This window comes from Poecilia mexicana, unplaced genomic scaffold, assembly GCF_051168715.1.
Source record: "Poecilia mexicana isolate PSO_F unplaced genomic scaffold, ASM5116871v1 scaffold_22, whole genome shotgun sequence".
NCBI classification, from domain to species: domain Eukaryota; kingdom Metazoa; phylum Chordata; class Actinopteri; order Cyprinodontiformes; family Poeciliidae; genus Poecilia; species Poecilia mexicana.
Window position 1 is genome coordinate 5,775,094 of NW_028263391.1, and position 144,179 is coordinate 5,919,272.

Sequence of the window (144,179 nt, forward strand, 5' to 3'; positions counted from 1 at the left end):
AACAGAGCGATGCGCGCTCCCGCGAGAGGGGATGCAATTTTGGGCAGGCATGCGTTTCTGGGCATAACACCGGCCTTTAAATCTGTGCTGCAGATTCATCTAAAAAGTCAAGTTGAATGTTATTTGTGTCGAGAAAAAAATAAATCAAACCAAAAGCAGACCACACCAGCGTAAGCACATTATGTAGAAGTGGAGGAATGTTGGAATTTTGTGAGAATGAGTCATGTGATGTTAAGTCATTTATTATCATTGTTGTCACAATAATCAGTTAACTAGTGTTGAAGTTTTGAGCAGTCATCTAAGAAACTGAATCATGTGATATTAGCTGATTGGTTATTGTCATATGTCTTGACAGTCAAATGATTATTAGGTCAATCGGTGACTTCAGATTTGTACATGAGTTTTAGTTTGGCTTGCTTTCCCTTTTTTCAGGTTTAGTTGAAGTGAAGAGCGGCATCTTGGTTTACATAGTTCACAAGGTTTCTATATCACCCATCAGGTGCTTCGTGCATGGCATCTGGATGTATGGTAGGCTAAAAAAAGGTCCTTATATCCCATCATCCGGATTAAACGCGTACTCTTGGGAATACCAGGAAAATGGGTCATTACTAAGGTCTTTGAACAAGATGATCCAAAAAAAGTAGTAATAAAATCAACACAGAAAATAAAATAATCTGCCTTGACATGTGGGTATCTTATAGCCCTCAAATATATAAAACAAAAAGAAGAATTAAGCATATTTTCATAAGAAAAATCTAATTTCTATTATGCATTTCAGGCAGATTTAATGAAATTGCTGTTATTTTTACTGCATACTGATACTTTTTGTGGGTTTATATGCTTTATATTTGTTTGGATTCACCTAAAAGGTAAAATAATAATAATAAAAAAAACAGATAAATAAAAACTACCAGTTCTGGTTTGTCACATTTTAATTTTAAAATCTCTGAAGTACAATAAAGTATCTTGAGACTCAAATAGCTTTCATGGCTTAGGGATCATCCTTTACATCTCAATCAAACATCAAAGTAAGACACTTGATCCAACAGATAAAGCTCAGAGGAATCTCAGTGTTACATTTGTCCTATATTCTTAAAAAAAACAACAGGCAGAAGAAGCAGTAAACCATTATTGACAAACTTCACAGTGATAGTGCAACATCATCATAAAGCGTAAAAATTCTAGGTAAAATCAAACAGCAGGGTAAAAACGTGCTATAGTGTGTTCATGAAACAATAACGTCAACTCCACATCAGATTGATTCCTCAGCAGTGCAAAATGAAGTTTCTCAGCTCCGTCCAGAAGCTGCTCAGTTTGAGGCCACAAGTGGTTTTAGTGGTTTTTACTTGCTGAAGGGACACACAGCGTCCATGGCCATGAGGATGCTGGGAAACAAGAAAACGACACAAAATTACCAACGACTGCGCCAAACGAGGATGTCGATCCATTTCACTAATGTTGAATAAATACTTGGCAACAACACATGAAACAAAAAGCATTCCTCTAATGGAGAAAACCGCTTCTTTTACAAAAGCTGAGTCATTTTCACATTAAAAATGACACTTCAGGTTTAACAGTTACGACATTACAAATGCAGAATAAAAACGTGGTTTAAAAACAGGGAAGTGGACGTTACCTCTCAGCAGGGTATCCCCTTTCACACAGGTTCACCAGAGCATACAGATGCCTCAGCGCATACTCAAACTAAAAAAAAACAGGCATTACATGTCAGAAACGTCTCCGTATCAGTTCAACACGTAAATAATCAGCCAGATTCTGGGTTGCTACGGGCGACCAAAAGGTCAGGAAGTTCCAGGAGAAGAAGAAGAAGATTTTCTGATTCCAGCCTTACAGCTGAACGAGAAACGACGTGGGGAATCCACTGACTTAAAAAGAATATGTCAACCACCAACATTTTTGTCACATGTGGACTAAAAATTCCCAAAATACTGTAATTTTATTTTATTTTTTGCCTACTAAACAATAAACTAAGTCACAAAGTAAGAAATCTTGTTTTTTTTGGAAGGGGAAGTGTAATTATTATAGATTCAAAATGTAAAAAGGGTTTTTGCTTCATTAAAAGAAAGTGATTCACTCTGAATATTTTAATGTCTCGAATGAAAATAGAAATTCTTTTTGTCAATTCTGAGCATTTAAAACCAGATTTTAGTAATTTTTTTATTGAAAAGTACACAAAGCCTGAGTATTGAATACTTTGTACTGTAGACAAAATCTTCTATTGTGAGATTTTAATTTGTCTGTAATCATTTTCGACCTGATTAAAAATAAAGAAAATCTCAATGTGCTTCCACCACCACCTCATTCTTGAATTCTTGTGGGCCGCACAACATCTGTCAACGGGCCGTAAATGGCCCCCAGGCCACACTTTGGACACCCCTGATGTGAATGTAAAACGTACTGTAATGTAGTTCATTTCTTTAAATCGTGCTTTTCTGCTAATATTTGAATTTTCACAGTTTGTCACTTTACAACCACAAAATGAAACATAAATTACTGAAATTTTATGTGATGGTTTGACATAAACTGGTGTATAATTGCGTTATAATTGATTGTTTTACTACCTCTTTATTCAGACCCCCTTTAATAAGTCAGAGCAACCAGCTGCTTTGAACTTCACCTGTTCAATTCATCATCTGAAATAGCAAAGAACAGAATACTTTCTATTCTTTTATTGTATTCCCTGCATTTATTAATTTTCAGGTTACTTGGTTATAGATTTCCTGACATATCTAATCATTTTTATATCTCAGGTGTATGCTGCATATTTCACATTCCAAACATACTTGGGTACAAATGTCCAACATTTTGTCGCATTCACTAAAAATGAAGAGTTGTGTGGAGCTGCTGGAAGTCGATAAACAGGAGATATTGCAGAGCAGACTCAGAAATGCTCAGAAAATCTATTAAAAAGCAGAACGTTTATATCACATGTTTTCTTTTGACAACCTTTAGTTGTATTACTTTAAAGGTCCATCAGCTTACAAACCGTCCTGCTATCCTTCTATCAGAGCGTGCCAGCCACAGTTTTGGATTAATGCCAGCTGTGTGTGTCATTTCTGATGAACAGTCTGTCAGAAAAGATGCACTTCCTGTTTTGAAGCAGAACCAAACTCGTGTCACGTGAAAGAATTTCAGTCATGCAGTCCAAAATGCTCATCTCATCAACCACAATGATCTGGATCAGTCTGATCGCTGGTCCGAGTTCAGACAAGAAATCGATAGCAATATATATGGCAATAGATAATAGGACTCCTAAAATATTCAATATAGAGAGTATTCACTGAACTCCGATCCAGAAGTGCACAGCATTCTGGGAGATGTAGGCAGAGGAAATGTTTTAGCCACTCAATATCTCACGGCCAACTAAAGCAAATATTGGTGGCATGAACTAACTCACTCACTCTTTGGTTACCTAGCAACTAGGGTGGGCGTTTATCGTATCGTTTATCGTTTATCATGATGCATTTCTTATCATGATGTTAATTTTGATTTATTTTTGCCACAATAAATTCTAATTAATGATATTAAAAAACAAAATAAATTGTTAGGATTGTTAGTTTTACTACTTTCTTCACTGTGTCTTCAATGAACGCATCAATAAATATCAATAAACTTGAAAATATGAGTAAATGAAGTCACTATGTGCTCTTTATTGACACAAATGCATTTTTTATCAAATGGGAATGTTTCCAAGAACAGTATTTGTGCTTGTGAGGCTATAAATGCTGAGCCACGCAGGCACAGGCAAACAGTTACTAAAATAAGAAGTGATTAACATATCTTTGCTTTTATTGTTGTCTAGTAACACTAATAACACAAAATGTCGTGATAAAACTTTAAGTCCATGTCGCCCCTACAATTTACTCAATATCACTAATGAGTAACTTGCACAGCAGCAGTTTCAGGTTTCACCAATGTGCCTCAAAACTGCATAAAAATAAAAACCGCTTTTTAAAATTTTATTTTATGGCAGCATTCCAGATGTTTAAAACCAAATTGTCTGATCTGAAACGTTTATAAGGCGATGCGTCTCTCAGCCACTCGCCGTCCAGCCCTATTCAGTGACCGGTAGCGTTGCCTCTTACCTCAGGCTTGTGCCAGTTGAAGCAGCTGCGTTTGTAGTGGTTGACGGCAGCCTTGTAGCAGCCGTGCTGGGAGAGATCGGATCTGTCGTTCAAAACCTCCTCCGTCTTCAGCATGCTGCCGGTCACCTTCTCCACGATGTGGCGCATGGTCTCAGCCAAAGTCTCCTTGACCTGAACGCACGCAAACGAATCATCAGTTTGAAACGTCCAAAGTTTTGGAGCGCCCCCTAGAGGGGAGATGGGGGGGGATTTCTCCTCTACCTTGAGGTGGGAGCTGATCTCCGCCAGCAGGGCCCGCGCCGCTCTGATGTCATTGGAGGACATGAGCTTCCTCTTCAGGATGGCCAGGGGGACGTCGGGGCTCGGGGTCAGGTCCTTCTCTGTGATTGGTGGGTTGGTCACCTGAGGAGCAGGTGGCCTGTATGTTTTTGGGTTCCCCTGAAACTGGATAACCTTTATGTGGGCCAAAGTCTGCAGAAAGACAAACAAAAGCAAAATAATAAAACACCAAGAATAAACTATAGACACAACTCTGGAGTTTCCCGTCTCTCACCTTGTTGCCGAACTGCTGGACGTGGCTGGTGTTGGTTTCGGTCCTCACAATTTTGAACTGCTTCAATAGAGTTTCCTTGGTCAGGTCCTCCTGGGAACCCAATGTCACACCGCAAAATAAACATGAATATTTACTCAAATAACCCAGGCTTTAAAAACAACATGTTTTCTCCTACAATCTTGTGTAAGAGAAAAATTACCGCATCCGTTCTGGTTTGCAGTAAATGTTCATGATGAAGTTTCTGTTTAAAGTTTTTTTTCCCCTCCAACAGCAGATCTCTTTTATGTCAGATCTAATTCTTCTTTTCAAAAGCAACTTGCTGCAGCTGCTTTTACAAACATTCACCACTTCCTTTTCCTGCTCATCCGACAACAGGTGTTTGGAGCAGAGAACGTATTTTTTCCTAACCCATACAGTTGAAACCATGTTTTTGCATAAACTGCATAAAAATACACTTTTTACAGAACATTTCTGTTCTCACTGTCTGACATCAAATCCCACCGTCCCTTTCCCGTTTTAGGTCAAGCTGGGATTACCGACAATTATTTCTAAAATGGAGAGCGAAATCTACGTTATTGTTGTGTAAATGAGTAGCATAAAGGTTCAGACGATGATCATCACATGGAAGCATAAAGAAACAAATGTAAAGAAATCAGCCAAGACTTCAAAAAGAGAGTGAAAAAGTGGCTTTTGTGTCTTGGAGGTAATTTATGAAGATGCCGACTGAAGGCAGTCAGAGTCATACAGTTTATATTCATAGTCAGATGGGAAGTTAAGGTTTGGTAATCAACGGGTCCTCCAAACGGAAAATGACTCAAAGGAAACAAGAGACAAAATGCCTCGATAAACAAAGTCTGAAGGTTTTACCAACTAAAAAATTATGAGTAGAGCTGAGAAAGTGAGTGTCAGCAACTTTGATATAAGTAGTAAAGTTAATCAAATATCATTTAGTCATACAGTTTTAGACAATTCAGACAAACTGCTGCTAAAACTGCTGAATTTAAAGAGAATTAAACATTTCACAATGACATTTTCATCTGACTGTGGAGAAAAAAAGGATGTCGTCTTTTTATACAGTGTGTATAAAAATCTGCTTCCAGATTTTTGTATATTTCTTTAAAATGTATATGAATTTTTATGAAAATACACAAGTTTCTTAACCGCTGTATCTTTTCAGAAGCTTCCTCAGAGTTGCAGAAATCTCAGAAAGAAAAACTTTTTTAGACATGTTAAAAATATCTCAGAGCAGCAGCTGGCTGCAGAAATGTCAGTTCACTCAGGTTCCCCACTTCCTAAAACGTTAATCGAGACGTTTCAACACGTTGAACTCAAAACCTACCAATATAAATACATTTACTTAATTCAAGTAACTGACAGATACGCATTTAAAGCCCGACTGCTTCCTTGAACTCTAACATCACGCACCACGTCAGAGTCCTCCATCCAGTTAACGCTGTACCAGTCGCCCAGGTAGGTGTCCCTGCTCTCGTCATAGTAACAGGCGTATGAAGACTCGTGATCGTTGGCTGCAGTGGTGGCGTACACTAACAAAAAAACAAAAAAAAAAACACAGGCGACCTCGGGTTACACCGCTACTTCAGCTGCGATTCGACAGACATCACTAACCAAAATACTTTAATAACTTGTATTTAGCCAACTTTAACGTTTCAAATAACTAAATGAAACTGTCAACTTAAATTGTTGGTTTTTTGCCACCAGCATGTTGCGTTGACAGGTTTTAGCAAACCAATGGCACTTACTGCTAATCTTTTGTCACCTAAATTGTAAAATAAATAAATGTGTAATGGGTTGTGCTCCTTTAGTTTCCATGAAATGTCAGTCTGAAATATTTTCAAACAGCCAAATCAATCTTTTCTATGAGTTTGAGGAAAAACCTCTTGTTTTAGCCAGCTGAGTGGCAGTGAGCAGCAACATGTGAGGAAGTGGCAACGTGGAATCTCTCGATGCTCCATAGAACCAGAAAAAAAACAATCATTGGTTCTAACTTCCTATTAAAAAGAATTTAAATAATGTGAACAGTAGTTTTAGTAGTTTAAAACTGTAACGCCTAAAACAATCTCAGAGTGTCTCGGCTGGTTCTGACCCGGTTCTAGTCCATATCCTCTGTCCAGGATCATTTTCACAGCCTCTGAAGGAGCAGTGAGTCCTTACACTTTCTTCATTAACTATTTACACTACTACCATCAGGCAAACAGGAGAACCAGCTCACAGATACTCAACTTTGCTTCTCGAGCTGTAGCAACTTGCTTATTTCATGTTTTCATTATCTTTGTTTTTATTAGTCGAATAAATTTCCACAATAATCTGTCAAATAACCCGGGGAAGTGCATTCTCATTTTGCTGCTACAAACACACAGAAATGCCAACAAATGAAGTTGATGTCATTCTGGTTACTAAATATGGAAGAAAGTTTCTATTTGAGAAGTGAAGTATACTTAAATCATGATCAGGTGATGATTTCTAGGAAAGAAAGTCTTTGATTCTTGACCTTTGAACTGTAAGCAGGGTCTGTTTATCGCATGATGCTCAGAAATGGCCACAAGCTTTAAAGCTGACATCACAGAGTTCAGACAAACATCTAAAAAGGACCAGAAGGCTAAAAGAGGATCAAAGTCCAGTCTAGACGGGACAAACGATAACAGCAAAGAAGAAACGAACCACATGACTCTGACTCAATCTGAGACGTTGTATCAGTGGCTTCAAGTCAAAGTTCTGCTCACCATCGATGTTATCAGGCAGTTTCTTCATCATCGACCCAGACTCACACGCTTCGATATAAAACACCATCTGTGGAGGAAGAACATGTCAGTATTCTGCATCCTTTGACCAGAACGTCTCTGATCTCGTGTCCAGAGGCTCACCTTTTTGTACATCTTGTTTTGATGCATGTACTGGATGGTGCTTTGGAGATCTTCAACGTGGAGCTGAAAAACAAGAGGAATTTTAACTGGAAGCGGGATGAATAGACGCAGTGTCTGCTGCAGACTGACAGACGTTACGTCACCAAGGCAGCGGGCGCTGACTAGGGAATCTGTCTGTTTGTCTCCACCGTTACAGAACATGAGAGACAAAGCAAACGGCGACAGGGTCGAGTTTTTTTGTTTGTTTGTTTGTTTTGGACAAACGTCAGACTCAGCAGTTTTGTTTGTGACTGTTTTGCATCACTCTGCTGTTCGACCTACAGACCAACTCTGAATCTCAAAGTTGCAAAGTCAAACTGGTTAACAAGAAGTAGCAGATGTCGGCATAATCAGATAATGTCCAAAACTTGTGCAGGTTCATTCTAGTGAAGCTCCAGTGTGCAGAAACTTTTCAAACTGATTTATAATCATATAAATGACAGATCTTAATTTAGATTTTAAAGCATAGGTGAAAGCTCAAAAATCTGATCTTTTTTCAATCAGAAAATGAACCATATTGAGCAATGCCCAGTCGTGGTGACAACACTCTTCGGTGTGGAAGTAGTTACTGACTGAGAACGACTGAAAAATTTATTTTATTTGTTTTTTGAGTATGAATTTAGAATAAGCTCAAAGACGTAACAAGTTATGTAAAAGGAAACAATTTTCAACGGCATATTTGTAGCTTCATCAGCCGGCAAGAAAGAGCAAAACTTTTAGGAGATAACAGGAAGGGTGAATAAAGCACAGCAAATGTTTTTTATGTTTTTTTTTTTTATATGTTTTTCAGACTTTAGGTCTGGATTCTCTGCAATACACACACAAAGATTGTTTTTCTGTCGTGCTAGCTGTGCTTCACACAAATATAAATTTGTCAAAAAATATCAGATGCACAATTCTTTTGTCTTTGTCGTAAAAATATTTGTTTATATGTGACGTCACCTTCCGATAATAATAGTATCGACTCACAGCAGGAAGGCCGTTCTGACATCTTCTTGCAATATGATAAACTGATATGAGCAAAAAGTTTTAATCTGCAGTTTAGGTCTTAAGAAAACAGAGACAGGAATGCTCACATCATCGTTGGGGAAAGCCAGAATTCCAGGTGCCCCGTGGTCAGTGAAGTACACAAACACATGATCGTTGGGGCCGCTGCCAAAGAGAAAACAAAAAGAAAGAAAATAATGTTACCAAAAAAACACTAAATAAACCAGATGAACCAGGTGTGCTGTGTCAGGTGTTGTCTTTCTAAAACAAAAATAAGCTTTTCTTCCTCTTGTTTCCCACTTACCTCTTCAACACCTTTCCAGAACCACCTTTGACTGCCGAGGCGTCTCCCTTCAGAACCGCCAAGAAGTTTTCTGGGGTCACATCCTGCCAACAACCCAAAACAAAAACAAAAACAAAAAAACACACACACACAAAGAACAAAGTTTACTTTCATTCATAGCTGTGCCATTTACAGTTTTTCCACTAAAGCTGGTTCTGAACGACTCACATCCCCGACGTAGTCTTTAAGCACTCCCTTGTACACATCTGTGCCGTTGGGCTTGTTGATCAATATTCCAGGGGTGGGGTTTCTGGAAACAACAAAATGGTTCGAGTTCAGAAAAAAGGAAGCGCAGAGAGCTGACAAAGGGTTTTGAAGAGCTGACGAGGAAACAGGCGAAGGATAATGATTCACGTGTCAGGTGACAGAGCCGGTGAGAACGCTGCAGCACTTTGCTGACTTTATATTCAACAATCACATGATGTCGAGCTGCAGATCATCGTCTCCGTCCCAGAAATCACGTCATTATTTGGATATAACAAATCCGCCTGGTCTGTACGTACTGTATAAGAGAACCTGTGTTGGCCGTGTTCGTTATTCATTAACCACTGACCCAGATCTCCATAATAACGTCACATTACAGCACACTCCACATGTAAAAAGTGACTTCACCCACTTTCTGGAGTCAGAGATAAGGAGGATTCCTGTTTACTGCATTTAAAAGTCAATCATAGGCTGCGTTTAATCCACCATGCAGCTCAAATAAATAAGTCAACAGAGCCTATTGCTGAAGAAATGACTTTTTGTTGATATTAAAATAAAAAAAGTGAGTTATCATGTGGTAAAACAATATTTGATGCTTTGATTGCAACAAAACCACTGATAAAAGAGAAATTATTTACAGAATAACTGTAACAATTAGAAATCTGATTGGACAGAAACATAAAATTTTCTTTATTTTTTTCAACCAAATGAGCAAACTGAGTTGAAAATCATAGTCCTTCTTATGTTATATGTTTTTTTTTGTTTTTTTGTTTTTTAATGAAATCTCTATCCTAAAACTACTGTGTCTGCGCCTCTTTCACCCGACGTCGGGTCAAACCGACTGATAAGGAAGCACCATCAGCGTTTCCTCGTGACTTTAGCCGAGCCTCTTCATGATTAACGACACAAGGCTGGTGTGCCACAGAGACAGGGAAGCCGGATTTTTTTTGGTTTGTTCTACTGTGGTTTAAAGATGTGTGACAAGGATGCCCCTATGGTGGAAATATTCCCAATGTTTTCTAAAAAAAAGTCCCGACGACTTTCTCTGACTCTGACAAAACGACTCTATTGTGCTACGTTTCTCACCAAATCAACCTGAGCTCAGCCGCTTTATTTTGAAAACTAGCTCACTGGCAGATTTTCTGTGCCTAATATTTATATCTTTTGCATCTCTCAATGATCTTTTATACCAAGGTTGGATTTCAAAAGAACCCAGATTTACCAAAACAATGTGAAGCATCTTAATAATCTGCAAGAGGAAGTACCAGCGTGACAAGCCCGTCTTCTTACTCCTCCTTTATTTGCGGCACACAGCTAACCAAGCTGGCTGGTAGCCTACACTGTTATTTAGCATGTTTGGAAATAATTAATGGAAAGCTGATTTAAAACTACAATTAGAAACGTTCGACCAGCAATATCTCTTAAGCAGGCGATGAAATAAAATCATCTGGTTATTACTGTGTTAGTCTGTAAAGAGCATCTGAGGGGAAAAGTTGTTCATTTTAAAACCCTTATATAATTTAGAGAATGTCTATCTATTTACAATAACACTATTGTACAAGTAACAACTGTAAAGATCAATATTTTTTATTATTGTTGCAGATCATTTTATTCACTATAGTTTGAAATATTTGTATTAATAACGCGATATCGTAAGATTATAAGTTTGTTTTATATAATTAAATGGTGAAAACCCATCAGATTAAACACAGAATGTTGTACTTATATGTTATTACTTGTAAACGCACTAAGTGCAATACCATTTAAAAAGCTGGTTATGATTACTTTTTAGATTAAATATACAGTAATAAATTATCATATTGTATTTCTTTAAATGCTTCACACACACGGCTCTATGCAAAGATGTGGAGAAATGCATTGTGCACATATGTTTTATAACTGAGCACGTCAAGCAGAGATGGAACTGGAACATGGTGAACATATTCATATTCATATTCATATTCCAACTTCAAAATTAGGCCCCGTTTATGCGACAATTTCGGGTGAAAACGGAAGAGTTTTGTTGTGTTTGTACTGTACATTTACACGAAACCACCGAATGTTTTCTCTAACGGCACAGATTGAAAACGGGTTCCAGAGAGCGATGTTTCTGAAACGTACCGATGTCCGTTGTTGTGTAAACAGAAAATAGATCTTTTCTTCCAGAGAATCCCCAGCTCATGCATAGTATGACGCAAAACATAGCTGCTTCCTACAATCCACAGAAGAAGAAACTACTCACAATGCTGGTATTACTACAATTCGTCTTTCCCCATCAGATAGGGTTCCCCCAGCGTCTCTTCACCGCTCCGCACCGCCCAGGTGGCAAAATACACGGCTGCTTGTTCAGCGCTCTTATCTAGAGAACTACGGACCAGCCCCGGCTCCAGACGAGTTTAACAAGGGGGGCATCGACTTATTTTGTTGGATCATTGTCGTGTAAACGCCCCCTTAATCTGAACATGACATAAATAGCTGCTGGAATCTGTTTCTTTCACTGCATGATTGCTAATTTGTTGCATTGCACATAATAATAATATTTCTCCTGAGTGCAAATACAACCATCCCAAGTACCACCAATGGTACATGCACCACAGCTTGAGAACCACAAATGTAAACAGTTAACAATCCCTCCTGTAAGTTCATTTGTAGTCTTATAACTTATTAAGAAATGAATAATAGGCATGCAGTTTCTGAACTCTTTAGAGGAAAGGAGAAGTAAAGAAACAGTAAGAAAAGCAAACTCACGCCTCGTTTTGTGCCAAGTCATCGTACATCATGACCACAATCTGCTCGTCCGGGATGCCATTCCTGTGGACAATCTGGTAGGCATGGCAGACGTCGGCCTGCGCGAGGAACACACAGACCATGCGGGTTAACAAGCACGTTCACGCGGTGAAACAAACTTCCTGGGAAGCTGGGAAAGCGCAAAGCGACGTGGAAGGAAGCTTATCTGCAGTGCAATGTGTCTGTGTTATCTGGGGCGAGTGCGGGTTTCGGGGGGAATAAAAAAAACAACAAGCCATGAGTCATTCCCACAGCCCCACGTTTGTTCCCGTTTTACCTGGTGCCTGTAGTTGTACCAGCCGTTGGAGCCGGCCACGATAACCACCCAGTGCTTCCCAGAGTCCGGCTCCTCCGGAGCGGGATACCCGAGGACCAGCCCGACGCTGAGGCCGAGCAGCGAGAGCAGCACCGCCTGACGCATTATTCTGTCGCCTAATTCAGGAGCCCTGTGTGGGTGAGAAACAGAATAAAAACGTTCTTTTTAGGGAATCTTAACCACGCAGTAAAGTAAATACTACCACCGGGACAGAGAAGCACACATATGGAGGATTAAAGACACAATCAGACTGCTAACCAGCCACCTGATGCCTGTTGTCACATGACACATCCATTCTGGGAAGCTAGCGAAGCCGCGGGAGCAGCACAGTAGCCAACTACTTTTTATTTTTAAAATAAAAAACAGTCAGATATTTCTGACTCTCCAACGTCACAAAATAATGCAACATTTATGACAGAAATAAAACACGTAGCTGTTTAATTACCTTTAATGCCTTGGTTCAGACGGTTCTGAAGAGGTGGTTCGGCTAGATGTGCATCCCGAAAGGGCTGGCAAGGCAGGTTTATAAGCGACGTCGGGAAAAGCGCATCAGCCAATCAGAGCGCGCGGTGGGCGGGCCTTAACTGTAAAAGATCATGTGATTCAAACAAACTCAGGCACAGACCTGCCAGCAAGTTTTTTTAGTGAAACCAAAAAAAAACTAGAGCACAGAGTACCTTCATAATCAAATAGGATCATAGTCCTGGTGTTGTGGAATTATGATAGAAAACACAGCTTTAATGATATCAGGTGTTAGAAATAAGATACTGCAAATAAATGAAAAAGAAGACTTGACTACAGGATCAGATCAATGTAGTGTCACGTTGCTTTCTTTTAAGAACTCAGGTTGCTTTTTTTTTTTGAACTCGGGTAGTGTATATTCTCGAACAAATACAGCTTATGTGTCTCTATCCAACTGCGCACACGAAACACAGCTGGCACACCACTGTAACAAAGGTGAAGCCCAGAAAGACACATATGAATCATGATCACAAGACTGATGAGCCACACCTTCAACTGGCACTTAAAAGCACCAGGGCTTGATCCGTATATTAAAGTTAGAAGCAGATCAATCCATAGAACAAAATTTATTAAAAAGCAGTTTTCTGAAAATTTCAGACCAAATTCCTAAAGGAATGTTACAATCTCCACTGGTTGCCAGTTTTGTTCAATAAGTTGTGTTTGATATTTCAGGACAGTTTTTAAGGTACTTGTTTATTACAGGTGGCACTAAGGTGTTTAAAACATTGTAAAATGTTTTGAAAGTTTTCAAAATGTAACATCTCATATTGATCTAGATCTTTACAGCGGTTATGTGTAGATTGTTTTGACCATTTTTAATCACCATATCTGCTTCAACTTTTCAGATTATGCTTTGATAGTGATGGTCTTAATATGAGTCTTTAAGGACAGGACTTTAACTAGTTTCAGCTCTTCATCATCCAGAAGGTATGGTGTATGGTGTTCGAATGTTTTCCTCCTAAATTTAGCATAAGTTCAATTAATTTTCTGTGTGTGCAAAGGACAAGGAACAAGTTCTTGCTGCCTCTTCAGGATTATTTTGCTATAATAAAGATGACTATGTTATCGGCATACAATTACACATTAACATATATACATTACATATTAACTGTTCCCTATATGCGCCCTTAGGGGACTCCTATTTATGAGTTTCTTTAGGGTGATTTGACAACATTGACCACTGAGCACTTTTATGGTCTTTGCACTCACTTTACAATTTACTTTCCAAGTTCTGAGCTAAACATAGCAGGAATTGGATTTTCCCCTCTAAATATTGGGCATAACCCCAGTTATTACACTTGTGGCATGTTGATTGGAACAAATTATTGTTATTCTTTCATCCAATTTCCATTTCCATATGTATGTATATATATATATATATATATATATATATATATATATATATATATATATATATATATATATATATATATATATATATATATATATATATATATATATATATATATATGTATATATACATATATATATATGTATATATATATATATATATATATACATATATATATATATACATATATATATATATATATATATATATATATATATATATATATATATATATATATATATATATATATATATATATATATATATATATATATATATATTCCAGTTCCAGTATATATACTGGAACTGAAGACCACAGTGGTGCCTGTGGTCATTGGGGCCCTCAGGGCAGTCACCCCCAAACTGGAGCAGTGGCTACAACAAAGCCCAGGAACAACATCAGACATCTCAGTCCAAAAATGTGCAGTTCTAGGGACAGCCAAGATACTGCGCAGAACCCTCAAGATCCCAGGCCTCTGGTAGAGGACCCGAGCTCAGAGGATGAAAGAGACCATCTTTTTTATATGTATATTTGTATTTATTTACTTCGACATTAACAAAGACAGAGATTAACATTTCCCTGTTCATCTGGGAAATGGTGGACAGGGAGAGCCTGACTAAAACTACCCGGATGTCAGACAACATCTGGGTCTTATTATGTGTCTCCGCTTATGAGCAACTTCATGTTCAAAAACAAGCCCAAAAAACCGCAACTCATTAAGTTTGCTAGCAACTTTATTAAAAAAAAGAAAAAAAAAGAAAGAAAAAACAAGCCCAAAGTCACTTATAAGAATCGGACTTGACAGAAACTCAAAATGGTTCTTGATTTTCCAGCAACAAAATGCGCATCTCCCTCCTCCCTCCATTGTTCATGTTTCTGATCAGCTGATAAATGTCCCGTAGAAACGGCGGTCGCTCCACGAGACGCGCAGAGGAAATAAAGTGACATTACTAAAGAAAATAGTAACGCACAGTGATTTGGAAAAGTAACTTTTATCTGATTGGGGGATTTGGAATAGCAATGCGTTAGATTACTCGTTACTGAAAAAGAAGTGGTCAGATAAGACAAAGTGACGAGGTAGCTCAGATCGTCAGAACACTTGCAGGCCGATTACGTCATAGCTCTGCATGTATTCCTATGCTGATACGTCATAGTTTGTGATGTCACCAGCGCTTTGTTGTGTAACACGTATATAACTCCTGTTGGTAAAATTCTACCTCATTCCAAGTCAGTTTGAGGAGAAGAGGATCTGCGTCTAATCCAGCAAAATGGCTCCGCTGAATTCAATAAGAGAAGATCTCCAGGTTTTAGTGGACAACTTTGCAATTCCGGCGATTGAGGAATATTACAGACAAATCCCGGAGGAGCATTGGGAGGATTTGACATTGGGATATGAGGGCATCAGAGAGAACACCAAACATCTCTTGAAATATCTGACGGACGTCTTTTCAGATGTGGTTTCAGACCTGGTTGAGAACCGAGAGTTCACATATCAGGACTTGAAAGCCACATTTGAGAATATAGTTTCTCAGGCATTCGCCCAGGCCATGGGCATTGAGGAGACTATAAAAGACGAGTGCACAGAGGTATTTAACATGCTTTTTATAAAGCATGTTATATCGATGGTGACAGCTCCCTCAGATGACCAGGACCCCACAGAGTGGCTCAAGGTGGGGTTAGAATTCAGTTCTCTGGTGAATCCTGTCATCTGGTTCGTCCAGGAACTGAGAACAATGAGAAAATCACTTGAGGTAGAGCGAAAAGACGCGGTCCGACTTTTTGTACAGTTGTTGATGTCTCGAGGACTCAGGAAGTCTAAGGCACATTGGTATCTTAACTGCCTGAGAGAGACACATGATCGCATTGTTGATCAAATCTGGGCTGAAATTGAGGGACGGCGATACAAAATCCAGCAGAAATGGATTCCTGCCCTGAGCAAAAGGGTTTTTAGTGAGATCACTAAAACCTTCGGGTGTTCTGCTGGATGGACGCTGTCCTTCATGCAGAACAGGGAGGTCAACGATGCGATTGTGTCGCGTCTAGAAAGTCACCTAAAAAAGCTCCAGAAAAAGAGAGGCAGCCTTGTTTCAAGGCTTTTTTCTGGTGCTGTTAATGCTGTGAGACACCAATTCTCTAAGTTAGGGTCAATAGTGTCTTGCCTCTCTGTGCCTCCGTCAGTAATGGCCCCATGATGCCTCTCTGTGCTTCCGTTGACTCCGGACGCATTACGCCTCTCTGTGCTTCCGTCGATTCCGGACCCAAGAAGGTTCCCCATGCCACATCCGACTCCTGCGACAAGGTCCCTTAGCCCTCCGCAAGTCCCAGGGCTTCCAGCTTGCGCAGTTCTAGCGAGCCAGAGTCTCCACCTGGTGAGCCTTCAGATGTCGAGTCTCCAGCTGGAGAGCCTTCAGCTGTCGAGCCTTCATTTGTCGAGCCTTCAGATGTCGAGTCTCCAGCTGGAGAGCCTTCATTTGTCGAGCCTTCAGATGTCGAGCCTTCACCTGGAGAGCCTTCAGCTGTCGAGCCTTCATTTGTCGAGCCTTCAGATGTCGAGTCTCCAGCTGGTGAGCCTTCAGCTGTCGAGCCTTCAGATGTCAAGCCTTCAGATGTCAAGCCTTCAGATGTCCAGCCTTCAGATTTCGAGCCTTCATTTGTCGAGCCTTCAGATGTCCAGCCTTCAGATGTCCAGCCTTCAGATGTCGAGCCTTCAGCCGTCGAGCCTTCAGTCGTCGAGCCTTCAGATGTCAAGCCTTCAGATGTCCAGCCTTCAGATGTCAAGCCTTCAGATGTCCAGCCTTCAGCTGTCAAGCCTTCAGATGTCCAGCCTTCAGATGTCCAGCCTTCAGATTGTGAACCTTCTGCTGGGGAACCAGAGCCTCCAGTATTTATACACTTATTATTACTTATCATTATTTAAAAAGGTTTGCACAGTTGGTAGCAGGGGCGCTGCCAGGAATCTTGGGGCCAGTGACAAAAAGTTAGATTTGGCCCCCCTCGCGCAGCTGCTGTTACAATTTCTTGAGTCCATTTGACCCACAAAGAGCATCACAATTTTAAAGGCTTGCAACTGCCTTGCTTTATTTGGTCCAATACTAACACAATATTTACTGCGCATGAATTTTACATCCATCAGTTTACATACTGTATGCAAGTAGGTTGCTTACATTTTTTCTTTTACTGAAATGTCTCTCCCCACATGCAACAGTCATACACTCTAAAAAGTGTATTTGGGCTGCAGTTCATCTTATGGACTTATTTACGTTAATTTCACTTAATTCTTTTGCTTTTGCTAATGACAACTTACTTTTTTGTGTTCATTTAACTCAAAACTTACAAATCTTTAACCAAAGGGAACTTTTCACTTTGACTTTACTTAAAACAATTGAGTTCAATGCCAGTTTTGTATACTATGTCTGACCGACCTAATTTATTATGATCGTCCAACTCATTTCACTAAGTCGTTCCATCTCAATTTCCTAAGTTTTTATAACTTAATTCATAAGGGGGTTTAACATGACAAATTTAAGTCACTCTTACTCAAATCATTTATTTTGTTCTAATAAACATTTAAAATCTCTTTGACTTAATTCTACAGAAAGTCAACTCAAACTTTTAAGTAGTTCCAAACTAAATATTTTGGGCTGTAATACTGTTTTTACAGTGTCCTCTAAATACACTCTAATTTAAAAGTTTCAAATCTTTTCCTTAAATGACCTGTTTACTTTGACTTTACTTGAAATAATTAAGTTCAATACCATATTTGTATCCCTCATCTGACACCATGACTCAAGCTAACCAGGGACAGATTCCCTGGTAAGTGACCGTGGCTCTGTGGGTAGAGTAGTTGTCTTGTGACAACTACTCTACCCTCTATTTAATCAAAATTTTGATTAAATTCAGTTCAAATAAAAACAAACAGGAAGAAAACGGTTACAGACACTTTTTGATGTAAAATAACAGATAAAGCTTGCTAAAAACGTTAATCAGGGTATTTATGGCGTTATGGCTTGGATTTGACTGGACTGTTAGAGAAACTTGACTGTTTTCTAGCAGAAACCAGGAAAAAAGAAGACACATGGCAGCTTGCCATGTGTCAAGCTGCCATTGACACATGGCAGCTTCCTCCTGCCATGTGTCAATGTGCCCCTGGGCAAGGCACTTAACCAACCTGTGTATAAATGTGTGAGTGCGTACAGGTGAATGTGACTCTAGTGTAAAGTGCTTTGAGTGGTCAAAATGACTGGAAAAGCTCTATATAAGTTCAGTCTATTTACCTTTTTTTTTTAAGTAAACTAAAGGATTTGAGTAAGACTGACTTAAATCTGTTATCTTAAACATACTTAATAAATTTGTTAAAAAAAATTTAACAAATTGACTTGGATGATTATAATATATTGAATTGGTTAAACTTAATAAATTAAGTTGGATAAACTTTATTGAATTGCTTGTTACCCATAGAAGCAATTCAATTAAGTTTGTTCAACTATTTTCTTTTTAGAGTGTAGGCAACGTCCAAAATATACATAAAGCAATCCAGAGTTCTCAAAAAATGCTATGTAGTTGCATTTTATTCAAACTGCAGTACATAACTTTAATAAAAATATGTTTTCTCCATATTTATTAAGGCTGTCATGATGTCGTAGCAGTTTGTTACAGATAATCTGTCAAAACAATCAATCTCCTCCATCTAGGGTTGCCACTTTCAGAAGTTAAAATAAGGGCACGTCGCCCTACTCTCATGGGGTGGGACTTCCACTGCAGTCAGACATTATTTTATGGCTGTGTTTTTTGTTTTTAAAAAGTGATCCGTAGAGCAATCATTCATGTTAGAGTATCCCAAAATTGTACTCCAATCACAGTAGCATACCTTAAAAACACATTTTATTAAGCAAGTGTAAAAAGTATTTGGTAAACTACTCAAGTACTGATCAACTGATCATAACACCTGATTTAATATTCAAAATGTGTCCTCAGACAGCCAAAAGTATAAAAGTCATGTGAACATTCTGGTACTGTAAAAAGTATTACTAAAATATTTATAGAAATAAGGAGTTAGGTTTGGAGGCTGGACCAAATTTACCACAGGGGCCAGGATAGTCAGTGTTTTTCCATGGCGACACTTGAAAAAGAATGGGGGAAAAAAACAAAATAAAACAAAACAAAACAAAACAAAAACAAAAACAGAGCAATATTTCATCATTTGATATATTAAGTGAGCCAAAGAGCCACTTTTGCCTCCATTGTTCATGTTTCTGATCAGCTGATAAATGTCGCGTAGAAACGGCGGTCGCTCCACGAGACGCGGAGAGGAAATAAAATGACATTACTAAAGAAAATAGTAACGCACAGTGATTTGGAAAAGTAACTTTTGTCTGATTGCTGGATTTGGAATAGTAACGCGTTAGATTACTCGTTACTGAAAAAGAAGTGGTCAGACATCATTAACGTGTTACAAAGGAGTGCGTTACTGACATCACTGATTTTAAAACTGTGGAAGGGGTTTCTGCTGTCGGCTTCTTAAAATGGAGCTGAGAACGTTCAGTGGAACAAAACAAGTTCTGACCGTTTCGGTGCATATTGCAGGGCAGGAAAAACTCAAAGCTTTCTTTCCCTTTTCCATAAAGATGCAAGCTGTCATTAGAGTCTAAGACTTAATGGCTTTAAAAGCGCAGAGATAAACAGGAAGCTGGAGCTTCCTGTTTATGACTCGCATATTTAGCAGAAACCAAGCTTCACTTAATTTGAAGATTCGTCTACGTGGATTCTTAAGCGTTCGGAACAAAACAAACCATCATGAAAACAAAGATTACACTTTGACAAAAAAAATCGACATGTTTTACAGATCAATGCTTCTCTGAAGTTCAGATAAAAACATTCTCGAGATAAGAGACTGCTTGGAAGAGGACGCGATGTTTGACTGAAGCCGCCTGGAGAATCTACAAATACAACAAAAACAAAACAAAAAAAAAATGTCCTGGACACATGAAGTTTATGATTCCTATTGATAAATAGAGTTCAGTAAGAGAAACAATTTTCTCCTTTTCACATTAGTTTGTAGTTTGGATTATATCAATAAGTAGAATCGTCCTTTAGATTTAGCAGATCGACAGAACTTGATCCAGTCAGCAGGCGGACTAGTCAAAGTAAAGAGACTCACTTTCCTGTAGTCACATGGAAGGACGCAACATGTAGATATGTTGCTATGAAACGTCACCAAGCAGATCGCCGTGCAGCTCATTGGTCACGACAAAACTTTTAATATCTTCCATATGTTAACACTTTAGTTCATCTTCATTGAAAACAAAACAACAACAAAAACTGTAAATGTGATTTTCTGGACTGCTTTGAACATGTGCACAGATGTTCTCGAATATTTATTTAGGTCAGGGAATCCTGATAAAGGACGAGGATAAGAAAATCTGTTACCTAACCTTTTGTTTTGCATGACATTCCTGGATATGGATTTTTATCTTCTCCACTCTTTACCAAACTGAGTTTATTTGCTTAGATCTTGTGCAAAATATGCAAGGAAAAGTAAATCTTAAGACATATGGCTTCTTGCACGGAGAATCTTAACCAGTAAACTCTGATTAAATAATTGAGGAAAAAAAACTTTCACAACTAAAATGTCGCTGTAAATCCCCTGGTGTATAAAACCTAAATTGTACCTATAATCTATTCCTCCTATGAGGTTACATTCTGGTAACTAATTTTAGAGTTTCACTTTTTTATTTTATTTAAACCGTCTTGTAGAAACTTAGCTCTTGTATTAGTTTGAACATTTGTTTTTACTGGAACTATTTGCTGCAGTTTGTCAAATTAAACTCAATATTATGCGGTAAACAAAGTAATTTTACAACTTTTTCCAAATAAGAACCTAAAACAGCGATGTTCATAAGTGCTCATATCTGAGTTGAACATTAGTTTGTTTTACTAGTTGCAGTAGATTTTGTTTAGAGGGTGAAAATGAAACGGTGTAGAAAACCCCCCAAATATTTCGATATCGCACGCTGCTCTGTTTTGGATCAGATCAGATAAAATCCACATAAACGAGAACAAAGTCAGCGTAGTTTGAAATGTGGAAGTTAAAACACTTCTGAAATGTCAGCCACTGAATCAACAGAAAACACAAAATGAGGAGGTGCAATAAAGAACAATAAATCAAACTTTTTATTTCTCCATATAGAAAAGAATCAAGTTAAATAGTGAAACAGTCCATCAAAAAAAAAGAAAAAGAAAGAAAAAAAGCGGCATCTTGTTTTCAACTGATGGTCCTTAATACATTAAGCTTTGTCCCAAAAGGAAAAGAAAAAAAATACTATGTTCACAGTAATAAATATCGAAAACAAAATCTTTTAGATATAGACATTATATATATATATATATTTGTGTAAATATATATATGTATAGATAAATTCATATACAGTAAAAAGTTATTTTCAAGTTTATCAAACTGAAAAAGTCGAAACAAAAATGTCCGAAAACAGAATAATGATTGCATTTTTGTCATTCCCCAAGGCATCGGTAACCATGGTCATTCAGAGTCTGTAATAAATAAAACGTGATCTAAAGATTGTAGTGCATCACTGTAAAAAACAAAAAGAAAAAAAAAAAAGAAAAAGTAATGCAAGTTGTTTAATTCTTTGCGCAGCTTAATCTTGCAAAAAAAAAAAAAATCTAACTAATCCACAAAAAGGAATGACAACAATCAAGCAGAGTTGGTTGGGGACCCACTTGTCTCCGTTCTGCATGATAACTTCCTCTGCAGTCTTGGCAGCCAAAAAATAATAATAATAAAGTGAGAGAAAGCTTTCACTTGTATAAAACCATAGCAAATCAGAATTATTTGGCAAAAAAACAAACAAACAAAAAAAAAAAACCTCCTCTGGTCTTACGCTTTGTAATTATAATTAAAAAAAAAATCTAAGAAAACTGTAGATGTGATGCATAGAAATGAAATCACCAGCAGCAAAGAATAACTTAACGTAAGCGTTGTTTACCGTCATGCAGCATTTCTGAGATGCAACGCAAGGCAGATACTGTGGATGCGGCAAAGCGTGTACGACGAATGGAGACTCTGCCCGTGTTTGCACGTTTTCCTGGCTTCCTTTCCCCCTTGGCGCTGAGGAACGGGAGCGAAGGGGGAAGCTCCCATTCCCCCATTGTCTGCAGGATCTGGCCTCCTGCTGAAAAGCCAGGGGCCGGATGGGGGGGGGGGGGCGGTGGAGGGTGCAGGGTGGGAGGAGGCCTGGGCGTCTCCACACAAGCAACCTGGTCATTGTGTGCGGCTGTGTGTGCTTGGCTGGATAGTCTCAAACCTCGGCACCCAACTCGATGACCCCAGTGTCAATGATGGGCACTAGCTTATCTTCCACCTGTACCAGCAGGATGGTCTTGTTGATGTGGGAGCGACTGGCTGGGTCTCGGCTACAAGGCAACCACCGGTGAATCACCTGCAGGGGGCGACACAGGAGAGAAGCAGCCAATCAAATTTATGAGGCAAGTATGGAGAGGAAATGGGAGTTTGTTTTTTTTAACCCTGGGCGGCTACTAATGTAATTAGGCGACTTTAGTCAACTTAAAAGAAATGAACAACAAAAGAAAGAAAAAAATAAAATCTTGCCTCTTATGTACGACAGAGTATTAGAGCCTGGCTAAGAAAAAAAAAAAAATTACTACGAGAAAAAAAAGTCGCAATAAAGTCATAATACAAGAACAAAGAGTCATAATATTTTAGAATAAAGTTGTAATAACATGAGAAAAAAATGTTGTAGTGTTATGATAAGACACAATATTGCCTGAGTGAAGTTGTAATAATGTGAGTAAAAAGTCAGAATATTTTGTTTATAATGAACAAAAGTTGCTATTATACGATAATAACTTCATAATACTACAAGAAAAAGTCAAATGACAATAAAGTCAAAATAACACACTCCATGCAGTCACAGCCCTACAGTTACCTAAAAAAGAAGTAATAAATATTCTTATCGTCATTTTTATCGTTATCAAAAAATATCGTGATAAAACTTAAAGTCCATATCGCCCACCCCTAATTCTAACGGGGAAAATCCAGATTTTGTAGCTGACCAAATTAACGTTCACGGCCGACTTACATGACCTTCCATGCCCTCGACGGGGCTCCAGTCCCTCCAGCAGGTCCGTCCTGCCCTCAGTCTCATCGCCTCGTCGGGCCACAGCAGCTCCTTCCGCTTCGGCAGGTTCATGTTCTCCAACACCTGAGTCACGTCCACAATCTAAAACAAAAACACAGAGACTTAAATCAAAGCTGATAAATTCACAAACACACGAATCTGACAAGCATAACGCTACAATTTCTTATATTTAAAGGTGACCTATCATGCTTCCTTGAACAGTTTAAGTCTGTGGGCTATCCAAAACATGTTCATTACATATTTTGTAGAAAACCCTTTTTAGATAATGAGACTTTAGTCTGCTCAGTTTCGTCTGTTTTGAGCTTTCAGAATGTTTTAGGGCCTCTTGTCACTTCAAATCCAAATAATCTGCTGCTGGCCACGGCCCCCAACTCAACGTCTACACTCGCACATGAAAACGGCTGTAAACAGCAATTGTACAACCGTGCATCTTTGAAAAGCAGAAGTGGAGCCTCCTGCACAACCAACAAGAATGTAGCAAGTTGTTTCTTGTCTTTTCCAGCAGCCATTTAAAATGATAAAACCTGCTGACCAAACATGCTGAAGCTCTGCTGGGGTTGCTAGGTAACGGGCAGTGCCTGCTGATTTGTGACGTTACTTTCTGGAGGTTTTTGAACAGCTCCTTTTCCAGAGACCAAAAAACATTACCGTATTACCAAAAAAATGGCTCGGTGGGTTTTTAGAAGCACTGGAGACCCAAATGGACAAAAGAGTGTATTTTACATAACACGTCATCTTTAAATTTTTTTTTTTTTAAAAGTCTCAAACCTGCACTCTGTACGAGATGTCGTCCCTCCGTACTGTGGAGACGGTGGGGTTGTGCTGCTGCGGGTAGTGGTGATGGTTGTGGAGCTGGCTGAGCGGGTCCGTCACGGCGCTGCACACACCGTCGTTTCCCAGCAGGCCCACCAGGGTGTGACGCTTGCAGGGCGGGATGCTGTGGCTGGAGAGGGAGGAGGACGGGCCGGCGGGGTCGGACGTGGAGCCCAGCCGCAGCTGCAGCGAGGTGGGCAGCGTGCGCAGGGACAGCTGGCTGGTGGAGGAACGGCGGCAGGGCTCCAGGCCCGTGGTGGAGGTGCGCAGCGACGAATGACGGCTGCTGCTGTAGCGGTAGGACGAGGACTGGCTGGCCATGGAGGCGCGGGCCGGGGACTGACGAACCAGACCGGACTGGACCGACTGGGAGCTCTGGCTGGTGCCTGGGCACGGAGGTACAAAACAGGTCCAAAAGGTTTTGTTTTTCAGACGTGCGAAAAGCCGGGAATTCGTCGGCGGTGTTATTTAATCTCAGAAACAGAAATGCTGTTCTGGGAAGGACTTGGAGAACACTAAGGAAACCGCGTCGTGAAGACTAAGGAACGCAGAACGTGGTTAGGTCTGTCTGCTCAATCCATCATCTGAGATTAGAGAGAATATTACCCAGCAGCCCTACCAGAGCATAGCCTTACATATAAAATGTCAGACTGAGAGCATTAATTAGTGAAGCAGCCAAGAGGCCTGTGGTAACTCAGGTGAAGGTTCAGCTTCCAGCAGGAGAACCTGAAACATTCAGATGGAGCTACAATGGAGCAGTTTATAGACTCCCTGACACCAGACCTGTTTGGCCCGCAATAAATCAAAACTCTAGTTTGTTTGTCTTGAAAAGTCCGGTTTGTTTGGGGAGGTGTGAACGCGCAACAAACTCTGACACGGACCAAAAAAAGCTAACTGTAGCGCAGGGCATTCTGGGTAAGTAAAACCGAAACAATGCACCAGAGGAAGAAATGGAATGTTATTTGTTTTACCAAAGACAAAAGAGAAATCCTATGAATGCTAAAATCTGATGCCACTCTATTTTTGTTTACATTTCCTGAAGAAGGAAGTTGCGCTCAGTGTCTTCTTCTGCAGTTTTTGTCATTTCCTTCAGTAGTTCTTGGTGCAGCGCCACCGCAGGCGAGGAGGGGAACAGGTTTTTCAAACAGATTGGTTCTGAAAATGTAACAAAAGCTGCAATTTAAGCATTTGTCAGGGATGCTCAAACCTTTTGCCCAGAGGGCCAAAATTGTCAAACTGAAAGCACATTTCTTTTAATGTATTTTATTTTTTAAGATTTTTTAAAGTTTAGCAATAAATTTTTTGAGTTGAGTTAAGTAACAATGACGGGATGTTGTTCACTCTTTTACATTATCCACCATGTTGTGTTGGGCTATCAAAGTAACTGGAAGGATCTTTGCATTCACACAGCTATGACGCATAACCATGGCAACCAGGTGTTTTTTCTTTCTTTCTTTTTTACTAACAACCGTATCTCAAAAGCAGGTGTCATTAAGGAAATGCTGCTGTGGAACATTGCCCAGATACTGAGCTGTTAACATATAAGGCATTTATACAGTAACAGTCTTCAGTCAGAGGCCTCTTCAGATTCATTGCTAAACTGACTGCTACTGGAGATCCTTCCTGCCCACATAATCACAGCGACTCTTTGAAGACACTTGGATCATATGATTTACAACAACATTTCATTTCTCTTTAGAATTAATAAAGTGTTTTTTTTAATTGAGTCACATAAAAGTCCACTAAAAACAGTGGACTTTTATTTGGCAAACATCTTAAAATAGTCGCCTCACCTAGAGAATGGGGCTGGTAAGAGTGAGGGGGAGCGGGTCCGGTGGTTCCACCGTGTGACACCGAGCTCTGGTGAGAATCTCCTCCCATCCCGTTCCCGCTGCCGCACGACAACCCGCCTGCGTCCGAATCCTCGATATTCCCTCCGCTGTTACAGCCGGCGCCACAACCTTTTCTTAACCTGCAATAAAAAAGGTTTTTTGTCTCATTTTTACCCGACATATTTAACACACAAACACGACTAGCACATCTGTAACGTTGTGCTGATGTTGGAAGTGCGTTTCCATAAGCGTCCCGAACCTGTGCCAGGTGCTGACGACGAAGTTGCGGATGTTGGCGATGCTGATGGGCCCTCCCAGGATGTGTCCGAGCTGCGGGTGTGTGTTGCAGTAGGAGGTGGTCAGCGGAGACACGTAGATGGGATACCCGATGGGCTGGTCGCAGGACGAGTTGATCATGTTCCGCAGGGCCTGCTTGGCGTTCTGGATGCTCCCTCGCTCAGGATTTCTGTTTCTCAGGAACACCAGCTCCTGCTGCTGCCCGGCCCAGAGGCCTCGGACGCATTCCTTGTTCACCTGTCCCACAAAAGCAGGAGAGGTTCTTGTTAAATCAGCGTGTCACACAACAGCGGGTCGCCAAATCCGGTTTGAACTGGTGCCACCTTGATGACGCGGAAGCTGAGGAACCGGCGATTGAGCATGATGATCTTGTACTCGGTGCCTTCGTCCAGCACGTGGCGCAGGGCGAGGAGCGACGGGGCGTTGGACAGCACGGCGCTCCTCCAGGCCGGGTCGCCCTCGTGAGCAATGACCAGGTTCTGCTGGTGCGACGAGATGGCCTCGTAGAGGATAGCCGGCTCGTCGTACTCGTCGGGGGACGTGAAGTGGTCCTGAAGGAGAAACGCACCAGCAGATGATGAGACGGCGTCTCAGTGTGAGCCTTACAGCTGGACTGTGTAACTTTTACAAAAAAAGTTACACAGTAGGGCATGAAACAGTTAATCTGTGAAAAGATCAAGCTCCTCTGCCTTCTCCCAGTGCTCCCAGTGCTAACTACACAAATACACCGCTTGGTCAGAAGCAACCAGGAGGAGTCAGGAGGATGGTCTCAGCGCTCATGTGTTGCAAAAGTATTCATACCAATCACACTTTTTCACATTTTTCTGAATACAAACGTAGTATATTTTATTAGGGCTATATGTGATAGACCAAGACAAAATATCACATAACTCTCAAGTTAAAGGAAAATATTTTATCTGATAACCCGTACTAGCTAGCTACCAAGGGTGTCAGCTAGCCTTCGCTAGCTACTCAAATATACTCTTCTTAGCTATCTAGTATATACCCTCAAGTTTAAGGAAAAATTTTTATCAGTAACCTAATACCATTCCTACCTAGCTGTTTAGCTCGCAAGGATATCAGCAAGCCCTTGCTAGCTACCATACTAGCTATCTAGTATATACCCTCAAGTTGAAGGAAAATATTTGTCAATAACTGGATGTATTAGGGTACAAATTAGGGTTGCTAGCAAGTGCTGGCTGATACTTTTCTTGGATAGCTAGCTAGAAACTGTTTTAGGTTATGGATAAATATTTTCCTTCAACTTGAGGGTATACTCTAGTTAGCTAGCAAGCGTATATTAGCAGCTAGTTAGCAGCTAGTAGCCTGAACCACATGGAGTCACAGAACAGAATGAAAAAACAAAAAAACTACATAAAATATGCAAGATTAAATAGTCCCGCCATGACAACATTTAAGACCAACTTACTTTTTTTTAATGAACGCAAGACATTTTAAGGCCTTAATTTTAGACACATGAATTTAAGACTCTTTAAATATGAGCGTCAACCATGTTACAGCCTCGCTCACCTGGTGTAATTTAAGAGACATTCGGATTCCAGGCACCACAACTTTCCTGAGCAGTTCCATGTCTGCGAAGATCCACTCGTCTCGCACGGAAGAGATGCGGAAGTCTCCTTTAAATAATGCATGCAGCCCATAAAGGAAAGACTCCAGATTGCTGAGAGGGAAATCAGAAAGAAGAGATGGAAGTTTTAAATGCTACTATCCGTCTAGTGTTCACAGTGTGTAGCAAAAATAATCACACCAATCAAACTTTTTCACATTTTGCCATGTTCAGAATACAAAGTTGGTGTATTTTACTGGGATGGAAGGTAATAGACCACTGCTGTTTTCAATAACCAGATAAATTTAATGTGATTTTTTTAATGAAGTAAAGTATTCATACCAATCAAACTGTTCCACATTTTTCTGAATACAAATGAAAAAATATTAGAATTTTTCCGATTGTAAAATAGTTATCTCCCCGTAACTGCAGAACAGCTACAACTACAGTAAAATCAAATCACACACAACTCGATACTTTCAAAGTTTGTGACAAAATGTAAAAAAGTCACGAGGACAAGAAATCCCCCTTCCGCTGCTGTTTAGCTTTTAAAACACACAGCATGTTGCGCAGGAGTTGCAAATCATTCACTTGGCATAATAAAGATGACTAGATAACCTGGACATGTGATGTGCTGCTGTTCCCAGCGCTCTCCTTCCCAGGACGCACAGGCCGAAGCAGAGCAGCACGAGAGGCGAGTCTTTGTCGCTGTTGAGCGGCTGCAGGACGAAGCAGAAACAGGAAAGTCCTGTTAGGCTTCATAGCAGCTGGAGTCAGCTGTTGTTTTAACGTCTGATCAAATCTAAAATGTTTACAACTGGATCAGAGCAGGTGTGTTAACCAACAAAGCATTCCCCGCAAACAGCTTCAACACAAACCAAACTATGCAAAAAAAAAACAAAAAAACATAAATCATATGCAGAAAAGATTTTAATCTGATCAGATGTATTTCTTGAGGCATACCTTAGCCCTTTGAGAGTTACAGTACTGGATCCATCCCAGGTAGACGCCGCAGAAACTGTCTCTGGAGATGCCTGCCAGCCGGTGGTCGTAGTCCTCGTCGATGTTTGGATTAAAGGTGGGGTCCAGGTCCACGTAGTTCCTCTCGCCACATCCTCGCAGGCCCTCTTTCATGGTCTCGTTAGACAGCCACTCCTCCAGCTTGGGTGAGGCGATCACGTAGTAGACGATGCCCTGAGCCCAGAGAGCGACAACAAGTTCAGAACTGTTCCCAACATTCAGACAATCAACTGAATCATCACAGTGTCTTCAATCTGTGGCTCCGCCAACTTAAATCTCAGATGTTTTTCCAGAAAGAATGACATTTAAGACCTGGAGCACGACAGAAATGTACAAAAGAAAATCAAATACTTTATAGCGTCAAGCTTTTGTGATCAGAATGCACGTAGCATCGTTTAGCTTAGCAACAGAAGTGAGTGACTGGTGAACACGAATGTTGTCCAGCCAACTGGCAATAGATTTACACTGAGTCGCAAAAAAGTTAGCTAGCTAGCTTTTAGCTAGGATATATTAACAGCTAGTTAGCTGTAGCCTGAACCGCCGTGAGTCACAGAACTGCGTGACTCTAAGTTTTGCCTGACAGAAAAGCTCCACAAGAAAAAACTGTAAAAACCTACACATTCAAAATTAAATAGTGCTGCTAGGACAAAAGTTAAGACCTGATTTAACATATTTAAGGCCAAAAAAAAAGTAAGAAATTTTAAGGGATTTTTAAGAACATTACGAATTAAAATTAAGACCTGTGACAGAAACATGCAAAAGAAAACGGCATGTTTTATATAATAGTGCTACGCTGTTTTGATCAGAACGCACGCAGCGACGTACGGGTGTCCAAAATGTCCGAAAATGAAAAAAACAAACCAAAACACACACACACACCAAAAAAAACAACAAACAAACAAAAAAAACAACAACCTTGACGTAGTAAGTGGTGAGGATGCGCCGCAGGTCGAACACCTGCAGCATGGAGGCGGCGCTGTTGTCGGTGATGCTGTAGCCCTCCAGAACATATTTGGTGACCAGAACCTCCCAGGCCAGCCAGCGCTGACCGAAGGCAGCGTTGAAGGACAGGATGTGAGGGAGGTGGCCCGGCTCGCAGCAGCAGCAGCCTTCGTCTTCCTCCACTCCCTCAGTGATGGCCTCCACTTCCCTCTGCTGGCAGTAAGTACCTAAAAAAACAAATCAGAAATAATCAAAAAACCTCAAAATGAGAAGGAGAATCATGATTTTAACTTGTACTGTCCATAAATAAGGGGAGATTTTCAAGTGTTTAGGACGATAAAACCCACTTAAAGTCTGGTTTTACTAAGAGAAGAAGCTAATTCATTTTCTATTGTACAGACTACTAGCTAAGCAACTTTTTCCACACCATTTCACCATATCATGCTTTGAAATACAAAAAGTTGTCACAGATAAAGATGCTGACAAGCTGGTGATGCTCGTGTCTGCAAAAGGTTGACGGCGTCACATGCTGCTGGCACCGCTCCCGTTTCATCAGGTCCGCTATGTAGCACAAACCCTCCAGCTAAATGACTCAGAGTCACGCTGATAAACAGCAGTCAGGTGTGTTTTCCACTGAAATAAAGCGTTAAACCGAGGTAGTAAAATCCTTTATTTATTTTTACTTTTTAGCTCATTTGGATCTAAACTTGCTGAGTAATTGTTCACATGTAATTTATTTTTCAAAATCTTAGAAAGGAGAGAAAACAACAACAACAGAAGAGCTTGTAAACAAAACTACTCGGTGCATCTGCTAATTTTCCCCAGGAGTGAATGTCCCAGCAGATTCATCCCAAAGTCAAAGAAAGGACTCAACCGTTATTTTAGTAATTGATTATTCTGACGATTAATCGATTAATTTGATAAGAAGAAAAAAATCAGCACATTCAGCTGATTTTTTTTTAATTTAACCATCCTAGTCTTGCTTAATCTGTCAGATTGCCAGATTATTTAGAAAACCGACATCGTTTTAAAGGCCACAACGCCACAACCAAATCTCCGGCCTCACCTCTGAACTCCAGGCCCCGGAGCTGGAAGGTGACCAGGCCGTTGCCGATCTCGATGAGGTGCACCAAGGCGTTCAGGTAGTCCGACGCCAGGATGAAGCAATCCCCGGTGCTGAAGTTCCCCCAGCGGCCCAGCAGGAGGTCTCCGCACAGGCTGTGCTGCAGGGAGCGAGTCAGATGCTCGTAGAAGATCGAGTTCAAGTTGTTGTCGTCCGAGCCTGAGAAAAGGCGAAAGGAAGTCGAGATTCAAACGTCGCATCTTGGAGGCCGCGTCGTTTCTCGGCAAACATGGTAAGGATGTGCAAAAGAGGCATTAACCCTTTAACAACGTTTATATGAGTGTTTCACTGACAAGCAGCTCCTTTCATGAGCTCATGATGCTCTGCTCCACCAGATGTTTGCTAATTGCTGCTGGCTAGTCTGAAGGAGCCGAGTGGGGACTGACGGAGGAGGGATACTGTGTGAGGCAGCAGCTTGAAAGCTGCAGCTCCAAGGAGGAGCTGCGTCTCGAAGGCGGCTCTCGCTCCAGGCGTTTTGCACAGCTGAGTGGTTGTCACAGGAAATTAAAGGATTTCTCAGGTATGCAACACTCCAGCTATGATTTTAGTAACATTATAACTTGATGCAAAGCTCAAAACAGTCAGTTTTACATAATACTGCCCCTTCATAACATATCTAGCTTTTAGTAATGCAGCGTAATCTCACACATTGGGAAACGTCAGAACAGTTTTATTACTTTGAGCTAATTATGTAATTCATACTTTGGGGGAAAATTTTCATGCCGATATCTAAAACAAATTTTAATTGTTGCAAAAGTGCACAGACTGGTGAGGAAGGTAAAAACATATATATCCAAAGTTTGCTGTTTGAGAACTACTTTAAGCCTCACGGTTTGTCTCTGTCAAGATTTCTGGCAACAGATCAACGTGAAACGACGTCTCACCTGGATTTCTGTCGAGCTGAGAGGCTAGTCGAGTGTTCGAGTGATCCACTCTCTTGGTGCTGCACAAAATAAAAAAAAGTAAAAAATCAACCATCTTAGAAACGCGTAGACAGGAATAAACAAGTGCCGTCTCACGACAGCATTGCCTACTTGTAGTCCCGCTCCCAGAACTTCACAGGCCGAACATAGGAGGTGATGAAGATGGCGCTGCCCAGGAAAGGGTTGAGGGGTGTGGAGAAGACGGCAGACACCACAGCCTGGACAAACAGCATGGCGGAATCTGGACAAGCTCAAGTCAAGGCGGCGTGATGACGATGCGCTTATAGAAATGACTACTGAAACCGAACGTGTCAAACAGCTGAGTGCGGCGCCGAAGGATACGAGGCACGGCGAAGGGCTGAGCGAAGGCGTGGAAGGCTGAGCCCCAGGTGATTTGCCACGGAGCGATGTAGGTGTAAACAAAGTGCAGCTTGTAGAAAAGCTCCCACAACTGTATCGACAGAGAGGGGGAAAAAAAAAACACGTTCTGTCCACCGACACGGTCCCAAACGAAACACCTCCAAAGTCGAGGTGAGCTTCGATTTGGATTTGCTGCCGCTCACCTTGCTGAAAACGATGGACATGAGGAAGAGGTCCAGCAGCAGCGTCTCGGACAGGTGGCGGTAGTCGAAGGTGAAGAACAGGACGGTGAAGAGGATGGTGACGTACTGGTAGGTGGGGCTGCTGTAGCAGGAGCGGAGCAGCTTCAGGCCGGCCACCGTGATCATCAGAGCGCCGACCCTGGCAGCACAGCAAGCGCAAAAAAAACCCCAACAAAACTCACAGTTGTGTCAAATCTATAGACGTGGCGGAATATAAGGCGTGTGTGTCATGTGGCGCAGTTTGTTTGACGTGTAGGAGAAACAACTTTTCTGTGAGGTTTCAGGAAACAGGCTGTATTTGACAAGACAAACAGGAAGTCATGGATTGTTAATAGAAAACAAAAAAACAATCAAATAAAATTTTTTGACATAATCTGTGACCTTCTTGCTTTCATAATTTAATTCAATTAAAAGTTTTTTTTTTTTTTTTTGTGATTTAATACCACAGCAATAAAATATTTTTTCAAATTTCTTTTTGTCACGTTACTAGGGTTTCCAATAAATGTGTTTAAATTAAAGCTGGACGTCGGATATCCAGTAATAAATTTGGTCGCAGACACACAAAATGGAAGTAGAAGCTCATGAATAATACATAAAAATGCAGACGACTCACTCTGTGTCGAGTTTCTTTGGACTGGCGAGTTCCCTGGCGCTGCCGCTCAGCTCGTTGAGGATGACGAGCGGGTAGAGGACGTTCTTCTCGACAAACAGCAGCCACACGTGAAGCTTTTCAAACCACATGACGTGAGCCGCATCTGAGAGGAGACAAAAGGCTCAGAGTTCAAAGGTCAGCAGGAGGCGGCCAAAACCGGAACCGGCAGGTCAGGCTTTTCGGAAAAAAAAAAAAAAAAAAAAAAAAGAAATCGGTGATCGGACAGAAAACTGCAATCGGTGCACCCGTTTTCAAAATGGCACACAGCGATACAGTGGAAGTGTTTCATACTGTTGATTTCTTAGCCGTCCTGCTTTGGCTGCTGCCAGTTTATTTACAAGTTAAGTGACTTGACAGCAGCTGGTCGAGTAAGGATTTTAATTAGGGGTGCCAGAATAAACAGGGGTGAACACAAATGCGGGCCACTTATTCATTTCTTATCTGTAAATCATTTTGAAAAAAGGTGAAATTTTCACATTTTTATTTGCTTATTTCATTCATTTTACAGCTTGAAGTGAACATGTCACATGCCGACATAAAAGTTTTGAATGAAATGGAGAAGTTTGAAGAAAAGCGTCCTGGACAGTCCGCCTCTTCCTTCAAAAGTCGATTCACTATTGAATAAGCAACTAAACATCAATCTACAGCTCTGGAAAAAACATTAAGAGATCACTTAAAATGATCAGTTTGTCTGATTTTACTCTTTATGTTTGAGTAAAATGAACACTATTCTTTTATTCTACGAACCCCATGTCTCTGAAATCCAAAGCAAAAATGTAGTTTCTGTTTGCAGAAAATGAGAAATGGTCAAAATAACAAAAAACATGCAGTGCTTTTTTAATCATGCAAAGGAAACAAGTTCATGTTCATCTAGAAATAACAAAGCTGATGTGAATCATTTGGTGGGAAAACCAGGAGGTTTTCAACAGGGTTACATTTTCTAGAGCTGTATATTAATGGGTCTTTAAACATAAAACAGGCAAAGAGTATAGATAGAAATAACAAAAATAAGGAAAAAACGTGACATCTTAATAAGAAAAAATTGATCTACTCTCTTTGTTTTTTCTTATTTCTTCCATGAACAGAAACACATCGTTCCGTGAAATATGTGGTTGTAATTTGAAAAATGCAAAATAAATAAATAAATAAATAAATAAATAAATAAATAAATAAAAGGGGTCAAAGTTTTAGGGAGCGCCGTTTGCTTACCTCTGACCTCGAACTGGTAGTACTCCTTTGTTTTGAGCAGTGGGTGAGAGAAGCAGTACCAGGGCAGCTGCTTGCGAACTTGTGGGAGCAGGTAGTGGGTGAGGAGTCCCACCGTCCCCAGCAGAGCGTACAGGACGTAACTGAGGAAGGGCTGAGGAGAGAACCAGGCCGTCATTAAACCAACGGTTACGTCTTCTCAATCCGAACACACGAGCAGAAACGGGGAAGGGGGGTCAAAGGTTTCGTTCATGGATGCTCCTCGGACAAATGGAAGCCTAATAACCGCGCGAGACTTTGAAAAAGTCTGCGGCCATGTTGCGAGCTTAACTCCAAAAATAAATCATTGACTTTAGTTTTCAGAGCTAACGTTTTTACTGTACCTGGAGTGCTATGAACACTGTGCTGACATGTATGGCAAAGTAAAGGACAGCAATGACCACACAGACAATCAGGTCCGACTGCAGGCGCTCATTCTACACATTTGAAAAGAAACATCAGGCATGAGATGAGGAATCGGTATTTAACAAAATGTCATGTAGCTGGTCTACGCCTAGCCAGAGCTCAGAGGGCTCAGGACGCCAGACTCACCACCGAGGCCCTCAGCTTGTCGGGCAGAGGGTCCTGCACCTCAGACAGGGGGTCCTCTGGGTTCTTGTCTTTCAGATTGGGCAAAATCTTGGACTGTATCAGTGAGCTGCAAAGCAAGAGGAGAAAAAATGTTCTTCTTGTAACTTCCCGGGCACAATTCATTTCTATGTAAAAGTATAACACTTTTGAACAAGTTAAAATTGAATTAATTAATATTACTGCGTTCAAGTCTAAAGTCCCGGTCCTAATATATGATTAATCTGCTGAATTATACTTCAGTATTTTCATGATCATCCGTCTTTGTAATGCGCTGGAAATATTTAACTTGTGATAAGCAAAAGCTAAGCACATAGGTAGAAATTAATGTGTTTATGAATAGAAAAAGTAAGGACAGCATGGTGGTGTGCAGGAATAAAAGCCAGATGGGGGCGCTGCAGCTGCAGCAGCGGATACAGTCTCACTTCTACATCACTGTAAAAGTCACTTGCAGAGGTTAAGAAAACACTTAAATTATTAAATTCTGATTCCTTAACCTGATAAAATAATGCCAGTGACCTACAACCCAGCTCTGCAGAAGGAGAGCAGTGATTTGTAGTGTTTCAAAACCCAGCTGACGGTTAGACAAACCAGATGTTTTAAAGCAAGTATCTAAAAACTAAATGCTAATATTTTGCAGCCACGGGGGAAAAAAAAAAAAAAAAAAAAGCTGAGGCTTACATGAGCACGGAGGGGTCACTGCTTTGCCGGCTCAGGTGGTACGACACTGCCACCAGGAGGCCGCAGAACACAGAGAACAACACGGGGATGTGGTGCGGCTCCCAGGTCTCCTAGAACGATGACGAAAGCTTTGCTTTTATGTCACTTTACGGCTCCAAAGACCAAACAAACAGATGACAAGCTGGCCCACCGACAAGGGAATCGGCTGGCATGTTTCTGCAACAATCCACCTTTACGTCTTGGTCAGCTCTTACCTTGAGCGCGCCGTAGCAGAAGCCGTAGAGCAAGGCGACGGTGACGACGCTGCGCAGCGTGCTGTACAGCGCCGACAGGAGACTCGTGCAGGCTGCAGAGAGAGAGAGAGAAAATAAAACAGCAGCAACGAGACGACTGACAGGAACCAGGCCAGGAAGAACGCCGCTATAAGCCTCCCTGCGGTACAGTGAGTTTGGAGCAACAAAGTGTGTGAGTGTGTGTCGCGTCATCCCGCCGAGGTCACAGCCACTCACCGTTGCCCCCGAACACATGGACGTCCAGCTGCTCGAAGAGGTACATGACGAACGTGTTGACTTGTGGCAGCAGCCCCACGAAGAACACGATGGGGAAACACAGAGTGAAGACTGCAGGAACACACACACACACACACACACACACCCCCACACACACACACACACACACACACACACACACACACACACACACACACACACACACACACACACACACACACACAAAGTGACTTTCAGTGCTTTCTGCATCTGGACTCGCAAAGCAGCAGATTTTTTTGACATGATTTAAATTTTTTTTTAACTTATTTTAGAACAATAAAATATGCAAAACGTCTAGCAGGAAGTGCACCCACCAATGACGAGGTCTCTGGCCGACGCCAGCAGCAGCGAGCTGGTGAGCGCCACTCCGTATAGCGTGAAGCGGGACGAGCTGATCCTCAGACTGCCGTAGTGCAGCAGCCAAATGAGGCCGCAGCAAAGGCAGAAGTAGACCGGCCGGCTGTACGCTATGATGCGGTTGTGACCCTGCAGGCACAAGGGGAATGAACGATCACAGACTCAGGCGCCGTCCTGACGCAGCCGGGTGTTTACGAGAACGGATACCTTCGCCGCGTCGTTCAGAAAAATAATCACGGGATCGGATTCAGAAAAAAAGGTTTCTCATCCACGTAAATCCGCACCGAGCAGCTGCTATAAACGGCTAAACAAGTAGGGGGCAGTGTAATGCAAACATAAACGCTTTTAGTTGTAGCTTTGCGCAGTCAGCCAATCAGATTGCTTCAAAACACTCACAACTTCCTGTTAGGATTTTTTTTTGTCATATCTAAATGTAAACACTATGTGTTCATACTGGATACTTACAAAGTTACAGAGAGCTAGGCGACAAACATTTCTGGACAATAAATTGTTCCAGAACATATTGCGATAAACGATAATATTGTTGTTTTGAGACCATTTTCAAGTTACGCACATATTTTCAAAGATCAATAAACTTTAAAGTCTATTGAACATCTGGGAAACATTTTAAACATTCAGAGTAAACCAAACAGAAACAACAAATAAAACGAGTCAATTGGTCTCTTTAACCAAATGTTTTAGGTCAAAATAAGTAGTTTGATTAATATTGTGCGTTAATATTACCAACTCTATTACACACATATATAAAAAGTTCAATATGTATTTATAAAGGCATACTAGAAGTAATAGTAATTTCTCACTGCAGTTCAATTATTCATTCAATTATTCCAAAGGAAAATGTGATCAGGGTCACATTAGATCTGTTCCAAGGGACAAAGGTCATTCTCGTGCCAGTTTCCGCTGGAGGCAAGTGACCTGCCGTGCTTTTCACACACCACAGACTTTGGTTTTTGAAAAAATTTTTTGCTTTTTTTTACGTAATGAGAGGAGACGATCCAAAGTCCCGAACGTCAGCTCAGGGAGCGGAAACGGGGACAACACCGGCGGGTAGCGGCAGAGAGAAAGTGAGATGCAGACAAAGAGAGAGAGAGAGAGAGAGAGAGAGAGAGAGAGAGAGAGAGAGAGAGAGCCGTGGCCTAAACTCTCAGCAGCTATTTAAAGCTTTGCGCCTGCAGCTGAGTAAGAGCTGCATTAATAAAAGACGCCGTTTCAGAGCAGCCCTACTGACGCAAAGGGAGGGAGGCGGCGGGAACTCAGAGGAAAAGCAGCATCATTTTCCATAAGCCAAAAAAAAAAAAACTCCCACTAAATAAGTAGAGGTTGTAAAAATGATCAATCCAGACAGAATTTCTACCTTAAACACAGACGTCACTTTATGTGAACAGGTTCAAGATGAACTTTTGGAAGTTTTATGCAGCGTAAAGCAAATGAGAAATGACTACGTACGTGTCGAGGCGAGGAGGAGTCCGGCTGAACGCTCTGGAAATAAAGAAAAGCAAAATAAATAATGGAAGGACGTCGATACGCTGTGAGCAAACATGTGGTTTCCAGAGGGTGTTTATTTTATTTTTTTGTTTCTTTAAACATTTCTGACAGAGGAAAGAAAAGCCCAACACTTCAGAGCGTCACAGATTCCCCCCTCAGGGGGAAATGGCGCGCTTTCATGTTCTCCCCCCGCCGCGTCGAGACGAATGAGAGCAGCGTTTGAACTCCTTCCTTCCAAAAGCGGCTTCTACGTCGTTTCACCTCTTCTTTCTTTTTTTTTGTCTTTTACTTTCTTTTTTTTCTTTTAAGGTCAGGTCGACACAACGTTAAGCTGCTGAGTCGAGCGGCTCGGCTCACCTTCAGCAGGGAATACTGGCAACTTGCGATGACGAGGCAGAACTGAAAGACCCAGATGTCGGTGAAGAAGCCGTGAACGAGGAGCACGGAGCCCAGGAAGGCCACCAGGACGGCCAGCACCACGGCCAGGACGTTCTCCAGAACCTCGCGGTTCCTGGAGCGACGACAAATACAAAAACAAACAGAGACGGAGGGAAACACATTTTCTTTTAGATAAAACCAAACAAAAAGAAGCAGCAAGTCATGGGTCGGTGAACTGGAGAGGAGCGAGAAAGAATATGCTCTGAACTTTAGGCTGCCGTTCGTGAAAAGGTCATTCTGACCGACGGCGGGAGAACAACGCTTGTTGGTTGTTCAAACACGGAAACACAAGCCGTGTATCACAATTTATACCCAAAAGAAAAAAAAAGAGAGAGAAGCAATAAAGACAAGTATTTTTTAAAAAATGGCACAAAAAACAATATTAATAAGAAGAAATCCACAATAAATCAAACATAAATTCAGAATTCAAAAAGGCCCAATGACAGAACCCTGAGGTACGCCTGAAAAACACTGACATGTTAACAACATGAGCGTTCATTCTCTCACCTTCACCACATGGTCTCTAAACATGAAAAAGTTTAATTGACTTATGAAGAACTTTTTAATGTAAAGAGTTTCCTGTTTATTAATATGAGAAAAGTGTTTTTTTTTTCTTGATTTTCCTGTAATCAATCAATGAGAATAAATTTCATGAGTCTAAATAAGAATATGTATGTAATCCTCAAATTTTTCTGGACGATAAAATCGTCCCAGAAGTTATCGAGATAAACAATGACATTGTTGTTTTGAGACCATTTTGGAGTGAGATAATGGTAATAGTATATTAATAACAAGAACACATTCTCAGAGATCAACAAGGTTTAAATTCTGATGAATATTTAACACTGGAGCTGGAAGTTAGTGGAAATATCCAAAATAAATAAACAAAACAGAATCAACAAATGAAATAAACGATGAAGTCTCTGTAAACAAAAATGGTCTTTCAAAACAAAGGTCTAGTCGAGACCAAAGCACCAGACTGAAGACTTTTATCATCTAATTCTTGTAGAAAGAGAAAAACAACAAATCACGCAAAAGGAAATTACTGACTTCATTTCACTTTATCATGGGATTAATTGATTCACTGATTCATTGCTTATTGCAACAGGCCCACTCAGACCAAAACTCAGTGCATTCACAGATCGATTGAATCGGTTCGGTCGTCTGAAACTCCAAGTTACCCAACGCGACGTGAAGCGCGGAGAGAAGTAAAGACGAGCCCACCTGTCGAACAGCGCCAGCAGCGTGAGCCGGTCGAAATGCAGGCCGACCCACAGGTACGGGAGGAGCCAGAGGCGGTAGTACTGCTTGGCCTTGCCGGCAGGAGCGGAGGCCGCGGCGCTGTCCGGTCCCAGCGGCGCGTCCTGCAGCTCCGGGCTCAGGTCTCCGTCCTGCTGCTCCAGCAGCTCCGGGTCCATGGTCAGCAGGCGGTTCAGACGGATCTGATGGAGGGAGAACTGTCTCGTGGTCAGCTACAGTTCCCTCAATTTGCGACTAACATCACAAAACTCAAGGAAAACTTGTTTTTTTCTCCCCGTCGCCCCCCAAAAAGTGCTGAAATTAAAATGAGTAAAAGTGATTCTTTTTATTAAGGTGGTTTGACAGAATGTTGTTACTTTAAGCCTTACAAGAACATAGATTAAAAACAAAGAGCGTTTTTAAAGAAGCTGTGAAACCAGCATAAGCAAACAAATTTCCACGTGTCACTCAAGGTCATTTGTTTTGGTCTGCTTCCTTTAAGTCCTCCAAAACACACACACACACACACACACACACACACACACACACACACACACACACACACACACACACACACACACCCACACACACACACACACACACACACACACACACACCATCTTATTAGTTGGTTACTCACCAGGTCGTGAGGGTAGAAGCGAACTGAGGTAGAACTGGAGAGGTGGGAGTCGGTGTCCCTGCACAAACACCAAATGAAGAAAACCATCAGCAGGTTCTGGTTTTCCAATGACATCAAGACAAAAACAAAATGGCTGGACTGTTTTCACCAGTTTTATCCTGGATGTTTCTTAAAGTGTAATAATGAGTCAATTATGTATCCCCAGAGATATGTATAAAACACAGACGCTAAATAAAAGATGTTAAAATGTTCAACTTTTCAAATTCAGAAATGTGAAACTCTGACACATTTTTTTTTTTTTTTAACTCTTATTTAAACAATTTCTGAGAGTATTCTTAAAATCTCTGAAATTTTTCTTGCAAATTTTTTGACTTTTTGAACATAGAAATTTTCAAGAAATTTTCTGTAATTAATCTGAAAATTTCACAAATTTTCGACTTTTTGAACCCGGAAATGTCCAATTCTCTCCTGGAAAAATTTCTCCACATGAATTTCTAAATTTCTGAGTTTTTGACTGAAATCTTCTTTTTTTTTTTTTCCTCTCTCTCTTCACAATGGCCCTGATACGCCATTGTAGTCATGAGGAAAAACTGGAAAAAACAGAAATAAAAATGCTTGAAAAAGCCAGGAAGAGTTTAAGCCTCTCAAGCCCAACTTTCTGAAATTGAAATTTACCACAGGTTGTTGGAGGCTCGTCTGGTTGCGGGTTCAAAGTTGACCAGCGACATGTCGCATCCGCCGGCCTCGTACAGGGAGGGAGTGAGCTTTCCTGGGGTAAACGCGACAGAAAACAAAAAAATCAGTCAGCTTTATGTTTGCATTAAGTAAACCGGACGGCTAACGCTTTGCAGTAGTCACTCTCACTGTATTCCAGTTTCTTAGCGCGAGTCTGGTCTGAGGTGAAAGGGGAGAATGTGAATGTTTAACGGACGAACAGCGGCGTTTTAATCAGATTCTGAAAATGACTTAACGAGAAGCAGATGGAAAGAGAACGCTTAGCGACGTTCCTCTCTCAGAACCGCTTCAGTTTCTGTTTTTGACGCAGCTGCAACATTTACGTCAAGTACGGCGATCCTTACAATGCTGCCGTGGTAACAGCAACCGCCTTGTGTTAATATTTGCTTCAAATTCAAGTGGTGGGAGGCTGATGGGAATGTCACGACTCGGTTTGCAAAACCAAACAGTCGATAATCAGCTGCTGTAAAAAGTTGCCTGACTTTAGAGAAAGCTAAGGAGCGTTTTCTCCTGTTAGGAAGAGAAAGAAACAAAGTTGTACTCCGACTGAGGAATCTGTAAATCTGAAATGTGTTTATCAGAGATATTTGAGAAGCTTATGGCCCCGCTGTGCAGAAAACACAAACGTTCAGAGAACTCCACACACATTAACTGTTATAGAGGGAGGGAGGGAGGGAGGGAGGGAGGAAGGAAGGAAGGAAGGAAGGAAGGAAGGAAGGAAGGAAGGAAGGAAGGAAGGAAGGAAGGAAGGAAGGAAAGAAGGAAGGAAGGAAGGAAGGAAGGAAGGAAGGAAGGAAGGAAGGAAGGAAAGAAGGAAGGAAGGAAGGAAGGAAGGAAGGAAGGAAGGAAGGAAGGAAGGAAGGAAGGAAGGAAGGAAGGAAAGAAGGAAGGAAGGAAGGAAGGAAAGAAGGAAGGAAGGAAGGAAGGAAGGTGTCAGACACAAGGACACATGGGACACTCTCTTTGTTTTGACAGGTTCATGGACTTCCTGTGATCACCGGTTTTCTGATGGTGAAGAGCCACGGTCAGTGTCAGTGCGTCTGAACATGGATGCGCTCGGCTGGGATCAAAGGTCAGATCCCCTCTGGCTTCAGACGCAGCCAGGCGCCGTAAATGGAGCACGGATAACGCCAGCGGGCTTCAACTGATTAGGACAACCCGCCAGCCGTAAGTAACAGGCACTCTCCTGTGATTGACTGAGACCGTCATATCCACTCGCTCCGAGTCACCGTGGAAACCATCCGAAAGCAAGCACACAAAGTGTTCATGTGAAAAATGTTTCATTTCTGTTCAGCCTGCTTGACTTCCTTTTGAACAGTTTTTTTTTAACTACACGTTATTTATGTTGACATTTTCCACTTACTGTACAACATTTTAATCTTTATTGTCTTTTTAGATTTTTTTAAAAACATATTCTGTCGTCGTGAGTCTATTTGCTGTTGTTGCCCGTCACCTTGCACAGACTTTTCCCTGCTGTGGAACAACAAAAGATTTTATTGTGTTCTGGTTTTTGCTACAACCGCAGCTGGAAAATATTTCAGGAATTTCTCTATCAGCTATGAACAGAAACTGAGAATTATGTCCGATCTCAGACTGGATGAATGGCGTCTGCGAGCATCAGTTTTCAATCGGATTTATGTCTGGGCTTTGACTGGGACGTTTTAGCACATAAATAAGCTATATTAGCTAAGCTACATTGTAGCTCCAGGGTCACTGTCCTGCTGGAGACCCAACCACCACCCCTGTCAAGTTTTCCAGACTTGTTAGTCTAATAAGTAACTAAAAATAAACTCTGAATTATTTGATTGTGGAAAAACGAGAAAAATAAAAGATAAAAAGAGAGGCAAAAACAAAAGCCGCTCTCGATAAGCCGCCTACCGAAGTCGTCCTGTAAGCTGGTGGCGCCCACAGACGAGGCCTTGTCCTGAGAACCCTCCAGGTGCGCGCTTCCATTCCTGGCCAGCAGGGACACACTTGCGCTCAGCACTGTCACCTGGGAAGGGGTTCTGGATGGCTGAGTTTTCACCAGAGAGGAAGAAGGCTGGGAGGCCTGGCTGAGAGCCTCCTGAAGACTGTTGGAGGAGAGAGGGAGGAGACGAGGTGAGATTTGTTCCAGTTTACAGCAGCAACACAGAGGGAGGCTGGAGGAGAGAGAGCTGTTAGTGACAGGAGGATAGAAAAAACTAATGTTTACACACCTTTTGTGTTGTTTTTTTTTTACCACAGGTTTTTGGTTATCACTTGTGTTGTGCATTGGAACATTCTTAACTTACCTGCAACTAAACTGATAAATTATAAAAGTCAATTTCTAACTTACAGTAGTTAACAGTCAGCCGTTAAATACAACGGCGTCTGAGCTGAAATAAATCTCAGAAATTTTGAGATGAATCTCAGAAATTTCCTATAAATAAATAAATAAATAAATTTAAAAAAATCCTGAGGTCCAAAAGTTGAAAATGTTCAAGAATAAAATACTAATCTAAAACGTTTCTATAAAGATTTTTTTTTCCGACTTTGAAACAGAAATTTCTGAGTTTTTTCTAGAAAATTTCTGAAATTAACCTCAAAATCAGAGGTTTTTTTTTTTTTGGAAGACTTTTACTCCTTTTTTTTCTATCTACAATGGCCCTGATCAGCCGTCATAATTATCTGACAGCTTAGCGGTGCTGGCGTGAAAACATCATGGTTCTAATCCAGACATTTCAATGCAAACATTCTTGACTTTTCCACACTCAACTTTCCAAATTCTCAGCCCTTAACATTCACTAAAAAAAACTAAGATATTAAAGTTGACTACGAATGTATGCAGCAGGTAGAGTTCAAAGACAGAGTTTCAAAACCCAAACCCTGGAGAGAGATAAAAAAGAATGATAGAAAAACAAGATAGACACTGTGTGTGGAGAAAATCCACAATTAAAACTTATGAAATAAAAGATTCACTCATTTGTTGTTTGTATATGGCAAATTAAACCTGAAAAAAGGTTCAAATCCACCATTAAAAACCTCAAAAAGAACATATGCAACCTTCCACCAGCCCTGCACAAAGCTACGGTTACTGCTTATACATACAGATCACATAATCAGAGGAGAAAATGCCTGAGAAGGTGAAAGTGTAAAGTCAGTAAAGGACAGAGGAAGAAAAGATCTATTTTTAACTTTATGACCCCTGGCAGGCTGCTCACTTGTTTTTCTTGCTCAACACTTTTGAAGCACTCAGAGGTATGACCTTGAGAGATTGCAACAGGAGAAAACAGATCCTCGGTTTTAAAGGTGAGTCCCTGTCATATTTTATGGTACTATTTTAATAATGATGAAAGTGCTGATAAGAACTATTTATTACTTCTGTTTTTTTTAGGTACCTGTATGGCTGCGGCTGCATGGCGCAGCAATTATAGCTCCACAAACACAAATACCGCTCTTTAAAAACAATAAGCTTCTTTAGGACACCAGTCACATAAAGACGAGTGATTTGTTTCACAACACTGCACACAGCAGCTGAATCTAATTAGATTTTTGAAATGTCTTGATATTTATTGATGCTGTAATAGAATAAACAGTGAAAATATTAGTCAAACTAATGTGGCATGTTTTTTTTTTTTTTAAAAAACATCATTAGTTGGAATTTATTGTGACAATGATAAATTGATCTCATGATAAGAAATGTATCGCAATTACCGATACAATGTATCCAACCCCAACTTCGGTCAAAACTTGGTAAAAATTGTTTTCTAAAGAAGGAAGAGCCACTTAGCTAAAAAGGCAGGCTGATCAGAGAGGCCTATATCAAAGCATATTATTAGCAGGAAGTTGAGAGGAAGGAAAAAGTTGTGATTTTGGTTGATCCAAAGACAGGCTGTGGAGCATTGTCAAGAGAAAAATGTATCGCAATTACCGATACAATATATCCAACCAAAACTTCGGTCAAAACTTGGTAAAAATTGTTTTCTATACAGCGCCAATTTGAAACAAATGTCGTCTGCAGGCAATAAAAAGGGAAGCGTGATGAAGAACATGCAGTCGTATCGAAAGGAGAAAAAAAAACAACAACAAACAATTCACAGCCAAGTCGATAAATCAAAACTTCGGTCCTTGTACCTCTCAGTCTTACAGGATTTAATTCTTTAATGGTTAAAATGAAAACTTTAAAACACCAGATGGAAATATAAAAGAGCTGGCAAAATAAGGTCCAGCAGGGCAAAGAAAGTGGTAAAGAGATGATGTTTGGTTTGAGGTTCTGGACAACAGAGGAGGCAGAACGATGTTGATGTGAGGACAGGAAGGTGACATGTTCAGACCAGGCAACACAACCATAGAGATCCCCCCCCACACACACACAGACATACACACACACCGACCCCGCTCGCACACGCCGTACCTGAGAGGAGATCCAATGAGCGAGGTGGGAGGGGTGGGGTTGCTTCCTGCGTTGTGCCGCCGCCTCACGGCCTGCCGACGAAACGTGCTGCGCTCCCGACGGAATATGACCGTCTCCTCACTTCCTGGCGCTGTCGTGATGAGAGACGTCATCGGTCGGTTAGTCTGGATTTGTTTCCTTTCCCGGAAATTATGCTTTCATGTGTGGCTTAGAAGATTTTGTTTTACCAGCACTGATATATAAACAACAGCTGGAAAACTACCTAGGCATTGTTTTCTAAATGACAACAACCCCTCGAAAAGTAAAACCTACTGACCTGATCTTGTAGTAAGGGGCAAACACGAATAATCAATTCCCTCTGGATGAGGGTCAATGTTTGGGTTTTGAGAAGTTGTAACACTGGACCAATTAAATACACACAGAGTAATATATGTTTGTGTATTAGTGACTATTTGTGTATTAACTATGACCATTGTAGATAATAAACAATAAAATGTCATAAATCAGTTTCAAAATTTTACACTAGAGTCATATAAAAACGTATTTGTTTTACAGAAATGCTCTTTTATGACCAACAAATTCAAAAGGAGGATGAGCCACTTAGGGCCATTGCTAAAAAGGCAGGCTGATCAGAGAGGCCTATATCAAAGCATATTATTAGCAGGAAGTTGAGTGGAAGGAAAAAGTTGTGATTTTGGTTGATCCAAAGACACGCTGTGGAGTATTGTCAAGAGAAAAACGAGAGACGCCAGAACCAACATAAAATAAAATATAAATGAAATATACTTTTAAGTACACTTTTTAAAAATGTATTTGAGAAACTGAATTTTCTGTCATTAGCACTAAACCATTATCAAAATTAACAGAAATAACGCTTGAAACATCTACCCGAGTTTCACTTTTTTAGCTAAATTACCGATATAAAAACTCTTCTCACAATATTCTAATACTGAGATGGACCTGTAAGTCATACCGACTAGACATTCATTAAGGAAATGTAAACAAAGCAAAATTAGAATAAAAGCAGTTAAGATGATTATCAAAACTGAAATGTTTTTAATCTAACAGCTGTAACGACATTAGCAGAGATCTGTATCTCTGATACAAAAATATCTAAAATGATTTTTGACTGTGGATATTAGTGTTACAGCCTGGATGTTGCATCAGTTTCAATGCAGGGTTATCTCATTACTTAATTTAGATCTTACCTTCTTGGCTCCACACTGGCCAACACAACACTGCTGTCTCTGAAAATCTGCATGCAGGTTATCCCCCCCATCCCCCCAAAGCGCTCCTTAAAAGAAAACTATAACTAAGAGAACAACTGAGACTGTGGTGGATGAGAGGAGAGTCATTACACTGCTTCCATTGAAGGAAAGCCTAATAAAATTCTCCATGGATACATTAGACCCCAGATACTTTTTTTTATAGTCATAAATCCATTAGCAGTAAAAACATAGCTTTGCTAGCCTAGCAAAGCTGGGCTAGACCAGCCTGTCTCTGTGATTAACAGATTTATTCTTCGGATATCCCAGAACCGACATTTGAAATTTCCAATACATTTTTATAACTGTTATGGTAAGACTTACTCTATGGTTTTATATTCCAAAGCAGGAAGTTGAGCAGGAAAAACACCACTTAGCTCATATTAGCGCACATGAAGTTAGCTTGTCTCAGGGATTTTCCCGTTTTGTTGTTCTGATACCCGAGAGAACAGACGGATTTCTGACACTTAAATAAAATAAAAACATACTTTATAGTTTCAGAGTGATAATATTTTTTAATTCATAGTAAATTTAAGTAGCAACAGCGCCTGGACATATGAGTTTAGGTCAGTTTGGAAGAATGCTTTACCAAAAACTTGAGTGCATTAAATACGATAATGAAGCACCTAAAACTTTAATAATATGTTAGTTTGTGAATAATAATAAAAATTCAGCATATTCAGTCACAGCGTCCTTGAGCAAGCTGAAAAAATAGCCATTATCTAAATCAAATTCAAAAATAACTTCAAACAGTACAAGAGCAAACAAAAGTCTCATTACTGCATAATATTAACTGTGACATTAATATGAATCAAAACAGCAGGAATAAAATTAAATCTTTCTTAAAAAAACAAAAAACGCACTGAGAAATCATCTGATGATCAGAAATGGCCAATTTTTGGTTTGACCTTCCTAGGTGTAACTGGGTTTTTGTTTTTAAAGGTTTTATTGGCTCTAGTGGCCTTTATTTGACAGGAAAGTTGGTAATGAGAGAAGGGGGAAGACATGCAGCAAAGGTCGCCAGGCTGGGAATCAAACCTGCGACGGCCACGTACAAGGCCTCCATACATGGGTTGTGCTTAACCCCTGCGCCACCACAGCACACCCTAGGTGTAACTGGGCTGTCCAAACATATCACCCTTCGGTGTGGCAGTTGTTACTTAGAGAAGAAGTCTCTATTATCAGCATCAGTTTGGTTTTTAAAATAAAGTCAGAAGAGGCACAAAAAAAGTGAAAGAAGTAAAAAAAAAAAAAAACAAAACAAAAAGAACTGTATTGTCTGTGGAAGCATGACAGGTATGAATTCAGGCTGGTGCAACAGAAAGCTAGTCTTTGGCAGGTGCTGTTCACTTTGAACTCTTGGGATGCTGTCAACAATAAGATGCGCAGGGAACAGCAACTGCTCTCTCATACACCCCGTGTGGCATCCCCACTGCTGCAAATACGATGCTGCTCGTGGCTACTAGATCACTTGACAGCTCAGAAAGCTAAGGAGAGTCAGCATCATTTTCAAAAAATTCACAGTCTAATAAAGCAACATAATAAAGTGATAGACCCGAGTAAAACTGTGAAGACACAGGGAGGGAACAGCGCTAATGCTCAACACAACCATGCTAATAAGACAGCATCTGTTTGCTCAACCTCAACACAAAGCACACACTGTGCTGTCATACTAACAGTGATCTGCACAGGGAACACTTTGCTTGGGTCAGAATTGCAACTCCATGGAAACTCACCATGGTTACGCTGAATGTGGAAGACCGACAACATCCCGTCTGCAATCACCAGCGCGAGCCGCTGTGAAACCCTCCCAGTGTCTGGAGGGCCTCACTTGCTCCAAGATCAAGTTCATGAACTCTAGATTTATGCTTGTGTTAATAAACTAAAATAGCATAAGTTAACATAAGCTTTCAACAGGAAGTACGCTCGTAAAGCAGGGACAAACAACCTTAAACATCTCAGGAAATTAGAACTTAAGGAGTTTTAAAGAAAAAGAAAAGCAAACTAGGCTGAACAGAGTAGATAAGTAACAGCATTCTAGGGCGAGCTGTTAAAACAAAGTGGGGATAAAAATGAAGACATTTGGTACCAACCTCGAAGTGAAGCTGCAGTTGCATCCTGAGGCTCAGTGAAAGCCGTCTGGTTGGGCAGGCTGTTTCTGGAGCGGGTCACCGATTCCAGCTGGGAGGCCCGACCGAGCAGAGACGCAGCGTCTAGGACTTCCCCTTCTTTGGCTTCCAAATCCGACTTGGAGGTGGTGAGGGGCCGGGGCCCAGGTGGCGCTCCTAAGCGGTTGGGGTCGTTAAGGCAAGCGGCGGTGCCACTGTCCAAACTCAACACTCTGGCGTGCGTCCTGGCGCTACCAGTGCTGGGCGTGCGGCGGGAAGCCCGGCGCTTCCCTCTGGGTCGCACCTCCGCCTCAGACCCTCCTGGATCTTTGACCGCGGAAGAGGAGGAGGGGGAAGTGGCAGCAGCATGCTTGGCTTTCAGGGCCTTGAAGTGACCCTCCGGCGAGTGGCAGGAGCGGGAGGCGGTGCTGGACGAGCTGTCCGTGCTAAGATGGTTGGTGGAATGCAGACTGGAGGCACAGCTGAGTTCACTTTGATCACTGGAGTCGTCCTCTCCTCCTCCCGTAAAGACAGCACTACAGGGTTTAGCTATTCCACGTAAACCCATGTAGTCCCGGCGTCGGCTGGCATCGAAACTGCTCGCTCTTTTCTTCCCTCCGTGCCGCCTTCCACGGCGCCCAGTTGACAGAGACAAAGTCCTCTGGACGCCGGCTCCGGGTTTTGGCCGACCATCGGCTTTTGCCTTGTCCTGCTCAGTCGCGGCTACGCCCGTCGAGCCATCGGCACTGGTCCTGACGCCAGGTTCTTCTGTGCTCTCCCCAGGCTCTGCTTGCTCCTGGGTCACGGAAGAAGCAGAGGCGCCCACAGTCTGCTTAGCAGTCAGCTCATTAGCATGAGGGTTTTTATTGGCCTCCCGAGAGGGGACACTGCCGAGACCTCGAGAGACCACGCCGCCGAGGCTGGAACTCCGGCCGTCTGCGGGCGAGGGCACGGCCTCTCTGTCCCGTCCGCGCTCATCTCCCGAAAGTGAGAGAAGGCTTTCCACGTGCGTAGAACTGGTTTGTTCACTGTGAAAGCTGCTGACGGTGCTGTTGGTGTCGCGGTCTGTCCCGCTGCAGTAGCTCTCGGTGGAGCCGCTGCTGCGGGTACTCAAGCTCCTCAAGCTGTCCGCGCTTCGCTCTCCTGCGTGAGACTTTCCGCCCCCGGCTGAGCCCTTCCTACCAGCACCAACATCAACCTGGTAGAGCCCTGAGCTGCCCTCCCCCGCCTCTCTAGAGGCAGAGCGGGCCACTTTGTGCGAGTCTTTGTGCTTGCAGCACTCTTCCCCCGAGGTGGAGGGCACCGCTTGATCCTGCTGGTAAAGCTGCTCTCTGTCGCACAGTGCGGGCCTGTGCGGTCTTGCCGCCTCTAGTTCGCACACCGTGTCGAGGCCGCCTCTCCGGGGCGGCGGATACAGAGCAAAGTCTGGCAGGCAGGGGTCGGGAAAGGCAGAGCCCGACGAGCTGGAGGTCCGAGGCAGACCCCGAGAACGGAGCTCCTTCCTGAAGGCCTGAGACTGCATGGACGCGTGGGAGGCCACCTCCGTGTCACAAGACGAGTGCGACAGGCTGACATGATAAGCAGCAGAGGTGCACATGTCACCGGCCTCCCGAGACAGCTCTGAAGGACACAAGGAGGTGGAAGGCTGCAACGAGGCAAAGGAGTCATTGGGAACGAGGCAGTACATCTTGGTTTCCGACAGCAGGTCTATGAAGGGTCAACACAGAAGAAGCGAAAACGTTAGACGACGTTTCGAAGAGTGGCTTGAGAACGGCTTGCTTTCAAAGTGTCGTTACCGTGATCGTGACTGCAGCTCCCGATGAGAGTCAAGCTGATGTCGTCCGAAGCCTTTCCCACATCTCCTACGATATTGGGATTAAAAGCAATGAGGAGTTGACAGATTTAATTAATGTAACAATTGTTATATTAACCGACTGGTGAACGGGAACTACGCCCTTTTACTAATGGCACTTGGAGCAACACTCTTCAGTGAGGACACCGTCTCAAAAACGTCTCAAAGCTAACAGCAAGTTTTTCAAGATGAAGTCCAAGAGATGTAATTAACTTTTTTAAAAAAAGAAAACTTTTTAAAAACAATTTTGAGACATGTCTGAGGTTAATTCGGGCTATGAAAGAGTGTGAGCTTTTCATCAGATTGTCATGAGGTGTGGTTTGTGGTGGTGAGAGAGAACGATGATGACCCAGGTTGTGATGAAGATGATGAATTTAATAATGAATATGGCTCAAAACAGTCCAGATCAGGCGACACGGCAGAGACAATGGCACACAGCTAAATACCGGTAGCGACTGAAAAACTGAGGACTGAATAAGAGAGCTAACCAACACAGGACTTTACAGTACAACTGTGATGGCAGGCAGACAGACGACAAATGACATATGACAAGGATCCGACAAGAGACAAAGACAACAGGTGGGACTAAATACACAGGGAGGGTAATCAAGGAATGAGACACACCTGGGAAGCAATCAACGGGGAAGACGCAGAAACAACAGAGACTCAGGACAGAAACTGAACACAGAAAATCCTTAAAATAAATACACAGAAACACGGATCATGACACAGGTAACAAGAAGTCCGAATGTGGTACAGGAAAGTTGCTGTGTTTCATCTACACTGCTCAAAAAAATAAAGGGAACACTCAAATAACACATCCTAGATCTGAATGAATGAAATATTCTCATTGAATACTTTGTTCTGTACGAAGTTGAATGTGCTGACAACAAAATCACACAAAAATCATCAATGGAAATCAAATTTATTAACCAATGGAGGCCTGGATTTGGAGCCACACACAAAATTAAAGTGAAATGTTCCCTTTATTTTTTTGAGCAGTATATTTTTTTTATTTTTTATGTCCAGCCTCTGCCTGTCGTGGAACTTGTCAAATTTGGAAATGTTTACATTCTTTCCAAAATTTTAGAGTAAGAACACAAACACAGAAAGCACTGTTTTCATTAGCTGACCACACAAGTTGCTTCAAAGAATAGTAAAACCCTGCTTACATCAGTTGCTCTCTCTACCTCTCTCTCACACAGTGTGGCGTCACCTCTGCATCTCATATAAATAATTAGTAACGGTTCACAGAAGGAAGTTAAAAATAAACATTGTTTATCTTATGTTATTGTTACCAAACATGAAAGCAACGCTCCACAGTTTAAGGCTTTGAAGAAGACTGGAAATGAGCCAAAGCATTCTGAGGGGTGCATCTTCAACAATCAACATGCAGCAGACCTCTAAAGAGAATATTAATGTAGAAAACTGCTAGCCTAGCCTCATACCACGAATGCCCAACAAAACACTGTAGATTTGCTTTTGCAACAGTCAAAACAAGCAGCTCTCAATGTATTCCTGGAATACCAGCATGGCTGTTATAGGAAACTTCCCTCCAGAGAACCAAATGTTCAGACTCTGCATTGGGTTCCTCCCCCCACCCCTCAAACAAAGACGCCACAAACACTTTGGAGGTGACGAAATGAGAGAATAGGGAAGTAAAGGATGATACATCGAAGGCAAAAACTTGAAACCCTAATTCACAAACCACCAGCTAGTTAGGATGACTCACTGAAAAATTCGGTGAAACAACCACTTCACCCCGACAGCGTAATGCGCCCAAAGCAAGCAAAGTTTACTCTCTTCGTTGGATTCCAATAAAGCCTTACCAGAGAACGCCTCCCATGCTAAGTATTACAGTGAATCTTTTCAGAAACCGTAGCGGTCTACCTAAGGCCGGCTCGTCCTGGTTTGACTGCCGAGGTCAAAGCAGTGCTGAGTCAGGGTACATCTCCTGGACAGCAGGGAGATCACAGTCAAGGATGTGGGTGGGCAACCCATAATGAGACGATTGTAGAACCAGGCATTCAGCAGCTCTGCACTCTTGTAGCAAGTTCTATTTTTTTTTTTTTTTTTTTTACTTTCACGTATATGGAGTTACACAGGTACGGAACAAGTGATCGAGAGAAAACAAAGTCAAAAACAAAGAAAGAAAAGGACTACATGTGGGAGGAAGGACGTAACATTTAGACGATGGGATCTGGAACTGAAACTACTGTATGAAAATACTAAAACAAAACAAAAAGAAAATGACCTAATTTCTTTTATCCTACTTATCCAGACCCGGAGAATACTGAAATTAAGTTCCAGGCTGCATAACAACCCTGCAGGAAGTTTTAAATCAGATCCTCCTGGCCTGTACCAGTAAACTGAAGACAGATTGTCTGCAAAAAGATGACGATATGAAACCGACGTCCGAAATCCACACAAACACGATTCATGAGGCCTATAGTAAAATCGACCTTCGATGAAAACCGGATCTACTTCAAGGCACTTTTACAGCATCCTCAATAAGGCCAATGAGTGTAGTTCAATGTACAGTGTGTTGTTACGCAACAAGGTGGAGTGTTGTTCTGTTTACCTTTGACACCAATCGCTCTACCGTGCGCTGACACGATCTGAGAGACAAAGGGGGAAGGAAAAAGAAAACAAAGATTGTTACTGGAAACTGGACTGATCGGCAAAAGACAATTCATTTCGTAAAACTAAATGGCAGCCATATTGGATCTTGAGGCCAGAGTTGTAAACTTACAAATAAACCTTTGACGTGTTGAGCAGCAATTATGAAATGGAGTTGATTTTTTTTTTTTTTCGATTCCTATATTAATCGAGTTTAAACGGACGGGCAGCGTCACAGCCATCGCCTCCCCATCTCTGACTGACCTAAATGACTGACTAATCCTTCCCCCCTTTTATCAGCTTCAGATTATTTTGCATCTGGAAGAGGGAAGTCAGAACTCATTTGCTTTTATGCTTTGGCAATAACAGAGAGCAATTATCATTCGCTTAGGAGGGGAAAAGCAAATAACGCTCTATCAGTGCTAATGCATAATGTTTTATATCCCTATGAGGAAATGTGTTTTATTGGTGTGTTTAGTTGTTTTTTTTCTACTACAAAGTTGGAAACCTTCTTAGAAAACTTTTTAATATTAGTCAAAGGCATAGATATTTGTAAAAACATTTTTTTTGCCTATATGAAGCCTGTACGTAACAAATGTCTCATCTACCACCTGCCAGCTGGTTGCTTGGTTATGCTGGCTGAAAGCGTGACTCTCCGACCAAAGTGGAGCAATATGAAAGTGTTTTAAATTAAAAACTGCTGTGAAAAGAATCGTTTGTTTCTCCGGTGAGGGATGCGCTCAAATGGGATAATTTGAGCTCAGTTCGTCAGAACGATATTTACATCCCTGCGGTGGTGCAGCGAAACCCAAAAGGGGCAAACTAATTATGTTTTGCATGACATACGCTTTAATTGTGCTGTAAATCCAAAGTTACAAATTATGACGAGGTGAAGGCTGGCATGTGATGCTTATTGTTAATATTTTGATTCTGATACGTCCAACGAATTCATGGAGGTGCACTCATAAATCGGCCCCAATTTCCTTCCTTTTCCTATTTTTTCTATTTGCAAATCTGATGAATCTCTCATTTTCTGTTCAAGAAGCCATGCCTGTATCAAATAGCAGAGTGAGATTCCCATTTTTCTAATAATATTCGGTTGAATATACTAAACAATACTAAACCTCAGATATCTGTATCGGAATCGGAAGCAAAAAAAAAAAAAAAGTGAATCGGTGGATCCCCATTCTTGACTTTAAATCATTACAAGTTACTAATATGAAATTCTACTGTGTATCTTTTGACTATGTTCCCACAATAAAGATGTACACAACAAATTCTCTTTTAATCTATGAATTTTAAATAAGAAAAATATACCTTTAGTTTTCACATGCATTCTTGCAAGCAAAAAACCTGCTAAATGCTGCTTAGTATTATTTTAAAAATCAATAAAGTGTAATGTTTATGCCTCTAGAAATATAAACAAGTGTTTATGCTCAAAAGAGAAATAATAATAAGAGATTAAAACCTGTCGATGTTCAATTTGTGACTGGATCTCTCCTCAGTCTGAGCTCGAGAAATTAAAATGGGAAACAGTTGTAACTCACAAGATGGCTTCACTTCGCTCGATTAAAAGAGACGAAGATTCAAGTCTCAAACCAAGAGTCCAAGTCAAATCTCAAGCCTTTTAACTTTGTGTCTCAAAGTCAAACTGATCTTTTTAATAGTCACGTGTACAAGGGATCAGCTGGTTTGTTTACCTGATTAGATTCCATCCCAATGTAGGAATTTCTTGAGCTGCAGTCCACCGGCGGAGTCTCCTGTCGGATGAAATCTGCCATCTCTATGCCCCCTCCAGGGTCCCTTTGCGAAACACAAACCCATGCAGATGAATTGGAAACACTTTCCTGGAGGCCCCATAATTATTCTCAACATTTTATTTTTGTGTTCTTCACATTAATCAGAGCTCCATACTGGAAGTTTCCTTTGGATTCTGAAATTTGATGATAAAAAAAAAGAGGGGAGGGGAAGGAAATGCATTCATGCAGATTTTCTCCAGGTTTATATTTAGCCCAGACATGCTTACTTAACCAGCTGGTATGCTGAAACAGAAAATCCCTCAAAGGGTATAAATCATTTCCATATGCCAAAAAAAAAAAAAAAAAAAAAGGTTCCATAACAGGTCAAACCAGACAAAAAAAAAAAAAAAACTCAAACAAAGTGATAAAAATAGTGCAAAACAGGCAGGAGCTCTTGTTGGTAGCATCGGTGTAAACTGAAACAACCTGGAATGTTGCTGCAGATGTTGCGGGCAAAGCTGCGACTGCGACTGTCCAGGCAGTCGAGGACCGTCATGCATCCCGTTGCTTTTCCCCTGCGTCCTAACAGCGCTCCCCTTTGGGAATGTGAACATGAGTCATTCCTGCAACTCCTGGGCACCAAAAACCTTAACAGCCCCCTTTCATTTCCACCAGAGTGAGAAATGAGCACCTCAATAAAAAGAAAAAAAGTAAAAACTAACTATAAACCAAGTGTTCGGAAGGATAGGTTAACGCCGAGCCTCTCTATAAACACGTCATTAAAGACTTCATTAGCACCTTCACAAGTTTCGGGAAAGAATGAAATCCACACATTGTCCTGGAAAAGTATTTGTACACTCAGAACTATTTGCAGTTATGCAACTTACTAATAAAATTAGAATAAGCATTGTGTGGATTTATCAATATTTTGCAAAAAAACAAACAAAACATTTTGGTGCCATCACAGCTTCACATTTTGCAGTATAAAAAAACTAACTTTAATGTATTTTATGCAACAGACAAACACGAAACAGAACTAAATAAGACAGACTTACAGTATTCAATTGTGCCGCATAAACTGAGGCATAATCTGCGAGGGATCGCAAAAGAAAAAAAAAAATCATCCATGTCCCCTAAAGGGCCTCTGTAGAAATGTGTGAACTGTAAAAGAAATCTACCTGTGCGAATAATTTGTAGAATAATATTTTGCTGCAAGTCTTTTAATGTACGCCTCTACCAGCTTTGCTCATCTACCGACTGAAATTCTTCCCTATTCTTTAAGAAAAAAAAAGTTAGACGGGGCATCAATTTTCATGTCTTGTCACAAATTTTCATTTCTACTTTAGTCTGGGCTTTGAGTAGGCCATTTGAACACATGAACATGCTGTGAGCTGCACAGTGGCTCCTTAGTCATTGCCTAGATGCCTCAGGTCTAGGCTGTTATTTTATTTCCATGCTCTCCTGTACTTAGCTGCAACCCCACAGCATGATGCTGCCGCCACCACATGGTGTTAGTATCCCACCGATACGCCTGTTCCTCGCTAATCATGATGCTGCTCCTTAAGCCAGTCGGTTGCTCTGTACTGTATTTAGGGGCATCAGTACAAAATGGGGCTATTTAAAATATAGTGCGTAACGCAGTTCAGATGATTATTCACTTGGTCAATAGGATAAAAGTTGTTATGGAGTTACTGTCCCTTTAATAACTCCTCAGAAACAGACACACACCTGTAGTATTTGTTAAAGTTTTAAAAGTTTTGTATTGAATAAATTAATTTGGAAATTTGTTGTTGTTTTCTATTTTTTTTTGGCCTGATTGTTATTATGTTATTTTCAGTTTGGTCTTTAAAGTACCAAAATTTCCTCACAACGTTATGTTTTGGTGGATGATGCAATTTTTTAAAATATCAAATGACTCATGTTTTGATCAGTTACACTTGTATAACATTATATTACCTACTTTTTGTTCTTACTTCCTACCATTTTTTTTTTACTTTTACTTAAATAAAAACATGCTGCTAGTCTTACTTGAGTACAATTTTTGGCTACTCCACCCACCTCTGTTGCACGTGAATGCATCCTAATTTGATTTCATATTTTTCTTCCTATTTATCCAGTTTTATGTTTTCTTATTGCTCTTTCCGTTAGTATGGAACTCTCTGGCATTAAAATAAAAATCCTGACATATAAAACTGCGGCAAACGCCTGACTCAGCGCTTCTGCTCCAGTCGTCTCACTGTCTAGTAGTAGACTAATGACCTCAGCCATCACCCGCTCCACGTGACCCTCTGCTGTCATCGATAAGGAAGGATGACCGCCTCATGCGCCACGCTCTTACGCAGAGCGGTTACTCATCCAGTTTCTCGGATCGGGACCGGTCAGCTCACCCCGGGCCATTGCTGTCCTCCCGACGGGTGATGCTGCCGTCGTTAGCGCCCTCCGTTCCCCCTCTGCGGCTCTGGTTCTCCTTGGCCTGGTGCTCCACGACCTCGCCCTCGTCCAGGGCATGGTGGAGGCGGTAGTTTACCATCTTTAGCAGCAGGAATATGGCGGCAATCACACCGCAGTAGATCCCGACTATAACCATCGTTGGCGGCAGGGCCTAGAGCCGGGAGAAGGGAGAGGAAGGTCAGCCGTGTAAGGTGCATTGCTGGCAGAGATCACGGTAATGTACAGGAAGAAAAAGCTTCACGTGAGAAATAATCCCACAAAAAAAAAAAGTTAAGATATGATAATAATAAGGGTGGACGATATGGACTTAAAGTTTTATCCCAATATATTGTGATAACGATAACAGTGACGATAACAACTAGTTATTACTTCTTTTTAGGTAACTGTGGCTGTGACTGTGTCGCAGCAATTAAAGTCCCACAAACACAAATTCAGTTCAAATTTAAAAGTACTTTATTGATCCCAAAGTGGAAATTAAATGTTGTAACTCATATTAATTCAGATCCTCTAAAGCAGGGGTGTCCAAAGTTGGTCCTGGAGGCCCGGCATCCTGCATGTTTTAGTTCTCTCTCTGGTTTAGCACACCTGCATCAAATGATGGCTCATTGGAGGCCCAAGGAGGCTGAGGAGGTTGTTACTACCACTAGGGAGGGAACTAAAACATGCAGGATGCTGTCCCTCGAGGACCGACTTTGGACACTCCTGCTCTAAAGAGTTATTGTAGATGGCGATGGCTGGAAAAGATCTTGGCAGGAAAGATCTCTTGTAGCGGTCTGTGCTACAGCGAGTCTGAAGAAGCTTCTGACTGAAGACACTGTTTTCCCGAGTCAGTATCATGAGAAGACATCTTCCTACAATACTGCTCTAGAAAAATTTTCACATTTGTAATAAGCTTCGTTAGGACACCAGTCACATCAAGAAGTGTGATTTGTATCACTAAACTGCACATGCTAACTGTATTTAATCTTATTTTCACATTTATTGATACTTATCAATGTTCTAATTGAACAAACAATGGAAAAAAAATAGTAAAATCTGCCATCTAGACAATATGGACAGTTATTTAAAATATCAGTATTTGGAATTTATCGTGACAATAATACAAAGTTCTTATCACGATAAGAGCAGCTGACTAGACTGCTCACTAGTCGAGGTTTAAATTAGCTATGAAACAAAAGCAGAAACCAATTAACACTTTTTAATTTTTCATTTCTTTATTTCCGCTCCAGACTCCAGATAGCCAGAGCTATGAGTAGCTCACATACTTTAGTACAGGTAGCACTGTGTATATGGAGCTAAATTGGGGCCATAAAGTCTGTTCAGAATTAAAAATATATTTGAAACTGAAGAAAATGAAACTAAAAATAAGGATTTGAAACTGAGAAAAAAATTTATTGAAACTGAAAGAAAAAAAATGTTCAAAACACAGTTTGAGATTCAAGGTTTTTTTTTTCTTCAGTCATGTTTTGCCCTTTTGTAGCATTGGGTGCGGAGCCTCAGGTGTGGAATCATGAACGACAGCTCACCGTAACAGCTGGACTACATATTGACAACTGTTTCATTCAGGTACCATGGGAACTGGAAATGTCTTTAAAGCATCATTTTATGCGGTTGATTTTGGAAAAAAAAAAAAAAAAAAGCCCCTTTTTTTTGCAGTGCAGAAAGTGACCCACATTCCCTAAAAGTTGCCTGACCGCCAGCTGCCGTCTCTGGCTCTTTGAGACCCTCTTCCTGCATTCATTTTCAAGTCAACACAAACAACAGCAGGACTATATAAAACACAGCGCTGACCAACACATTTCCACTCCAGGAATAGAACTGAAACTGCAAACCAGCCTTAGGGGTCAGTAATTCACTCTCTGACCTGGGTGGAGCTACAGATTAGTATTTTAAAAAAAAAATCAATTATCCATATGACCTCTTAGTTTTTGTTACACATCTGCATTAGAAAATCCAATTCTTTATTTGTGTGTGAGTTTGAGCTCTTAAAGCGACACTTCTGTCACATTAAACCCAGTTTGGATCTCTTGGTTGGACTCCTTTTATTGCTGCTTAGAATAAACTCACGTTGAAAATCTGAGTGCGTTTACTCACTTAGGTAAAAACAAAACTAAACAAACAAAACCACCAAGATACATCCTCCAAATATTGCGTCTGGTAAACCAAAATTAACCAAAATTGGATCAAAATTCACAGACCCATTTAGATTTTACTCGTAGAGTTCAGCAGATTTATATTCAAAATCTTCTGGTATTTCAAAGACATCGTGATCTCATGCACTCAGAGGTTGCCAGGAAATTTGTAAGAAAAACAAGCCCACAACATCACAGATCCTCCGCCAGACTTAACAGTCTGTGTTTGAGATCAAGTCTACCTGGAGTGCTAGTTTCTAACATAGACATCCATGAAAGATGGCCGATTTGGTGTCCCGTACATCAAAATCTCATGATAACAGAATCATAGATCCTCCAAGTACACTGGAAAGGGGGTGTTTTATAGAATAGAGCCATCTTTATTTTCATGCCAGAACCCGATTCCCAGTATCCTGCAATGTAATAATATGGTCTCAGTTAAAGTCTATGCACAGCTAACTCCACATGTTTAGGTTTGTGCTGGTGGGATACTTTTTTTCTTCTTCTTGACATTGGTCCCAAACAATTGGTTGGAAGCTTCATAACATCTAATAGTTGTTAGATCAAAAGTCTCTAAAAAGTCTCAAATGGCGATTTCAATTAAGGGGATACTTTTTTTGGTCTGGAAAATTGCTAAATATAGAGACAAAGTTGCTAAGTTGTCCTGGGGTGACGATTGCTATGTTCGCCCGTGCAGACATGACGTGGTGGACGGGTCTGTCAGTCAAACCTCTCTGACGGCGAGCCAAAGAGGACAGTCGGTGATATCCAGGCGTGTTCCGAGGTAGATAAGATCGGTTTCAAGTGCAAATATCACTCAAAATTAAGGGAATCTGTGCCGATTTATCGGACGGTCGATTTATCCTGCAACCCAAGTTGTTATGGAAACATGCCGCAAACTTTGGGGATACTCTTCTAAACAAAAAGTCCAAAATTAAAAGATAAAACTAAAAAAGTGCTTCAGTTACATTAAATTTAAATTATGCCACAAGGGACTTTGAATGATAACTAATCCCTAAAATGGGATTTTTTTTATAACCCCACAGATTAAATGTACTCAACTAAAGGCTAAATTTTTCCCAAAAATTCCCCCGTGTAATAATGTTGCTGTAATAACAGCTGCATTTGTTTATAAAGGATTTATTATTGTGGCCATCAGCTGCCCTCCTGCAGTAAACAGCTGGCTGCTTCTGAAATTGATCAGGAACCAAACCACTACTAAGGAAAACAAACAGGGTGCGGGGGATTAAATCAGTTATTACAGCCAGTAATTGATTAATCAACTGTTTTGTTTTGTTTTTAATCGTTTTGCAACACTGAATTTCAACAAAAGAGCTTCTCCGGACCTAATCTAGTTTTTGGACAGTGCATTTTGCGGGATTGCTCACAGCATTCCCTGCCACTAAGTGACTATAAACTGGTCGGGCTATTTTTTATAGGAACAATCTAAGTAGAGTTCATGTGTGCCGCGAAGTAAAACTGGTATAAAGGTTACATTGTCTTTGCTCTAGATAATAGACAGAGAGCCGACCGTGGGGATCCTTTAACAGCTAACCTAACGGACACTTTAGCTCGGTAACTTGCGCTCTAAAACGGTACCAAAAAAAATAAAATAAACACCTAAAAATGAGACTGAAATTAAAGTATGGAGTTATACCAAACCACTCACCATGTACAGCGTGAAGGGGAAACATAGCAGAAACAGCCAGATGTAGAGATGCAAAGCGTTGACGAATGTGTTCTGATCGGGGTCGTAGTACCATCCGCCTGTGACTGAAGCCCAGACCCCCTGCCTCAGGATCTGGAGAGTCTGCGACCCCATGTTGTTCGATCCCCTCCCTCCGAATAATCCGGGCGGAACCGACCAACAGAACAACCGGGCTGACACGCTGGCTATTCGTCGCTCAACATGACAAACGGTGCTCTGTTTTCAGCCAGTGGCCTGAAAAATCCCCTCTGTAGCCATCTTCTCTGATGCTAGCCCGGTCCGGCCAGCTGGGGCACTGTTTCGGTCCTCCACGCCCTGCAGGGAAAGGCTCTTCTTCGTGCCCATCCGTGCGCAGGCGCCGTGAAAGCACATTTGGGAGCGCTTTGGGATAGAAATAGGAGAGGAAGACCCCGGGTTGGATTCGTCGACCGAATCTGAAACGACACGTCAGTGCGTCCGCCATATTGTAAGTGGCAAATTAATTTTACAAATCAATAGAAGTCTACTTGGGAACGGCGTTCTTAGAATAAAAGAATCACTACTAATAATTGTGTCCCATATTGATTAGTCATATATCATCCAAATAAATATATGGTAATTTTATAAGTAGAAAAAAATCAAGAGTCCGCTGTTCAAAATAAGCTCGAACACAGTGCGCTTAAAATCCATGTCAACATCTCCTATTTTACCCCCGGAAATATACCAAAATATTTTAGCAAATTCAAATTTACTTTCTAAGAATTAAAACGTATTCATTTCGGAATTTTTTTTAACTAAGTTTTATTTAAGGGTGGCTGTGAAAATAATGTCACCATATATTACATCTTCTTTTTCAAATTTCCATTATTTTAATAGTAGCTTAACATACAGCAATAATTAAATTACAGTTAACTATATATTAATTAATATGTAGTTAACATTATTCATTATTATAATATAATGTATTATTGTATTATGTATTTATTATATATAATGAATGTCTATTAATGCATTTATTATTATAGAAAAATAATAAATGTATTATTATTTAGATCTGCTTGTTAAAAATACAGAGTGGCGAAGTGTCCAATCTTTGTCCATTGTATTTTCATCTACAAGCCTCTAGAGCTCGTGACCTACAAACCTTAAAACATTGCCACTTCCAATATGGACGCCGTTGACACTCATGAAACTTCTGTTCTTATATATCTATGAACGTCATGGGAAAAATAATGGGAAGATGGAAAATAATCAAGAAAATATGTTCGTTGCTTACGATATTTATTTTTTCCCATATCTATCTTTTTAGTAATAATGCTCAATTTTAATGTCTAGCAATGTTTTAAAACAACATATTTAAATCGGATTACTATTGTTGAAGGCAGACAGCAGAAAGGCTCAATGGAACGATAGAGACACCTAGTGATGAGTTTTTAAAATTCAAACTTTTTTGATGGGTGCTAAAATTGTTCTACCTCAACACATTTTCGTTGAAATATTTATTTTTCTCGTTACACACACAAAAAAAATATGAAAAAAAATCTCTAGAAGACAGGGCCAGACTAAAACAACTAATCAAAATTGAAGGTTGGATGGAAGGATGTTGTCCAATTATCTGTTATTCTGTATTTTCACTGCATATAAACCTTTCTGATTCTGGTACGGCTATAAAACATCATTGTAGTTACAAACCTAATTTTGAACATTTCATCAGCAAACTTAAAAGGGTTCTACTAAGCACACGAAGAAAACCATTTATCCTCAAACCCTCTCGATGCTTTTACCCATAAGCAACTTTTGCTGCTTCCTTGACTTGCGGACAAGGAAGCAGCAAAGTGCTGTGGTGTGTTTATGACAATAGGAAACTACAACTCATCAAAACTCATCAAATGAAGAAACAAATATATACATTTACTCAATAATTTTATTACAAAATAAAGTAAGCGTGGTGGGGGTTTTTTTTTTAGAAACAGCTGAAAGGGAGCAGGCTCTGAAACTGTCCTTTGAAATCAATACAACAACAACAAAAACGTGTGCCGACATTAAAAAGTCAGCTGGCACTAATGCTCACCTCTGCGAATCGTCAAAAAAAAAAAAAAAAAAATCCACATTAACGATCCCACTGACGTAACCCGGGTCGGCCATGTTTTCAGTCCGGCTGCCCTGAAACGCACTTCACTCTAAGTTCCTCCTCCAAGTCTACAAAAAGAGATGGATGCCCTTTTGTCCAAGTTCAGTAAGAAAAAAAAAAAAAAAAAAAAAAGCAGAGTAGACAAGGTTGCATTTTTTGGAGAAAGGGGGGGAAGCACAACTCCCAGAGGGCAGCTGTTCTCTCAGTTAAGGAAGTGGAATACAATGTCGCTCCGTTTTCCCGTTACTGCAGCCTCGCCCTCTTCTCAGGCGGAGGTTTGCTCGGCGGAGCCGGTGCTGACGACTTGGTGGCCGGCTCCCGCTCCTCTTGTTTCGCAGCTTCTGTGGGAGGTTCAGGCTCCTTCTTTACCTCAACTGAAACATAGGTTGGAGTCGATTAATATGAAGAATTCGCCTAAACGTACACATTTTCAGATTCAAAATTTTATGTCTATATAATATGATACCTGGAATTGGTTTGTCGCCAGGCTTAGGCTGAAATCAGAGACAAAAAACACATTGGCAATCATTTGCGAGATGTTTGGTTTCAATAAAAACTCTAGTATGAATAATTATGTAGAAATACTATATGCACCTGGTAGAAAGTTGGTGGAAACTTTGATCTGAGGTCCAGAAGCAGTGTGTCAACGCGATGCCTCTGGAACAGAGAACTAGGCTCCTCCTTCTTCTTGGATTTAGGCTTCGTTTTCTCTGTAACAAGCGACAAAGTTAGTCATGAAACCTTTGAGAAAGGCGGAAAAACTAGAAAGTAATGTGGGACATGTTTTTGGATGTGCATGGTTGAATAGTTCTGACGCATACAGGGCTTTGCAAAAAGTATTTACACCCATTCAGATTTTCTGAATTTATGCTTTCTTACTAAAATTGCGTTTCCAAATCTTAGTGGAAGGTTTGTTCAATAAAACGTTAAAAAAAGGAAAAGGAAAAAAAAGTGTGTTGTCTCTTAAAGAGAGGGATTTCACATTTTAAGCATTTTGTATTAGTCATATGTTCTTTGATCGACAAGTTTTGTTTTTAACCACCGTTGGTGGAAGCAGTGAAATTTAGCGCCACGGCCTCTAGTTAAACATTAATTGTTGGTGTGTTGTTTTTATTGTGACTTGCGGTAAAATGTATTACACATTGGGTCACGAATAAAAATTTGAATCTACAACATGCAGGACTGTGGCCCCGGTGGTTTAGATCGCAGCATATTTAAAAGCAGCCCAGTCAAAGTCGAGACCTAACAGCGAATCTGTGATTAGGCTTGAAAGTGGATATTTACAGACACTCTCCATCCAATTCGACATAGATGGAGCAAATCTTTGAAGAATAATAGGCCCACATTTCAGTCTTGATATGTTACAAAACTGGCAGAGACAAACCAAAACACCTGGAGATGTATTTACTGCAAAAGGCCACTTTGTAAAGTGTCGACTCAGGCAGGCTAAAAGCTTCCTCAAGCCGTCAAATCCCAATAAAACCCACTGAAGTTGGTGGTTGTAACAAGACGAAATGTAAACAAAAAAAAAAATTTAAATAAAAGAGTGGTATGTTGGGATGCACTGATCCAATTTTTTCACTTCCAACACTGATAAAGATATCTGAAATTTAGCATCGGTTGATACCGATTTAATACATTGACTTTTTTTTTTTTTTTACATAGACATAGATGTACTGAATTACAATTTTTTTCATAACTCGTCAGTACATCACATTTAAATACACCAACAGCTTCACTAGGTTTGGTCAAATATGTAAAAATAACTTTCATTTATTCAGTCAGTGCAATTAGGAGTAGAATAGTCAATGTAAAATAAATAAATTGAAACTGACAAAAAACAATTGGCTCACTACACAAATGTAATAAATAAACTGAAACAAACTTTCTTTCAAATAGTTCAGAAAGTACAATTAGGAACTCTAAATATAAGTTGTAAAATAAATGATAAAGCATGACGCCGCTCAGAGCACAAAGCATAGAATTAGATTGAACATTGTCATCCATAACCGATGTTGAGTTTATTTTTTTCCAATATCGGGACCGATACAAATATCAATCTTGGATCGGTGCATATCTAGAGGTAGGAATACATTCACAAAGGGGCTGCATATTTCAGTTATCAACCAACCACAGGTTGGGAATATAAGTAAAAAAAAAAAGATCCAACCTCTTTCCTCCTGATCCTTAAAGTGCCACCAGTATCCTTTGGAGGGGTGATAGCGGCAGTACGACATGGCCTCGTCGAAAGCCGACTGGATGCCATGGACTGCAGAAAGCTAAACCAGCATAGAATAAATAAAAGAGGACAAAAGCTTAATGTTAGCACACCAAAAGACTAACAGCAGTTATAATTAACCACACTTACCACTCTGGAGCTGATAACCGTCCCCAGGTCTGGAGCCTGATACACCACTCCCGCTATGATGTAGTAGTCAGCCAAAGGAATCACTAGAAAATGTTAGACGGAGATTTTTACATGTAGCAGGATGGAAAAATCTTAGTATCAATGTTTCAAATATAAAGTTCAAGCACTGGCTACAACGCAGCGGTGGTGTGGCGTGCATCTCCGCTCACCTTGTGTTGGAGACTGCCGCTGCTGCTTACGGATGATGTAGAGAATTGGTTCCTGAGCGTGAAGGAGAATATACTCCACTCCCACCATCTGACTGGAAATAAAAACAACATGGAGGGCAAACAGCTTTCAGTATCATCCTCACTTTGAGGACAAACTTCAGGTTTTGTTTTGGGTTTTTTTTAACACATGGCTATAGCCGGTATTCTGAAATAAAATCAGATGATCGATAAGCTGCACCGTGATTAGGCATGCGCAAATTACAACTACCAAAGTTGTAGAGGTTGCAGTTTTTAAACATTTTCCTTCATAATGTAAAACTTAAAAAATAAAAAAAATAAAAAAAAAAAGAGGGAGAGAGAAAGTAGCAGAGTTAATATGGGAGGAAGCTAAACACTGAGTTAATAAGCAGGACCCAGGAAACCTTAGAGATTTGGAGTTTCTGTGTCACATCCAGTTCCAATTCTGTGCATCGATTTCAGTTTACGGTTATGCTTTTGGCAAGTCTAAGAAGAAGAAAAAAAATCAATACAAAAATAAGCGTAGTCATAAAATATAAACTTACTTGAGGTGCTCCAGAGTGAGCCGCTGCATCTTCACGATCTCGTTGTTGCAGGTTCGGTCATAGAACGGGTTGCTCCTCTCGGAGAAGTAGTCCAGAACATTCCCGGGATTGAGAATCGGCACCCAGCCGCTGTCCACCCACGATATGCCCAGGAGGTTGTCTGCAAAGTTACCAACACAACATGCAATAACTACTGAAACAGTTATTGCTTCACTGGCAAGTAACCAATGGGCAGTATTGTTACATTTCACACTTCTCCTGTTTTTAAAATCTTGAAAATGTTTTAACGGACAGTTTTGTTATGGTCATGTTCAATAAATTATACACTAACACAATACTGAAACTGGCTTCTAATTGATAAGCGTGGTAGAAAACTATTTTACTTATTTTTTTTTAGCACTGGTTCTACTTTACAAATGTCAATCAGGATGGAAGCTTTAAGCAAACATTGTGATATTTAATATCTTTATCCTGTTTGCAAAAATATATGTATAGCTATGCTCTTTTTTTCTATTTCAACTTTATCCTCATCACACCACAGTTTTAAAACAGTTAAAAATACTGACATGTAAACCTATTATGTGCAAGCAAAACGTCATAAGAATTTTGTATTTATCTACAATCCAACAGTATCTAAAAAGCTGGAATTTGTTTATAGATATGAGTGGCAATGAATACCTCATTTTAATTCCCTGCAATTTGACACACGAATATACCAGAAATAATAAGTTAAAGAAGCTGAATCCTTAAGAGCAAAAACAAACAAACAAACAAACAAACAAATAAAAAAACCAACAACAATTACTACACTGTAAAAGAAATGAAGTCTGAAACCAAATAACATAAGAACACTGGAGCTATCAAAGCTAGCTGGCATGCTAACGTTACCTTGCAGCGTTACTAAATGCCTTTAAAACACACCAACTCTAAATTCAAGCTTTATTCCATTCGTTTCACATTAGACTCGGTTAATTAAAATTATTAAATCTTAAATAAACCAGATAGCGCGTTCCACATAGCAATACAATAATTAGCCTACCTCTGAAATCAACCGACGCCATGATAGTAAACAAATGGTCTCTTAAAAATTGCGTCTTTGCTGTCCATCGTGTCGCAGCTTGATGACGCAACCCATTGGAAGTCGTTACTGCTCAATACTCATTTAAAACATACGTTTTACTTCCATAATATCACTTAGGTCAAATCTTTTACGAGCTACTTTGTTGTATTTTTGTATTTTTCAGTAGTATGCCTTTGCAGCAAACTTCACTTTATGTTTCACATTTGTACATTTTAGTACCATTAAGATACAATAAGCTTTTTCAAGTTATGTTAAAATTACTGACAGGTAAATGTGCAAATATTAATTTTCTATTTAGAAACACATTAATCTTGGTGTGAAGGAAATATTTAATGTATTGTTTTGTCAGTTAAAAAAATTAATTTATGTTTTGATGTCTTAGATTAACCTGCCAGGAACTGAGATGTAAATTATAACTGATTTTTACAATGGAGCTTGAAGTTTCAATTTTATTTTATTTTTTTACTCAATTAGGAACAAGAAGAACCAAAAGACAACTTGTCCAGTCAAAACAAGCAGCTATTAAAGATTTAGGCAGAATATAATTTCATATGCCACCCCCTGTTCATCACCCTCCCCTTCATGCACTGAATTTGGGTCATGATTCAAACATTCCACTGAGAAATGGAGCGCTTATTCAAGAAGCTGATTCATCACCACTTCTCACTGATTCCTAATAGGTGAATTCATGTGTATTAGCAGTTAATACTCTTCTATACTTTGCTGTGTTTGTTCATAAATAGCTCTTCAGTAAAGTATTAAAGCATATATGTGTATTTCATGTATTATTGATAAACTGCCAAACATTAAACTTTGTGGCATAAAGGTGTTGGCATGTTCTACAGCTGTTATGACCAGTCACTTTAATACACTTTTATACACTTTATTACGTGCAGAATAAAAATCAGATCAAGGCTTTAATGCATTAACAGGTATGATTACTTTTTTTTATTGAGGTTTTTTTTAATTTTCTTTTTTTATTATTCAGTTTTTTTCCAGATTTTGTTTGAAGAATTTCCCAAAAATATTTATTTTTTTCTAATTTGTGCACAGAGAAGAAAAGTGATAGGTGAAATTTTGATTTGGTAAATAAAACCTGTTAAATACATTTTATATATTTCGAGCATTCACCTTAAACAAAGGTAAATATATCAGAACACTGCAAAGCTAATCATTTCATTATTGACTTGTTGTTATTCCATTTTTTTTATTTTAAACTCAAAATTGAAACAATTCAGTTTTTGTACATTTTATTTTTAGATGAACTGAACATTTAGTAAATCCAACTATTTTATTGTGGTGATAATATATTTTTAAGTAATTCAAAAAGATGTATTTTTGTAATTTGAAGTGAAATGAATAATGTTAGAAGAGTCAAGAAATGTATAAAATAACACACATCCTGTTTGGTATGGGGGGAGGGGGGAGTCCTGGTACTGGTTCAGTCCAAGTGTTTGGGTCTTTTATCAGGTCCAGAACTGATTAAGCGACTCCAAATCCATATTACTCAGCTCCACACATCTGGTCGCAAAAATAGCAAATGAGGTGAAATGTAGCGGTTTCTCAATAAAAAGCATCTTGATCTGTAATTACGCCCAACCAATATGAGACGCCCAAAATAAGATAAAGAGAATATAATTTTCTTCTGCCAGGACTTTCTTTTTCAGACTCACAATGAAATCAAACCATTCAGTCGGGGAATTATAATGGATGCACTATTTCTACTTTTTCTTTCTTCGACCAATCGGTTCGTTTCAATAGAAAACACGCGGGGAGCTGGTTACAAGAGAGGAGCGCGCATCGCGCAGCGCAGGTTTGCGCACGGAGAGGACGTAGCTGCGACACTAGCGAGGCGAAAGGCGCGACTACAGCCGATAAGATGCGGTGAAAAGCTCCACTTTCTCCCCCCTTCTACCCAGGCTTTTTTTTTTTAATACCACGGAGTGCCAGGGTAGACGGAAATTACAAGGAAACGGGTCCAAGATGAGTGCGGTCCAGGCTGGAGGCGAAGGGAGGGTGGATAGCGGCAGAGGCAGCCTCACCGCCAGCAGCGGCGGCGGCGTTAGCGGCTCCCCGAGGCTCCATCAGCGCGTCCAGCCCCCCAACAGCGGCAGCCGGACGAAAGATAGCAGAAATCAACAGCAGCAGCAGCTTCAGCTCCAGCAGCAGAGGCATCATGGTGGGTCGATGCTGAAGCAACCATCCCACAATGAGCCAGCTGACGTCGTGAGGCGGGCGCTGGACTTTAAGAGCGAAGGCACTCAGTGCTACAAGGATAAGAAATACAGAGAGGCGATCGGCAAGTACCACCGCGCTCTGCTGGAGATCAAGGGGCTGTGCAGGGTGCTGGGAGATCCGGACCCCGGCCCCAAGTCCACGTCCACCCTCCTGCCGACCATCAGCAAGTCCAGCACGCTGACGGACGAGCAGAAGGGGGCGATGGAGAATGCGGAGCTGGAATGTTACAACAGCTTGGCTGGTAGGAGACGTTTTCCTGTCACAGCTCACTCATTTTATGATTATGGTCTGGCTCACTCATTGTGAGCCAGACCATAAACAGGGGCAGTAGCCCAGGGCACCAATTTTTGGGGGACACCACAGATTTAAAAAACAAAAAAATTGTATGAATCCATGTTTTGCAGACATTATCCTTCATAAAATGCCCATGTCAAGCAGGGTTTCCCCTTGAAATTTTGCTAAGTGTGGTGGTAGGGGGCGCCAGTGCAGTCATCCAGTTTTTGAATAAAAAATCTTAAGTTGACAGGAAAGATGAAGATATTAACACTACATAAACACCAAAGTCTTTAAAAAGGCAAATGTAAAAAAAAAACAACACCAACAAAAAAAAACCAATTAAAATAAATAAATACTTTTTTGGACTTGAGTTGTTTCATCCTAATTAAAAATGTCAAAAAAAAATTTATCCTTTATCTGTGACTTCTAACTTCATTGGCTGAAGTTGTAAGTGTGTCGGCAGGCAGTACTTACGGAGCTCCAGTGAATAAAAAATGACCACTGACCTCAGACTCCCTATGTGTTCACATACGGACCATATTGATGTCATTCTACTTCCAACTGTTTCACCAAAGAGACTCCTTAAGACGTCTTTATTATCACTGTTACTGATGTATATAAACAGTTACTATAGCATATAAAGAGAGAATGCTTAGCGAATGTGGGAATAAGTAAAGCCTGGTGGCCTGCCAGGCTTATAATGCTAAGGGGAAACCCTGTCAATTATTTGAAAATTATGAAGTTATAGTATTTATTTATTTATTCATATTTTGGGAGCAACATGGATGTAGTGGTCAGGGGATGCTATGATATTAAACATACCATTCTCAGTTGGTATCATCAGTTCACACTCAATTATGCAAAGTTTTACAATGTAATGTACTGAAATTTGCAATAGCAAAAAAAAAAATCTATTTTTTTTTTAGCGGATAGGGAACCAAATGGTTTCCAGCCCGGGGGCCCACATCCTTATAAATCCAGCCCTGCTCACAACCCACAACCCTTCTTCTTTACATGGATTAACAAAAATAACCTATTTTAATTTGCATTTTGGAGGAAATACATCATTACGTGCACGAAAGATGAAAAAAGTTCAAACGTGACCTCTCTTAACTTCTTTCTCTGTTCCAGCTTGCCTCTTGCAAATGGAGCTGGTGAACTACGAGCGGGTGAAGGAGTACTGCCTGAAAGTGCTTCTCAAGGAGGGGAAGAACTTCAAAGCCCTTTACCGCTCTGGAGTGGCCTACTACCACCTGGGAGACTACCAGAAGGCCCTGTACTACCTGAAGGAGTCGCACAAACAGGAGCCATCAGGTCAGCAGTCACAGCACTGTTTTTGAAATGGGTGGGGAGAGATGGCTCACCTCCCTGGACGGCAATGATCAGGGGTGCCTCCACTTGAAAAAAAAAAACAAAACAGTAATATCTCAAAGAAAATTTCTGTTGTTTGCTTGCATGTTCAGTCAGTGGAGAATACATGTAGGTTTGAGTGCATATTTATTTATTCGTGTCAGATCAGGCTTTGTCAATAGAATAGTAATGAATTAGTAGATTAATTATTACTCAGTTTAAAAACCGATTAAATATTTCAATCCCAATCAAAGTGGCAGATTGGACTGCTTATTCGAAACCCAAACGTGGTCCACACAAATCCTCGCTCCTCCTTGCGTCATGTCAAAACTAAACTCTCTCCTTCCTGCGTGGATCTGAAAGGATTGTGTCGGGTTCTAGGAGCAGGTAGTGTCTTGCAGAAATGCTTTCCGCCAACAAGGCCGGGCAAGGTACGCCAGGGAGCAAGAGGCAGACGTTGAGTGTGTGTGCTGGGGAGCTCATTATGAGTTAAGAAATTCTGTCATGGGTACAAGCATGAAACTCTGGAGACTCTGGGAAACGAAAACCAGGCTGGGATTGTCGGCAATCATTTAAACATCTAAAGTAGACCGTGCTGTGGAAGATGCTACGCTGTTGTTGTCATCGCTAAAGTTAATCTGTGGGTAGAAATTCTTACAATAAATGAAATTTCAATCGTTTAAGTTTAGGAAGGTTTACAAAATCTTTTTAGAGATAATACATAATCACTCAACTGATTCAGGTTAAGCAGTTCATGTTTTACTTGGAGTTATTAACCCTCCTTGTGTCTTTGTTTAGTAAAGATCTATGTCAACTGGAAGCTAACGGCTAGAGCAAAGTTTAGAAACAACTCAGATTTCAGAAATGTCGTCGTAGTTTATGCAAACAGAAGTATGTTGTTATTGAGACAGGAAATGGAGGTTGGACACGGTGCGCCATCAATCACCTTCCTGTGTGAAACATTGCACTGTGGATGGAACATGTAAAGCAGTTCCCGTCAGAGGAAAGGGGCTCTAGACTCGCCATCAGATTAAACCTCCAGGACCAATTAATCTCAATTTAAACCAAGAAACTCACTTGAAGACGCCAAGGAAGTTCATTAACTGTTGGTTTATCCCTTTAACAGCATTGTCACGCATCTTTTAATGTACACGTTCATCACGATTGAAGGCTGATTGATGTTCTGCCGGAGGATTCCTCATCTGACTGGCCAAATGCCTGTCCTGTGAAAGATTCATGATCATTTTCATGAGAAAATACATCAACGATTTCCTCCCGATTTCTCCACAGACACAAACGCCATCCGCTACATCCAGCTGACAGAGATGAAGATTCGCCGAAATGCCCAGAAGGAAAAGAAAGAAGCGTCATAAGCCGGCGCCTCGCCTGTCATGAGTTGCAGCCCCACTGTGTGCCACTCGGACCTTAAAACATGCCAGAGGTCTTATAGTGTGAAATCATATTTGTTTAGCTTTTCTTTTTTTTTTTTTTTTTTTGCTTTGCACTGCATACGGTTGCCAGTTGTTAAACTTCGTTGTCTGGGTCGGGTCTGTTGTTAGGGAGGTTCGGTTATTTTTGTCCTTCAGAAAAAGAAACCGCACCAAATGTATTTGACAAGAATTTCTAGACACCGCTTTAGCTCTTCGAAACCGATGCACTGCCAGTCCAAACGTTGCACATCCGGGCCGACACCTGTGACGGAAACTGGAGCGACAAGTTCCGGTGTGCTGCGTCACCGTAAGTCGGCACGCGCACTCGCACGAAACGTGCTTCAAATGCCTTCTTAAAAGTGAAACATCACCTTCACTTCTCACCCCTATTATTGTTTGATTATTTAAAAAAAAAAAAAAAAAAAGTAATTTAAATGTTTTTGTCTTCTTGATTATATCTGACGTTAAGGTGCTGTAAGAACACAAAAGAACACCTGGTTCTACACCACCCAGTTCGCGAAGCACACGGTTGTGGTACGACACCAGATACATATCACACATAATATGTAAATAGGCTGTTATGTAAAATCTCGTGGAAATCTATATGAAAAGGGAAACTGTATGTCTTTATTAATGCCAAAACGAAGCACATCACTCAACATTTACTGTATCTTAAAATTCCTTATGTGTATGGTAATAGTATGTGTAATAAACTTGTTTAATAATTACAAATAGTTTTTAATTTTTTTACACATTCATATCCATATAATATAATATGAATTATATGGGTATAATTCATATTATATCCATATAATATGAATTATATATTAATTCATATTATATGGATATAATATGAATTATATCCATATTATATGGATATTATTCATATTATATCCATAATATGAATTATTATGGATATAATTACAAATAGTTTTTAATTTTTTTACACATTCATATCCAAATAATATTAATTATATCCATATAATATGAATTATTATATTCATATTATATGGATATAATATGAATATTATATCCATATAATATATTATTATATAATATATAATTATATAGACTGAAAATGTGTAATATAATTCATATTATATTATATCCATATAATATGAATTATATGGATATAATTCATATTATATCCATATATAATATGGATATAATATATCCATATATTATAACTGTAAAAATAGTTATTTTTTAATAATAACTATTATTAAAAAATTAATAGTTTTTAATTTTTTTACACATTCATATCCAAATAATATTAATTATATCCATATAATATGAATTATATGGATATAATTCATATTATATGGATATGAATGTGTAAAAAAATTAAAAACTATTTGTAATTATATCCATAATAATTCATATTATGGATATAATATCAATTATAACCATATAATATGGATATTATTCATATTATATCCATAATATGAATTATTATATTTATATTATGGATATAATCATATCCATAATATTTGGGTCATGACCCAAGTCATGACCCAAAGTCTGGGTCATGACTTTGAACATCAAAACATGTTTTGTGAGGCAGATCACCCCTCCAAAATGTATATATAGTTAGATATAGACAAGGATTTATTTGCTACAGTAAAATAAAGTGTAAACTAAGCTGCAGAAAAGTAGGAGAACGCTGTAAACCTGACACTGTCATGTGCTGTATATGTTTGAGACTCTTATTTTGAAGTAAGAAAGGAAGTAGTCATTGCATAAACACATAGCTCCCTGACAGCGCACAAAAATATAGAAAGAGCTCCAATAAGTTGTAAATAATTTGCATAGCAAAATTTTTTGTAGTTCACAAAGTGACAGTACAATACATCTTGTAAGCATTTTGAGAATATGAATAGCATAACAAGCTAGCAGCTAAAAACACTAAAGTTAGCATCTGATTCGCAAGTTTCTACTGCAGCTAAAGGGCTGTTTCACCATTTTATCAAAGCTTCTTGTTTCTATTTGATCACCTCTAGTTCAAAATCTAAAATACATAAACTAATCACACCTGGTGGCCTACACTGTCACCTTACAATAAGAAGGTCGTGGGTTTGGTCAATACTGATGGATAACTTTCCATGTTTTTCTTCCTCCATTTACTCATAGTGCACTCATACCGCCCCCTATAGACTATGCTGCTCTGGGCAGAGAGCCACTGACGATAGGTGTCACCATCTAAAGCGCTACAAGAAAGTAAACAAACAGTTTCATGTTTTTCTTCCGATTTTACTCGAGTCAGTGTGTTCCAGTGCAAATTACAAGTCACTCAGTAGCACAATCGCCCCCTCCCCTCCAACAAACAATATCAGTAAACAGTATTTTCAGCTTATTTGTGCTCACATTTCATCCAAGAGCTCAGCGTCGCGTCACCTGGAGTTCAAACAGATGATTATGGTTACACATCGAACATGATCATGTTCTTCACAGTTCTGAAGGGGATATGAGGGGGGGAGGCATTCAGTTTTACACACGTATCAAGACCAAAAGGAGCTCATATGTAATTTAGGTCACTTAAACTGGAGAAAATAAATGAATAACCTGACGCTGCAGGGTGTTAGGACACGTTTCAGCTCTTTTTCTCAATTATTCATAACAGTTATGCTGCAGGTAATAAATAAATGAATTAAATAAATAAATGATAATTGGCATTATCCCATGCTTCCGTTCTTTTAAAATCCCATATTTATTTAAGATTTGTAAAACGGGTAATTTATCTACACCCTTCCCCCAAATTATAACAGATTTTTTTTAAATCCCTTTTTAAAGAAAGCTAATAATTTCTTCCCAATAAACAAGTGGAATTCTTCACAGGTAAATATATTTAAAAAATAAAAACAACAACAAAAAACAAGAAAAACTGATTTGTGATGATAAGTGCTCGTTTGGGCAGCTACATTTCTTGGCAAAGACACTGTAAAAAAATATCTTCCAACATAAATACATTAAAAAAATTTAATTCCTAAGTGAGTAATGAAGAAAGTGCAGCTTACAAACAAATGATTTGATGCTTTGTGCAAAGGCTGAGAGTCCCAGAAACATTCAGATAAAGCATTAAGAGGTGTCAAAAATCAAGGCATACAGGATATAAATAAATAAATAAATAAATAAATAAATAAATAAATAAATAAATAAATAAGACACCAAACAAATCAATAAATGAAGTAGATCATTAAAAATACATAAATAATAAGAAAAACTTCCACGCATCACTTGGGCCCGCTTCCCATGTGGGTGAAACAAGCTTTGCATTTCTGATCCAAACAGTTTAACAGCAGCATAAAAGCACAAAGTTCTCCTCTCAGCGTCAAGATGTGTTTCTAAATGTCTTTAACGGGACCGTTTAAAAAAAGAAAAAGACAATCGATTAACTTATTTTCTCTACTTCATACAGTCGCAACAATTTAGATCCAAAGCAGACACAGGAGTGCTTATATCAAACAACAGCGCCCCCTATCTGTGGTACATGAAGCGACTGGTGAGGAAGGTGAACTGTGCAAAAAAAGGGAATCCATCCACCGCCAGAACCTGAGCGGGAAACAGACGGAGGAGAGGAGCTCAAGTGGTTTCAGAAATAATAATAATAATAATAATAATAATAATAATAATAATAATAATAATAAAAAGCTGTCTTACATTCATGATGATTTTCAAAAGTGCACTTCAGTAAATGCACAATCGAAACCAAAGCTGGAAGCAGGAGAGTAAAGCTTTGTGAAACGAGAACCTAAAGCTGATAAACGTGATATGAAGGGGTTTCCGGCCGTCTCTAAAGCAAGACAATTCACAAATTTTAGATGTCAATTTTGATAAATATTTATCAAAATGCAGTTAAACTAAAGCAAGAACAAAACTTTATTGCAAGTTTGTTTGAATGGTGTAGAATGGGGGAAAGCTTAAGTCAAACACCTAGAGTGGTGACGGTCCTCCAGCTAGCGGAGGAGCAACCTGTGTCCGCGAGTCAGGACCAGAACCCTGGATGATAAGGAGAGTCTTTGGGAAGGCTGAACTCCGGCCTGCACAGAGGGACCGTCCCGTCCCGGTACTGTCCCTCGTCCGACTCGTCCAACAGGTTTGCGTTCCTGCGGGGGGAGAAGGGAGTCGGCGCCTCCATGGGGGTGGGCAGCACCGCGGAGTCCCTGCCGAACTCTACGGTGGGCGGAGTCTCTGTGCTGGAGGTGTAGGCCGGCGACTCACCGCTGCCCAGCGTTTGTCCGTTGGCCCTGACGCGCGAGTCGCCCCAGAACACGTCGCACCGTGGCCGCGGCGAAGGGCGAGGCCGAGCCACGAAGTCCAGGGTCTTGGGGCGCTCCGGGGGGCAGCGACGGCGAGGGGTTGGGGGGAAAACCAGGTTGGGGTCGGGGAGCCGGGGAACCTCAAGAGAGTCTTCTTTTAAACCCCAGAAGCCACCTACTGCTGTTAAACCAGAAAAAAAAGATTATCACTAACACACTGCCAGACTGAAGATTAGTGACTCCATCCATCCATCCATCCATCCATCCATCCATCCATCCATCCATCCATCCATCCATCCATCCATCCACCCACCCACCCACCCACCCACCCACCCATCCATCCATCCATCCATCCATCCATCCATCCATCCATCCATCCATCCATCCATCCATCCATCCATCCATCCATACATCCATCCATCCATCCATCCAAATTTGCCTTAAAGGAGCAGTGTTATACATTTTCCAGGCACATAGTGCCATTTTATAGCATAATCAAGTGACTACATGTTACCTTCAGTTGTTATTAAAATGTTGTATATATCAAATATGACTTACAAGAAATTTGACTTTGTAATTTAAAGCCTTGAAAATAGGTCTCTGTCTCTTTAAAAATCTCCTCCTCATAATGAGGCTCCGCCTTCAGGAAGTCGTCACAACGTGTCTCCTCTATTAGGCCTTTAATGTTTTTACCAGAGTTCCTCTGAGAAGCGGCTCGTCTAATGAGCTCAGCTGATTCTCAGTCCCACCAGGTGTTTGCTAGAGGCTGCTGGCTGGTCTGAAGGAGCTGAGCGAGGGAGGGCTGCTCTGTCAGGAGGAAGCTCAGAAGATGTAGTTCTGAGGAGGAGCTGCGCCTCGAAGGCGGAGCTAGGTCCTCCCAGGTGTTTTCCACAGCTGAATGGTTGCCATGGAGATTAAAGGGTTTCTCAAACATGCATCAAAGAATCAATGTAACACTCCAGGTAGGTTTTTGATCAGGGAATAATGTTATAACATGAGGTAAAGCTAAAAAAAATGTAGATTTTACATAATACTGCCCCTTTACAAATATGTGTGAACCCTGTATTTTTCCTTCCTGTGTGAGCCTTAATTCCAAACATTTTCATAAGGCTTCTACTGAAAGACAGCCTATAGGATATGAAATTATTAAATTTAGAGTTCTACAACATAAAACAGGATGTTACCCGCACTGTCCAGAGCTTTCTTCTCTGGCAGCGGCTCCAGTGAACTGGAAGGCCCGTTCTTCTTGATGGCTCCGTCCGACGGGGTCCTGCGGAGGCTCCGTGCGGACGGTGGCACGCAGGGCACGTGTGTGGGCGTCAGAGACTGCCGCGGGTTCCGCTTGAAGCTCTCCACGTGAACGTTGACCAGCGAGTTGACCGGTGTCTGGACCGGCGCCCTGCGCTGCGAGAGCGGAGGCGGCGCAGGCGGCCGGGACGCCGCCGAGGCGGGCCTGCAGATCAGCAGCTCGTCGCTGTCGGAACGCAGCAGTGAGTGGGTGGAGTTGGAGTCGGACACCGACGATAAGGACAGGAGAGTATACGAAGAGGGCAAACCTCGCTCGGGCAGGGAGGGGGCCGAACTCTTCAGCGGGCTTTCCCTGTGGAACAGCCTGCGGGTCGGGGAGCTCGTGCTCCGCCTTTGGCCGCCGGTTCTGTGGAAGAAAGTATCCCATCTGGATTTGATGCCCTCCTCGGGCTGGGCCAGCGTGAGCAGGTTGCAGCCCAGTCCGACGGCCGCCAACAGAGCCCCGCAGCCCAGCAGGACCAGCTCAGACCGCCGGCCTCCCCCGGGGCTCTTCCTGCACGGCGGGGTTCCGGGAACCTGGCCGCTGAGGCAGTACTCATCTCCGTCATGTTCGAGGGAGGAAGAAGCGTGGGCGTCTTTTTGGAAGGGAATGCAGAGGTAGGACTGGCCGGGAGCTGCGCCCGGCTCTGTGGTGAAGCAGCAATCTTCATTTTCTAAAATAAAACAACAAAAAAAACAACAACAACTTTATCATGTAGGTCGTCATCAAAAGCTAAAAACACAACCATTGATATGCATTGATTTTTGTTCAGTTTTTTTTTACATTTTACAACCAGAAGCAGCAATGTTTCTGACCAACACAAAGTAGTGCATAATTGAGGAGAACAGAAGAAAAATTAAGTAAATGTAATTTGGTCAAAAGGCAAGGCATTTATTAACATTTGGTTAACAGGAGTGTTTGGTTTGCAAATTTGTGAATCTCCGAGCGCTTGAGGAGGGACCGATAGAGAACGGCTTGTCAAAATTAGCATTCATAAATCGGATCAACCTTGAACTAAACGTCGCTTACTCCGCAGAGGGCGAATATCCAACTTGAAACTAACTTCACTGCGGTACCAACACATGCGCGATCTGATCTCCAAATTATGCTCTGCCTCTTCCTTGACAACTCTCACACAAAGACGAGTCTCATCCCCATTCATTCATTCATTCAGCCTACTGTTAGTTCCCACACACACACATACATTTTCGGCAGATCATTCAGAATAACATGTCTGTATGCTTTGTGTGTGTGTATGAGTCTTTAGTAGTGTGTGTGAGACAAAACCTAGTTTTTGTCCTAAACGGCCCCTCATAGTTTTTTGTTTTCTCTGCAAGCGCTTGTTCGTGGTCAAGCAGCTGCAGACACACTTGTGGGTCACCGACTGCAGCAGTGTGGGGTTGATGTGTCTCTGTCATGTCAGCAGCTTCATTTCTCAGGCAAACTCAGACCAGCTGAGCCATTCCTGCTGACCTGCCTCCAGCAGGCTGGGCACCCCAGGCACGGCCGGACTGTGTCGGGGAGATCTGCGGAGGTTTGGGGCGCTGCAGGACCGCTGCCTGCTGCCCTCGTGGGGAGGCTTCACACTGTGACGGATGAGAAAGCCACAAGTTGTCTGACTAAAATTAAAAGAAACAATCAAACACTAATTAAAAATGAATACGGACTTCGAGTGGATTTGATTTCTCTCACCTGGCGTCTGCGCTGTGCTCCCGATAAACGCCACAACCACGGGAACGGCCTTTTTTCCTCGAGCCCTTTCTCTCCAGCTCTGTGCAGGCCTCCCCGGGGGTAACTGAAAAAATATTGAAAATTTGATTCACGTATCATTAAAAGTTAAATTAAAAAATTTTGTTAAGGCAAGCTTGCATAATTTTGCATAATATTGTATGAATTCTGACATTTTTTTTCCACATAATTCTGACTTTCTTATCAGAATTCTAACTTGAATCTCAAAATTCTGAAAATTTCTCAGAATTCTAACTTTAAACTCAGAATTCAGAATTTTTCTCAAAATTTGGACTTTTTTCCCTCAGAATTCTAACTTTAAACTCTGACATTAAAGAATAATTTTTTTTCCAGTGGCCCTGATCTTCTATGATCAGTGCTGTCCTACATGCTAACAATTCCAGTTTCCTCGCTTTCGAAAACAGAAGCCTTGTCCTTACGCTGGATGGCTCGAAGGCGCGGCAGCATGAGCGGACTGGTTGGGGGGCTGGAGCCGCTGCTGAGCAGACTCCTCCGATGATCGTGGGATGGAGACGCCTGCACCGTGATTTTGTGCTGAAAATCTAAAGGACATCAAGGGAAACACCTTAGCTTCCATGACAGTGCTGAAGTTAACAGAGTAAAAACAGCCACATAAGAAAAACCTGATCCTTCTAAGACGAAACAATTTAACTTTTACAACCCATGACAGAACTCTGGTGCTAGTAGCTAAGGAAGAACCTTGAGTTTGTTACGCCGTGGACTGTGGAGCCAAAGCCTGCAAAAGTATTCACACCCCTTTTCAAAGTGGACTCTATTTACCAGTACAGTGACTTGAGAATGAATTTATTTATTGGCATCACAGTAAAGGGGGTTTAAAATAAATGAACATACATGGAACATCCTCCATGGTGTCGCAGGTTTGTGGCAGCATTACGCTCCAAGGATGCCGAATACATATCCACCCCTCACTTAATATTTTTATATGTAAAAATATTTTTTAAAATGGCTAAAAAGTTACTTTCACTTTTACAATTGCGCACAAAAAACCCAACAACTCGCATCATCATGTTTATCAGCATCATGCTGTGTGGATGGCTTTTATAAAAAGACTGTCAGGAATTTGTGTTTGTAATTTGACAAAAAGTGAAAAGTTCCAGCGGTACGAATACTTTTGCAAGGTTGCCGTAAATATACAATCACATATCGTCACCTTCCTGAAATAAGGGCCTGAGTCATTTTTTCCAAAAGTTATTTTGGCGAAAAAAAAAAAAAAAGGAATCACTTCTTTATTCCTCAAAGATGACTTGGACAAAAAAATGCTTCTTATCACACTAAAAAACACTAAAGTTAGAGGCTAGAACATGAAAAACATGTTTTTTCATGTTCCTCAATATCTTTCTCAATATCTTTGCAAAGCACTGAACACATCACAGTCTTTAGTTAATTAAACAATTTCTAATATTTCTCAAGGAAACATTTAATTGTAGCTGCAATAGGTAGCTTTAAGTCAAATCTATGCTAACGTCCAATCTCTAAGGTTTCGGCGCCTCACAAGCACATTTCGTCTCTGTTTGTACGTTGATGCTTGTTTGTACCTGAGGGCAGGCTGATCCTGTTTCCATCTTTGAGTTTAAGGCGGTTGCGGCGGAACTTGCCCTGCCTGCTCTCCACACGCGGCTTCTCCTGGTAGAGCTGGTGGATGATGATGTTGAGCTCCCGCTCCACGATGTGGATCTCCCGTTCTGCCAACTCCTGCTCGCGCTTCCTCAGCGCCTCCTCTTGGCACTTCTGCTGCAGCGCAGCTTGGGTCAACACCTCCTCCCACGATCGCAGCTCCTGACGGAGGAGGGGAGGAGAAATAAACTATGAGTGACGTGTTATCACAACTACGGTGATTTTTTGTACATCATGTCTGACTCCAGTGTGCAAAATGTGGAGTACCACAAGGCTCAGTCTTTGGGACCTATTTTTGTTGTTGTTGTATACTTTCCCCTTGGGTCAAATAATATGTCAGGGTTTTTTTTTACGTCTCTTATTGTTTCTATGCTGATGATATACAGCTCTTCTGTTCTGCTGCTCCCCATCTGCATAGCCTGTCATGAAAGCTAAGGCTAGGCATGGACACCAATGACTGCAGATAAACGGTTTTCCTCTATCAGTAAGCTGTTTCTCTGTCATTAGCACATTGAGCAGAGTGAACATGAGGTTGATTGACAGCCCTAAGACCCTTCTCCTGGCTCTGATTGGTTGTTTTTGAACAACCACTCCCAACCAAACATTTTTTCAGATGGCAATAGCCTTTTCATAGATTACAGGTCTCACAACGGACTGTCACAACATGGTCATAGTTTTAATAAACGTTTTATCCTTTGATTCTGACATCTGTCCAGTTTCTGACATATGAAAAGAGCTGTATAAATTAAGTTCACTTAACTGTAGTCTTTCAGAAATCAGGTATAAAAGAATGACATTCTGTTTTTTTTCCCCCAGCTCTTCTCATCACCTTTTCCTTGGTCCTAAGCTGATCAAACATCTCCTGGATCTCCAGTTTCCAGTCGTCCTGCAGGGAGTGAAAGGACTCTGCTGGCATTTCGAAAAAGCCCGATTCCTCGATGGCGGTGAGCTGGTCCAGGATAGTTGTGAACAGCGGCCGAGAGTGAGGATCTGGGCTCCAGCAGTCTGTATGCAAGACAAAAAAGATCATTTCAGATAACCCGTTTGGTTATTTCATGGTACATTTCGGGGACTAAATTTGCACCAGCTGATAAAGTGGGATGGTATTTATTTATTTATTGTATTTCTACTTACTCTCCATCAAACGTGCAAAAGGCTCAGGACATGTGGAGGGAATGGGCAGAGCCAGTTTGTTCATCGCCACTCCATAGGCTACGGCGAGACCGTCGATGGTTCGAAAGGGAACTTCTCCGGTCAGCAGCTCCCACAGCAGCACGCCATAGCTGCCAACGCACAGTTGGAGAAAAACGCGGAGAGACTTGTGATTACGGCCTGAAAATTGCACTCGATCACTCAGAATATGTGGGATTTTGATCATATTGATCTCAGCGCGTAGGAATACATGAATGTTAAACAGCGTGCTTGCTGAAAGAGACTGTACTGTCAAGAAAGCCACTTTACTTCGGTAAATGTCAAAACAGGATCATTCTGCACCCCACTCATGTAAATACCGAGCGGAGAAGGAAAAGGTCAAGATCAGAGAGTGTGAGTGTGTGAAGCAGGGTGGTGTGTCTTTTGACAGATAAAGGACGAGCTTACAAACAAATCACGTTGGCAAGGAATCGTGTAGGAATGCGCCAGATTCTTTTCACACCATAGCAACTTTGATATTTTAGCTCTTAAAGGTACCACTAATATCTCTCCTCCTGCAGCTGATCGTAAGAGCTGCGGATATTTGCATGTTTTTATGTGACAAACAGAAAAGTCAAAAGGGTATCAGTAGGGAAAGATGGAACCGGCGACCCCACAACCGGATCTTGGATAGACGGAAGACAACAACCGGATGGACTGATACTTTGATCAGGATTCTACATATAGAGACTAATCATGATGAAAACATTTATTCAAACTGTTAAATCCAGTCAAAACCAATTAGAAAAACAGCAAAGATTTTGTTTCAAAAGGTAATCTTCAGAGATTTACTGATCATTAATTAAAGGGACAGTATTCCAGCCACATAGTATCATTTTAGACCACAATCAAATTACCTTCAGTTGTTATAAAAATGCTGTACATATCAAATATGACTTAAAGAAATGACATGAAATCGGGCCTCTGTCTCTTTAAAATCTCCTGCTGTTTGTGAAGCTCCGCCTTCAGGAAGTCATCACAACATGGCCCCTCTATTAACCCTTTAACCAGCGTTGCACTGAGAAGTAGCTCATATAATGAGCTCAGCAGATGCTCAGCTCCACCAGGTGTTTGCTAATTGCTGCTGGCTAGTCTGAAGGAGCTGAGAGAGGGAGAAATTTCTTAGTTTAGAATGTCAACAAGTTTCGACATTTGGAAATTTTCTGAGTTTCTGAGTTCAAACACAGCCATTTCCATTCTTTTTTTTCTAGAAAATTTCTGAGTTTAATATAAAATGTTCAGAATTTTTCTAGAAAATCTTTGACTACACAAACTTGGAAATGTTCTTGTTTTTATTTTTCCAGAAAATCACTCCTCCTCTTCTTTTTTCAATCTACAATGGCGCCTTAACACACCGTCGCATAAATATGAATATAAAATCAATTTTTCATGGATTTTCTTTTCTTTCATGGATTCGTTTTCTATTCATCACTAAAAGGTCTGTGCAGCTTGTATTTTTTGTTGCTTTGTTTTTCTGCAGGGGCTCTCCTTCCTCCGCCCACCTCCACACGTCGCTACCCTTGGAGAACGTGGACGAGCGGATAACCTCAGGAGCCATCCAGGCGTAGGTCCCGGCGGCGCTCATCTTGGTGGTGCGGTGCCACTCCCGGGCCAATCCAAAGTCGGTTATCTTCAGAGTCTTGTTGCTGAGATCCTCCATCTCCACCCTTTCCAGGATCAGGACTGGGTGCGGCAATGGTGGGAGTGGGGATGTTGGGTTGGTGAATGGAAATGAGTTTGGGGGTAGTGGGAGGGGGCAGGAGGGGTTGCGTGCAGATTGGGTGGGAGGTTAGGGTGGAGGGTTTCAGGTGATCACCGTCAGGATTTGAGATGAAGCGGGAGCATGAGTCCCGTGATTTATCACAACGGGAAATTAAAAACAAAAAAACAAGAGGGGGTGAACAAAACAGGGTGTGGTTGTTGGAAGGCCAGGATGAAAGGATACAAAAGATGAAAGCAGAGAAGAGAAGAAGAAAGAATAAACAGTAAAAACCAAGCTACTACGAGCTACGACAACAAAAGCAATCCAGAGGAGAAAACCAACTCCCTCTTGATCAATGCTAATGTATTCGCCTCATGCTTTTACAGCCCAAAGTCTCATACAAAGCACTAATTATACAGTTTAACTCCTGAAATAACCTGTTACAACAAACCCATTTTGCTCTAATGGGCAATGAAAAACACCCCCACGTCCGGACGAGCCCGGGCAAATCCTGAACACATGCGCCGAGGCCTCTCCTCTCATCTCCACAAAGCCCGGGCCATCTGCTGCGGCTGCACCAGCAGGGGAGTGTCCAAGGGCTGTGGTGCACATCAAGCCTCTCTTCATCTGCCCATCATGTCACTGTGACGCTGCGGAAATGGCTTCCTACCAAAAATGGGGGGTGAAAGTGAACCCTGCTGGTAAGCAGCTGAGTTAAAGTGTTATGTGTTTTCCAGCCACATGGTGACATTTTATAGCATAATCGAGTAACTGTGTTACCTTCAGTTCTAAAAATGCTGTTAAATATGACTTAAAAGAAATCTGACTTCGTAATGTAAGGCCTTGAAATTGGATCTCTTTAAAAACGCCTGCTCTTCCTGAAAGTCCACCTTCAGGAAGTCGTCACAACATGGCTCCTCTATTAAACCTTTAACAATGTTTTTACCAGGTGTTTGATAATTGCTGCAGGCTAGTCTGAAGGAGCTGAGAGGGAGAGTCACGGGGGATGGGAGTTCTGTAAGGCACAAGCTCGGAAGCTGTATCTCGAGTTAGGTCCACTCAGGAGTTTTGCACAGCTGAATGGCTGCCACGGGATATTAAAGGATTTCTCATTCCAGGTATGTTTTTGATGAGAAAATAACATTATGACATGACTCAAAGATGTAAAAATGTCCATTTTATGCACAACTGCCCCTTTAACTAAGGCTTGACTGCAACTGCAGTCACCCCCCTCTACAGCTCCCCAATAGGCCAGTCATGCTTCAGATGCATGGGCGTAGGTTTGGGTAGGGACGGTAGGGACATGTCCCGACCAATATTCACGGGATATGAAAAAGTCCCGACCAATTTTTGCCATATTGGCTCAAAGAACGTGGATCTACGATCTTTGATTAGCAGCAACAGGCGGTGCACGGAACGGAAGCTTCTTAGTTTGACATTTATTATGAGCCTCCGAGACCGTGTCGGAACGGTGCTGTCGGGGGGTGGGGGGGGAGGGGGAGTCAGTTGAATCGTCGACGTTCTTTGATTAGCTGCAAAAGGCGGCGGCTAGCTGGGCACACGCGTCTCCTTCTGAGTCTCGAGACCATGTCGCCACCAAAAAAGAAAAGGACAGACATTAGAAGTTATTTCGCTACGTCGGCTGTAAGTACAGTGAGTGGACCCATAAGTTAGATATCTATCACGCAACGCATTTGTTGTAAAGTCCGGTGTTTAGTAAGGTCAGCACTGAATGTGAGGTAGAATAGGTCTGTTAATTATGTAATATTTTTTCACATAGGATGCTCAGACAGCAGGACAAGGGGCAGAGCAGAACGATGGAGAGGTGGCTGGAGCTTCAGGGCTCCAGGTGGTGTTAGTTCTCAGATATGAAATATACTGTGAAATTATCTCAGTAAATATGGCATTTGAAGTGTTAGTCTTAAATTAAGTTAAGCTAGTGTGAATACAAACCAGGTTACTCTTTGTTTGCTCTATAGGAGGCAGTCAGTGTGAGTGCCAGTGATCAGGGAGTATCCAGAGGATATTTCTTTTGATCTTGTAACGTTTGCTGAATTTTGTAAAGGAAAAAGTAAAGTGTTCTTGAACTGATCTGCTGAGTATGACTGTATCTGGTTGTATACACAAGATGTATGATATGGTTATGGTTGGGGGGAGGGGTTATTAAGCCAATGTGGTTCCCCCCCCCCTTCTCAAAAATGTTCGGTGCTCTTGGGCATTTCACTGTGCTGCCGGGGGGGGGCGGGGGGGGTGTCAAGGTCCCCACCAAGGTCCCACCAAAACTTAGACCGAACCTACGCCCTTGTTCAGATGTGTGAACTCGCTGTAAGGCACATCCCTTTAGATAAGATGGGTTGGTATAAGGATTTACAAAGACTATTTTGGGGGAAATAATGGCAATTTCAAGATAAAAATGTGAGTTTAGAAACATTTTTTGGGGGAGTGTGGGAAGATCAACAGCCTCTCGTGGCATGTTGGTTTTCACCCTCTATTTCACATGTTTTAGATCCGATGTGACTGAGGATGGGACGGCAGGTGTGTGTGAGCAAGATGTCCAGCCTGACTCTATTACATCAGTTCTGTCAAAAACTATCTGATGGGACAATTTGTCCCATCAGATAGTTTGATGGGACAAAATCACATCAAACTATTTTGAGGAGCTTATGAAAATGTCCATTGCTTGTGTGTGTTTGGCATTTAGCAAACAGAAATATATGCCTGCTATTCCTGACAGTCAAAAATATCAAAATGGGTATCTTATACAGTAAATGAAAATATCAAATTTCATCTGTTTATAAGTGAAGAAAGAGTTGGACTGAAAGTATACATTTAAGGAAACAAGGAATCTATTGGAAGACTGTAAAACACAGGTGCAAAAAAATAAACACAACTATTTGATATGCTAACACTGCCCTCATGAAAGCATTTAGAGGCTAACGTCAAAAGCAGAAGCAAAAGAGAAACTTGGAAAGAGAGGTCAGCCTCTGGCCACTTGCTTTCGTAAGCTCAGGAAGGTTTGGGTTTTCCCCACCAAGTCCAGCATGACATCAAGTCTGAGTGACTTTGAAAGTGAAGCTCCCGAGATGATCACCACAGAACCAGCCAATGGCAGCCAGGGGCCTCGCTTCACACGTTGTCAGAGCCACCAATGAGGAGGCCGGGGCAGAGCACTGCGCAAATCCTCAGTAATAGGCTTGGGACTTAGAGGATCCAATTGGGCAAAATGCAAGATTACAACAACTCTACAAGTAAACATGCAAACTCCTTTTCCTCCTGATTTGACTTCTGAAGCACGTACCATTTAATGATAAAAATATAACACAGTAGTAGATTTATTTTACACTTTAAAGGTGCATTAGGAGATTTTTTCTTGCGGTAAAGAAGTCTGGTAGATCAGAGAGAAAGTCAGTTCTAGTGCAGATTAGTGTAGAATTGACTGGAGTTTCATAACTGCTTATTTCCGCACTCGTTCTATAAACGTGAAAAATACAAGAGTAGTAGCGCAACACAAACGGGAATGCGGTATATTTTACAGCTTTCTTGCAGCTATTCTATGAGAGAATAATAAAAACACAAAGTGAGGGAATCTTACTGTTGCTGGACTTGAGGTCTCTGTGTATGATGGGGACGATGGCCTGGTCATGGAGGTAGTGCATGCCTCGTGCAATCTGCACAGCCCAGTTCACCAGCGTGCACGGGGGGATGCGTTTCCCAGCGAGGGCCCGGTTCAGGGGACCCCCGCGAGCGTACTCCATGATCAGGCACAGGTTGGGCTCCTGCAGGCACACCCCCAGAAGAGCCATGATGTTGGGATGGTTGAGCATGGCGAAGAGCTTGGCCTCCTGACGCACGCTCTCCAGAGTCTGCGCCACGTCCTCATCGGGATCCCGTCGGGCCGCCTTCACGGCCACCTCGGCGTCCCGCCACACCGCGCGGTAGACCTTTCCGAAGCCGCCCACCCCGATGATCTCCTCCAGGGTGAGCTCTAAGAAATCGATCTCCAACACTGCAGCGGAGAGGAGACAAAAACAACACTTGCAGCAATTAAACAAGTTTGTCATGCTCCAAACTAGGTCATTCATGAGAAGAGTGCTTTCTGTTCCCATAAGTCACTGTGTTGTTTCAGATAGATGAAGTATCTGTCCTAAAATATAGAATGTAGAGTTGGAGAAGGAAGAAATAATGTCATATGCCTATGATTTTTTTTTTGATGGTATTAAGTTTTGTCTGAACAATTAGTTTGTAAATTTAAACAATTCAATTCTTAACCACTCCGGTTACAAATCCTACCTCAATATGATTAGAATTTAACTAAAGATGTTGGTTCAACAAAGAACAGTAAGGCTAGTATGATTAAATGGGTGCTTGCTATTACTTTGTAAAAGTCAAGAGTGTGATGTGTCAAGAGTAATAAATTGATCAAGTTTTGGAAAACGGTGAGGGGAAAAAACACTTTTTTTTGCTTGCTTTTGTCCTGTTCTTGGCAAATAGATGGAAAAAGGAAAATATCAAAACTGAGTCAAAATGCCAAGATAAAAGTGAAGTGTAGAGAAAAAAAGCTTAAGAACTATATTAAGAACAAAGCAGATATGCTATGAGAGAGATAAAAAAAAAATTCAAGTGCTTTTTCAATTAAAAAACTGTATGCTGATCATTGAATCAAGCAAGAAGTGTAAAGAACAATACCTCTTCAAAGCGTGTTTAGCATTCTGACATTTTTCTTTGAGATATTCTTACTTTTCCACATCTTAGCTTTAATAATTAAATAGTATTTTAACTTTCTTTTAAGTTACAACTGCGAGTTGTAGTATAGTGTCTTTGTTGGAGCAAGAATTAAAGTTTTATCCAGCGTTAGCTAGCTTAGCAACAACGGAAATGCTAATGTCAAACTTAGCAAGATAAGCTTCTTAACTTTTGAGGGAATTTTTTTGCTAAAGAACGTACATTTCATGTTTATCACAAGCTAACTGTTATATCTGTTGTTTCGTTTAACACAGTGGACAAACCAGGCTCTTCTATTAATATCAAATTAATAGAAGTTATTTTGTCTGTCAACCGGAAATATCAATTAAAATATTTCCAAACAAAATGTACGCAAATTGCTAAGCTAAATTTATCGACTAAATTCAGACAATAAGAGTTTTCAGCAAAGGGAACCGCATCGCGAGTTGACGCCGCTTCACGGGACTGACCTTGATGCATATTTCAGGTGAGCGAAAGTAGGTCACCGGTCTCAGTGTGTTCACGACTGGCTGCGACAGCATGGTCCACCCAAACAAAACTGGTTTATCTAGGTCTGATACCCTCCTTCTTTTGTAAATGTGTTAGTGAGTAAAACTGGATTTGTGGTTATAGCATAACTTCACGTCCCCTTCAAAAATGTTTTAGCTAGCATCGTCATTTACAGGGGCGCGTCCAGAAATGTTAAATGACTATTGACTATTGAGGGCCACTTACAATTTCGAGAGGTTTGGACTGACGGTATTCAAAACTGGCAGAGAGCACAAAAAATATAATGCATATGAATTTTTTTTTGTATATAGTAACTCATTCATAGTTCCTATGAAAAAATCTAATATTGAGTGCTGTGTAGCTCACTCTGCACAGGAGCAGGTGCATCATATATTGATGCAGCTCTCCTGACCCCAGGCCATTCATTGCTTCTCACCCTCCACCCCTTGTCTCCTTTCCTACATGTTCATGATCCAGTAAAAGACCACTAGCGCTACAAATACTTGTGCACATAGGGAACAGCAAACTGCCTGGTCATTGCACTCCATTGGCACCTCTATTTATTGCAAAATCTGTGCAAAAAAAAAACAAAAAACGATTGTGTCATATTGCAAACCAAGCGCACACATTACATTAAAACCTAATTTTACATGCAAAGGAGGACGTGTTGTCCTCGGTATGTTTTCTGGGGGATACCATAAGATAATAGTGAGCTGGGGTGCATCACTTGAATAACGGTCCTGAAGCTGAGGATGCTTAGCCAGTCTGTTTCTAGGCCAACCGGAGTGACACAGCACTCTGAATATGCAGCTTCCTCCCGCATGATGCCAGAAGCACTCCACCCCCATGATCCGTGTTTTAGATGCGCATCGATTTACTTCTTATTTATTTATTTTCCTAACGACTCGATGCACAATGGGGATACTCACGGTGCAGAGGAGGCACTGGGTGCTCCGAGCTCTCCCGCAGGCCTGCCTCCTCCTCTGTTCCGTTCCTTTTGCTGACATAATTGGACGGGAAAATGCCAACCCGGTCGGCTATCATACCGGTCCACCAGCCCTCGTCTCCCGACACCAGGGAGTCCTTGGACAGGACCTCCACCAGGTCCCCCCTGTGCAGGCTGAGCTCGTCGTCCGCAGTGGCCTCATAGTCGAACACGGCCGTCCAGACACCAGGTGGCGGCGGTAGCGGCGGCGGCGCGGCGGGCTCCGCATCCTGAGCCGAGCCGCCGCCGCCGCTACCGCCACCGCCGCTCTCCGCTGTGCTGGGCCAGCGAAAAACATCCGCCTCCGCTTCCTCAGATAGTGACGCCTTGGGACTCAAACTGTTGTCCAAAGCAGGTTTGAAGACATCCATGGACGCGATCCATAGGGGCGAAGTGGATCGCTGCAGCGCATCCACCTGACGCGGCTTGGAGCGTCCTGCGTCCGCACACGCAGACGCACACACACACACACACACACACAAACACACACGCGCGCGCGCGCACACACACACACACACACACACACACACACACGCACACGCACAGAGAGCTAAGTAGCGCTTAATCTCACAAATAAACACTGTGGAGAACTAGCAGCCTTATGCTGCTGCATCGTCCACCTTGCAGCCCTTGCTGGACCCCATAAAGCGCATCGCTACTGCAGCTTGATGGATCCCCACGCTCCATCCAGCATCCAATCATCGCTGGGACTTCCTGGACGCAGTGGTCTTTTCTTTTTTCTTTCCAAACTAGCTGTCTAACGTGCGAATATCCTCTGCCATCCCATTGGTGCATGGATACGTCAGCAGATGTTTAGTTCCCAGCCTTCTCCTCCTCCCAACATGCAGTTCCAGCTCAGTGACAGTGGCGGTTCTAGCATGAATGGTTCCCTGGGCGAGCCTCTTCCTACGCACACATATATTATTTTATCTTTTTTTTTTTTTGGGGGGGGGGGGGGAGGTAATTTTTTTTTTTTTTTTTTTTAGCAAATGTTAGTGTTTAAATTATGTTATGAAAGTAAAGAGAATTAAATCGTTATATATGAAAAAACAAACATCCAAAATGGTCATAAATGTCTTTTTCTGTTTTTCTTTCAACAGCTTAAATGCATTTAATCAGTTTCAGAACTGCAGCAGTTCAAAAGCCAGTTTAACCATTTGAAAAATTGTTTTATTTGTTAGGAAAAAAAGAGTTAAAGTAAGTAATTTTATATCATATACATAGGGGGCGGGGCTTTGGTGACAGAGTCTTGAATAGGTCAAAGATTAGCAACAAAATGGATTTGATTTGAATAGTATCATCAATAGACTTCTGCTAAAATCATGTTTTTATGCACATCATTAAATTGGAATGTTTGATTTTAGATCAAACATTCTAAAATTTTAGTATTTAATTTGGACAAAGTGTTTTTTTTTTTCTTTTGTTTCACAATTTTACTGTATAACATCAGGCACAAGCTGCAGTAAGCTATACAAAATTTGTTCTGGGTGTGCCTGACTGATTTTTCTGTTTGCTTCCTTTCGCCCCTAAGAGCCTGCACCGCCATGGGTGGTGAGCCAAAATACCTGAATTAGAAATCTGTACGCAATCCTGCCCCACGCTACTGAGAAACAAACATGAAAATATATTTTCTCTTCTTCAAATAGCATATTTTATTTACTTGATGCACCCACCTCAAACAAAAAAAAATAAAATAAAATAACATACTCAGCATAAAACATTCATATTGAAAGGAGAATCCATGCACAATTCTGTAAAACAAAGCAGAATTAAATAAAAAGGAGCAAAAAAATGAAATAAGATCCTCATTAGTAGCTTTCCAACAACTTATGACAACAAGAATTGTGCATGTGCATTTAAACTGAACCTTCATCCTTTAGTGAAAAACCACTGAGTTTAGTCTTAACACAAATTTGTGTCCTATTTTCAGGAGCTTAATGTCATGTTTGTAGGAAGGCAACACATGCTTAATCTGGCGGAATGAAAACGAAAACATCCAGAGAGTTTGCAGACAGCGATGGCAGTAAAAACGAATAAACTGCAAAATTCACTAGAGTTTGGGATGACTCACTTTTGTTCTTTCTTTACACGCAGGAAACCTATTTAAGCTGCAGCAGCATTTATTGACTTAAAATAATCAATTAAGGGAAAAAGTAAATTCTCTTTTGTCGTCTTAAATGCTTCCCCAAGCAGAAGAAAATAATACTAAAAAGAGAAGTGGACAAATGAACCCCTGGAAAATATAAATTTTTCTCAAAATAAGTAATTTTTTATTTTATTGTTTTACTGCAGCGGCACAATCTCACACTGAAAAATTCTGAAAAAAATAAAAATAAAAAAAACAACTGGTTTTAACATTCTTCAGGCACTGGTACTTTTTCATCAATATTAAGAAATTGTCGACTAAAACAAGCTCTTATATCTTCATGGAAAGTTGTTTGAAGTTAGTTTCATCTTAATTCAAGTGTACTAACATATTTGCACTAGAAACTAGACCAAAAATACTTGGTAAAATTTTGTGTTTTTGCAGCGTGGAGTGATGAGACACTATCTGGTTGAACTGATGCCTGTTAAAAAAATAATAAATTTTTTTTCAATCAACACATCATAAACAAAGTAGATGAAGTCAACTGTGAGTCCAACTGGAACTGTGTGCTTTGGTAAAATGTTTTTTTTTATTTTTATTTATTTATCTATTCATTTTTTGCAGCAAACAATCTAGGTAGGTGTAGGATGTTACAAACCACAAATATGATGAAAACTGTGTAAGGTGCTTTACTCTACCAGTAAACAGAAAACGGGTCAGAACTTTATCTTTTATGAGGATAGTGGTTCAAAATATATGGCCAAATTAATCAGAAATGGTTTCCCAGCAACTATTTCAGTCTCATACGTGTGTGACCTGAAGAGAGGAGAGTGTGAGAGAATCCAAAGCGAGGTGAAATGTTAAAGGAGATGCAATAGTAGCCAAAATATATTGATTTTGTTAAAAACAATTATTACTTTACACATTTTTTTTTTGCCAGCTTTGTATAAATATTCTCAAATAAAGGTAGGCTTTATCTTATTTTCTCAGAGTGAGATTACACAGCTGCAATAAAGATTTTTTTTTAACAGATTTTTACTGAGTATTTTGTCTTAATATTTTAGCTAGAATCCAGAGTAGAGGTGACAGGATTAAATAGTGACGGTGAGAGTGGTATCTAGGAACCAGAAGAACAGGTTCAAATTTGCAAAAACAGAAGAAATGATCCACTTTTGGATTTTGCTTTTTTTTATTATTATTATTATTATTTTGACATCTCATAGCAGGCCACAAAAAAAAAAACATACTCATCCAATAAAATGTGTCCCTTTTCTGTTACACACACACACACGCACACACACGTACACACATACACACACGTACGCAAAAAAGAAAACAATTAAAACAACAGTATTATAACTCCCCCCCTACTATTGAACCTTTCAGTTTCCCACGACAACCACAAGTCCAGTTACTGCACAGTGATGTTTCCCTTCAATCCCACCGGTTGAGAGGGAAAGAAAAGAAAGCAAAACAGAAAGGCGGGCTCCTTCGGATGTGCTGTTCACACACACACACACACACACACACACACACACACACACACACACACACACACACACACGAGCGCGCACCGGCTGACATTTTAGCTACAAAGTACAACAAAATAAATGAGAGCGATATGTAGATATGACACACTTTCTGATTGCAAATTTATAACAAAAAATATCTGTGGGTGAAATGTGACGTTATAGTGACCCCTAGAGTGTGTGTGTGTTTCTGTGGAGACACACTGAAGATTCTGTACATAACATGGATTTATGTTCCACATCTCTCTGAAACTGTGTGTGTGTGTGTGTGTGTGTGTTCATTTGATGCGGGGGGAACACAAGGAGTGATGCTTGACACCATCTCTATGGAGATCAGAGTGAATTTGCATTTTTTTCCTTTAGCCTGTCATTCACAAAGATGCACCGATCAACCCTCTTCTGGCAAATTTTTTTAAAGTTCCATGACACGTAAAATTGACCAAAATAAATAAATAAATCAAAAAGATAAATGAGCTGCAGATTCTTTGATAGAGGTAGTAATTCTATATGAAACAGAAAACTAAGTAATTACACGATCATCCCAATGAGTGCATCAGATTTATCATATTTTCACGAGTCCCAAACAAGTGTGCATGCCATTGATAGATGCAGTTATAGAGGGAAAATGATACCAGTTTACAGTTTTGATCCATTTAAAACACAGAGAAAATAAAATTCACCTATCTATGTATTTAACTCAAAGTTGGCAGTTGAGGGAAACATCGGCCTATTCCGACCTCTGGCTAATTGATCGGTGCATCTTTATAATTGAAGACTTTACTAAATAAACACTAAATAAACCACTTTTTTCTTCTTATTTATTGTGTTTTTGTTGTTGTTTTTTCAAATTTAGTATAAGACATGTTCCTGATTCACTTTGTATTTTTTTTTTAGCTTTTCCCCACTTCATTTTAAAATCAAATGTGTTGAAGAGAGTTGAGAATGAGACGATTTTTGGATCTGAAACCGGAGCTTCCTGCAGCACCTACACCAGCAGCCCTGGACACTGACCTGACCTGACCTGATATGGTCAGAGATCACAACAGAGAAGATATTCTGGAGGGTTTTTTGAGAAAATCAGGATTTGTATGTTTTGGAAAAAAACAATGAGATAGTTCATTGCACAAAACTGTAGTAAGCAATAAAATCAAGAGACAGTTTAAATAACTCAGTATTCTGGATTATTTGGTGCTTTTGGTGAAATTACAGGATGCTTGTGTCAGTCAGTCTGAGTCAAATATTTTTCCATGATAAATATCTTATTTTTGCAACTGTAAACATGCGTAGGGCTTCTACAACATCTGGCAAAAAGTCAGAACAGAAATCACAATTTTTTTATTTTTAATTTATTTATTTGTGGTCATTTTTGTCAAAAAAAAATGGGGTTCACTCATTATTCTGTATTTCTAAAACAAATAGTAACACTAGTCTAATCTTGTGGTTAGAAGAGTGAGTTGTTGTGTACTAATAAGGTTTAGTCACCTTTAAAATGCCTATTTGAGAAACTTTGATGAGGCAGACAGAGTTAAATTAAAATAGTATTTATTTTACCCTGCCCTACATAAAAGCTACAGATCTGTGCACCGAACCTGATTGATTAATCATATTATTTGTATTTCATAGGTAATTTTGAGATGCCACAAAGTACTGACTGTGACTTTTTTTCAATTTGTTTTATGCCGACATTTTTATTTTCTCATTGGGCTGAAAATGTGATATTCTACTATTCTCTAAGATTCTCTAATGATTCCAATTTTTTTAATTTTAAATGTTTTTTTGTTTTTTTTGTTTTTTTTTGCCAGGAGTTGTACGCTCTTTCATATCTTATTTTGAAAGGTACTTAGAAAGATTCCAGGATGGTGGATTATGTGTGAGGTGCTGGAGCGCGTCATAACTGCATGTTGTTGTATTACAGAAGCTGATTTGCTTGTTTGAAAAATACAGGACTAAAGAGTTTTCCAGATCTGTACATGAGGATCTGCATCATTACTGGTTGGGACCTCTGTCAAAAAGTGACACTTCCGTCTCTAGCTACACTGCAAAAGCACAAAATCTTACCAAACATTTTTGGTCTAGTTTAACTGACGAGTAACTTTTCATCAAGACATTGGACATTGTTTTAATCAATAATTTCTTAATATTAATGGAAAAAGCGGAAAATTATTTCACTAATATGGGAAAATGTTTTGTTATGAGTGAAATAATCTCCCAGGGGAACTACTGTTTTTCTTTTTTCTTTTTTAAAAAATAAAAATTAAGGAATTATTTACCTCAGACAAGCTCCTGTTTCCTGCTGGAAAGTTACTTATAACTTAGTTTTGTCTTATTTCAAGTCTACTCAGATATTTGCACTATAACTACACTAAAAGTACTTGGTAAGATTTTGTGTTTTTACAGTGTAGAACGAAACAAGGTGATAACGAATGCATTTTGAGTTTGAAAACTAGCCAAGAGATCCAAGACAAAGTGACGCACAAATCAAGAGTGTCAGTAATTGGACACAGATACTAAATGTATATTAATTAATGGATTCTCATGCAGAAAACGGGGTTTCTCTGACCAAACCAAAAGGCTGATTAGTGTGGGTAGCTGCAGCAAACAACTCTCCCTCCACAGGCACCATTCAGTTCATCGTGACCACTTTGACCATTAGCCTTTTGCACATGTACAAGAAGAAGGAGAAGGAGAAGAAGAAGAAGTCTCCAGAAGTAGAACTATACAGCAAAGTGCATGGAAGGAAGAGTACAAAAATACCTCTGAATTTATTTCTGCAGCAACAAATGTAGTCGCTTTTATTTTTTTTGTTGTTTCTTTATCTTTTCTTCGGATTTCCGATCGAAAAAACGGTGAAAAGTCAAGTGAGACCAAGATATCGGTAAATAAACAAAATACAATGTCATACTCGTTTACCTATAGGCAAGATACATAACTCTTAGAAAGGTGAAGACATCCTCAGATATATAGTTTGACCCCCGCCCTCCCCCCGGCCTCCTCCCGCTGCGCCGCGGCGATCCTCTGTCAGAGCAGAAGAGGACCACATTTAAACAAATATTGAAAATATACAGAAAATATGGAAATATATTATATATAGATACATTTAGAGTAAGGAAGTAATGTTCAGGGCAGTTTGACCGTGTTCGCATCTCCTCCCACCCCCATGTTCTCCTGCTTGAGTCGTGATTCGTCCGGCGGTGTGAGCTGTCGCTGTCGTTTCTTGTTCCTCTTCCTGGTTGCGGATTTTCTGACAGAACTCCTTTTAGGAAAGGATGCAAATAAAATAAATACTATGAATCCACCCCTCTTTCACTCCACATCGTATTTTCCCTTTCAACTGTAATGTCATTATTATTATTATTATTATTATTATTATTATTTTTCAAATCAGAAAATAGTTTTTTAATTCCTCTATGTTGACTGGGTCTCTTGTTTTTGTTGCATTAGTTTTTGCATTTTTATCCTCAAAATATGTTTCTTTTAAAAAGTCATTTTTGTCCCGTTTTGAGAAAAATATAGACCTCTGATTGACTCTGCTCTCTCCAGGTTAATAGCAGAATGCAGGATCTCCTCCGCAACCCTTCGGGGGCATGCTGGGAAATAAAACCCAGATGCAAGCTGCAGTTCGGGCCTATTGAGGGCAGAATGCGCGCCTCCGAGGTTTCTTTAGGAAAGGGTGGAGAAGGAGAGAGCAGACGACATATCTTAGAAAAAAAACGTTCTTAGCATTAAGATTGACCCAATTTCCACTCTTTGCTTTTCTTCGTCGGGAGTATCAATCTGTTCAGAAGCCTTCTATATGACAGTAGGCTTCTAGACTGGAGAAGAGGATGTAGAGGAACCAGAGGCTGAAAAAGATGGCCGACGTGGCCAGTCTGTGTCCTCGCGGTCCGCCCAGTTCCCCTCCGATGTGGGCTCGGCGCCGGTAGAGCAGCACCGACACGGCCAGGAAGGCGAAGATGGTGAAGAGGGTGACGGAGAAGGCCAGCGAGCCGGCCTCCACCACAAACGGCTTCCCTTTCATGTGCCAGTAAATGGCGGCCACGGACCAGGCCATGCCGATGCCCAGGAAGACGTTAACGGCGTTGCTGCCGGTCACGTTCCCTATGGAAGCGTCCGCGTAGGTGTCCTGGACGGCGGCTACCTTACTGGCAAAGGTATCTGCAGAAAAAAGACATTCTGTTTTAAAGTCAGCCTTGTTTAGGGAAGCCATTGATGTGTTTTTTTTAATTATTATTATTTTATTTTTACTCTGGTGGCCTTTATTTACAGTAATGCGACAGAGAAAAGGAGGGAAATGCATGCGGCAAAAGAACCGAAGACGGAAGTCGAGCTCGGGACAGCCACGTTTAGGTCTGTAGCCTCTATGTCTTGCCGCCCTCTCTAACCGCGGTGCCCCCTCTGACGTAGTTCTTTTTTGTTGCATTTATTCATTAGACCAACGCAAGGGTCTTTCGAAAGTGTTGCTTTTGGAGTTTTCCATATTTTATGACATCGTAGCCCAGAGTTTCCCCCAGAAAACTAGCTAAGCCCGGTGGTGTGAATGCCAGGGAAGTCCAGCAGTTGCTCCGCTGTGTTTTTGTGTTATTTTTTTCTTTTAAGAATTAATAGGAAGGTTTGAAAATAAAGCATCAACAACAAGGAAAATATAGTGGTACATTAAATAAAACTAGCATTTCTCTAGGTTTTGTATATAAAACCACATGCCATTATCTTTTTTTTTAAATTGATAATTGTCTGCTAAAGATTACTGATATTTTGTTATATAAACCTAGCTCAGCCTGCCTTTGCTGTCACTGTTTGCTTATGTATTAAAATAAATAAACAAACAACGCTTAGCCTGGTGGGGGGTCAAGTAAAGAATGCTGGCCTGCCAGGCTCATAATATACTGGGAGACTGATATAGATACTGAAATAAACTACTAACTATTAGCAACATGATGCTTTAGGGACAGAGAAGCTGGTTAAAGTTGAGGAGAAAGTTGACGTCCTGCAGTATCCTGCAACTTCGAGGTGTGCCTCTGTCAACATGACTGAATTACGTAAAACAGTGTCTACAAAGAGTGTTCAACCTCTTGGAAGTAATTGCTTTTATAAATCAATCATGATCATCAAAAATTTAATAAAAAAAAAATAACACCCCCCAAAATTATAAAACATTCCTTTTATTGTCAAAGGGGAAACTTATTCTACAATATAAAGAAATGTGCTCACGAAATATCCAACAAGCTCTGATCCAGAAGAAAAAGCTGTATAAAAGTTTAAACACCTCCACCCAGAACGAGGTAAATGTATACATCTCAGCTGAAACCTGTGGGATGTAACTTGGTGCCCGGTTTTATCAGAGCTCCGTAGAAACAAGCAGAACCTGAAACATCTGATTGCCAGAGAATCCATTGATAAGACTCGGGCAGATTGATGAAGCAGAGTTTCTGCCATAATCAGGAGTTACAAAATGGCCAATCAGTGACGATGCGGCTGTTTCCTCTGAAATAGTGGCTCAGACGAGTTTTAAATCGACCAATCAAGTTCTAAATAAACAGATGAGCGAGTAATTTGGGCTTTCTTTGGCTGCGAGGATGTGGCAGGCGTTGATGAAAACTGAATGTGGCCCGAGGGCAAAAATTCGGTATGCATTCTTTGGTCGGTCAAGGAAGCGTTGTTCGGAGTGCAGAATTCTGTCTGATTGGAAGGGCTAAGGAAAAGAATGGATTTTCCAAAAGCAGAAGAGCATATTAAATTGCAGTTGGAGGAAAATTATGTAAGACATCTCACAGTGAACTCATTTACTGTCCAACAAGAAGCCTGAGAGTCTCCAGAGATTTTAGCTCGATAACTTTTTAAAGCTCAGACTATCAAAAAGGTTCAACAAAGTAGCACTGACAAAGTCATTGAAAAGGAATCTAAAGAAATAATGTTTTACTTCTGTAGACATTAGCTGCATTAATCTCCTTCACTCAGGCCTACACTCCATATTACTCTTAGTGGTTTTTATTTTCATTTTTTCATCTTTCCACAAAAGGGAAAGTACACCCAGAAAAGATTAGATGGAAAAGTTCGATATTAATGTCCCAACCCCTTGTCAGTATGTTAATTAAAGCTACTAGCCAGACTTTTGTGTAAAATCAATCAAATTCACTTTAGGTGTAATTTATCACAGAATGTCCTGGTCAGCTTTTTTTCCCCATACATTGTTTTAGTTGGTGTTTTAAATGTTTTTTTAAACCAAGTTGCATTCTACCCTCCCAAGAACAAGCTTTGTCTCTGGTGGCATTGCATAAGGCAACAAACCTCTTTTGAGTGAATTAACTTGAATTTTTCTTCTTTTCTCCTTTTGATTTACACAATTTTAGTCCAATTTCTTTACAGAAGGGTTTTCTTGGACTCAGTTCTGCTTCAGCAAAAAGTATTTGAGATGCACAAGTCAACATTAATATGGAACCGGCTCCTAAACGCATCAGGAGAGCCACTAGCCACGTCTATGTGCATTTTGAAGTATTGCATTAGAAAAGGTTGATGGTAATAGCGAAATTCAAAAATGCCTTCCTCAATTTCACAAAATGTTTTTAGACTCGCTTGAGAAAGTTTTTGGCTTTTCCGAAGGACTTAACGGCCAACAGGGGAGTTGGAAGCGAGTTAGCAGAACTAGTTCTTACGTAGCGAAGCTTCCCATCCACTGGTGGGTCTGTTCCTTACCAGAGGCATGAAGCTGAAAAATTTCAAAAGTCCAAACCTCCAGTTCAAAGTGGACAACTCTCCCATGTTTTTCTGAGACGTGTGCTCCATGGTTGTTTGCAACCGCTACATCTTGTTTATTACATCTATGCCTAACGTCAACATCTGACAAATTTTGCTTTGCGTAGCCTGGTTGATTTGCTCCAGACGTTCTAAATTTGCATTTTGCTATTTTCTTCTTTTGTTGTGACATTTCAAAAGTTTGCTAAAAATGTTCATGACATTTAGTTGGAAACATGGAGGCATGCTGATCGAGCGTGGAGGCCATCTACGGCAAAAGCAAATGGACATGCTATTCAGTTGGATGACTCTTACTTTGTTTTTCTTAAATCTCATTTCCTAAGAATTTTTCTTTTTTAACTAGCTGTAAACCGTAACAAACTTTATAGAAATAAACTTTTCAACTTTATAAATCAACTTAATGCGTACTTGTAAATTTGTTGGCGAAACAAAACACACGCTTTAAAACTAATTTAAAACTAGCATCCGGCCTCGGACGTCATTCCCTGTACAAAACTCTGAATTCAAAGGAAAACACAAATACACCAACAGATCTATTAGTTATTGCAGGGATATGACGTCTAATATCTCTCCTTACCATTTAACCAGGTAAACTGAAGTTTAAATACATTTTGGTTTATTTCTTCCTCGTATTAAAGCTGACTGAATGACCTTTAATTAAAGAAAACACCTGATGCATTGGTTTAGGGGGAAAAAAAATCTTCCTGTTGAGGTCAAATATCAGTTTGGAGAATGTGAGAAAATGAACTAAGGACAGAAATAAACTACTTGTGAACACCATGGCTTTACAAACCCGAGGACGGGTTTATAAATCAAACCCGGTGAAGTATTGAAAATGATGCGTCCTTATCAAAGACGGCCTCCCATCCCCCCCTGCTGTTCCTGGACTCACCTGGGACGGACGTGCCGAGAGCGACAAACACCACCGCCGTGACCGAGTCCTTGAGGCCGATGGTGCAGCCGAAGTGGGAGGCCAGGTCGCCGATGACGGCCGTGAGCAGGCCGATGATGGCGATGGACACGATGAAGCACGCCCAGCCGTTCAGGTAGTCCGTGGGGGGGACGCACGCGAATAGAACCTTCCAGAAGACGGTGAGGAAGTGCATGACGTAGTCGAAGCAGGACGGAAGGCGCTCCTCGCCCGTGTCCTCCTCGTCCTCATCTCCTGGGCAGAAGTGGGGTTGAGCGAGGGGACGAGGGGGAAACGAAGGACGGATTCATAGCATTGAAAAGAGCACAGGCAGAGATGTAGGGAGATGAGAATGAAATGCGGCGAAGCAGAAAGTTTTGAGAAAGAGAGCAGAGGAGGGGATTTGGAGGAAACGGAGGAAATAAAGGGCGTGACAGAGAGAAGGAAAGAGGGAGAACAACAATCACTTAAAATGGCATGTTCACTTATTTCCCAGCAGGAAACATCTCTTTGACTTCAGCCGGAGGTTATTATTATGCAAATCTGACTCCAAATGTGTGATAAATACTCGTCAGTGCCAGAGGCCTCAAAGGACAAGCTGCTTTGCATGGCAATTAAGAAATGAGATGAAGTTAGGTGACAACGGCAGAAAAAGATGGAGCACTTTACTTGTTTCTTTTTTTATTACTACTTATTTAAATGAGTGTTACTTTTACTAACTTGCATAAGGCTTTAAAGTTTAGGTTAAACTCCTGCTCTGTCACATTTGTCACATTACAACCACAAAAGTTGATGTATTTTACTTAGACTTCTCGTTTTACGTTTGACATGCATATTTGTATTCACCCTCTTTGCTCTTAAATGCAGGGCAGCCATCTGTCTTTATTAATGACTCAAGTCCACATGTGTGTAGTTTGAAGTGTAAATCCAGATGTTCTGTCAAGGCATCAGACGTAGGGCTGGGCATTCTGGCTTGTAAATAAAATCTCGGATATTTTTCTTACTGAATCCAATTATCGATCTTAATCAATTTTTTTTTTCTTAAAAAGAAATTAGAAATGACAGAAAATATCTAAAAAATACTGGCTTAAATGATCTCTTCACAACCAGATCTATGGAAGATGAGGAATTTGTTCCCATTTCAACAAGTTTTGAATCTCATAACAGGAAATTTTTCTCAGTTTAAGAAGAAACATTTTCGTTATTAAGAGATATGAAACCTCCCTCGTTATAAGGAGAAACTTTCACTTTTAAATTCAATCTCTGGATAAACAGGCAGGTATGAATATTCCCTGAAAACATCAAACTGCTACAAAACACAGTTAAACAAAGCTTTTGCTCAGAGGGCTCTATATAAATGCAGACCACACTTCTCTATGAATACATTTTAAAAAATGTTGAAAACCATGTGTTACCACAAGCACTTTGTTTTGGTTTGTCACACAAATCCCCAATAAAATGCATAAAGTTTCCGGTTGTGTTTTCAAGATGTAAAAATAGTTCCAGAACTGTGAACAATTTTGCAAAACAGTTTTTAAGACCAATGAGTTTTGGATTGGTAAAGTGGAAATAAACATGGAGAACTGCTGAGCAAACAAGGCAAGAAGCTTATCGGGTCTGTAAGTGTGACTTTTCTGACTCTGGCTGTAGAAAATTCACTTAACGATATCAAATCTAATAAACTCGATTGGATTAACACGCTGCAGGTTGTTGTGTTCTGCAAGACGAACCAGGCACCACAGTCCGGATGACCTGAGCAGGACTCTTCCACGCTGCAGAGCTCCTCTGTGCTCCAGCAGCTGGCAGGACATTAAGCGGACAAGCAAGAGGCCTGCACTGTCATGATTCCAACTGTCAGGCCGCGTGAGCCGCATGCATTTTTCAGCCCACGATGGATCATCAAATAGTAAAGATGCGCTTTCGATTAAATATTTCAGGACCACAGCGACAAAACTTGAGGCCTTCACTGGCTCTCGCTGGACGGCGGCTGAAGTTAATGTTGCTGGACGCGAGTCGTGCTGTGCCTCTTGTGGATGTTACTCTTTTTTTTTGTAAGATTTAAAAGATGTCGGGTTAGCAATGACTTGACTATTTTAATAAAGAGTACAGCCACCTGTATTAGGATGACTGTAGCTTAATGTTATGCAGAAATAAAATTACACTAACATTCGACAAGTTGAATTCAATTCAATAACATCATAGATTTTTCTTTTCTTATTTGTAAAAAATAAAAAACTCTAGCACACGAGTTGTGCTCTGCTTTTGTGCAGATTTATCTCAGTCAGATTAGGTAGTAACTAGTTACATTTACTTGAGTAACAATTTGGGGAAAAAAATTACTTTTCGAAGTATTTTTGCTATGCTTTACTTGAGTTACACTTACTTTTTACTCTTACTTGGGTCAATTATTATTTTTGCTAGTATACTGTCGTGACATTCACTGTGAGTCAGAATTATTCCAAGTGAAGCCATAATGCCCTCTTCTGATCACAATAAAATACATTAAAGTTTGTTGTAACAAAACAGGATGTGAAAAGTTGAAGAGGAGTGAATACTTTTCAATGGAACTGTACAAGAATGACAAAATAACTATTTTAGAGAAAAAAGCTGACCCAAAATATCATTGTATTTCATACCTAAACATAAAAAAACAAGTTTACCAGATGAGTTTAGATTATATAGACCCTATTCTTTCACCAGAACACCCCAAGTCTCACACATGAGCAGATGAACAGATTTTATTCCAGCAGAGAGAGGAGAACAGAAAGCATTACCTGCACTGACAGTAATGGCCTCCATGAACTGCTCTCTCCAGGAGTTTGTTCCCACCACCAGAGCCAGGTTGGTCTTCTTGATCAGCTTGTCCACTGTGCTCTAGATGTCAACACAGACCACTTTTATTTCTCCCATCAACACCATCATGCTGCTTTCACAGAGAGAAGTACACCCGATTCACCACACGGTGGCAGCACCGTCCAATTTCAGGCAGCGAAAAGCTCCTCTGAAAACACAGAAACAAATCGGCTGCGACTTTACTCACCTTGAACTCGTACGACTCTTCGATAATGACCTCCAGCCGCGGGTGCTCCCCCAGCACCGGCTTTCCCATCTCGGCGATCCGCTTGGCTTCCTCCTCGTCAGACGTAAGCTTCCTGTCTGGTACATCTGAATGGACAGAAGCAGCATGGATGAAATAAGTAGAAAAATCTCATTGAGAAAAGCTCAACTTTTACTCCCTCAACATATTATGTACATCAAAACTCTAGGACCGTAAAATGTGAATTATCTTGGAAACAAAAAAGAAGTGTGGAATGAGACTTCTGTTTCTGTTTAATCTCCGGTTCTTTTCCAGAAGTTCTTTAATTTAATCTGGAAATACTTCAGCCTTCATTTTTCTTTCTTCTGTCTATTCAAGATATCCCTTTTTAGATGTTCCTACAATCTAATTAGAATATAGCCAAACATTTAATCAATTTGCCAACAGCTGATTGCTTAATGAAAGGGAACTACTGAGAAGCTACTTTAATTTGATTATATTTATCATTTTCTATGTATGTATGGAGTGTTTAAGTGGTTGATTTCAAATTCTGAAACATTATAGGTTAATTAAAAAGCTACTTGAATTTTGTTCTAAGTGGGGCTGTGTGGAGTGTTATAAAAGAGTCATTATCTTACCTGTCTTAAACATATATGTTTAAGACATATCCTCATAGAGGATTAAGCTAACGTTTTATAAAAGGAAAACGTTAGCTTCCATCCAGGGGCAAATTTCCTTCTAAACACTAACTAGGAACTTTCCTACCAGTTGTACCACAAAATACATAAGATATTTTAGCTAGAGATGTGCTGATTGTAGTTTTGAGACTGATTTTTATAAATGGTTTACCTACCGATACCAGTTAAGGCTAATCCTGATTTCTCGTATAGAGCTCTAACAAATAAATAAATTTAAACAATTGATCTCGCCTTCCCCCTGTGATCGGTCATTTTTGGTCAGGAAAAGAGGCAATCTATGTGTTAGACATTAGTGTTAATGTTTAAAGCAAAAAAAAAAAAAAAGGTTATAGAGCACAATAAATATCTTTTGAAAAACAAAGTCAGCATAGGAGAGACAACAGTTCATGTTGAATTAAGCTGATAGATTTAGTCTGACTTAAAAGTAATTTTCTATGGCAAAAAAAGTGACTCTTCAGTAAGTCCAGCCCTCGGTTACCGTTTTCCACAATGTGAATTTCTTTCTGATTCTTAAAACAGAGATTCTCAGATTACTTATCATTGTTAGCAAACGCACACTTCACACCCAGTTAGCTTCAGTGACCGACGTAACACAAGTGTGATTAAAAACAGTGGAAGCAGAAAAGAAGCCATCTCAGATTGCTTCAGTGGTTATGGTTAAAACCATGCTAAACTCCATCTTTGGTTACAGTAGAAACAAAGTCCTACCTACTCACCAGACCCATTGTCCATAAACATTTGGAGTCTACCCTGGTATTTAATCAGTAAACTGCTCAGAAACTTACTCACTACTGGAAAAGGTTCCTGCATTTAAGTCCCACAGATACTGATATAACTAAATTATAAAGCTTGTTCATTTTTAATAACAGAGCAGCTAACGCAGGCTGCATGAGGAATGAATAAGCCCTGTTGATTTAAGACATCCAGACTACTTTGATGGCCACCCGCCGACTGTCAACACACGTTAAAGATTAGTTTAAATTTGCTCATTTTCACCGCTTGGGGAGTTTCTACATCTGCCTATCACATATCCGACGCGGCCCAACTGTGAACAGAGGCTCCGAGAAGCTTTTGAAACGCACACAATAAAGAGCTCCGCAACATCAATCCTGTGCTGTCGGACTCCATCAACAAGGAGTGGCTTACGGATCCGAACGCCTCTCATCCCTTCGTCTCTCTCCCCCCGCCGACTGAGCCACCTGGCGCGGGGAACTTGTCATCTTTTTATACGAGCCCCGAGTCCCAGCCTGCTGCTCTTTGCTGACAACACGCTTACCATTAAATATTAACACCACCATTAAAGATCACAGCCGGCCCTCTACTGATAGGAGGGCGTATCTGAGAGAGCGCGCACACAGAGGCATGCATAAAAATGTCGAAGCTCCTTAGGACACGCACGCACTTTCAAGCAAAAATCAATTCCACACCCAAAAGACGGTGTGTGCCGTCACCCTCACGGGATATCTCTCGCTTGTCCTAAAAATTTTATTATGCAGCCGTCCCCTCGCTCTGAGCTGCGCTGCTACATGACAAGGAGAAGGAATTTAATAATAATGCAATCAAACGTAGGTAATTAAATTTCTAATAGCAAAAAATGCTGATTTAAAAAAAAATAAAATTTATCTCGCTGGTTATCAAGTGTTGACTTGGCAGGATAACATGGATTTCAAATTAGGCCCAAATCCAGTGTTGGCTTATTGATACTGTTTATAAAAGGGGTGTGATTGATTTGTAACATAAAAAGCAGCAAAAAGGCTGTATTCAAAACTGATTTGGTTGCAGCTTATTTATGTTGAACACTGCAAAACCACAAAATCTTACCAAGAAATTTTGCTCTTGTTTCTAGTGCAAATATCTACTCTTGAAATAAAACTAAATGAATGAAAAACTAACTTCTCAGCAGATAGAGGCATTTGTTTTAAGTCAGTAATTCCATAATATTGATGAGAAAGTGCTAGCTCCACTGGCAGATTATTTCACTCATAACATGGCAAAAATATCTTGTTGTAAGTAAGATAATCTGCCAATGTAACAAGAATGCTTTCATCAAAATTAAGGAATCACTGACTCAAAACAAACTCCTATATCTTGTTGGAAAACTACTTAGATGTTCATTTGGTCTTATTTCAAGTGTAGATATTTGCACTAGAAACAAGACCAAAATTACTTGGTAAGATTTTGTGGTTTTGCAGTGAACCTTTTAAATTTTTAACACAGAAACATCAAGTAAAATTAGCAGTGGCATGCAGTTCGCATTTTGATGGGAAGGTGCTCAGGTATTAAGAAAGGGCAGCTTGTGTGGCCTGTCTTAGTAGTATGAGATTAATTGCAGGTCACACACTACACTGTAAAAAAATACAGATTTCAGAAGGGCTCCTTTTGTTCAGAGGAAAAATGGGCAGGTCCTTTAGCTCTACCTAGTGTCTTATCTCTGTACAACCCTGAGAAGTAGTAATTTCAAACCATTTAGGCACAACCCACACATCACAGGAAGCAGGTTATTGAGGATGCAGACAGAGGAGGGATGGTAACTTACCATCAGCTAACAACAGGGCTGTGGAAGAGAGAGAGAGGGAATGAGGAGGAATGGCAAAGTTGAGACCAATGGGAATGCAGCCAACAGAGCAAGAAACTAAAAGAGAGTAGAATCGCAGTTGCTATTAATTGGTCTAAACTGACCATTGGTTTGAGTGTAATAGTCTGGTGACCTGTGCAGGTTGTTCCCCACTCAATGATCAATGGAGGTAGATATAACACTTCATCCACCAATCCCACGTTTATGGATGCACAGATAAACTGCTGTTATGGCCGATAACTGATATTTACCAATGTTATATGTATTTTCCTGCACTTGGACACAGTGTCTAAAGCGACTGCACCTCCTACATTGTTCCTCTGCTTCAGTTAAGCACCCTGTTCTGCATCACTATCACTGTGATACGACAGAACCACATAACCAAACGTATCCTCTTCCCTTTCTCTGCAAACAGAAACAAGATGGAAACAAATGTCGGTTCTTCTTATTGTTTTTAAAAAAAATAAAATTACACCTTCGAAAATGTATGGATTTCCTACAATTTAAAGGTGATGTTTAAAGCTAGAAACGACAAGCTTCCAATGAAAATTCAAAATGTATTGAAGACTAGAGACAGGGAAGGTGAGAAGGAAAGGTGATTTAATGCAACCATGTGTTTGCGGTGCTCTTAAAAGTGTGTGCAAATCAGTTTGTGGAGTGATTTTTGTGAATTACAATTCAAGAGAAAATGCGAGTACATAAATAATGTTTATAAAAATGCCGTGCAGCCCCAATGTTATTGAAATGGAAGGTTGCACATCAGTGTCTCCCATTGTTCTAAAGCCTCAACTCAACATGTAAATTCGCCTTTGATAAAACTAATCCCTGAATGCACTCTGTCATCCAGGGATATTTTGCCACTGGGCCACACACGTTTAATTTCACTGGAGCATTAGGTTGTGATAAGCAGAGGCACTTTTGTTGTTCTGTAATTAGTCAACAGGGGAAGTGATTTTCTGTAAACATCCCTTTTCTGACCCGATATCTTTGAAAATATAAAGTGTACTGATGTTGGCATCTCTGTTAAACATTAAGAATGTCTCTTGTTTGTTCATTCATCTGTTGGGACTCCACAAATGATCCCACATGCTCGTCGGCAGAGGATAAATCATGATAAAAAAAAAAATAAGAAAGCGCTTTGAAAATTTGACCTAGAAAGATGTTTACAGTGCCTGGCAAAAGTATTCACACCACCAACAGTGCGTTTTATTAGGGGGTTTTACTTGACAAACCAACAAAAAATCTTTTATATTTAAGTGGAAGGAATAAGATGCATGATTTACTTTTTGATGGATGAAAATCTGAAAAGTGTGGCATGCATCTTTGATGAGGCATTTTAAAAACCAAAGCGGTTTACCATTCTCAAAAACTGACCGACTCCTTGCTCAAGCCTCTTTCAGACAGTAATCGACCAGTTTGTTATCGCACAGACCCTCAGTTTGTCATCATTACTAGGTAAGCACAATAACTGCTGTGGGCGACTGGCTTCATTATCATCAGCGCTAACAGAGCTGGGCGATCTAAAGATGAATGTGGCAGAAACACCAGCTGAGTTTAGTCAGAGAACCTCCAAAACTAAACTCAAACCAAACCATCCTAGTTATAAATAAGTCATAACTTAGTTATAACTCAAGTTGGCATCAGAGGGATGAAGGGACGGATGTTTATTTTATATGAGTGGTGCGACATATACTGTGTGAAGTCTGTCATTGAACTGTATTGAGACAAAAGAGAAAGGAACCAATTCAGCTTCGTGTAAAACGCCAAGCTTATCAAGAAGTATTTCCTTTCAAACACAATATGTGCTTTAAGAGAGATGTCTGCTGTAAAGTAATACACGCAATTCAGTCTAATTAAATTTTAAATGGGTTTTAATTCACTGACAGCATAAGGACAGTGTAGCAGTTTGGCAGGCATGTTGGGTTTATGGGCCTCAGTATATGTTTTTATTCTTCTAGTGATCGTAAAAAGACTGACTTGTTGAAATAAAAAGTAATAAAGGGCTTTGGAATAATCTATAGTTCATTCCTGCATGCAACCATTTTGTCCCTATCCTCGTACTTCAATGTATATCATTGATATTATCAGGTGAAATCGCCTGCAAGCTTGTGTGTAGGACTCACTTTACTGTGGGTAATGGCATCTAAAAATTTGATTCTTAGAAGTCCGATGTTCTCTTCCTGATATTTTGACTCATCTCTTTGAATTTTTTATGATGTCAGATAAGGAAGCAGTACGTTTGCCTCAAAGTACGCTACAGCCGACCTCAGCTGCTGTGAATTAAGCTCTCAAAAGCCTACAAACCCCAATATCTGGGCTTTCTCTAACTGTATTAACGCATATCAGTTTTTATGTCAAACTTTGATTATGAAAACAAAGACAACACCTCTCTCTTCACTCTGGCATTTAACAAATAGAATAATTTTAACAGTCATAAAAAAACTAAAATTGATTTTTTTTTCCTGATTGAATGCCAAAAAAATATCTGGCCTGAGCTGAAAAATTTAATTTTATTGTTTTATCTTTCGATCATGTCATTGTGCCCTGGATTTGGATTAATTGTGGTTCAGTTCCTTGTTATTTTAAATATTCATAAGGGTTTTTTTTTAACATGTATCTGAGTTTCTTTAACATGAAAAGTAACAAACAAAAACGTTCCAAGTAAACCATCATATGTAATTGCACTTCATGACAGAAATTCTCGAACTACTCAAATGCCATCAAAAGTCACTTGAAATCAGAATTTCTATGCCAAAGAGAGAACGACATGAAGGACTGCCTTGTTTGATCACAGTTTTTCATTTTCATGCACACTACTTCATGAGAACATTCAACAATTACTGAGGAAATTAAATACTCAACACATTTGGGATATTTACAAGACTGTTTTTCATTCATTAAACACTGTGATATGACTAATACAATCGTATTAGTCATATCGCATCATATAGTTATTAATTTTTTTGTTGGCTCTCCAAGTAACTGCAAAACAAGTGGTGCTAGTGCAGAATGCATAAATCATCAAGCATGAGGAATGCTGAGGTGCCTTGTGGGCTTTACTGTAAGCTGAAATTCTGCCGAGGGCATCCTAATACCTTGGGCCAGCTCTGCAGAGCAGGTATAAAAATGAAAACCTCATCTTGGCCGGTATGAATTGAGCCATGGTCAACCTGAAACATTCTTCAGAAAAGTGCTTTTTTTTTGTACCTAAAGACACGGGGTATGAAACGGCCGATGAAGATACGAAAGGGGGCAAAGTGCTGACCCATACTCAGGGAGAACATGCAAACACCAGGATTCAAAGAAGTTTATAGCAGATATGTAGATGTATACAGACATATGACTGACTTGCCTCAGATCATGTAGGCAGTAGCTGCATTTCCATTACAAATGTGCGCAAAATGTTGATAACTCACTAATGTGGGGGAAAAAAACCCAATTTCACAATTTGTGGTGTTTCTAACCAATAAGAAACTCAATTAAAATCACATGTAAATGTTTGTTCACGCAGTAAACCAATAAAACATGCCTCCTCTTCCTCCTCCTATCACTTCCAGTTGTCTTCGTCATCTCTCCCGCCAGTGATAACACCGGATTTGTGATCACATGACACGCGCCATACGAATTGTGTTTCTGTTGCAGTTATGAGAAATAGAGTACATTTGATAGAGCCAAAAAAAAAAAAACCCAAAACACCTCATCCTAGAGAAAAAAACATCAGTTTTTGAAATTGCCGTGTCTTGATTAAGCAAAATTATTTACGTAATTCCAATTTGTGCGATCTTATTTTCAGTGGAAACGTAACTCGTGCTATACTATATGAAGAGAAGGTGGTTTAGAGCGTCTACCAGCTGCACTCACAATCAGTCCAGTGCTGTTAGTCTGCCAGTAATTTTACAGCTGGAAGGGAAAAACAACCACCTGAAGGATGTAATTAGCGGGTTGGAGGACTCCGTGTTTGTTGGCGTTACACATAAGTGTCATCATCTCACATCTGGGCTCTGAGTCCTGGAATCGATACAGCGCCGATCTGTGCTCAGCTCATTAGGACTGAATCATCATTTGTCTTATCAAGGCTGTTCTGACTAGGACGGAGACGGACCTGGGCCCGGGGGACGGGTTTGAATATAAGAGTCAGTGGTGACGTCCGTTTACTTGTAAATTCAGAAATCTTAACAGCTTGATTCCACTGAGCACTTTGTGTATGCATAATTTATACTTTAAAGAGCAGTACCTGTGTTTAACATTTTATTTTTCATACGAAAAGTATTTTTTGAAAAAATACAAAAAGAAATAAATAAAACCACTTTTTAAAGGAACATAATCATTGAAAAAAACTGAGGAAAAAAAATTCGGTTAATGGATCAGAGTAAAGAAAAGTTAGAAGCAGCACTACGTGTTTGAACCTATAGTAGTAGACAACGTGTGCCTCAGATTTAAAGTGCTGTGCTGTAGCTGTTTGGATACTAAAGGGGAAACCACAATATCTAGCCTCATGGTGGCACTGGAGTAACTGGGAACTACTAAGTTTTCATCTTTTATCTCACTGGTAACACCATCTCAGAGAAACGTGTGAAGGAAACAAAAGGAAGGCGCAGGTAGAAAGTCAGAGGATTCATGTGAGGAGGGATGAAAGGACGGGAAGAGATGAGATATCTTTGTTTTTTCAGATCCAGTCATGCTGGGGACGTGTTATCAGTCTTCGTTAGTGAAGCTGCTGCATTTATGAAAGTACTTAGAGACATAATGTAGCCCTACATCAGCACATTGCAAAAATAGGCAGACATGCAAATTGAGACCGGAAAAAAAAACAAACATCCCAGTCTTTCCCGCCTCTGAAGTTGAAGTGCTAAAATAACATTTCAGGATCTCAGCTGCAGCGACCACCGGGGCCAACTTATACCAAACACACACACACACACACACACACCCCCACACACACACACACACACACACACACACACACACACACACACACACACACACACACACACACACACACACACCGCTGAACCGAGATGACTAAGACGGATGCTTCAGCTGCCTTTATTATCTTTCAATATGCAGCCTGTGTAACGCGTCCATCATCTTGTTATGCCGTATCTATGTTTCTGACAGCGCGGATTCACGGGGAGCCAAAACGCTGAGAGCGCGCCATGCTTCATCTTTTGAAGCAGCACAGCCAGACGGGGTAAACTGATAATTTCACCTGAATGCCGGGCGATTTTGCCCAAGCATTTTTGAAGGAAGCCTTTCATGGCTGAAAAAGTGGTGTTTTTAATCTTGCCCAGCTAATTAAAGCTGCGGCGTGTGGCATTTTGACATCAATAAATCTTGAACTCATTCATCTTGAGATATTACAGTGATTACAGTAAATAAACGCAGTCGTTGCCAGGAAAATTGGCAGCTTTTTTTTGCAACGCTTTTTTTTTTTTCTTCTTCTGTGAAACAGGGAGTTGACTCCTGTGGTTTTACTCTGAGGTAAAGAATAGTAGCAAGAGTTGGCAGTCCTCCATTATGGAATTGATTTAGAAGATTTTAAAGCGGCAGTATTATGTTTTCCTGCCACATCGAATCATTTCATAGCACGATGAAGTAACTGTTACCTTCAATTGTTATGAAAATGCTCTGACTATATATCAAATATGACGTAAAAGAAAATTGACTTTCCAATTTAATGCCTTGAAGTGTCTCTTTCAGACACTCCAGCTCTTTCTGAAACTCCACCTTCAGGAAGTCAACACTCCAGGTATGTTTATGATGAGGGAACAACTTTACAACATGACGTGAAGTCAATTTTACATAGCCCCTTTCAATAATATCATCATTGAGTATCTAATATCACCTGACATGTGTTTTGTAGCAAACACTTGATATTCTATGGTTGAAACCAAATTTTTACGTACACTTTATAAGGTAACACTTTATTTGAAGGGTTGTGCATAAGACTGACATGACACCGTCATAAACATGACATAACATCTGTCATGAACTTAAAGAAGTCTTTATGAATGTTTATGACAGTTGTCATGAAGTGTCATTTGGTAAATAATGACAATTTTAATGCAAAGTTGCTTTAAAAGTCCATTAAAAGTGCCAACTTTACATGATTTTGTAAATTTTGATATTCTAATGCAAAGTTGGCACTTTTAATGGACTTTCAATGCAACTTTTAGAGCAACTTTGCATTAAAAGTTTGCATCCCTAGAACTAGAACCAAGCCTGGAGAGACAGCATTCAGCTTCTATGAACCGTAAATCTGGAACAAACCTCCAGAAAACTGAAACCTTTAACTCGAGGCTAAAACTGAAACTGTTTAGAGTTGCCTCTGGTTAGCAGTAAGTGAAACATTAATCAACATATTTGTGTGTATTTGCTTGACGATTTTGATGATGGGTTTTGACAAAACATAATGTTTATTTCATGTTTCATAATTGGTCAATGCAGGATGTTTTTATGATGTTGATTTGTCTTGTTGCAGAAATATGATATACAGATAAACTTGACTTGACACCGAAGTTTAGTCTGATTCAGTTTCAGACAGAAAAAAAAATATTGTCTTGTTTTATCCAGTGTATGAAAACAGCTGTTTTCAACTGTAACATGCAAAGAGAGAAATATGCTTCGGTAACTAGTTCTTCAGGTTTTAGCTTCCGTATCCGTCTTGATCTTTAAACAATGGCTTGTTCAGGAGAGCCCGCAAACCCCAGCAGCCTCGAAATACTCTAGAGATGCTTCTAATCGACCCATATGCTGCATTTCACTGGGGATAGTTTCTCATATTTACAGGAGTTTCCTTCCACTCTCTGATGGCTCTCTCTTTAGGGACCTTTTCTTTGTCTGGATTATTCAATGTTTTTCCCCCCTGCCTCTTTAACATCTTGAGCTTCAGACTCTTAATGTGCCTTTCTTACTTTTGTTGATTAGTCTGTCTATTCATCTGTTTTCTGTCTGTCTCTTTTCTTACTCATAAGAAGTAACATCTTTCACATTAAGCAGGAAAATTTTAAGATGATGTCTAAATACTTTAATAGCAGACAGAGATAATCCAATACAAACTACATGTTTCAAATGATTTCATTTATTAGGCTGTGGTATGTAACTTTATATAAAAACATACTTTTTCCACCTTTGTTGAAACTGTCACTATGTTTTGATAGTGTGGTATGAGAGATAATCTATGAAAAAAAAAAGATCTCTGAGGGCAATCTAGAAACAACCAAACTGTCATGATGTGTGGATGAGGTGGTGAGGAGAGACGCAGGCAGACCCAGGTTGTGATGAAGATGATGATGAATTTAATGTTAAATGTCAACGGGACAGAACAACGGGGAGCACAACGAACACAGGACGCACGACGAGGATCCGACAAGAGACAAAAAGGTGGGACTAAATACACTGGGAGGGTAATCAAAGAAACGAGACACAGCTGGGAACAATCAACAGGGGAACAGGCTAATAAACAGAAAAACCTCAAAATAAATATACAGAAAACACAGATCACAACACAATCAGCCAGCAGACGAGCCTTAGCGCTGTCAATCACCCCTCAGTGTGGTGCTGCTCATCCCCCACCTCATCCTTCTATCGGGCTCTAGTTAGCATAGCCACCGATGACGATGGATAAATGTTTTTCCTGTCACGATAAGTCATTTCTCTGCCACTAACACATTTAGTAGCGTGTACACAAAGTTGATTGACAGCACTAAGACCCGCCTCCTGATTCTGATTGGTTGGTTTTAGCTGGGAGAGGTGCGTTTCTTCAGACAGCAATTGTAGCTCAGGGAGGAAATTGATCTTTTCACAGATTATCTGTCTCATAACAAACTGTCACGACACGGTGACAACTTCAAGAAATATTTTAAGAAATATGTAAAAAACATTCTTCATAAAAGTTACACAAATATCCTGTGCTTGATACACATCAAAGTTTTAAACAAATCAGTAAACTTTTTATTTTGGTAGGTTACTTGAGTGGATTTTGTTGGTTTTTGTCTGCTTTCAGTGGACTCTCTGTGTAGCTTCTGCTCATGAATGATTAAAATAATGTTTCAGAGCAGAAGCGCTCGATAAATTAAACTATTAACAAGTAATGTTGTGGCTAAGTTTAAGGCCTTTTTTTCCAGATCAAACTCCAATTGTATATCTGACAGCAGAAACTCATTTAAACAACCAGCAGTTCGACTTGTTCGATTTAACAACTCTGCAGTTCCCGTGGATGTCAATGCAGACCCTAAACAGATCCTTCTGATAACTATCAATCTTCTACTTCCAAATTCAACTAATGGCGTTGGCAAAAATGTTAGCAGGATAGCCGACAATGTGGTGTGGCTTGTTGTTGACATATTCGTCATGATGAAAACAATCAAAACTTTAAGCAGAAATTTAAATTAATGGTTTAGAGATAGTTTCTGAGCCCAAAACAACGTAATGTTTTGTCATGAATACAGAAATGATGGGGGGGGGGCTCCCAACACCATCATATTTTCTCTGCCTCCCTACTCGACGCTTTAATTTCCTGCCCCTCCGTCTTTTTCCTTCGGCCCAGACGCCTGGCGGTTCCGAGTGGAAACCGGCGCCTCATTCTTGTTAACGGTCTTGTTTATTCTGCGGCCGTATCAGCCTCTCTGCCGTGTCAGCGGCAGGCAATTACAGAGCAGATAATCAGCCCTGATAATGTCATCAGACCAGTCCTTCCACACAAATCCACGCGGACGGGCTCTCACTCGCCTGTACACAAATAAACGCTCAGGTTCACAAGTTCATCCAGCAAAAATGCATCTGAGGCTGATTTTTCTGTGGAGCTGCCCTCATAATATCTAGAGAAAAAAAAACCCTGAAGCTGCATGTTTGTCTTCTTTTCTGACGCCACTCCATTCATCAGTGTTTGGTGTGTGACTGGGGGCAAAAACACACAGGCTGCACTATGGCTTGGGTATTTATGCATTTTGGTTTAATCAGGAGGAGACAATGAGGACACACATTTCTTTTAATGACTCTTTTTGCAATCTGATGGAGACAAATACAGTGCTGTGGAAAACTATTTTCCCTTTCTTACAAGTTATTGCCTTTTTTTTAAAATTACAGTTAATGATTCAGATTATCAGACTGATTTTAATCACAGGCAAAGATGACCCGAGTAAAATCACATTTTGACAAAACACAAAAACTATCCAAACCAAAGTATTCCTATAAAAACTAGAGCTATGTTACATCTAGAATCAACTGTAATGAACCGTATTTTAATGATTCTGTTTAAATAGCTGCTCTCCTGAGTGCAGCCAGATCTGTAACTGGAAGTGGATTTAAAGATCAACAGTCTGGACCCTAAAGTAAAGAAAATCATATTTTGGAAGGCGTGAATGTCGTTACATCTGGTATAAAGCAAACACATCTGTAATTTTAAGTAACGGTACAAAAAAACTGACAAAAATGTACCATATTAACATTTTTACTTTAGTAAAAGTACTTGCTTTTGAAAATACTTTAGGTACTGAAGGTAAAAGTCGAAAGTACCTGCGATTAAATCTGCTGACGTAAACTACAGATACTTGAAAAATGTACTAAAGTACTTGTATTTCGCTACATCCCACCACAGTCCAAAGCACATCAGAAGATCTGCCTCTGAATCCAAAATAGCTGCTTGGACAGCAGTAAATCTTAGCTAATCATATAAGTACCATTTATCCAGGCTTTAAATGCTAGCAATATATTTGGTGATGCTTGTAGATTAATGCAGTGGAAAATGTTTTAGGGGGGCATTAGGATGCTCTGGAAAAGTCATTAGGAGCTACAACTGAGCTGTTCCTCTACCTAAATAGAGGATCCAGCCAGATGCATTTAAAACCATGTTGTGGAGATGGAAATGATGAGCAAACACACTCGCTTTAAAGCAGAAGGACACCTGATAAGTATTTGTTTACCGAAAGATGAGTGCTGTCAGTAGAGTCAAAATTTTATCTGATTAATCACACTCTAGAGCTGTGATTAATTACGACTAATGCTCAACTTTTTAAGCTTGAAATGTAAAAATTAACTTCTTAAAAAATGCTTTAAAAAGTTCTATTGTGTCAAGCTAAACGTCTCAGTTTTCCAGGTTTTCATACTCGGGAAGCTTTAAAAAAAAAGTCATTTTGTTTCAAGTGTTAATTTAGAAATGTTAGCTAAGAACTTGTTGCGCTTTGGTGGGAGGATAATTCACCGTTACAATAAGTACATACTGCCCTGGTTTTATCCAAACGACCATCGGTGAAATTTACCGCTGAGCACACAAACTCTCCTCCATCAACTTTTCACTCGCGTTTGTTACTCTGGATGGTTGATCGCAGTACAAGCCTGTGTAACACGCTGCTTTGAACTAAGTGACCCTCCGCAAAAGAGAGGCTTTCAGGTCAAAATAGGTAAATTACTCTGTGTTACGCAACATTAACACGTTAAACTTTTTAGATCATTTGCATGCATTAACTTTGACAGCCTTACACAAGATGTGCCAATCGTAACATTTAGCAACATTTTTGCATGTTTTCATGTAGCCCTAGCATATAAATCTCAGTTGTAATGCATTTTTTCTTGGGTTTTGTTGAGTGTTGACCACCAGGAGGACAAGCTAACAGAGACAGATCATCTCTGTTAGTGTGATGTACTGCGGCTACTCCGCTCTCCGATGTAACCCTGAGTTCTGATGAACGGCCCCGCTTGGCCTTCGCTCTGCACACAGACAAACCCAGAGGCGCTGCTGGGTCGTCTCATTGACTTTTTATAGATAAACAGAGAAGAGGGGACCTTTGACATACATAACATTAAAATCAGCCCAATGATCTTTTATTTTTTTTTCGCTATTATTATTTTTCTCTAAACCCTTTCATGTTTCCCCCCTCTGGGTACGTGACAGTCTGAATATGAATATTTTATCATGATTATTCAAAGAATTTGGTTCCTAATTGAGACATCCTTATCCTCAGAAATACTGGAACTGTGCCACGGTGTTAATATAAATGATTCAGAACTGTTCTACGCAAAATTGATTAACGAATTATTCATTATCAAGCAAGAGTTAGAAAACATAGTTTACATTCATCGCCTCAGTCCTTAAACACTTGGAGACTCCAGCTTTTTTTTATGTGATTGATTCAGCTGCCTTGTTGTGTTAGCAGAGTAAACTGCTATTCATTCTATGCGCCATACACTGATATTTCATACCCGCGGCTCTCAGGAGTCCATGCAGCTGTTAAAAAGCCAGGTTTTCTTGATGTTAAAAAAATTAGACCAAGAAAATCATTTTTTGCGCATGTGTCACATTTATCAAATGAAAAACAACCAAACATGTCGGAGGGGGAAAAAAGTGAAATAATCCTGTTGTAAAAATGTACATACCCACATACTAATATTTCATAGTGGCACCTTTTGACTTAAATCTTTTTACCAGGAAGCTTAAGCATGCCACAGCTTGATTAGCTAGTATTCTCCCATTGTGCTTTACAAAAAAATCTTTCAGAATCTAAGACGTTTTTTTGTTCAGAGATTTCTTCAGGACACTCCAGCTATTTTTTTTGCTGTGTTCCAGTTGTAGTGGGAAGTCGGGAATTCCAACCAGGAAGTCCGAAAAATCCAATTCTCACTCTGAAAGTGGAACAAGCTCCAGCTATCCCCAGTTACGATTTGTAAGACCGACTTGGCTTTTCAATATGGCTGCTCTTTGCATCAACAGTAGTGAGATGTGGTGGAAACAAGTTTATTTTACAAGACAAACATGTAAGAGTACATCTGGAATCAATGTTACATGTAATGCTTCAAGTCTAAACTGAATGAATTAAAGGTGGTGTTTACTTATGGAGAGTACAGGTTAAACGATGTTCATAAGAAGTGCTGTGAACAATGGCTACTTGGGTGTCGCCCTCTTGACACCCCAACTCCTCAGACTATGTTTGGTGGTATGTTGTTTCCTTGGACGTGACAACAAACCCTGCTCCGACTTTGTGAGGCTCTAATCCAAGACTTAAATTATCATTTCATTCTTAAACCTGCAGTATGTACAACAACCAATTAGGTCTTATTACTGTCAGTCACCCAGGTGAACACGCTACTCAATGTACTAATGGCGCAGGAACAACTTCCAGCAAAGCTGTTTATCCGCCATTAGTGGTGGCGATGCTAGAGCATTCCTGGCAGATCCTGCTATTACAGAAGCTGTAGTGTAGCAGAGAGCAAAGGGGAGGATGGTGAGAAGCACATTCACAAGATAAAAAATAAAATAATAAAATAAAAAAACTCTGTCTGTAAATCTGTTGTACATGGAACGCCTCAAGTGGCAATTTTAGTACTTCAGAAAATCACACTAATCACAGCATGGAAAAAAAAACGAGCTGTATATTAAGCATAAACTAAAGTTACGCTGATTTCTATAAAGTTGAGCGGACGCTCTGCATGAAGATGAGGGCAAATGGAGAAGAATCTGCAAGGTTATAATCACAATCAGTGATAATTAAAGGGACTGTTGATGCAGTTCGTCCCGCAACACAGCCGCATCTCCGCATTAACATTTAATTGCGTGTTAATACAATCAATGATGCTGACAGTTCGCTGTTCTCCAGTAAAACAGGAAAGAAAAGCGTTTGAATTTAAAATATAGCACGTCAAATGATTTGTTGCTCAGATCTTTAGAGAATATTTTGCGTGTTACAGTATAAACCTTAGCGTCTGTGGAAATTGAAAATAGTGCCAATATTTTTTCATGCATTTTAAACCTATATGTAGTTAACTACTTTTGCTTAAATTGGCTTTATTTTTATAAGGAACATCAGGTTTATGCATGTAACACATTTGTGTCACACATGATATTATTTGTATTTAGACCTGAATTTAGTTACAATTTAACAATTTACCACTGACAAGTTTAGCCATTAATTAGAGAATGTTATGAAAGATGGTTCAAAGTAGATATTTACATACACTTTTAATAGATAAACACCTTTTTCTCCCAGTATGACATTGATACCGACTCACGTTTTCCTGTTTACGGTCAGTTAGGATTACCCAGCATGTTTCTGTTTGCTAAGTAGCAGAATGAGGGAAAACATTTTAAGAATTTATGTTTTGTTACTTTTAAAATATTCTACTTTAGATTTATCAGACCACTGGACATGAAGAGTAAGGGATTAATCACTGAGTGAATTTACAAACTGAGGAATCTGAGGATTGGCTTCTTCCTTGCTGACGGGCCTTTCAGTCTGCATCTTTACAAAGTCTTTTGGTTTAAACACATAAATTTTGTTAGTCCTATCTGATCTAAAAAAAAAAAGCATTCAGTTTAAATTTAACATCGACTGAAGATTGTAAAGACACAAAAAAATCCTTCAGAAACATTGATAAAAAATCAATACTTGATTTTTAAAAAAATCAGTGCTTCTAAAGCAGTAGCCTTAGTGAGCTGCTGTGTTGACAACGCTGAGCGCTTTCTGCTCAAGCTAACCAATTTAACTGTCCTGCTGTTGTGTAGAAAACCATGTTGCTTTGCCCAGATCACTGCTGTTCCTGGCTGATTGAAAAATTAAATGGTTTTCGTATTTGAGTTTTAAAATCAACGAGTTTAGTTGGCTGTGCCGTTAGTGGATGCACTGGCTGCTCGCGCGTCGTATTTCCGCCAGAGCGTCTGACTAATGTGCATTTCCTGTATTAACCACAAGCTGGGACGCATGCAGACACTAAATCCACCAGGCATGAACACCGTAAAGATTACCCCCTTTATCTTCCAGTGTGCTTCCAGCCAGAGTTCATGTTTTTCACCGAGTCTGGGACTGACTGTCAGGTAGAGTCAGATGTTCACCCCCCAGTCTGCTCCACCAGCCATGGCACAAATGTCACTTAGCAGTGCCGCACTGAAATCACACCGGCATGGATGAAAAGATTTAATTCAGTCCTGCCAGCCTGATTTCATTAAAACCTCCACCTCTGTCCTGGGTCACAATGAGAACGTCAAATGCCTGCTAAGACATGAAAAAATGAAGCGTATTTGAAGAGTTAATGCACTTTCCATGTAGTGAGGCATGCTGCTTTCAAAGAAAGCTGTAAACTCGTTTGTGGCTGGCGGAAAGCGTACAAAATGCATTTTGTCTGTTTTTGGCAAAAACTAATGATAAACATGTCAACATGTATGGTGCATTGCAAAGTATTCATCCCTGTTGAGCTGCTCCACATTTTGTCATAGTACCACCAGAAGCTTCGACGCATGTTGTCGGGTTGGTACGTAGCAACTGTGAAGTCAAAGAACGCATAGTTTTCAAAGTATCAAAAGAATGTGATTTGTATTCAACCCTACTCAGTCAATGCTTTGCAGAACCAGCTGCAAGTCCTCCGCAGTCTCTACCAGACTTTTTTTTTTGCCCGTTCTTCATTGTAAAGTAACTACAACTCCTGTCAGATTGGATGTTGAGCGTATGTGAAGAACAGTCTTTGAAGGCTCAGTATTGTGAACAATCAACTATTTTGAGCTGTACATCAGGTTAAAATGTTAGTTCCTCAACAAAAGCAGAGCTGGAGTGTTGCTTTGATTCTTTCATGCATGTTTGATAAATCCTTTAATCTCCCTCGGCAACCATTCAGCTGTGCAAAACGCCTGGGGGAGACCTAGCGCCACCTTCGAGGACAAAGCTGCAGTCTTCAAGTTTCTTAGCTTCCGCCTCACAGAGCAGCGCTCCCTCACGACTTCCCCGCTAAACCCCTTCAGACTAGTGGCAGCAGCAATCAGCAAACACCTGGTGGAACTGCACAGCCGCTGAGCTCATTATTCAATCAATCAATCAAGTTAATTTGTATAGCCCGTTTCAGCAGCAAGGCAGTTCAAAGTGCTTTATGTCTTAAAAACACAAAAATAAAAACTCATAGAAAACAGTGCACAGTCAGCAATTGAGAAACCAGCAACAAGCATTACATTTTCATGAGTGCCATCATTAAAATCGACCATAATAAATGTCCCATTTATTTATTATGGTTGAAAAGTAAATCTAAACAGGTGAAATTTTAGTCTGGTCTGTTTCTTTTCCCTGATTTTGCTATGTTGTTTGTTGTATATGAATTATTATTTTGATCTGTTGTAATTTTTAAATATTAAATGATTGATGTTTTGTCCCTTTTACCAAATACTTTTTTACTCTTACTGTGGAGTAATTTATTGGACGGCTACTTTTTACTTTTTAGTAAAAATATGTTGAAATAGTTCTAGTTGAAGGTGTGCTGTGGTGGTGCAGGGGTTAAGCACAATCCACATATGTAGGCCTTAGTCTTTGACGCAGCTGTCGCAGGTTCGATTCCCAGCCTTGGTGACCTTTGCTGCATGTCTTCCCCCTTCTCTCATTACTCACTTTCCTGTCAATTACCTATCAAATAAAGGCCACTAGAGCAAAAAAAAATAGAAATAGTCCACTTCTGCATTAATGTCAACCTAGCCTTCCTGGCTACGCCTTGCAGGTCCTGTACTGGCCCTAAAAGGATTTCTTATTCATTGCACGATGATGCTATTCCCATTGAAATTACATTAGTACCGCACCAATTTAATTTCTCCCCTTACATGCTACTGCAATCCTACTCATATTTCAATATGAACAAAAGTCATCTGTATTCACAGTGGGTTTTGTGCAGTTTGAAAACAAGTTGAGAGCTCAGAGACTTTGCAAACAGAGATTTTATTTTCAAATCAGATTTATGATGAGGCCAAAACACCCACCAGATCTGATGCAACTTCACAGGCCAGCATGCAACACAGAACACAAGCAATTAAGATAATAGAACCACTACAGCAACGCCACGAGCTTGATCCCACAATTCAGATGTCAAGGTAAAGACGTGCAACACAAGACGCATTGCTCTGATTTCGTTGGCTGTCTTGAAAATAGTTTTGTTGTTACGGAATGGATGGAGACCACAAAAGGAGCTCAAGGGAGCTGTGGTGGTGCAGGGGCAAAGCACGACCCAGGTATTGAGGCCTTAGTCCTCGTGGCGGTGGTCGCAGGTTTGATTCCCGGCCTGGCAACATTTGCCGCATGTCTTCCCCCTCTCTATAGTTACCCTGTTTCCTGTCAAACTACTTTCAAATAAAAGGCCACTAGAGCCAACAAAACCTTAAAAAAAACAAAAGGAGCTCAAAATAAGACATGACCCATTCACTGATTCCACAACGCTCACTTTGCTTATGGATAGGTAGACGTAGTGGGGTGTGCTACATGTTTAGGGACTGTATGTGTTAGTTTGATGTGGAAATGTCTTCTGGAAGAGAATAAAGACAGATATATCATGCAAGGTTTCCCCCCAGAAAACCTGCTAAGCCTGGTGGCTGGGGCGTCGGCAGTCATTCATGCAGCGGCCCTTTGTGTTTTTGAGTTAAAAATGTTTAAAGTTGACAGGAAATGTGAAAATATCACTTGATAATTATGTGTTGTTGGAAGATTGGAAGATTAATATCTGAACATCAACTGTACCATATATATAAATAAGCAATGCTAAGCCTGGTGGCTGGGGCGTCGGCAGTCATTCATGCAGCGGCCCTTTGTGTTTTTGAGTTAAAAATGTTTAAAGTTGACAGGAAATGTGAAAATATCACTTGATAATTATGTGTTGTTGGAAGATTGGAAGATTAATATCTGAACATCAACTGTACCATATATATAAATAAGCAATGCTAAGCCTGGTGGGGGCACAATTAAAACCTGGTGGCCCCCCAGGGGAAACCCTGTCATGCATGGACAGGCGTTGTCTAGTTGAAACACTGTGCTGTGGTGGTGCCTCAGTGCAAAATACCACTGTAAGTAGTGCAGTGTCTTCACGGTCCACTCAATCAATATTATATGTGATCCAAAGTCTGACCATTTGAATCCCAACAGCATGATGCCAGAAGTAATGTTAGTGTTTCTAAATGACATTGGCAGCAGTAGTAGGTTTGGTCCTTCTTCCACCACCTACCAGTGGCAGCTCAGAACCTAGATGTATTATTAAACTTGATGTGACACCATTTGTCATTCTTCCCCTCCTTCTGTTGGGCGCACCATTCCAAAAGTAGCCGTCTGTGGTCTGGTGTTAATGACATCAGAGGACCAGAGCTGTTGAAATGTAGTCCAGCTATGACATGGGGTGCTGTGATACAAATGTCTGGTTCCTTCATGATGTGTAGATGTCCTCGTTTACATGTTTGTCCCCATTTCTTGGCAGTGTTACATCTCTGCACCGCAAATGTTAGGCAATCCAACCATCTGTCCACATGCAACCCCATAATGCAACCCCTATTAAACTCTGTTAGGAGCTGGTGATTCTGTGTCCAGTGAGGCATCCTGTGACCTTCATTAACTGTTCAGACTGACCAACTTTTAAGCTTCATTATTATTAATTTGCTACTATAAAAGTAGCGCTCTTTGTTGTTTTGCCTTATTTTTAAGAGGTTAAATTGGGCTACCGTACTTAAGGTCTGCTACCCTAAGTACAGATCTGCCAGCAGGTGTCGTAGATCATCTTCATTTTGGGCCACATCAAGATAATGAAAAACAGTTGTTTCATCAAACATTTAAGTGATCACCAATCACGGTCACTCAAGGATTTTTTTCTGATCTCATTTCCTCCTCAGAGGCGATGGCTCTTCTCTATCCTTCCAGTTTTTAATAACGTGTGGACAGTTCTCAACCCAATGTTGGCAGTTCTGCAATCTCCTTAGATGTTTTCTCAGTTTGTTACCAACAATTATACCTTTATTAAATGGAATAGCATATTTTCCAAGTCCACAGGATGTGTCTTTCCACACGATTGTTTAAAAAAAATGAGAAGTTAATCATTGCATCAGGTAGGGTTAAGTAACTTGTTGCTAGATGGAAGATTATCTATGCAGCAACTATCCATACCTATTAAATTCAGTCATTTCTAGGTATCTGACTCTTCTGCACTTTCCACATGAATTTATTAAAATTAAACTGGCTTTAAATACTTCATCCCAATACCAAAATCTATCTTTGTTCATTTTTGGCTTTTGCATAAGTGAGATGGCGAAATGAGCTGAGGTGTAGGTTCAGGTCCCTGAATCGCTTTCCAACAAGTGGGAAGAATATGGCCCCAGCTGCAGTGAGCGACAGCTGGTTCCCATCGCTCACCCAGCAAGGTCTCCCTTCTGCTGTCACTTACAAAACCAAGGGCACAGCCTGAAAACTGATGGCAGAAGCACCAGGAGACAGGAAAAACGGTAGGTATCAGCAGATTAGAGTCGTCTTTGTGTCAGTTCCTAGGGTAATAACGCATGGCATGGTAGGAGCATCTGTGTAATGATGCTTATAATGATTTGCTTGTTAAAGTACATATCAGGCCTATAATGACCAGGGTTGAATTGAAGCCCGCTTGAAATGTGTCATTTGATAAGCAAATGACTTTTACCACAAAGAAATCTCACTTGCTGTGTTCGTCAGGGCTTTAGCTGCCTGATCTTGTAAAGTATGAAATGTATCATTTGTAAAAACATAAGATTTGGAAGCGTTAAGGTGCTCCACTTTGAACTATTTGCACATTCAAAGTCTCCTGGGGCATCTGTAATGGCTAATAGGGCTGGTGATAAGGAAAATGAGTCTTTATCTCAGCTCAATTAGGCAGATAATTGATTTAATACTGGTCATTTAGGCCTTCCAGGAAAGGACTGAGCATCCCAACATGCAGTGTTTCAAAACAGAGCGGGCTTTTTGTGGCTAACCTCACAAGGGTGGATAATTACAATCTGGACTGAAATCACCTAAACTGATTAAAAGAAATGGGTAGGATGTGATTCTGTTAATAAATTATAGCTTCACTTTTTTTGTCTGTTTATGCCAGTTGTACTGTGAAGTTCATTTCCAATTGATTGTTTGAACATCAAACATAAACCTTTGTGCTTTGTATCATTATAAAAGCGGATTAGAGCCATTGTACACAGTAAAAAGGAGTACATTTTTGGCTACAAAACTTAGAAATTTTGAGATTACTATCAGAAATAAAAATGACATTTCTGAGCTCCAAATGAAAACAAAATTGCTAAAAGAAAAACCAGAAGATTTTAGATTAATTTCAGAAATTTTCTAGAAACAAAACCTGAAAATTTTCTTCATTTCAAAAGTTAAAATTTTTAGGTTTGTGGCCCAAATGTACTCCCCACCCCCCTATCTACAATAGTCCTAATACACCACCTTAGATCACTGTCCTATACAACCCAGGTTTCCTTGAGCTCAAGTTCACAAATTGATGGATGCACACATCTCTTAAGGATTTTTTTTTCTTGCCCAATGGCCACTGGAAACATCCGCTAGCCTCTTATTATCCTGCACTGACAACTTATTTTTCTAAATGCTGTTAGTTTTACGCTACATCTAACATAAAACAATGCTTTCCAAAAGATCTAGTTCGGCCTCGTCAGTTTACAGAATATTTTCTTGAACAAGATTGAGATATTTTTTTGGCACAAGTCAGGCGGACCTCGTCTTCTTTCCCGTCAGCAGTGGTTTTCGCTGCCATGGATGGCATTTTCTTTCTTCCAGTCTCTCTGTTGATGTTGAATCATGAACGCTGACCTTAGCTGAGGCAAGTTTAGCCTGCAGTGCTCTAGATGTTGATCTGGGTCCTTTTGTTATTGATATCACTGACTCTGTTTCTCTCCAAGGCTTGATGTTTTGCCTTTTCATCCCTCTTTGTGGTGTCAGAGAGGTTTGGCTTAAATCAGATTTTACAGTTCTGGGATCAATCAATGCCTGGTTGTGGCTAGTAAAACTAAATTCCACTAGAAGTCATACTTCACACCCAATTGTTATGAAATAACCAGTGAAGATCATATTTGATTAGTGGAACTGATATTGTTTGTACAATATAAACGGACCCCATGCCCTTGCCATTGAGTACTTTCAATCAATATAATAATGTAACAGGGTCATTTCCAAATCAATTCCCTCTGTTGTAGATGATCTAAAGGCCTGCAATCTTAAAATCCATCTGTGCTTGTTTCCTTGCTTTGTCTGCTGCATTCCTCCACAATATGACTCACTGCTCATTTGGAGGTAATGAATGCATGTGTGAAAGAGGACTGTGAGAAAGGAGCCGGTCAGGCTCAAACAACAGCATGTGAAGTGCCCTCAGAAGCCGCAAGAGCTCCTTCTGAGAGAGGCAGCCGACGGGTGGCACATTTCCCAACGGCAGGCGTGATTTGAATGGAAAGTGGCAGTGGGAGATGGATTACCACAAGGAGCGGGCTGGGAGGGGACTTTAATCCTACAGCCATGCATACACAAACACACCGACGCGTGTACGTGATCGCCTATAACGTCCATCCAATATGCCCGAACATGCTCTCCGATGCAAGGCATGCTTCCTTCTCACTGCAGTTCAGTTTTTAGCTGTGTGCGCGCGATGGGAAGAAACGGACTGAAACCAACAAGACAAAACCCTAAAAATGAATGAGGACAGTGGTTTTTGCTGTGTCTACCTAGTAATTTCCACTGCCCAATACATCCTTCTCTCGTCTTTGAGTTTTTATTATCTCAAGAGTTAGAGCTGTCTCTTCTCTCCTCTGTGCAACCTACTATTGCCAGACCTAAGATAACAGGTTCATTTCCATCAAGTGTGTGTACGTCTGATGCCAGAAGAATGACTTGTCTGGGGAAAGTTGCCTTGGAGGAAATTCAATACTTTGAAGGGTAAAATTTTGATTTTATTGTGAAGTACTTCTAGGTAGCCCCTCTACTTGTGATTCTGGTCTTTATGGAGAAAAGCTGAAAACTAGTATTGGACACCTAGCAAAAAATGTTCACCCCCTTGGTTGTTTTTATCTTTTGTCTTGCTTTTACAAATCATGATAAACAAAATCTGGTTCTTTTGTCAAATAAAAATGACAAAAAACAACTTTAAAGTCAAAGTGAAAACTGATTTCTATGAAATAATGATGAATACAAATGTGTATAATGAATGAAGTGACTGACGTGATGCGAAAGAGGTTTAGCAAAATTATGTTTGTAACCTCTCGAAGGTCCAATCACTGCTTAATCAGCATTTTTAGTTACCACTGTAGCATCAAGATAAAAAACACTCCAAGCAAATAATAGAAAAAGTTATTAAAAAGGATAAGTCAGGGGATGGATGCAAAAAAAAAATCCTAAAATATTATCCCTCTTCTTAATAAATCTAATCGAATTATTAATTAATTTATTTTTACATTTTCAGGTTGACATTGGGAAACTGTTTTGCACATATTTACTAGAAGTGCCAATATGTGTCTAGCTTTGTATTTCACTGCAGCATGAGAATGGGGACACAATTCGAACAAATGCAGCAAAATGCCTCTAGGACGGCTTTCAGCCAACGGATGTGTCAGAAGTCATAACTGAATATGGTGTCTGAGTGGAGAAAACTTCAGCTGGATACTTGCTGACACATGGTCACGAACTGTGTCTCTCTACTTCAGGGATCAGCTCTTTACACTTTATTGTCCAAGTGCAAACTGACTGGTCTGGTGTCTTTGTGTTAAAACTGAGTTCCATTTCTATATCAGGCTGTAGGCTCAATTGGACTCAAGAAAAGAAGCAGGTCATGGAAAACTTTCGCTGTTGTTCGTCGCTCCCTGCGTCGAGTCATAATGCACCTCTGTGAACTAGGAAACCCTCTGCGGGAGAGAGGCTTTTATGTCAAAACAGGTAGTTCGACTAATCTGCTTTATGTAATAGTAGCGCATAAAAATGTTCAGATTAATCGCATGCATTAACGCGTTAACATTGACAACCTGTTTAAATCTTCACACGTCTTTCCATAAAGTTCTGTACTGTCGTCAAACAGGAAAGCAGCTCGTTCAGACTCGGCTGTACTGTGTTGCATCAGCAGCAGAAGTGGCTGCTATAACTACCCCACTGGAAGTGCTAATGGTATTGACCACTTCAAGAGAAGTTAGAGAAGGACATTGCTGGAGCTGGCAGTAAACATCTCCAGACTGACAGGTCACGGTGACTGCTGCCTTGATTGCTTTCATTGCTCACACATTGTCCAAAGTCAGACCTGCCAGCCTGGGACTCAGTCACATCTGCCAGAATCTGCTCCGAGAATCCCATCCCATGAACAAATCGGGAAAAGTTTCAAGGAGTGATGTAACTGACAGCAATAAACCCCAGACAGATCAAACAGCTAAAGTACGATCTGATAATTACTTTCCCCTCTTTTCAGTTTGATCTTCTCTCCAAAGAAATAGCCAGTATGTAAACAACAGTTAATGCGGTTGTAATGACAGAGTCGCCTTCTGATGTAAGAAAACTGGAGCGAGGCTATTTACTATGACGGAAACAAAGACTCTGATATAATATTCATCATTCCTGCCTCTCCACTTTGGCTTTAATAAGGAGAAAAACAAACCCAATCAGCTGCAGATCACTGGTTTTGAACAACAATGTGATTGCTACATTATATCGAAAAACTATAAAACCATCATATCATTCATTAATGCAATAAAGGAGTAATTGCAAGAGAACAATGTGCGCGCGAGTCTAATAAAGCGTCTTCTGTTTCTTCTAATGTGGCATCAAAGCAATTTCATCAGCAAAGACACATTCATAAAATATGATGCTGCACAAAAAGAGCTTTTTCATTACCCTCCTCATCGTATATAGTTTAAACATTCATTACCTAAATCAAACATTCATTACCGTCTGCATTTACAAAGTAAGTAGACGTATCTCGTGTAATTCTCTGCAAATATTGGGCTTTCATTAGATGCACAGCAGTGTTGCTCTGCTCCTACAGTTGAAATGAGTAACATTTTAATCATTTAGTAAAATAAACCTGCATGTAAATTACGGCTGGGACAGGAAGGTCTGGCTCTGAATGAGAGGGATGTCCCCCAAGGATATTTTATTGGGCATGAGTAATATTTGTGCAAATTAAAAACGGAAAACAATTTATGATAGGCGTTACAAAACTTTGTTAAATATGGATTCCCTCGTCCCGATCGGTGGAATCCACGTAACAGAGTCTAATGCTGCATGTAATTAATCTTCAAGATGGCTTTTTAAAAAAACATACGTAGACCTGTATATTCATTTCACAACAAAAAACATAGAAATGAACAGAAACATTGAAAATGAGAGCATGTGTCAAATTGTGCTGAGTTTGGACTAAAATAAGAATTTGAATCAAACTGCGTTCCCATTGACCACAATTGCGCAATTTGACATTTTAAAAATTAATTTGCTTAATCAATCAATCAATCAATCAAGTTTATTTGTAAACCATATTTCAGCAACAAGGCAGTTCAAAGTGCTTTTCATCATAATGGAAACAACAATTTTGAGAAAACTTTGTGGTATTTTTGGACGCATCAAAATTGGTTTATTTTTATATTATGTTCTTTTTGCATCACTTGAGTCACATGATCAACAACCAGACGTTGCCACTGGCGCAAACCATGAAGAAGAAGATGACTGGAAGTAGTTGGAGGACCATGGCAGTGGCATGTTTTCAATGACTTACCACGCGACCAAACTTATTCATGTGTTATTTTAATTGCATTTGTTACTTAATGGAAACACCCCAATTGCGACATTGTGTTTTTGTGACACATTTTGACAAAGTTTTGCTCACATTTGTAATGAAAACACAGCTAGCGACTTAAAAGGCCAACTCAGGAGAAAGATAATCAAAATAAAGAATTTGGCTAAACAAAATTTACACAAACTAACTTCACCGTCTTCATGCTCAGAGGTTAGGAAGAGTGAAAAAGTGTTTCCTGGTCAGAAACTGCTCAGGAAGGGCTCACAACAGGAGCATCAGTGGTGTAGAGAAGAGAAACCAGTGACCATGTTTCACTTTGGGTGCATGTTGCAGACGCCTACCTGCGTACCCCACATGCTTCATCTCATTAAAGGTGAACAGTGAAAATCCAGATTTAAACAATAAAGAACATGTCCATAGGTGTGCAATTAGAAAAAACACTCCAAAAATAAAAAACTCAAACTCAAGTAGCTGGCAAAACAAACTGCTTCACTGCAGCTGCAGGTGCGAACACGCTTAACCCTACAGCAGCACCACCAGGGAAAAGCTGGATAAGATCATGTTTTAGGTTCCCAAAGATGTACATCTTGACAAATTCTTGTTTGTTGAGTCAGGATTTTACAACGTTAATATAGAATGGATGCACCTGTTTCTAAGGTTACAGATCTAAGTGATTTCCAATGTACCTAAAACTGGAGCGTGTGAAAAATAAACACTGCAAAGAATTCTGTCAACTAGTGAGTAAATGGAAGTGAATGAAAGGCTCCTGTAACTCATAGCGACTCAAAGCTCTGTGTTTCATGCATCGATTAGACACAAACAGGTCTTACAGGGCATTCTGAAAAGAAAGAGACGGGGGAAAAAAACAGCATACAAAGGTTCAGTTTCTTTCCCCTCAAAGCGTCTGACCCCTGAGACCGGACCTGACCACTGGCATGTATCCTGCACAGCTTCACCTGTCGTTACCCATCTTTATCTTGCACTCTGTCTGAACAAATCGCTTAGCTTACTCCTCCTCTACACCTTTACTGTCTCCAACAATTCAACTCAAGAACGCTGCGGGCAACTGTACAATTCAGAGTGGAAAAGAAAAAAAATAACAAAAACACAGATATTTCCAGGACCATAAATGGGAGCAGAGTGGTTTATACTGCTTGATTATTATTTTTAAAGTGCACGTTGAGATCAATGGCAACAGGAAATCCTGACACGTTTGAAACTATTTTCAGTTAACCAATGATTAGCTGGTTAGCAGCAATCTCTTTTTTGTTTGTTTTTTTGGTCGATGAATCACCAATACCTAGGCACAAACATGTTTCAGTAATAGCCACACGCTTCAGTCGGAAGTTGTAACGAAGCGACTGAGAGAGTTAACTAGTTTCAATATCAGTGAGGTGTTTAAAAATTGCACAAGGATGAAGTTTGCAGAAAGGAAACTGGGCTAACTCTGGAGTACGTCTTCCATTCATTAAGGCTCCCACTTCTGAACAGGCACAGATAATTCAGTGGACAACAGGAAGGCTAAATGTATCGCAGCAAAGTTTCTTTTTGTTCCTCTGAAAAAAAATCAGAAGAGTTGGGGAAAGGATCCGTGTTACCTGAGAAATACACAGACTGGTGTTTACAGTTTCTAATGCTAATGCTAATTACTCTGTCTGTAATGGAGTCTGTGTCATCTCCCACATACACACACCATTATAGACACATAGTGTTTCGAACTCTGGCAATTATTTAATTTATTTCTTTGAAATGAATAGGAACTTTCTAAACCCAGCTTCACACTTTATAAAACCAGAAATTGGATTAGGCCATGAAGTTCTGATCGGTGCGTCCCACCCGCTGTATTAACACATCAATCAACTGCATGTTCCCCAACTGCTACCTGTATCAAGAAAACTAGAGAACTATTTCTGTTTTCTTTTGGGGCCAGTGTCATATTTTGTAAATAAAATTATATTTTGCTTAATTTCGAACAAGTAAAATGACAGAGGAAAAAAAAAAAGAAAAATAATTTAAAAAGCAAAAAGTAGCACAATAGCAATTGAGCATAAAAAAACAAATCTTCAGTCAGAGGTAGGAAGATATTAAATCCTACCCCCTGTTGTCTCATCCATATATGTCTCACATTATACAGATTTTATACATCTAAATTTTTACTCTTTCCTAATTATAACTGTACAATTAATTTCCACCATAATAGACATGTGAAAACTGTGATGTGCTTTTGCATTCGTGGCCAATTAATACATCCAACTGCCTTCAAAAGTCATCTAGTTAGAAATATTTTCTTGTCTGTATACAAACCTTAAAATTAAGTGAATAATAATAGTAATAAATGAAATCAGTTAAAAAACTTTATTTTCTAACGTCTATATCTGATACTAAAGTTTCTTTTTAATCTAAAACATCATACAAATACAAGGACAAATACTTTTATTGTACTTCTCTCTTTAGCAGGATGCTGTACAATATGAGTATATTAAAATAATACTTCATAGCCTGACGAAACTACTAGTTGGAGTCTGGTGAATCGTTTCGCTCACTACTAAAAAAATGAATGAATAATCCTTCCTCAGCAGAACCAGTTTATAGCATTCATCAAGGACGCTCTGGCTCTGAAGTTATAAATAACTCTTGCATGTTTCTATATAACAGCGTCTGCCTGTGCCTTATGAAGGTGACGTCTGGGCTTTCTGTTTGCTTTCTTGTGCAGATGCTGATGGCGTCTGAGGGAGAAACTGTGGTGCGGGGGGGGGGGAAGTGATTTTACCACGGCGGGATTGTGAAAGAACAGAGTTGTGAAGGAAACATTGTGTTAGAAATACAGGAGGATGGCAGAGAAACAGAAAAGAGGGGCTGAAATGAGGCAAATGGAGGCCACAGCAGTGATAGTAAAAGTAGGAGAGTAAGACACAGAGAGAGAAAGAAGTAGAGTACTCCACCTTTCTGCAGACTCATGTCTACCATGCGAGGTTCAGCCAGCTCCAGGAAGAAGTTCTTGTTTTTCTCATACTCCTCATCGTCAATAATTTTCACGTGAACAAACTTGCTGCGAGAGGGGGGAAACGACAAAGGACAGGGTTTTTGCGAAAGGCAGGGGAACAGAAAAAAACAAAACAAAAGACAGAGAAGGGGAGGAGGGAGAGAGAGAAGAGAAAGGTTAATTTGCGATGGAGGGACACGGGAAGTGCGCTGTAAGTTGGATTAATAATCAGCATGGAAGAAAGGTTAGACGGCGAACGGTCGGCTCGCTCTGCAGCAGGCCTGTCAGTCAGCCGTCAGACATGACATGCAGGGCTGCTAACCTGCGAGCTCATTGGCCGGCGCTGGTGTCATGACAACCACATTCATCACTGCATCCAGCACAAGTGGGACATGAGTAAAAACCCGTCCATGGCAGAGTGGACGGCAAACCAAAATGAACTGAAGACACAAGCTTCTAGTCAGTCTGGCTGTGAACAGTGTACAATTTATTTATTTTTAGTCACAAAAAGTAAATGCCACAGCGCCTTTCAAAAATATCATTTTCACACATCACAAAATATTTTGCTGGGATTTTTTACGAGGTAGAAAAACAGCAGGTGGCTCATATTTGTGAAGTGGAATAGAAATGATACATGGTTTCACTTCTTAAAATAAAAATTGAAAAGTGTGAGTTGATTTTTTTTGGTGAACATTCTCAAAACCTTCAGTGAAGTCTTTTATTTTTACAAACTAATTTTACACAAATTTTCTCTGTTTGAAATCTCTATTTCAAATGTAAAACTAAAAGTAAAATGGAAAAATAAATAAATAAAATAAAAAAAATAGGAATAATAAAACATAAAAAAAAAAAAAAACTTTTCATTTTCATTACGAAGTTCAAAGTTCCAGAACATTACCTGTCATCTGTGCTGGTGAGTTTGGTTTCTCCATAGTTAAGCCAGTAGCTACAAAATTAAGCCTGGTTGCCAAAGAGGTGCAAAAATATAAAGTTAAGATTATAATGAAGCTAATAGCGAAAATTCAACCTGGAAGACTCCATCCCCTCCGTTCGTCCATCGGCGTCATGCTCATCTCCGACCTCAGCGCTGGACCTCACCTGGCGTGTCCAATCATCAATCAAGCTCAGCATAAAAGGATCCACACCCAAGTCGTCGGCCGCTTCCCAGCTGCGTTTAACCCACCACCTCCTCTTCTCCACCCACATCCTTCTGCTCTCCAGGATGGCACCTTTTCCAGACCTCCACCACCAGTGTCGGGCCCCGGGGGAGAGCATCCCTAATCGGTTATCGGGATGTTCATCGAGTTCACATCAAATCTCAGCTCAGATCAGCTGCCGGGGCCCGAGCGCCAAAGAACTGTTATTCATTGCTGTCATTAAATCTTTTAATTGTTCCTTTTTCTTTGTCTGAGTCTTTCCAGATTGAAATAGCTATAGCTATCAGCTCTGTTCAGTTTTGTCCCATTAAAATCAAGCCGTTGTGGCGCTAGTTGCATCTCCATAAATTACGCCAACTGGAATAACAAAAATAAATTTCCTTAATAGAAATTTATTTTGAACATGAGATTTTGAAAAATCTCATGTTTTTTGATTTTGATTTGATATTTTAAACCATTCCACCTGTGCAAAACACCTGGGTGGACATAGCACTGCCTTTGAGGATGCAGCTCCTTCTCCACGACTCCCCCACTTAGCTCCTTCAGACTAGCCAGCAGGAATTAGCAAACACCTGGTGGAACCGCGCGTCTGCTGAGCTCATCATAGAAGCTACTTCTCAGTCCAATACTGGTAAAAATGCTGTTAGAGGGTTAATAGAGGAGCGATGTCTTGACTTTCTCAAGGTGGAAGTTTCAGAAAGAGCAGGAATTTTTAAAGAGACAGAGTCCCAATTTCAAGGCGTTAAATTATGAAGTCAAATTTCTTTAAAGTGATATTTGATAAATATACCATTTGTATAACAACTGAATGTAACATAGTTACTTTATCGTGGTGTAAAATGGCACCATGTGCCTGGAAAGCACTGCGCCTTTAAGGACATCATGATAAAGTGGCCTGATCCCACCACACAGCTACGTGCTACTTTGCGTTGCTTCCATTCCTCCGTCACGGTGCTTCCAGGCAGACTGATGGTTGGACACTATGCTATTTTTCAACGCACAGACAAAGAGAGAAGTAGTTCATTGCAGGGTTTATGACTCCGGTTTGAGGAGAATGCTCCTTTAATGAAGCCAAATGTCTTGAGGGTGTGATGCCCTTCCTTTGGAAAAAGTGCTACGTGGAACATCATCACACAGAAACGGTTCAATATGGCACCGCGGCCCCAGCGGCGCTCTCTCCACTGATCGCCCCTAATTGATCTTTATAAAGAGCTATTGACGGGTCCGGGCGGCTAAGTGGTCAGTGGGTACCCTGATGCCTCAGCGGCGGCTCGCCCAATCACAGGGAGGCGGGGGGAGGGAGGAGGAAGGGACTCCTCGAGGAATAGCCTCGCTGATTTCAGCCGGACTCGTGCAAACGTTACATCACACGCTGTCGGTTGCAGGGAAATGAAAACAAACCCTAAATGAGTCATGACACTCTCTGCATCCGCTCTCTCAGGCTTCAGAAAGCACGCCCCGCGAGCGTCAGACAAGCCAACAACAGCCGACAGTGGCACAGCGAGCCCTGGAAAAAGGGGATGACATACTTTATTATGCATCTGACACCTCATGGGAGAACGCTTTTCCTGCTAATACAAGCGAAGGGAAACCGGATTTTTCTGCATGTTATTTGGGTGATGCATTTAGAAAGCAGGAGTCCCAGCTAATAAGATGAGTGGCCCGGCGCCATTCATTATAGATAGCCGCTCATGTATCATGCATTGAGTCAAAAAGCAGCTCATTCTCTGACTTTCCAACAGCGCACACTTTGTGTCGGTACCAGTGCTAATGCACACTTGGCTTACATTACTGAAACTTTTTGGAAAAACTGTACTTTTAGGGGTATTATTATTTTATTTTTTTTTTACTATGCTGTGCTTTTCACATTAACTTGAATAATTTCAATATAATGCAGCACTACTCCTACTTGAGTAACATTTCTGGATACTCTACCCACTCTGAGTAACTTCCCTGAATGAAGGACAAACTTGTTTTAACCCAACATTCACCAGACACTGAGTCTTTGGTTAGCGTTTCATAAGTTTAGAAAGAAACTGATTTGGAAAATATTTATTTAGCCTGATTTTGTTAGTTTGTAATATTAATTATTTTCACTGGTTAAGAGCAAAATTTCCACATAACTTTATATTTTGGTCCATTCGATAATGTAATTTTCAAAAATGAAATTGTTGTTTTTTTGATCTGGTCTTTTTACCAAATACCCTTTTACTCTTATTGATATTAAGGTTTTTGATGGGGACAAACAGACAGTAGACAAACTGTGTGTTTGTCTACTGTGTGTCTACTGTGTGTAGACAAACACACAGTTTTTTTTAATAATTGCGGAAAAGATGTACAGCAGTTGAAATTCTGTCTCATGAATCCAGACAAAAGCATGCTTTACATAGTAAATCCTATTCTCTGGTTAAAATGTTTGTAGCTCAGGATGCGAGTGACCGTACGAGGGGAACTGTACAGTCTAACTGCCTTTTAACACACCGCGCACAGCAGAGCAATCCATCTTGCTTTCCCTCTCTTCACATCTCACCAGCGGGGCTTTCCTTTACTAGCCAGGCGACAAGTCTGCAGTGCCGGCTCTGCAGACGTGAACGGCACTTCGGTTTTCATCAGGACTGAGAACAAGACGCACGGGAGTCTAATGGACTAATGGGATCTGGCACACACACACACACACACACACACGCACACACACACACACACACACACACACACATGCACACACATTCACACACCGCCTGCATGTTGTTGGGGGTTGACATCAATGCACGCTAAAAGCAAACCACAGATGCAGCCTCACTATTAATCTATGACACTCCACTCTATGGAAAAACAACAGAAAAAAGCAATTAATTTAATGACGTAAGATGCTGCCTCTGGGCTGTAAATAAGCAGCTGCGTCCAGATCTGTCATTTCATAGTTTTACTGTGACATCAGCTGGAAAAATGTACAAATATATATGTAAAAATCATCAGTTTAAAAGCTCTGAGCTGTTCAACTTTAGAAATCACATTAAACCCGACTAAATCTCCTAATTTAAGGTATTTAGTTGAAAGCAGGCAAACCAGTAGGATGTGTTAATTGCTGTGATCAGGCTACTGCTATTAGCAACTCAAGTCCATAAAAACATATTTTTCTTCTGAACATGTTCAGATTTCTTCACCTCCAATTTGGAGACTATTTTTGCAAACTTTGCCTACTAATTTCAGCCCTTAAACCCAAAAACCTCATTATGCCCTAAACTCCTCATTTAGCTCATGCACAGGAGCGACTGCCATTAAAACATTTCCCATTGCACCAAAATCCTTCTAATTACATCTCACTAAGAAACTTAATGAATTTAAAGTCCTTTTGCTTTTAAACAGGAATTTTACTTTCTGTGTCTCACCATGTCTTTCTTCTAGATGAAACCAGTAAATGAACAACTGTTGCCATAAATTAAAAGTTTTCTTCAGCATGTGACGTTATCCTCTTCTCGGTGTTTCTGTGGGGGGTTTTCTCGTGAAAGCTTGGCCTTCTCGTGCTGAGCCACGTCCTGGCTCTGCTCAATGTTACTTCCTGTTGAAGCGTAGTTTTCCTTCCCTCCGGCTGTTTTCATTAACCATAAAAATTTAATTTACAAAAATAAATTTGCTTAATGGGAACACTTTAGTTCCAAAATAAAAGTCATGCTTTTTGATAAAAAGTTTTTGCGATAGGGTGAGGTGGTTTTTCTGCCGTATCAAAATCATTGTATTTCGCAAAACTGCAGTGGAAACACTTTGGCTTTGCTTGCACCACACAAGTCGTGATCTGGTGGAGGGTGACTGTTTCCATTTTGTTTTGTTTTTTTCTAGGCCAACGTGCAGCTGGGTCCATCATTCATTAAAAGATTTGTGTCATTTGAATGTGTTGAATCCATCGCTCTTCTGTGAAATCAATGACTACAATTTCCCCAAAACTGTGCATACGTCGCCGCACCCAAGTATAAAGTTCTTACCGTTCCAACGCCTGAATAAGACTCTGATGTCTCCTCTGATTGGCTCTCATAGATAATGAGTGCTAGCGCCATAACTGAATTATGGCTATTTCTCGTTTAGCTGCTCACGTCCATTGCTGCCATGATTTTTAATGACTTATTGCGAGAACAAGCATATTCTCGTGATTTCAATTTAATTTCTTATTTAATAGAAGCACTGCAATTGCAAAATTAAGTTTTTCGACACTAGATTTGCTCACATTTCACAGCTGCTGTCGCTGCCTGCTCAGTGTAGGATTACCGTAAAGTCGACGACACAACTTAAGCGATTGTGTGTCTCTACGTGCTCCGCCAGGAGGACTGAATGGAGCAAGTCAGTGATGCGATGCAATGTGCTGGGTATCCTTACATAAACAGAAAACTTTTAAACTAAACAATTAAAACGTATGTAATTAACTTGGAACATGTCTGTATGACTCAATTAAATTGACTTGTTTTGGTAAAAGGCTTGAGACGAGACTTGGCGCCATACGTGTAACCTGAATTGAATATAACCACATAGATCTGTACCTATCAGAGTACTGGAGAACGTCAGAGCCTAAAACAGCTTCATTTAGAAGTGTATTTGGACGTTGTTGGATGTTTTCACCTGAGGTCACAAATGCTCGTTTTCTTGGCACTAGTGGCCTTTATTGACTAGAACTAAATGGGCAGCGAGGGAAGGAAGAACCCAGGATGGCTGCCGTTACGCTTCGCGACACCCCCATTGGAGCATCTGTGACTGTTGGATCAGGACTTCCTTCGAGCTGCAGAGATTTTCATGGCTTGACGAATTGAAATGATGGTCCCACCCAAGGTTTCCTGCCGATAGCTATCTGCGTGACATTGCAAATGCTTTCAGGATTCCATGACTAGAAAGGTCATACACACCATAATAGGTTCTGCTGGAAAAATAAACGACTTCTTTTTATGTCTCGCATGGAAGGTGCCTTTGCTTTGAAGGGTAAGAAGATGAGCCAATGAAACTAAAAAAAAGTTAACTAATCCCATTTTTTAGGCTTAAAGGAAGATAGATATTCATCTTGGTGTTCAGGAAAAGAAATAATCTGACTAGTTGTATAGTACAGTGGATTAAAAGGTAGTCCAGGCTTTTCCAACAGTGCTCTCCCTTGTTAAACTGAATTACACTGATCTGTCAAAATTAATGTGATAATGATGTATTGATGTTAACATGGCAGACGAGGCACACTTAAGTTGGAGTGTGGGAAGTGCCACTGAGTAATGACTGGCGATTACAGGGTTCACACCTCCGCTGCACCAGGCTGCCAGAAGCCAGAGGCCTCTGCCTTTTCCAGATCCAGAGTGGATGTAGAGGGGCGCCCGGGGGGTTTGATGCAAACAGCAAAAGAAATTGAAAGATGGAAGACGGTGATGCAGAGAGGGCCAAAGAGAGAGTGCTGAACAGTGTCATTTCATCTGAAAAAACCAAACCACAGCTGATTTTTTTTTTGCTATAGCGTTCCTCTTGATTTCTGTTGTCACATACCCCTGCTTCCATTTTATCTCCATTAAAAAGTAGAAATATGTCATTGCGAGAGAGACACCTCTATAGGTCAATAGGATATGTTTACACAAAATACAGGGGAACTTCGGATGTTCCACGTTTAGACGGCACCGCCCAGACATCTTGAGTCAGCTGTAGTTGTCATGCCAGACCACCAGATGGCACTGTGATTTTAGCATTTCATAGAGCACACAAGCACTTTAGACTCTTAGCTTACACCTCATAGTAACCCGTCTCCGTTTCCCATGAACAAAGTGTTAATGTGACACCTCTATTCCTTACCAGAAAGTGTGTTAAACTGAACAGGTTAAGTAGCACAAAACAGCACAATCCGGCATTGTTTTTGTTGTTACCCGACCGATGTGCGTTTTCACACCTGCAGAAGGATTCACAGAAAAGTTTCACTCCGACACCTGGCTTCAAAAAGTGCCGTTGAGAGAGACTCCAGTCGCCCACGTAAACCAGCGGCTGGATCGCAACAAAAATGCTACTTTCATTGAACATTATTAATGTTGTGGGATATCATTACAAACTTAATTCCTTCTTTTTCTTATCTACCCTTTAATCACGTCCACCAAAGTCTTTCCCCATCTAATTGATTTAACCAAGAAAAACCCCTGAAGATCCAGTTCCTCAGGATAAGGAGCAGAAATTAATGGCAACATTTCTCTCTGCTGTCCTTCTGAAGAAACGACTTTCACTTTTAAACCAAAGCCTCATCTAATATTCACTCAAAAGTGCCTCCTTGTTCCGAGTTCCCTAAGAGTTTCCGTTTCACCTCCCTGCATTTATGCACCACCAGAGTACATGCAGAATAACTGAAACATTCATTCCTGAGCCCACACATTACTTCTGACTCACTGCGGTCTTCTGTTTTGCGGGATTACGAGAAAACCCCCTGTTCCTAAAAAGTTTTGCTCGTGGAGAACCTCCGCCTGCAGTTCGGCGGACATAAAGAGAAAACGAGCCGCCAGCACGTCAAAGCAACCAAGAGAGCAGGGCTTGTTTTCCAAACGCGGTTTGGATCAAGACGGAACAAAAATAAATAAATAAATAAAAAATTCCAAAATGAAATCAAGACAGGCTGGGAAGAGAAAGAAAGAAGGAAAGAAAGAAAAAAAAGACCTCTGTGCCTCACGGGAAATCAGAGTCTTAATTAAACAGGCCTGGTTTCTGTCACCAAGCTCAGGGATTATGGGGCGCGCTCATTACAGTCCTGATTATTGCTTTTCTCTAGCAATCACAGAAAAAAAAAACAACAGTAAACACATTTGTCAATGATTTCTTGAAAAAAAATTCTCTACAGATTTCGTGTTTCACGCTCGTTGTGTCTGAATCTGCTCCCTCTGAATTCCTTCCCAGCTTCCTCTGGTCTGATGAGGCGAACAAGTACCAGACGATACGACGAGCAACTCCAGCAGCCAAACGTAGAGGCTATGGGGAATCACAATTCCTAGTGCTGGGAATTCTGGATTGGAAATTTTCAAAAATGGAATTTAAAATACGTTTAATTTGTACGTGTTTGCCACTGTAGAAGGCAGCCTCACCCACAGTATATGTTTGAGTTTAAGTCACAGAGTTTGAAGCACAAACCTGTTTTTGTTTAAGTATAAACTGATATAATTTGGTACAGCATTATTGTGTTGACAGAAGTATTTAAAATAATTGTTCACATGACCTTTACCTATTATCTGTCACATAATTTAGACAGTATCTAACCATTTCATTTGAAAAATTAGTTTCAGAATTGAAAATTGTTTCTTTATCAAATTATGACGTTGAAAATTGTAATCAAATCGAATCGCTTGACACTAAACACCACAAAAACAAGGAAATGCTGCACAGCTTGCTAAAAGTAGACATCAATATTACAAATATTACATAAACAAAAAAAAGTTGAACAGACCTGTCCAGACTGTTTCTGCAATCAATCCATATATGATTAAAAAATACTATTCTGCAGTAATTTAATGCAGAAGCTAAAAACATAACTACGATGACCTTTGCTCCAATGTAATGTATTCTAAACGATCCACACAAAAGTGTCCTAACTAAACGCAAAACAGGAAATTAACATTTTTACAAAGTTAGCTGTAACTTATCTCCAGTTCAACCAGGAGACAGATTCAAAAATAATTTGGGTGCACAGTATATATTTTTTTTGCGTTATTTGCAAATGGAGTCCATCCATATGTAATTTAGTCTCGGTCTGGCGTTTTTATGAAAGTCTCTTATTGGGAGCATAAACAGGCCAGAGATCCAGTTCTTAGAGAACTTTCAAACCAAAACAAGGAGACTAAGCTGCTCAGTTCAGGTGGGACAAAAACTGAGCCTTCTGGACTCCATCCAAAATGTGCATTGGAAAGCTAACCCTGCATGGGCACCAAATGAAGATGTAAAATGGTGGAGCAAAAATAGGAACATTAAGAAGCACCCCGAGTTCAAATCTTCAGCAGAAATCTTAATAAAACAGTCTCTGCAAGGCAGGTCATGCTGTGGA

At 40.3% G+C, this 144,179-nt stretch overlaps 6 protein-coding genes across 6 annotated transcripts; 2 read left to right on the forward strand and 4 right to left on the reverse strand.

Moving 5' to 3' along the window:
- Positions 1–914: 914 nt before the first annotated feature.
- On the reverse strand, positions 915–12,769 carry lgmn (legumain). The gene is made up of 14 exons (XM_014968827.2): positions 12,663–12,769; positions 12,179–12,347; positions 11,863–11,960; positions 9,079–9,160; positions 8,872–8,954; positions 8,657–8,732; positions 7,542–7,604; positions 7,401–7,467; positions 6,085–6,203; positions 4,660–4,749; positions 4,368–4,577; positions 4,107–4,277; positions 1,637–1,704; positions 915–1,385 (listed from the first exon to the last, which is right to left on the reverse strand). Exons 2-14 carry the CDS (start codon positions 12,320–12,322, stop codon positions 1,343–1,345), a joined length of 1,314 nt encoding a protein of 437 aa, XP_014824313.2. The 5' UTR covers positions 12,323–12,347; positions 12,663–12,769; the 3' UTR covers positions 915–1,342.
- A 1,679-nt stretch (positions 12,770–14,448) lies between these two features.
- On the forward strand, positions 14,449–16,282 carry LOC148152780 (uncharacterized). The gene has a single exon (XM_088002832.1). The coding sequence runs from the start codon at positions 15,359–15,361 to the stop codon at positions 16,280–16,282; it is 924 nt and encodes a 307-aa protein (XP_087858958.1). The 5' UTR covers positions 14,449–15,358.
- Positions 16,283–21,232: 4,950 nt separating this feature from the next.
- pcnx1 (pecanex 1) lies at positions 21,233–61,402 on the reverse strand. The gene is made up of 36 exons (XM_014975903.2): positions 61,222–61,402; positions 57,357–57,571; positions 54,931–55,033; positions 53,193–53,229; positions 50,556–50,621; positions 48,745–50,466; positions 45,387–45,516; positions 42,890–43,083; positions 40,952–41,045; positions 40,277–40,334; positions 39,622–39,839; positions 38,317–38,470; positions 37,921–37,953; positions 36,411–36,582; positions 36,058–36,168; positions 35,803–35,894; positions 35,549–35,658; positions 34,832–34,937; positions 34,624–34,716; positions 34,244–34,394; positions 32,996–33,137; positions 32,344–32,521; positions 32,123–32,231; positions 31,892–32,021; positions 31,742–31,800; positions 30,801–31,016; positions 29,708–29,961; positions 28,736–28,966; positions 28,391–28,491; positions 27,736–27,886; positions 26,529–26,756; positions 26,168–26,442; positions 25,870–26,048; positions 24,032–24,462; positions 23,204–23,344; positions 21,233–22,543 (listed from the first exon to the last, which is right to left on the reverse strand). The coding sequence occupies exons 1-36, from the start codon at positions 61,372–61,374 to the stop codon at positions 22,403–22,405; spliced, it is 6,978 nt and encodes a 2,325-aa protein (XP_014831389.2). The 5' UTR covers positions 61,375–61,402; the 3' UTR covers positions 21,233–22,402.
- A 1,743-nt stretch (positions 61,403–63,145) lies between these two features.
- On the reverse strand, positions 63,146–67,631 carry med6 (mediator complex subunit 6). Its single transcript, XM_014975907.2, has 8 exons — positions 67,550–67,631; positions 66,511–66,670; positions 65,948–66,039; positions 65,739–65,821; positions 65,541–65,649; positions 63,965–64,080; positions 63,837–63,864; positions 63,146–63,744 (listed from the first exon to the last, which is right to left on the reverse strand). The coding sequence occupies exons 1-8, from the start codon at positions 67,569–67,571 to the stop codon at positions 63,614–63,616; spliced, it is 741 nt and encodes a 246-aa protein (XP_014831393.1). The 5' UTR covers positions 67,572–67,631; the 3' UTR covers positions 63,146–63,613.
- Positions 67,632–67,839: 208 nt separating this feature from the next.
- Positions 67,840–73,617, forward strand: ttc9 (tetratricopeptide repeat domain 9). Its single transcript, XM_014971491.2, has 3 exons — positions 67,840–70,070; positions 71,237–71,419; positions 72,746–73,617. The coding sequence occupies exons 1-3, from the start codon at positions 69,575–69,577 to the stop codon at positions 72,826–72,828; spliced, it is 762 nt and encodes a 253-aa protein (XP_014826977.2). The 5' UTR covers positions 67,840–69,574; the 3' UTR covers positions 72,829–73,617.
- Positions 73,618–75,114: 1,497 nt separating this feature from the next.
- Positions 75,115–91,294, reverse strand: map3k9 (mitogen-activated protein kinase kinase kinase 9). Its single transcript, XM_088002684.1, has 12 exons — positions 90,868–91,294; positions 89,956–89,958; positions 88,299–88,712; positions 84,507–84,687; positions 82,948–83,096; positions 82,643–82,818; positions 81,735–81,975; positions 80,598–80,720; positions 80,122–80,224; positions 79,903–80,015; positions 78,326–79,102; positions 75,115–77,319 (listed from the first exon to the last, which is right to left on the reverse strand). Exons 1-12 carry the CDS (start codon positions 91,292–91,294, stop codon positions 76,868–76,870), a joined length of 3,159 nt encoding a protein of 1,052 aa, XP_087858810.1. The 3' UTR covers positions 75,115–76,867.
- Between the last annotated feature and the right edge of the window lie 52,885 nt (positions 91,295–144,179).

Bases quoted from the DNA above. Each gene is read 5' to 3' on its own strand.
- map3k9 (XM_088002684.1), bottom strand. From the start codon at position 91,294: ATGGATGTCTTCAAACCTGCTTTGGACAACAGTTTGAGTCCCAAGGCG. The intron at 83,097-84,506 runs GTGGGCGGAGGA...GTGCGTTGGCAG, and splicing joins AAGGGTAGCGACGTGTGGAG to CTATGGCGTGCTGCTGTGGG. The intron at 80,721-81,734 runs GTACAAACAAGC...GATGTCCTTTAG, and splicing joins CAGGATCAGCCTGCCCTCAG to ATTTTCAGCACAAAATCACG.
- LOC148152780 (XM_088002832.1), top strand. From the start codon at position 15,359: ATGGCTCCGCTGAATTCAATAAGAGAAGATCTCCAGGTTTTAGTGGAC.
- med6 (XM_014975907.2), bottom strand. From the start codon at position 67,571: ATGGCGTCGGTTGATTTCAGAG. The intron at 65,822-65,947 runs GTGAGCGGAGAT...AACATTTTCTAG, and splicing joins GCGGCAGTCTCCAACACAAG to TGATTCCTTTGGCTGACTAC. The intron at 64,081-65,540 runs GTTGGATCTTTT...CGCTTGTTACAG, and splicing joins TAAGGATCAGGAGGAAAGAG to AGAAAACGAAGCCTAAATCC.
- ttc9 (XM_014971491.2), top strand. From the start codon at position 69,575: ATGAGTGCGGTCCAGGCTGGAGGCGAAGGGAGGGTGGATAGCGGCAGA. The intron at 70,071-71,236 runs GTAGGAGACGTT...TCTCTGTTCCAG, and splicing joins ATGTTACAACAGCTTGGCTG to CTTGCCTCTTGCAAATGGAG. The intron at 71,420-72,745 runs GTCAGCAGTCAC...ATTTCTCCACAG, and splicing joins GCACAAACAGGAGCCATCAG to ACACAAACGCCATCCGCTAC.
- lgmn (XM_014968827.2), bottom strand. From the start codon at position 12,322: ATGCGTCAGGCGGTGCTGCTCTCGCTGCTCGGCCTCAGCGTCGGGCTG. The intron at 7,605-8,656 runs GTGAGCATTCCT...CTTGTTTTTCAG, and splicing joins TGGCTTTCCCCAACGATGAT to CTCCACGTTGAAGATCTCCA. The intron at 4,278-4,367 runs GTAGAGGAGAAA...GCGTGCGTTCAG, and splicing joins AGATCAGCTCCCACCTCAAG to GTCAAGGAGACTTTGGCTGA.
- pcnx1 (XM_014975903.2), bottom strand. From the start codon at position 61,374: ATGGGGTCGCAGACTCTCCAGATCCTGAGGCAGGGGGTCTGGGCTTCA. The intron at 34,938-35,548 runs GTAAGCCTCAGC...CTTGCTTTGCAG, and splicing joins AGTGACCCCTCCGTGCTCAT to CTCACTGATACAGTCCAAGA. The intron at 31,801-31,891 runs GTAGGCAATGCT...TATTTTGTGCAG, and splicing joins TTCTGGGAGCGGGACTACAA to CACCAAGAGAGTGGATCACT.